Source organism: Brassica napus, chromosome A3, assembly GCF_020379485.1.
Source record: "Brassica napus cultivar Da-Ae chromosome A3, Da-Ae, whole genome shotgun sequence".
NCBI classification, from domain to species: domain Eukaryota; kingdom Viridiplantae; phylum Streptophyta; class Magnoliopsida; order Brassicales; family Brassicaceae; genus Brassica; species Brassica napus.
This window is the reverse complement of record NC_063436.1, coordinates 6,988,135-7,113,554: the sequence shown is the minus strand read 5'-3', so window position 1 is coordinate 7,113,554 and position 125,420 is coordinate 6,988,135. Positions and strand designations below refer to the sequence as shown.

The 125,420-nt window shown below is 31.7% G+C and overlaps 20 protein-coding genes and 1 pseudogene across 23 annotated transcripts in view; 9 read left to right on the top strand and 12 right to left on the bottom strand.

The window, feature by feature from the left end:
* Window positions 1-6,023: 6,023 nt before the first annotated feature.
* LOC106387893 (dehydration-responsive element-binding protein 1B) lies at window positions 6,024-7,362 on the bottom strand. The gene has a single exon (XM_013827830.3). The coding sequence runs from the start codon at window positions 6,846-6,848 to the stop codon at window positions 6,204-6,206; it is 645 nt and encodes a 214-aa protein (XP_013683284.1). The 5' UTR covers window positions 6,849-7,362; the 3' UTR covers window positions 6,024-6,203.
* Window positions 7,363-10,019: 2,657 nt separating this feature from the next.
* On the top strand, window positions 10,020-11,113 carry LOC106387894 (PHD finger-like domain-containing protein 5A). The gene is made up of 2 exons (XM_013827831.3): window positions 10,020-10,240; window positions 10,628-11,113. The coding sequence occupies exon 2, from the start codon at window positions 10,647-10,649 to the stop codon at window positions 10,977-10,979; it is 333 nt and encodes a 110-aa protein (XP_013683285.1). The 5' UTR covers window positions 10,020-10,240; window positions 10,628-10,646; the 3' UTR covers window positions 10,980-11,113.
* A 692-nt stretch (window positions 11,114-11,805) lies between these two features.
* Window positions 11,806-15,091, top strand: LOC106387895 (internal alternative NAD(P)H-ubiquinone oxidoreductase A2, mitochondrial). Its single transcript, XM_013827832.3, has 8 exons — window positions 11,806-12,405; window positions 13,112-13,325; window positions 13,404-13,564; window positions 13,655-13,720; window positions 14,125-14,288; window positions 14,386-14,500; window positions 14,581-14,760; window positions 14,828-15,091. Exons 1-8 carry the CDS (start codon window positions 11,944-11,946, stop codon window positions 14,978-14,980), a joined length of 1,515 nt encoding a protein of 504 aa, XP_013683286.1. The 5' UTR covers window positions 11,806-11,943; the 3' UTR covers window positions 14,981-15,091.
* A 9,490-nt stretch (window positions 15,092-24,581) lies between these two features.
* LOC106387896 (acyl-lipid omega-3 desaturase (cytochrome b5), endoplasmic reticulum-like) lies at window positions 24,582-28,557 on the top strand. Its single transcript, XM_013827834.3, has 8 exons — window positions 24,582-24,995; window positions 25,479-25,568; window positions 26,386-26,452; window positions 27,364-27,456; window positions 27,544-27,729; window positions 27,824-27,904; window positions 27,999-28,136; window positions 28,234-28,557. The coding sequence occupies exons 1-8, from the start codon at window positions 24,697-24,699 to the stop codon at window positions 28,429-28,431; spliced, it is 1,152 nt and encodes a 383-aa protein (XP_013683288.1). The 5' UTR covers window positions 24,582-24,696; the 3' UTR covers window positions 28,432-28,557.
* A 2,326-nt stretch (window positions 28,558-30,883) lies between these two features.
* Window positions 30,884-31,529, top strand: LOC111214568 (putative defensin-like protein 31). Its single transcript, XM_022717533.2, has 2 exons — window positions 30,884-31,030; window positions 31,241-31,529. Exons 1-2 carry the CDS (start codon window positions 30,967-30,969, stop codon window positions 31,423-31,425), a joined length of 249 nt encoding a protein of 82 aa, XP_022573254.1. The 5' UTR covers window positions 30,884-30,966; the 3' UTR covers window positions 31,426-31,529.
* Window positions 31,530-34,477: 2,948 nt separating this feature from the next.
* LOC106387514 (squamosa promoter-binding-like protein 13A) lies at window positions 34,478-36,670 on the bottom strand. 3 transcript variants are annotated; one of them, XM_013827380.3, is made up of 4 exons: window positions 36,468-36,670; window positions 35,509-35,992; window positions 35,179-35,303; window positions 34,478-35,081 (listed from the first exon to the last, which is right to left on the bottom strand). In XM_013827380.3, exons 2-4 carry the CDS (start codon window positions 35,958-35,960, stop codon window positions 34,630-34,632), a joined length of 1,029 nt encoding a protein of 342 aa, XP_013682834.2. In that variant the 5' UTR covers window positions 35,961-35,992; window positions 36,468-36,670; the 3' UTR covers window positions 34,478-34,629. The 3 variants fall into 3 exon arrangements, with proteins under 3 accessions (XP_013682834.2, XP_013682835.2, XP_022554689.2); XM_013827381.3 differs by having other exon boundaries at window positions 36,485-36,620; XM_022698968.2 differs by lacking the exon at window positions 36,468-36,670 and adding an exon at window positions 36,188-36,445.
* Window positions 36,671-40,341: 3,671 nt separating this feature from the next.
* Window positions 40,342-42,043, bottom strand: LOC106385353 (HVA22-like protein e). Its single transcript, XM_013825285.3, has 5 exons — window positions 41,862-42,043; window positions 41,685-41,711; window positions 41,459-41,581; window positions 41,238-41,370; window positions 40,342-40,597 (listed from the first exon to the last, which is right to left on the bottom strand). Exons 1-5 carry the CDS (start codon window positions 41,906-41,908, stop codon window positions 40,577-40,579), a joined length of 351 nt encoding a protein of 116 aa, XP_013680739.1. The 5' UTR covers window positions 41,909-42,043; the 3' UTR covers window positions 40,342-40,576.
* A 1,917-nt stretch (window positions 42,044-43,960) lies between these two features.
* Window positions 43,961-46,216, bottom strand: LOC106387898 (heavy metal-associated isoprenylated plant protein 7). Its single transcript, XM_013827837.3, has 5 exons — window positions 45,958-46,216; window positions 45,699-45,879; window positions 45,415-45,620; window positions 45,240-45,321; window positions 43,961-44,474 (listed from the first exon to the last, which is right to left on the bottom strand). The coding sequence occupies exons 1-5, from the start codon at window positions 45,964-45,966 to the stop codon at window positions 44,062-44,064; spliced, it is 891 nt and encodes a 296-aa protein (XP_013683291.1). The 5' UTR covers window positions 45,967-46,216; the 3' UTR covers window positions 43,961-44,061.
* Window positions 46,217-55,439: 9,223 nt separating this feature from the next.
* Window positions 55,440-57,507, top strand: LOC106386527 (auxin-responsive protein SAUR72-like). The gene has a single exon (XM_013826354.3). The coding sequence runs from the start codon at window positions 56,723-56,725 to the stop codon at window positions 57,248-57,250; it is 528 nt and encodes a 175-aa protein (XP_013681808.1). The 5' UTR covers window positions 55,440-56,722; the 3' UTR covers window positions 57,251-57,507.
* Window positions 57,508-60,214: 2,707 nt separating this feature from the next.
* On the top strand, window positions 60,215-64,720 carry LOC106383839 (protein MICRORCHIDIA 4-like). Its single transcript, XM_048774371.1, has 20 exons — window positions 60,215-60,683; window positions 60,762-60,836; window positions 60,943-60,977; window positions 61,059-61,137; window positions 61,217-61,309; window positions 61,401-61,485; window positions 61,585-61,660; window positions 61,929-62,057; window positions 62,149-62,247; window positions 62,336-62,437; window positions 62,539-62,700; window positions 62,809-62,904; window positions 62,983-63,034; window positions 63,116-63,227; window positions 63,305-63,378; window positions 63,462-63,766; window positions 63,846-63,925; window positions 64,015-64,099; window positions 64,201-64,323; window positions 64,406-64,720. The coding sequence occupies exons 1-20, from the start codon at window positions 60,329-60,331 to the stop codon at window positions 64,460-64,462; spliced, it is 2,274 nt and encodes a 757-aa protein (XP_048630328.1). The 5' UTR covers window positions 60,215-60,328; the 3' UTR covers window positions 64,463-64,720.
* A 553-nt stretch (window positions 64,721-65,273) lies between these two features.
* LOC106351817 (bidirectional sugar transporter SWEET10-like) lies at window positions 65,274-66,919 on the bottom strand. Its single transcript, XM_013791552.3, has 6 exons — window positions 66,701-66,919; window positions 66,567-66,603; window positions 66,268-66,478; window positions 66,014-66,175; window positions 65,806-65,925; window positions 65,274-65,715 (listed from the first exon to the last, which is right to left on the bottom strand). The coding sequence occupies exons 1-6, from the start codon at window positions 66,744-66,746 to the stop codon at window positions 65,422-65,424; spliced, it is 870 nt and encodes a 289-aa protein (XP_013647006.1). The 5' UTR covers window positions 66,747-66,919; the 3' UTR covers window positions 65,274-65,421.
* An 8,425-nt stretch (window positions 66,920-75,344) lies between these two features.
* Window positions 75,345-76,046, bottom strand: LOC106385354 (mitochondrial import inner membrane translocase subunit TIM8-like). The gene is made up of 2 exons (XM_013825287.3): window positions 75,898-76,046; window positions 75,345-75,721 (listed from the first exon to the last, which is right to left on the bottom strand). The coding sequence occupies exons 1-2, from the start codon at window positions 75,943-75,945 to the stop codon at window positions 75,539-75,541; spliced, it is 231 nt and encodes a 76-aa protein (XP_013680741.1). The 5' UTR covers window positions 75,946-76,046; the 3' UTR covers window positions 75,345-75,538.
* A 1,266-nt stretch (window positions 76,047-77,312) lies between these two features.
* LOC106385739 (mitotic apparatus protein p62-like) lies at window positions 77,313-79,078 on the top strand. Its single transcript, XM_013825642.3, has 3 exons — window positions 77,313-78,086; window positions 78,399-78,463; window positions 78,594-79,078. Exons 1-3 carry the CDS (start codon window positions 77,516-77,518, stop codon window positions 78,783-78,785), a joined length of 828 nt encoding a protein of 275 aa, XP_013681096.1. The 5' UTR covers window positions 77,313-77,515; the 3' UTR covers window positions 78,786-79,078.
* Window positions 79,079-81,746: 2,668 nt separating this feature from the next.
* On the bottom strand, window positions 81,747-83,279 carry LOC111213863 (glutathione S-transferase T3-like). The gene is made up of 2 exons (XM_022715706.2): window positions 82,122-83,279; window positions 81,747-82,044 (listed from the first exon to the last, which is right to left on the bottom strand). Coding segments are annotated over exons 1-2 (810 nt in total). The 5' UTR covers window positions 82,930-83,279; the 3' UTR covers window positions 81,747-82,042.
* A 1,286-nt stretch (window positions 83,280-84,565) lies between these two features.
* Window positions 84,566-87,553, top strand: LOC106387899 (beta-taxilin-like). Of its 2 annotated transcripts, none has more exons than XM_013827839.3 (11): window positions 84,566-85,016; window positions 85,097-85,188; window positions 85,274-85,385; window positions 85,498-85,565; window positions 85,654-85,731; window positions 86,162-86,226; window positions 86,473-86,539; window positions 86,631-86,813; window positions 86,904-86,960; window positions 87,039-87,134; window positions 87,214-87,553. In XM_013827839.3, exons 1-11 carry the CDS (start codon window positions 84,728-84,730, stop codon window positions 87,346-87,348), a joined length of 1,242 nt encoding a protein of 413 aa, XP_013683293.1. In that variant the 5' UTR covers window positions 84,566-84,727; the 3' UTR covers window positions 87,349-87,553. The 2 variants fall into 2 exon arrangements, with proteins under 2 accessions (XP_013683293.1, XP_013683292.1); XM_013827838.3 differs by having other exon boundaries at window positions 85,271-85,385.
* Window positions 87,554-88,883: 1,330 nt separating this feature from the next.
* Window positions 88,884-92,124, top strand: LOC106387901 (pyruvate dehydrogenase E1 component subunit beta-1, mitochondrial). The gene is made up of 14 exons (XM_013827841.3): window positions 88,884-89,055; window positions 89,144-89,212; window positions 89,303-89,365; window positions 89,490-89,570; window positions 89,656-89,682; window positions 89,768-89,830; window positions 89,920-90,006; window positions 90,152-90,277; window positions 90,689-90,822; window positions 90,919-90,991; window positions 91,101-91,166; window positions 91,313-91,351; window positions 91,439-91,563; window positions 91,648-92,124. The coding sequence occupies exons 2-14, from the start codon at window positions 89,159-89,161 to the stop codon at window positions 91,811-91,813; spliced, it is 1,104 nt and encodes a 367-aa protein (XP_013683295.2). The 5' UTR covers window positions 88,884-89,055; window positions 89,144-89,158; the 3' UTR covers window positions 91,814-92,124.
* LOC106387900 lies at window positions 91,944-95,418 on the bottom strand (annotated as a pseudogene).
* Window positions 95,419-96,990: 1,572 nt separating this feature from the next.
* On the bottom strand, window positions 96,991-98,649 carry LOC106387904 (ubiquitin-conjugating enzyme E2 27). The gene is made up of 5 exons (XM_013827843.3): window positions 98,277-98,649; window positions 98,018-98,066; window positions 97,521-97,680; window positions 97,345-97,428; window positions 96,991-97,265 (listed from the first exon to the last, which is right to left on the bottom strand). The coding sequence occupies exons 1-5, from the start codon at window positions 98,452-98,454 to the stop codon at window positions 97,158-97,160; spliced, it is 579 nt and encodes a 192-aa protein (XP_013683297.1). The 5' UTR covers window positions 98,455-98,649; the 3' UTR covers window positions 96,991-97,157.
* A 1,081-nt stretch (window positions 98,650-99,730) lies between these two features.
* Window positions 99,731-101,720, bottom strand: LOC106387905. The gene has a single exon (XM_013827844.3). The coding sequence runs from the start codon at window positions 101,570-101,572 to the stop codon at window positions 99,911-99,913; it is 1,662 nt and encodes a 553-aa protein (XP_013683298.1). The 5' UTR covers window positions 101,573-101,720; the 3' UTR covers window positions 99,731-99,910.
* A 15,235-nt stretch (window positions 101,721-116,955) lies between these two features.
* On the bottom strand, window positions 116,956-119,358 carry LOC106385355 (transcription factor bHLH137-like). The gene is made up of 8 exons (XM_013825288.3): window positions 118,752-119,358; window positions 118,508-118,666; window positions 118,350-118,415; window positions 118,179-118,247; window positions 118,000-118,083; window positions 117,788-117,895; window positions 117,551-117,663; window positions 116,956-117,409 (listed from the first exon to the last, which is right to left on the bottom strand). Exons 1-7 carry the CDS (start codon window positions 119,157-119,159, stop codon window positions 117,589-117,591), a joined length of 969 nt encoding a protein of 322 aa, XP_013680742.1. The 5' UTR covers window positions 119,160-119,358; the 3' UTR covers window positions 116,956-117,409; window positions 117,551-117,588.
* Window positions 119,359-123,890: 4,532 nt separating this feature from the next.
* LOC106387906 (probable hexosyltransferase MUCI70) overlaps window positions 123,891-125,420 on the bottom strand; it is a 2,062-nt gene continuing 532 nt past the window's right edge. Inside the window, exons 2-6 of the mRNA XM_013827845.3 lie at window positions 125,229-125,420; window positions 124,966-125,142; window positions 124,742-124,897; window positions 124,357-124,633; window positions 123,891-124,264 (exon numbers count right to left, since the gene is read on the bottom strand). The exon at window positions 125,229-125,420 is cut by the window's right edge and continues 5 nt beyond it. Coding sequence (XP_013683299.1) covers window positions 124,026-124,264; window positions 124,357-124,633; window positions 124,742-124,897; window positions 124,966-125,142; window positions 125,229-125,420 — 1,041 coding nt within the window. The 3' untranslated portion in view covers window positions 123,891-124,025. The remainder of the gene's footprint in view (window positions 124,265-124,356; window positions 124,634-124,741; window positions 124,898-124,965; window positions 125,143-125,228) is intronic.

Sequence of the window (125,420 nt, the reverse complement as noted above, 5' to 3'; positions counted from 1 at the left end):
ATTGTTTTGGTTGAAAATATTTTTACATGAGGTTTTAAGCAGCAACCAAAAATTGATGTTTGGTGGCCCATCGTGGCGACAAGGTGATAATCGGCGTGGTTAGATGGCGAGGAAATTTATTCCTTAATAAACTGCGTATTGAGAAAATTGGGGCCTAACGGTAACATTAAACATTGAATGCAACACTAACTACAGAATAAGTTTGCTAAGCAAATTTGTTTAAAAGCTTCGCAAACTTTCTATTGATTCGCTGACTCATCTGGGCGTATGCTTTACGTGATGCATACATATGTCCTTTTTTAATCGTCCATGTAGAACGCTTACGCACAGTTTGCTCAACTTCCTCACTTCCTCTATGCATTTCAGCTTTTGCTTTCTGTTATGTAGGAACCAATGTTTCAAGTTAGAGTTGAGTGTGGAAATTTTTAAGATCTAAAGAAATCTAACCCACAAGATTACTATTTATTTTCACTACCAAAACCAAAAATAATATCTTCCTAACATATATATGCTGACAACAAAAAAACGTCTCTCTCGTTGCTAGTCATTCTCATCTCTCTCACGTTTTTTTCTTCGGAGAAAAAACAAGGCGGCACAAATAGAGGTGGGAAAGTTTGGTGATGCAAATAAAATTACACAAATAATATGCGTTTCTTAAGAAGAAAGTAAAACTTGAAAATGACGTGACGTGACGTGACACATGTCATATATTGTACGGAACTGACAGTGGAACCACGTCGGGGACCAGTGCTAGGGATGGCGTTTTATTACGCTGTTAAGCCACGGTGTTACGATATTTTGATGGGGCCACGAGCTCTGCTCAATTATGTGTCCGAATGGAGGAACGGGACAAGTGCAGATCTCCTGCACATGCAGTTCTCCTGCACTGTATTCACCATTCATCATTTTCTTTTTACAAAAGCAGTTCAAGCGGGAGATCTGCATGCAGTTCAATATTTTTTGTCTTTTTGTGAAAAAAGCAGGAGATCTGCATGCAGATCTCACCCGCCAATATTTGGTGGTGTTGATCTGCTTTTTTTTTTGTCTGGTGAATAAATAACTTTGTTACAACATATAACTTTAAAAATATATTTATCTAGTTTTATGAATACAATATTTTTATTTTATTTTATTTACAATTTTAACAATATAAAATTATCATTCTCTACTTATTATTTTTTGTCATATAATTTTTAATTTTTATAAATAAGAAAATAAAATAAGTATAAGTATCTTTTAAAACATTTACAGGCATTTCGGTCGATCCTATAATATCTAAGATATTTGTTTAGATATCTAAGTGTCATTTTTATTGTTTTAATATATGATCTATAGTTTTGAACTCATTTTGTCATTCCTAAGTTATAATAAATTATTTGATCCGGTTTTCTCCTGCATGATCCGCTTGATCTGCACTTGTCCTGCTTGATCTGTACTTGTCCTGCTTGATCTGCATGATCTGCTTGATCTGTCCTGCTTGAACTGCTTTTACCATTCGAAGCCTATATAAGAGACCCATCTTTTTTTTTTGAAACTAAGACCAACCATCTTTCTTGTTTTGGAATAACCGTTTGGGTTTCTATTAAGTTTGCGGTTTGCTAAAAACGGTTGTTTCGGTTTTATACTCAACTTTTGGAAACTTCTTATGACAGTTTTTTTTATAATGCCAATGCCAGTGTTGACACTCGTCCGAAGAGTTACATAAAGCTTTATCAGACTAATAGAATTCTCTCACTAATCTGATTTACTTTTGTTTTCTTGATTAGAACATCCGCAAAAAAACTTTATAACTTCAAATTTGCTCTAAAAAAAGTTTCAAAATTAGTTTAACAAACTTCAAAAAGAAACTTCAAATTTGCTCTTCAAAAAGAAACAACCGTTTAGCAAAAACTACTATATAGAGTTTTTCCTTTCTAAAAATAAACTTCAAATTTTGAAATTTGAAGTTTTTAGAAATGAAACTTTATATTTGAAGTTTCACTACTCAAAATTTCAAATTTGAGGTTTCATATTTTTATTTACATTTTAAAATAAAGAGAAACATTTCTTACTTTGAAATTGATCATATACGAGAGCCTTATGAAAATAATTTTATGAAATAATATGATATTTTGCTCGTATTTTAATATTTAATAATGTAATTTTATTTATAATTTTATATATTAGTGTAATATCTTTTAATTAAAATTGATGTAATATTTTTATATATGTGTTAGTTATTTATAAAATATTTCTATATTTAATTAACTTTGACAAATATAAGAACCATATTATAAAATACAAATAATTTAAAGTTAAATTTAAAGTTTTAATTTTGGAAAAAAACACATTTAAACTTTCGATATAAAATCTTGCAAACTTCAAAATAGATAGTCTTTTTGGAGATACTGTTAGCAGTTGATATGTATTAAGTTTTACTCTCCTGCTAACTTGTTATTGTAAAATTACTCCAAGGAAAAGGTTTGGTTATTGATTCGATCCGATATGTGAACCCACGTTTTGTTTACCTGGTTTGTATTAAAGGAAACAGTACCAAAACTTTAGGTTCTCAATGGTGATAATAAAACAGTTTTAGTAATATAAACAATAAGGAATATGAGTATACTGTAATCCAACCAAGATTTAGGCGTTACACCCAATAAGTAAAATTTTCATAAAATAAGCGGTACGGAATAATGGTGATTAGATATATTTTTTGGTACAAAATAAATATTTGATTAAAAGAATATCAAAATTGTTCGAACATTCACGAAACTCACATAAATTTTATTTTTGTTTGTTTGATTTGGTTTAGGTAATAATAATAGAAATATATATTTTGTTTGAATTAAAAATATGAAATAGTAAATATCTTTCTTAGTGAACTATTCTTTCAAAAGTATATTATTTTTGTAAAGATATTTATATGTTTTTCAAATCAAAGTTATCTAAATTTATATATAAATTCTAAATTATTTTTAAATAAAAATATAATATAATACATGTAAGATAATATATCTTTAGTTGTATTTAATTTAATAATCTGTTTTCTCTAGTAATATAGTAATTAGTTTTTTTTGTTAATTACTCTATATGCTAAAATAGAGTATAATTGAAATATAGTCCAATTCTATTATAAAATTATCTTAAAGAAAAAAAAAATAGAATGTGTCATTGGAGATAGAATTAAGGTATCATTGGTAGAGTATATATCTAGAAAAGTTTCCTACCATTATTATTATATTGATATTTAACAGTAACCTTTTATATGTTTTAATCTTAATCAAAAACTAGATTATGACCTGGTATTAAAAAATATTTTTTTAAAAAAATTCATTTTACTAATTAATATGTTTTAACATTTATTTTATTGTATTTGAAAATATTATTTTGTATTTATTTTATATATATGAAATTATATATATATATATATTACTTAATTTTGTTTTTCAGTTATCTCAACCTTATTCGTTATGATTTTTTTAATAAAACCTCTCCAAATTATTTAGATAATTATATGATATATATTTTGACATATTTTAAGTTATACAACTTTTTTAATGTCAAGTTATTGACTTTAATATTTTATTTATATACAAATTTTAATTTAATATGAAATATTTTTAAATTTAAATGAATGTATTTTTATTTATTAAAATATAAATAAATTAATTCATTGATTTAATTTATTTCATGTATAAAAGAATTATTATTTTTAAAAAATATAGTTGTACTTATTTTCAAAATTTTCTTGAATTATTTGAGTGTTTTAATCAATTATTTGATTTACTAAATAATTAAAAAACAATATTAATAAAAAGTTATTAAAAAGGTAAGATATAATTTTTTTGGTCACAAAATCAATTAGTATCTTATTTGAAAACAAATTTATTAGTATGATGTTATTTTCCATAGCTATCTTTAACGAAGTTCTAATGTTTTTTTTTTTTTAAGTTTTAATGTTTTTATTAATTACTAATAACATTAAAAATAATATATTGTATGACGAAAAATTAGATTCAAATGAATGTGTCTATTTTAATAAGATAGATTATCTAAGAAACGACACATGACATGTTGGTCTCTCTTCTTTTATGTCATCTCTCATACTTTAAAAAATAAAATTATTGTGGTTAAGAGATTCAAAGTTTTTTACACCACTGCTGGGTGTGCTCTTTAAGTTGTTGATTAATGACGATGTCTAGAGTTTTAATTTTACCTCAAAGAAAAGGTTTGGGCTGTGGATTTGATGTGATGTGACCCCACGTTTTGTTTATCTGGTTCACGTTTTTGAAATCCATCGATATAACTTATAAGCAGCAGCATGCATCGACTGTAGTCTTTAGCTGTCATCAAGACGTTTACCACTCACGGAAGTGCTCAGAGATCTTTTGCTACTCTTTTTTCTTTGTTCAACGGATCTTTTGCTACCAAAAGAGAAAAAATATCAAAGCATAGCAACTTTTGCAATTTGAAAATGCACCCAAATTTTCTATTATTTACCAAAGAGCTTCAGAGAATTTTTTGGCTATTTATGGCTCCGAATGGTAACAGCGGATTGAGCGGTGCGAGACAAGCGGTTTGACTGCAGTGCAGTTCTGACAATTATAAAAACGTATAGATATATGGTATATGTAGAGATTTTTGTTACTGTGGACTGCAGTGCGGTGCGGGACGAATGTTACCATTCGAAGCCTATGAAGCATCCAAAAAAATTTCTGTACCTAAATTTGTTGTCTTTCAAAATAATTTTGGGAAACTCGTATATTAACCATACAATAGTCACCTTTGAACTATACATGAAAATTTCATACATATCAGGACAAATCATGGCCTTGTAAGAACGAGAATTATACATAATGAAACATAAACAAATTAAAATTAACAACTAACAACTCTACAAACATAAAAAACATTATTCAAAGTTTAATATAAAATAACATTGTTTAAACTTCAAAAAATATTCATAATTGAGCGTCAAGTGCAGTTGTGAAGACATAAAAACATCAATATTGACCAAATACCAAAAATAGTTATTAAAGTAAGTATTTTAATTAATTATTTAAGTAAAACATAATTATTTTAGGCATATGATAATATCATAGTATACTTTGGATACATATTAAGGATTGAGATTGAGTTTGGTATAAATTTTTTTTTCGGATTTTGAAATTTTCAAGTTTTTTTTCGGATATCCATTCGGGTTCATAGTCGAATCTGGTAAAATTCATAACTTGAAATACCAGAGAACATGATCCATTCAGTATTTATATTGGGTTTGGATCGGTTCAAATTTATTTCTATCGAGTCGGGTTTGATTTGGATTTTCGGATTCAGTTTAGTTGTCCACCACTAATTTTCTATCTAAATTTGAAATATTTTCAATTATTGAACTGCCTAATACCTTCACTATTTACAAAAGGTTTTGAAACTTATCGCCTATACTTGTTGTTCTATTCACACACACACAAAAAAGCCCGGAATTTTTATTTTGTTTTCTAACTGTACTTAACTTTTGATATTTACTATTTTACCAAGAGGTTTCCCTATAATTTGTGCTATTCATAATGATGCACATAAATTTTTCTATTTATTAGATACCCCGTAATTTTTGCTAAAAGAAGTAACAACTGAAGTGTTCCATTCCATATAGTTTCTATATACAATAATACCCCTGCTCTAAAATTCATTTAACTCGGCTGCCTAGGGGGCGAGTACACATGAATCGGCCAACCACTGTGGTGAATCAACATAATTGGCCATATTACTGGAGTATTTTCATTTTTGTTTGGATTTTTTGTTAAAACTCAATGTACTTTAGTTACATTTTTACTGTGAAAAATTACGAAAAGCTGTACGAAATTTTTTCAGAGTTTGAGCCTAAGTTCAATTGGACGTAAGTCACTCAGTTACCACTTAGACCAAAGAGTTTTTTTGTATTAGCTACGCAAATACCCTTATATAAATATAAAAAGTTGAAAAACTAATCCCGACTAATTTCTGATTTTTTGATAACTCACCGAAACTAATCTCATGACTTGGTATTCACAAAAGATTTATAAACTTTTCACATTTACCGAGTCGCAACATTGTTACAGATACACTCGCTGTCACAACACCAACAAAATATACAAAAAATAAAGGATGTCCTATAAAAAGGAAGAATCCAAAAATCCAAAAAAAGTACTGTATTATACAAAAACCGGAAATAAAAAATCTCTGTATTAATAACTCCAAAGGGACACGTCGGTATCTCCGTCAAAGTCATAGTTATATTCGAATTGTACGGACGGTGGCGGCAAAAGCATCCCTTCGGCCATGCTAGCCAACAAGGTCGGCATCCCGAACATGGACTCCTCCTCGTCCATATAAAACCCATCGCTGTTTTCCTCCGTAAAAATAGCCTCCACGATCGTCTCCTCCACGTCCAAGCCATGATCCTTCGTCGTATCATTTATCTCAGCCTGAAAAGCCACCGCGGCTTCAGCAGCCGCCTTCTGGATATCCTTGGGGCATGTTGTCTCCGGGATACGGAGCCGCCAAGCCGAGTCGGCGAAATTGAGGCAGGCGGATTTGCCACGGAGGGCTATGGCGGCGACGTCGTGAGCACGAGCTGCGATCTCGGCGGTTAGGAAAGTACCGAGCCAAATCCTAGACTTTTTGTTTGGCTCCCTCACCTCACACACCCACTTACCTGAGTTTCTCAGACGTACTCCTCTGTAAATTGGGTGACGCGTCTCCCGAAACTTCTTCCGACCCGCAGGTTTCTTCGGACAGCTCGCGGCCAGCGTCGGACAATACTCCCCGCTTAATGTAGGAGACTCGTACTCGGAGCCCAACATTTCAGAGAAGGCAGAAAATGAGGTCATTGTTAACTGGATAAGGTTGAGTATAGTAAGGAACTAGAAAGATCTCGGTTCTGATGGGTTGATAAATGTTTATTTTATCTCTCAGGTGGATTCTAAAGTTTGTAGTTCGATAAAAAGTTGGGAGTGAGAGTTGGTGTTTATATTGGCCTCTGGAACTAGAGGCGAACAAACATGGAGTTTCTGGTTCCTGGAGTGACAAGTGCGAGTGTGTGACTTGACACGGCTAAGCCATCCCACGGTTAGTGTATGCGCTGTTTTTATTCACTAAGAATCTCACACGTGTTCTACTGACCCACAAGAAATGACTTTTGAGTTTTGACTCTTCATTCGTTATTAAGTATATAAATTTATTAATTTTGAAAATAATGGACATAAACAATCTGCAAAGAAGATATTTTTAGTGTTCTCTTTTTGTTTTCTTCCTTGATATTTTTAATGCTCTCCCTATGCCTTTTTTTTGTCAATAATCTCCATGATTTTATTTTTCATTGATATTGAATATCCTGTCTATGTGTTTTTTCTTGATACATTACAAATATATAAATTTATCAATCGTGGATCTAGAAATTATTTTAACTAGAAGCATATATATATTAAGATAATAAACTATTTAAATAAACTATTTTTATAAAAATAATATAACTATGTAATGTTTTTTGGACGAAATTTATTAAAATAATTATAAAAAAATAGTTTATAGTATTAAACTATATTTAAACTTAGTATCTACAACATACACATACAGTAATATAATATCAAATCATTCACACATCACAGAGTAGAAAACGAATGATTTTATAGTATATTGAAAACAAGAGAGTTTTCTTTCAAAACATTTCTATCTTTCTCTTTCTTTTTATGTCGTTTCAATGGAAAAAAAAACTAGATGAAATATTTCGTTTGAACTTGCCCTAGATCTTTTCATTTATTTTTCAATATACAATACAAAATCACTTATTTTCTTTTCTCATGATACTGGTCCAATAGTAATTTGGAGTAGGTAAAGAACAATTTGTAAAATATACAGTTATGATTAGTTCTGTTCAAATAAAAACATAGTATTCGATTGCGTTTCTCTTAGAGTAAATTAGCTCAATATACAAAAAGAAGTGAGATACCATAGAGTTGAGGGAAAAAGGTGATGATGGGGGGAAAAAAAATGGGGGGAAATAGGGTATGGAGTGCAAATAGGGTATGGAGTGCAAATAGAGTTGAGGTTAAAGTACTAGGTAGTATAATATAATAATATAAGTTAATCTAAGATGAATTGAGCGAATAATTGAGCGAAAATAATTGACCACAGGATTAGACCGATAGAAAAGCAAAAAAAAAACATCACTCTCATTTGCTAAAAAAAAAACATCACTCTCAATCTCAAAATATATCGATAAAATATCTGAAATCAAAATAATATCTTTTTCTTTTTCTTTTTTTTGAACACATCAAAATAATATCTATGAAAAAAATCGTGGTCTAAACCTAAATCACGTGGTGTGAGTATTTAAAGCCGGACGATCGATCAAACTTACAAGATTTTATATTCTTACTATAAATCCAGAAAGTAGTTTATATTCCTAAGTATAATGGAAACAAGAACTTAACCAAACCAAAAAAAAAACTGAATAATCTTTTTTCTGTAAACTAAATACAAAACTGTGTCAAATTTTATACATATCTATTTTTTTAAAAAATATCCAAAATTTAGAAGAATTGAATCAAAAACCAAGTGGAATATCAAAGATTTTATTAGTATAGATATCTTTATCAACATGTATCTAAAATTTCTTCTAATTAAATTAATAACAAGGGATGATAAAAACATGGGAAATGGTGGGAATGCAACCATTATCATGAGAGTAACTGAGATCTTATTATGGTAAGTTTAAGAATAGGTATAATTATAAGATTAATGGTTTATTAAGTAGTGATATAATTATATAAGATTTGAATGGTACATGTGAGAATTATATAACATGAAGCAACATTGTTATAATTTACGGTGTCGGGTCCAGACTCTTCCGGCGTTTAAAGCAGATAAAAAAACTGATGCCCCTTAACTATAGTAAAATTTTACTATATTTTAAATTTATAATCAAAATAATGCTAAATATTATTACAATTTATGATATTTTTAAAGAAATAAAATGCAAAACATCAAAACATTTTGCAGCACCTCTAGACTGTTTTTCCTTCTCATTGTGTTCATAAAATTTCACAAAAATTGTTTATATATGGGTTTATTCAGTTGAACTCATCAGAGTATTATTATCATAGTCCAACCACCAAGCATGAATCTTGTGCATTCTTTTCAAACTTATAATGGTTTATACACCATCTTTTATATTATATTATTTCGAAGCTTTTTTTACCGTAAGTTTTTTTCTGACTCTACATCTAGCTTATTCAGTTTCGGAATCAAAAAGATAAAAACGTTTTCTTTTCTAAAATAGTAGTGTTTTTTAAACCAGACCGGTCTGATGGTTGAACCGGGTTTGACAATGAACCGGTTGCATAGCAGGGTTGGAACTAATAATTGGTTTGACCATGAATCGGTTACGTAGCCGGATTCGATCTCAAAGTTATTAAACTGATAAAAATCATTAAAACTATCAAAAATCAATATACCATTCATTTAAACATAAAACAAGTTTATATTTTTAATATTTTATCATATTTCATTTATATTTTTAATTATGTATCATATTTACTAACATTAATTTTAAACTTATACACTAAAACATAGAAAGATTATAGAAAACAAACTATTAAATTTTTTTGACACACACAAAAGAAAAGGATTATACCAACATGTTTTATTATTTCTGGTATCATTCATAAGGTGAAAACAAAAATCAAATATAACCATAATAGTTGTAAAATATACTAGTTAAATACGTTTTAATTATACCAATTATACCGATTGTAATAGCTATATTCGTTTTAGTTGTACTAGTTATATTATTTTTTTGTCATAACAACCAATAAAAAATTATTGATTGAAGAAGATTATGAGTTAATATATTTTCGTTGAATTGTATTTTTTTGGTGAATCATGTTTTTGAAAGTATTATAAGATGAAGAAGATGAAAATAGATTTTTTTTTTGATTTAATGTAAAAAATATCCAGAAATGAACTGGTTTGGTGATAGATAGCAAAAATAAATTTAACAATGTATCACCTTTCGTTGACAAAAAAAAAAAAAAACAATGAATCACCTTTCTCATTTAAAAATAATAAAAATAATAAGAAATATAAGTATTGTAGAATTTTAATAAGCCACTACGGCCACATAAGAATTTGATCCCACACCTTTGTGACAACGCCTCGGCGCTCTGGAACTTTCTCGTCGCAACATTCTCTTGACTGGCTCAAGTTTGACCTCCTGTTAATCGTAAGATCTTTTTCATGAATACGATTCCTCTAGATTTGTTTTCGTTTCCTTTTTGTTTCTTGATTTTGTTGCTACGAACTCTTAGGGTCTGCGATGCTTGTGCTTTGCGATAGCTCTCTATATCTCTTAGATTCTTTTCAAGAAAGTTGATAGCTTCATAGATTAAGTATTAGATCTCTGAAAAATTTGCAACTTTGGAATAACAGTGTTTCGGCTTAAATTGCTGCACATAAGATGTTCGACGATATTCCTCTGAGAAGATAACTACTAGACATGCTTTTGTTTTCCAAGTTTCGGTTTGATTTTACTGAACAGTAATCACATACGCATCTCTTTATGGATGAGACCCACCACATGTATAAGGAAGTGACCATTTTATTTTGGCAGGTTCACTGTTTCAGTAGCCATGGCAAAGCATCACCCTGATCTGATCATGTGCCGGAAACAACCCGGCATTGCCATCGGACGACTGTGTGAGAAATGCGACGGGAAATGCGTGGTGTGTGATTCTTACGTGCGTCCCTGCACTCTGGTGCGTATTTGCGACGAATGCAACTACGGGTCGTTCCAAGGACGGTGTACTATTTGCGGAGGGGTTGGGATCTCGGATGCTTACTACTGCAAAGAGTGTACGCAGCAGGAGAAAGACAGAGATGGTTGTCCCAAGATTGTCAACCTTGGGAGTGCCAAGACGGATCTCTTCTATGAACGTAAGAAGTATGGATTCAAGAAACGATGAAGATGTATTGGTTTGCCCGATTGCTGGATCTCTTATGCTATGTCTGTTGCATGATAAAACTAATATGTATTGGGTATAAAAAACCCATACATTATGCTTTCTTTTTCTTGATAATCTAGACTTTATTGGACTTATCTTAGTGTCTAAATAGTCTCTTGCGTTGTGTATCGTGTTTGATTTCATCACACCACAGTAGAAGTAGGCATGTTCTTGGACTCTTAATCATGTTTTGATTGAATACAAAATTACTAAACTACATGTACCGCTCAAATGCAATCATGTTAAAACATAATAAATTTTAGTTTATCCAAACTGTGCGAGTTTAAATAAATAAAAATGTTACTAAATACTCAATCCGTTCCACAAAGATCGATTTTTTTAGTATTTTTACGTATATTAAAAAAATACATTAAACCGTCATAATTAGTGTATCATTTTCAAAAAAATTAATTGATTTTATTGAATTATCATTGGTTAAAAGTTATTAAAACATAAAACAAATTTTTTTTCTAAAAAGTCTATCATGACGGATGGAGTAATCGAAAGGACTGGTGTAACAAACAAGAGTGTTTGAGGAATTGTTGTGATCACTTGATTAGCGGATGCAGTAGTGGTTGACTGATCATTTTCTTATATAAACTTGGGTCTGTTTCAAATGTAAATCGTGGGTCTATTTATTTGCAGTGGTTTAAAAATGAAAGATCATCGCATGAACTAATTTGATGATTATGGGCTATCTCTTTTTTCTAAACCCAGAAAAGTTTATAAGATAGATGGGCCCAAAGCCTGTTAAGAATCGTATTATATTATTTTAAAAATAGAAGCAAGAAAAGAAGAAAGATGAAACTTCTCCTTCAGCTGATACAGATCTTCTAGACAGAGACATATTCAAATGCTTCCAAAGCTCAGGGAAAATTCCTAAATCAGATTCCATCACTTTGACCAAATACTAAGAAGAAGAAAGATGTTCTTGATCAAGAACCTCAGACGAATCTCGCCGACAACCTCCTCGGCCCTGATCGGCTTCCGAAACACCGGATCACCCCCTCTCTCCTCCCGTTTCTGCACCACTCTTCATCAACCCCAACAGGTCCAGACTCCGGCTCCCAATGGATTGGATCGGAGCCGTTACGAAGGTTTGGCACCGACGAGAGAAGGAGAGAAACCGAGAGTGGTGGTTCTCGGGTCGGGCTGGGCGGGTTGTCGTTTGATGAAAGGGATCGATACGAGCATCTACGACGTCGTTTGCGTTTCCCCTAGGAACCACATGGTCTTCACTCCTCTCCTCGCTTCTACCTGCGTAGGCACTCTCGAGTTCAGGTCCGTCGCTGAGCCTATCTCTCGTATCCAGCCTGCCATCTCGAGAGAGCCCGGCTCGTTCTTCTTCCTCGCTAATTGCTCTCGCCTTGATGCTGATTCTCATGAGGTATTATTACTGTGGGAATCATCTGAATCTCAGCATTTGTAACTGAACCGGAAAATTCGAATTGAACCGATCCATACCGAAATTGATTTTGTAGGGTTGTATTTGGGATGTCCCAAAAAAAAAACCAAACAGGAAAACCCAAAAAAACTGAACCTATATAAATACTCTTTTTTTAGGAACACCTATATAAATGCTTTAAATATTCAATCTTATAAGTTATTTTGATGGATTTTGTAATAATATCCGAATCCGAATTATTATTAATCAAACTTGAAAAGGTTCAGATTTTAGACAATGTTACAAAATTTATTAGAATCTGAAATATTATTAACCGAATTATGATCCAAACGTATATTTTTTCCGTTTCTAAAAAATTCATATTTTAGGATTTTCACATTTATTAAGAAAATATATCAAATTTTAGTTACTTATACATTATTTTCCGTAACCAACTATTTCCCACAAGTTTTCACCAATAGAATTTTAATAAATACAATTATGTTTTTTGAAGTTTACAATTTACATTTAATTTATGCATTGAAAATATGAAAATCTATCTTTTTGAAACAATTTTTTTTTCTAAAACATGGATATTTTAGGAACGGAGAGAGTATAAAAATTCTTCTGGAACCGAACCCGAAAGCTCATGCACTTTTGATGAAAAATATCTTTGCACGCTTTCTTAAATGTTTGTCATTGGGGATAGGTTCACTGTGAGACTTTAACTGATGGCTTGAACACATTAAAGCCGTGGAAGTTCAAGATAGCTTATGACAAGCTTGTGGTAGCTTGCGGTGCAGAGGCCTCCACTTTTGGAATCCAAGGAGTTCTAGAAAACGCCATCTTTCTCCGTGAGGTTCACCATGCTCAGGAGATTCGCAGGAAGCTTCTTCTAAACCTCATGCTCTCTGATACTCCTGGTAAGTGATAAACAAATAATGTTATATTTCTCATGAAGAATCAAAATTATTAGCACAGAACACTTTGTTTTAAATTAGGAATATCGAAAGAGGAGAAACAGAGGCTGCTCCATTGCGTTGTGGTTGGAGGTGGACCAACTGGGGTGGAGTTCAGCGGTGAACTCAGTGACTTCATCATGAAAGATGTTCGTCAACGGTATGCTCATGTGAAGGACGATGTTCATGTTACTTTGATAGAGGTTTGTTTTCAAGAAGCTGCTTCTTCAGGTTCCTCCTTATGTGTGTTTCATCACTTCACAATTGTCTCTGTTTTATGTGATTATTTACAGGCCAAGGATATACTTTCTTCATTCGATGATCGTCTCAGACGCTATGCTATCAAGCAGTTGAACAAAGTGAGTTCATTAATGGTTTTAAAAATCAATCTAGGCGGCAAATCGTAGTCGAAACATTTTTTTGTTTAAATCCGATTATACGATTCAAACCAGTATAAACCATTCTTAATCGGTTTAAATTGATTTAAAATAGTTTAAATCTGTTAAATTAAATAATCATGTTAGTACAGATTCACAACTTGTCTAATTTTTTTGTTTTGTATTATCTAATTTTGATAATACATCGAAATAATTATATAATTAAATCCAAAAACTAAGTATCTTATATAAATATAAAATAAATCAATAATTCACTTAATCATTAGTTTTCTACATTATACCGCCTAGCGATTTCTTGTGGTTAATTTATAAGACGTGAAATGTTTCTGTGCTCATTATTATGCTGCATTCATATACATTATTAGTCTGGAGTGCGGTTTGTGCGTGGGATTGTGAAAGATGTGAAGCCGCAGAAGCTAATCCTTGACGATGGCACAGAAGTTCCCTACGGACTCTTAGTATGGTCCACTGGTGTAGGTCCTTCTCCTTTTGTTAGTTCTCTTGATCTTCCAAAAGCTCCTGGTGGAAGGTTAGCTCATCAACATCACTACATTAGACCCTTTTTTTTTTTGCGAAAAATATTCCACATCGGCTAAGACTTTTTCTATCTTTTTGTCCCTGTATAGAATTGGTATTGACCAATGGATGCGTGTACCTTCTGTACAAGACGTGTTTGCCATTGGTGACTGCAGTGGATATCTTGAGACCACTGGAAAACCAACCCTTCCTGCTCTTGCTCAGGTAAACTTTTTAGATAGATAAGCTTCATAATCGTCTATACCTTCTCATGCCTTGTTATACTACGTTACTGCTCAATTAAGGTAGCTGAGAGAGAAGGCAAATACTTGGCGAATCTACTAAATGAGATTGGGAAAGCCAATGGAGGACGAGCCAACAGTGCAAAGGAGATAGCACTTGGAGTTCCTTTTGTGTATAAGCACCTTGGAAGCATGGCAACAATCGGTAGATACAAAGCCCTAGTGGACCTCCGCGAGAGCAAGGTAACAAATATTTGACTATGATTCACCTCGTAAAACAATGTGGGGTTGAGAGAGATTACTTGGGCAGGACGCAAAAGGGATATCAATGACTGGTTTCGTGAGCTGGTTCATATGGAGATCCGCTTATCTGACTCGAGTCATCAGCTGGAGAAACCGCTTCTATGTTGCTATTAACTGGTTCACTACTTTCGTCTTTGGCCGTGACATTAGCCGTATCTGATGTGTCCGAATCCACCAGTGTGTTTTGACCTCGGTTTACTTTACACGTCGTCGTTTTTTGTACAAAATTACAATAACACAATCTTCTGAAGACTGAGAAGGTTTTAAATTATCCTCTTTTTTTTTTTTGTTGTTACTAATAATATCTTTGGTTGTTGCGATTTCGTTTGAAGAAAAAAGAATAATTCAGGGTTAAATATTTTTTTCAGGGTTAAACAATAAGTATCTGGAAAATAATTATCAGTTATGGATTAGACAGATGCCCTAAAGAGTTTATATTTAAAGTTTCTATTTTGATTGAATTAGAAAATATTATTTATAGTTTTAATATGATATCTTAAACAATTTTTTGCATCAAAGTAGGATAGTTGCTGTTTTAATTTTTAATGTAAAATCAAGTTGGTCTGCAAGGGAAGACATCCAAGCGACCGCTTAGGACATATAATTTTAAAAGACATATTTTTATATATTTATTTTTATTCAGAACTTCGATAGTGTTTATATGTAAAAATATTTATAATATTTTTGATAATAATAATATTTGTAAGAATTTTTACCCTCGTTAATAGAACTCTCACTAACAAATAAATTGGAAAAATGTATTGATAAATAATGATTATTTTAAAATGTAAAATTTTGCGTGAAATATTTATGGTAATGTTAACTAATATTGATGTGCAGTTAATTTATTAAAAATATGTTTACCAATTAGTAGTTGACCAAATTGGTTTATCAAGTTTTAATGTGATTTATATCATATAGATATGATATTAGATAAAACATAAACATATATATTATTTGCAGAAAGGCTAACCTAAAAAGAAAATGGATAAGGATCATGATGACTATCCCACCATGCTTGTTGAGATAGTACCTCTTAAGATATTTTGAATTTCAATTTATCAAATAGATACTTTATTGATTGAAAATAGCAATGTTAGTAGCTTAAGGTATAGTATTAAAGATCAAATGGGCTTTGAATCATTCGGACTACGTATGTCCAATAGAGGTTTATCGGCTCTATACGCTGAAATGAAAGGACTATTATGACAGTATCATGCATGAGAGACGAGAGGGTTCCTTTGGTCTGGTTTCAAATGGATTGCTCAGATTTAGTGGATATGACTACGAGATCGATAGACTGGCTGTTTTTTGCTTTGGATATTGGTGTGTTTAGGAGTTTACATGATGATTTTGAGAGCATGAGCATGTACTTTTTAGAAAAACGTCTCATCTAATCCATATATGGTCTAGTGATATGAATAGCTGATAAAAAAAAAGATAAATTGATTTTTAATTTTAATCTTTCTGGTTCTGAACCGGATTGTAGATTTATTTATTTATTTATTTTAGTTGCTTTTTCTTTTTTTCCACAAATTTTTTTATTTTAATACCAAAAAATTTAACATATCTAATTTGAAAACTTTTGTCAAAAAAATCTTAGGGTATCCAAAGATGTTAGATCAACACTATGTAAATTTACACGATTTATATTAGGTTTGTTTTGTAGATAGATTCCCTAAGGCTAAAACATCAGAAAATAAAGGTAATATTTAGTTGCCCAAAAAAAAAGGTAATGTTAAATATTGGATCTTATATATTCACATGTTCATGTCAGTTGCCACGCATGCTCATGTACTACTATGTGTGTGCTTGCAATTCAATAAACAATGTCGTCGTATTTAATATTTCTGAAAAGTCTTTGTAGTTTGTTATTCTTAAAACTATATAAAAAGATGTTTTTTTTCCAAATCGTTTTACACGGAAACATAATGCAAAGTAATATTATTTTAAGAAAAGGTCTCATGTACAGTTAACGAAAGGACAAGATAGGGAATAAAGTGAGAAAATACAATAATAAACAAAGAAATGAATATTGAAATATTGGTCTATAAAATCTCAGGACGGCTACGGTGACAATGTCTAAAACTCATTTGGTCTCTCTTATGTCCAAATCAGATTTTTTTTCTCTGAAAGAAGGTCTACCAAATCAAACTTCTTCTCTACCGATTGCTAAACGACTCACATTCATCCAAAAAAACCCTCAACTTTACACGAATTGCCAAAACAAACATGAATTTTGGGGCTGGCCAAAAAAACACCAAACTTTCATTGACTTTAGAATTAATTAACAATGTTTTCGCTGACTTTCCAATTTAGCACGCCGTCAACAAATTTAACAGAAATATTTGACGTCGTTTATTGTTGACGTTAAGTAAAACGACGTCGTTTTCAAATGAGATAAAACGACGTCGTTTTACACGATTTGAAATTAAAAATATGTAAACCCCTGGATTCGAACTCAGGTTGGTTGGTCAAATGGGAAGGTATTTTACCACTGGGCTACTAGCACTTTCAATGTACTTACTAACATGTTTACTTTTATTTGGTACATATTAAATATAAAAAATTCTCTAAAAACTTAATAAGATCTTTAAAATTCCAAAAAAATAAAAAATAAAGAAGATTTTTATAAAATAAATTTAGAAATTAAAATTAAAAATAAGATTTTATTTTTCTTTCTAAAAAATTAAAACGAACTTTAAATTCCAAAAAATTGAAAAAATTAAAGAAATTTTTTATAACATAAATTTTGAAATTAAAATTGAAAATAAAATTTTATTTTTCTTTAAAAAAAAATAAAAAATTATTTTCCTTTAAAAAAAAAAAAAATCTTCCAAAAGTTTCATAAAATTAATTTTGAATTAAAATTAAATATTTGTTTTTCTTTAAAAAATCAAAAAAATTCCAAAATTTTCATATTTTTTAAAAAAATCCAAATTTTTAAAAATTATAATAAAATGCAAAAAATTAAAGTTAGAATTATCAACTTTTTATGTGTGTATAATTAATTTCAACTTTTAGCAAATGTATTAAAAAAATTGAAAATTTTGGAAGATTTTTTATTTTTTTGAAAAGAAAAAATAAAATTTTCTTTTCTATTTTAATTTCAAAATTAATTTTATAAAAAATTTCTTTATTTTTTCAATTTTTTGGAATTTTAAACATCTTTTTAAGTTTTTAGAAAATTTTGGAAGAGTTTTTATTTTTTAAAAAGAAAAATAAAATCTTATTTTTAATTTTAATTTCTAAATTAATTTTATAAAAATCTTCTTTATTTTTTAATTTTTTGGAATTTTAAAGATCTTATTAAGTTTTTAAAGAATTTTTTATATTTAATATGTACCAAATAAAAATAAACATGTTAGTAAGTACATTCAAAGTGCCAGTATCTCAGTGGTAAAGTACCTTCCCATTTAACCAACTAACCTGGGTTCGAATCCAGGGGTTTACATATTTTTAATTTCAAATCGTGTAAAACGACGTCGTTTCATCTCATTTGAAAACGACGTCGTTTCACTTAACGTAAACAATAAACGACGTCAAATATTTCTGTTAAATTTGTTGACGGCGTGCTAAATTGGCAAGTCAGCGAAAACATTGTTAATTAATTCTAAAGTCAATGAAAGTTTGGTGTTTTTTTGGCCAGCCCCAAAGTTCATGTTTGTTTTGGCAATTCGTGTAAAGTTGAGGTTTTTTTTGGCCGAATTCCCCGTACATAACTAATATTTTCTCTGTTTCAAAAAAAAGATGCATGTTTTATAATTCTTATACATATTAAAAAAAATATGAAATTTTGATTACTAATATAGATTAATTTTTGTAACTAACTATTTCTCCTAATTTTTAATCAATAGAATTTTAATAAACACAATTATATTTTTCAAAGTTTATAATTTATCATTAATTAATACATTGAAAATATAAAAAATACATTTTTAGACAATTTTTTTCTAAAACATGAACTTTTTTGGAACAGAAGAAATAATTGTCTTCGTAAATATCTTTTTGCCTAATCGTTATAAAACTTTAAATATATAAATGGGAGAATATATCGTTTAGATCCGATACCAAAGGGGTTTGTCAATTATTTACGAACGAAAATGGCATGAAAATGCCTATGTATTTCAATCAAGGCCCTTAAATCAACTGTTTTCTCTCAGCAAAAGTAAGAAAAAACGATTTCAAGACTCCAGACTCATGATGCTATTTGAGAAAATAATTACCTCTTATTCATCTAGTTCATGTTTTTAATGCATATATGTAAAAAGATGAAAGTGACCAAATGTGCCAGCAAAAACAGGACTATGACTTTACCTTTCAGCTCTATTATTTAAACTTTGCTTATCTTTCCCCCAACCAACTAAGAAACCTTTGTCTACTTTTTTGTAGACATTTGCGCAAGAGTCAGTGTGAACTTATTGATTCGGGGAAGCAAACTCATTACTAAAGGCATCATTATCAGTGGATTTCTACAGCTGAGTATTTAGACATTCGTTTATTAATATTTTAAAATAAAAGAATTTTTATAATCATTCTACAGCTGAGTTTATGAACATTAACAGTAGATTTCTACAGAGAAGTTTGAAATAGTCTTGTATCAGTGACAAAATGCCTAATGAATTTATGGTTTCTCAATATCTCTAAAGAGTTTCTCAGCAAAAAGACAATTCTCATTTTTTACTTTTATGATATTTTTAATACAAAAAACTCATGAAAGAAATGCCAATAAAACAAGGGGCAATTTGTTGGATAACCATAGTAGGAAAACAATTAACAGGTAATAAAAGAATATAAACTCTGAAACGTTTGGTTGATTGAAGCAATGTAGTAAATCTGAAACTTATTTGGTTGATCCAAACCGAAACCTGTTCTCTCTAATGGGAGTATGCGTCGTTGTAAGATATTCACCGTGATCATTTACAAGTTGACAGAAACAAAAACTTTTTCCTAGGGAAAATATTGATGAATCGAAAAAAGGAGAAAGCCTCGAACGAGATGTCATTGTTTAGGGCCAAATAATTAACTGGATAATTAGAGATTTGTTAGAAAGTAAAGCCATTGCTTCTTTAGGAATAGAAGACAACGTGTTTCGTCGTTTACACGTGCACGTACAACATCCCATCTTTCTTTTTCTTGTCCAAAGCCATCACTCTTTTTTTCTGAACAACTCTTTGAATTGTTTAATTTACATCTAATTATCTTCAAAAATTGGCTTGATTAATCACATGAGATTGGTCTAATGGTATGTAGACTACAGAGAGATCCGGGTTCACTAAACCTGTATAATCATAAGGATATGGACCATTGTTTACAACCCATTTAAAATATGAAAGAAAATCAATCCATGACTTCCCCTTAGAAAATTAATATGGACTCTTCCATAATAGTATCTTTGAAAAATATATACTCTGTTAGATATAAACCATACATATAAATGGTTTGTGATGCTGAAGAGACATGTATTCATGAAGTGATCGTGATCTTTAACTGTTCTTTTTCTTAATGGTTGTATCTTTAACTGTGCTTTGTATTGATAGATTAGCCACGTTTTTATTCAACGCACACATATTATGACGAATATTAAGGGCTTTAATGTACGCCTTTCACCTTTGGTGGACCACTAATCCATGTTAATGATTTTGTTATGAGAAGTATAGAAGCAATTCACTTATGACAAATTGACAATATAGGGTTTCGGAACTTCGGTTCCGCGCGAATCTCCTCCAAAACAATGAAAAAAACTCAGTTTGTATGGGCCTAGCTAGAAACAATGGTCTCTGGTGCTATGAATTCGAACATTCTGGTGCTATGAATTCGAACATTCTTTTGAATTCATATGATCCTCTACAAGGTCTGAACCAAGCTACTCTACGGTCCATGACTGGCTTGCGCAACTTTAGTGTAGTCCAGGGTTTTTTTTTGTCGTGGTGATGAGTCTATATGTGGTTGGAAGGTTCATGCAGTACAATAAATCTTTGTTTTAGCGAGCTGTTGTATATGTGGTACACGAAAAGACATCATTCTTACGACGTGTTCTATACCAACTACATTCCCTCAACACTTGTATTGGTTTGTTCGTCTGAATCAACAATTGTGTCTTTTAAATGATTTTTATGATTAGTTCAAAACCCAAAATAGTTAACTAACGGGGCAAAAATGGTAACGAATAGCTTAACTGATTATATTTTCCTTTATAACCCTACACATTAGAGATATTTCAGTGTAATATATAAGTTACTAGATAATAACCCGCGCATTGTGCGGGATGTGATTATTAGTTTTCTTATTTTTAATAAAAAGACATTAAATCTATTTAATCTAGATATTAGTTCGGTTTTAAGTTTTTTTTTTGGATTTTAATCTTCTAAAATAAACTATTATTTTAAATTAATATTCATTTTAGTTTATTCGGTTAAAATGTTTGATTTTTTTTTATCCGGTAAAAACCAAAAATTAATATTATTTATTTATTTTCATGTTATGAATTTTAGATAGTCGTCATGTCAAACCAATAGATTTATATTATTGTTTCTAAACAGATAATAGTTAAGAAAATTATTAAGACAAATTATTTCATTACAATTTGGTTGGTAGTGAAAGAAGCATTAAGAAAAAATATTTTAACTTTCAAAAAAAAATTAGATACTTCAGTTGTGGTGAATACTTAGTTATAAGGTGCTCACATCAAAATGCACATGTATGTGTATGTAAAAGTATATATAAATAGTTGACAAATATATAAAGATATTGTTAGTTAATAATAAATGACATTTTTTTTTTCAAAACAATACATGAAAGATAAAATTAAAATTAATTTAAAATAAAAAGGCATTGACGTTAGTCATTTTTTTATATAAATAAATTAAAATTGGATCCGTAAATAGAGGTGGACACATATCGAATATCTGGGTATTTGGAAACATTCGTGTCGATTCGATCTTTAGCCACCTAGATATTCGGTGACTCGGATATCCAAAATATTTTAGAATTTTAAAGAATATCCGATTTGATCCGTAAATAAAATAAAATTTTAAAAATAATTTTAATAATAAAATTTTATTACAAAAATAAAACATTATTTAACTTTTTAAATTATAGTACCTAATATAATAAATTTAATTCATTAAAATATTGTAAAACTAATATAAAGTATAATATATAACGTATATATATAATTCTGTACATATATGTATATATATGCATATAACATAGCAAATTAGATATTTGTTCCTAAAAATATTGGTATTTGTGATTTGCTTCTTTTTGGATATTGTATTTTAGTATTTGATTTATTTCCTAGAGTTAAGTATATCCAGATTTTTTGGTTCAAATCAAAACGGATAACAAATCGAATCGAAATTTATGAATATTTTGCTCAATTTTATCTGTAAACAATAAAAATAACATATATATATGGTTTGGCTTTTGATTTGTTATCTATTTTTATTCGAACCGAAAAATCTAGAGTTTTATTGAAACCATGTATTTGAGATTTATGTTAAAAAAAATGCAAAATACATAGTGTGCACACATTTATGAATATAGTATGAACGCGTTAGTATATTTATTATCAAATCATTGTGAGGCTGTCACGTGTCTATTATAGTGTGAATGTATTTATTACAATGCTTCTCTTTTAATATACAAGGGATTTTCATTGTAATTTGCAAATTTATAACAGGCAGCATATTCCCCGGGCCTACTCTTCATATTATTTTTGGTGAGTAGCGTAATCATAGATAGTTTTCTTAATTCTTGAACTTGGGTAACATCGTGGGTATCTACGAAATGATTCCTTTCGACGTACACGATTTATAGATAAACACGTAGAGACGTGTATAATAAGCGAGAAACTTATTTAGCAGTGTTAGAGAAATATTTGAGTTAACAGACTATAGAACCTTTATAAATTAGTATTCAATAAATTAATATTTTTAATATTCAATAATTAATATTTTAATCTTCAGTAAAAAAATATAATATTCGATAACTTAGTATTCAATAAATTAATATTTTCAATAAATTAATATTCAAAAAATTAACATTTATAAAAAATCATTAAATTATATTGTCTCATTACAATTGTAAATTAATAACTGATGTATAAAAATTATATAAACATAACAAAATATTGTTATGTATGGTTTTTATTTAAAATGAAACTAATTCTAATTTTTTCAACACTTCAAAGTATTTTATAATTATATATTTAAAAATATTAACATTATGTGATTCATATTATATATATGTCAAATAATTTAATAAACACTATGAAAGCTAAGTTTACAAAACTTAATTAATATATAATTCACGAAAAAATCTATTCCTTTTATTTTACATATAAACATATTTTAAAATATATAAATCTAAGTATGATATTTTGATAAATTACTAATTTTATAAATTAAATATTATAGTTCATTAAGTATTTTGAATAATTATTGGATCTTTAAGTATTTTGAATAATTATTCAAAATTGACTCATTTTGTTTTTTAAGATTTTTAAAAAATTGAGTTTTTTTTTCGATTTCCGTTAGAATTTGATTTGGGTAAAAACTAAAATCTGAAATACCATAGAATAATAACCATTTGGATACTTATGTCGAATTCAAAACAGTTTAATTCTCAGGTTCAAATTTTCATATTGTTTTTTCATACCATAGAATAATAGCCATTTGGATACTTATGTCTAAAAGTAATATAATCTGAGACAAAATATAAAAATATAAGGATTTATATATTTCAACCATATGGATATGGTTGTGTGATACGAAAGTGTTAGACATTATCGATTTGAAATCTATCATTCAGATTTGTCTTTTACATGGTTAAAGGGTGTGTGAATATAAAACTTTCACGTAGAACAACGGATTTATCTGTTGCCTGAAAAACAGGCTAAACACTCTATTATGATTAGTCTTAGATTTAGGACACCCCTGGTCCATAAAAAAGGTCTTACATATTTACTTTCGCATACATATTTTTCTAATTTAATTTCACTGAATAGAACGATGTAACAAAGTAACAAACCCATTGCATTTAAAATTACAGCAAATTATCCTTTTTTTAAATATATAACTAGAGCTTGACCCGCACGGGTGTGCGGGTATTAATTTTTATTTTTTTATAAATTTTTTAAAGATATTTCTAAACAGATAAATTATTTGGATATTTTTAGGTTTCTATAATCTATCTGGATCTGGAATGATTTGAGTCCGAACTCCGTCCAAAATTTTTATCATATTCGAACAAAGTTTAATTTTAAACCTAAAAATCCGATACCCAAAAAACCGATATGTACCCAAACATGTACCTAAATATTCATATAATGTATGTATTTAATTACGATATATATATATATATATAATTATTTATTTCCAAACACACGTATATATATATATAATATAAAATAAGAAACGACAAATAATATTAAAAGTTAGATTTATTAATTATTGTTTCCATGTTTGTTTTAGTTAGAATTTACTTTTGGAAATGAATTAATTAAAGAGTAAAAGACAAAAAATCCTAAAAGGTAGATTAATTAATAATTTCAGTGGCATGCCATTGTAAATAACTTGCAAAACTAAGGGGTAATTTAAATTTGTACTCCCCTTTTAATAGATTAGATTATTTCTTTAAATATATATATTTTTTTTATTTTTTTTTTCAACAAATATATAATTATTAAAAAAAACAGTTTTGAGTATCTCAATCAATTCTACAGACTTACACATCCTCCTTCCCCTTTATATAAAGAAACTTCAGACCTCAAAATACATCGAACCCTTTCTTCACCACATTCCACTTCCCACACTCTCTTTTTTTTTGAATTATAGAGAGAGAATCCTCCTCCAAATCTCTCTCTCTCCCAGGATGGTTGTTGCTATGGACCAACGCACCAATGTGAACGGAGATGCCGGTGCCCGGAAGGAAGAAGGGTTTGATCCGAGCGCACAACCGCCGTTTAAGATCGGGGACATAAGGGCTGCGATTCCTAAGCATTGTTGGGTGAAAAGTCCTTTGAGATCTATGAGCTACGTAGCCAGAGACATTTGTGCCGTCGCGGCTTTGGCCATTGCCGCCGTGTATTTTGATAGCTGGTTCCTCTGTCCTCTCTATTGGGTCGCCCAAGGAACCCTTTTCTGGGCCATCTTCGTCCTCGGCCACGACTGGTAAAGTTTCTTCCATTTTGCATTGCATCGATTTATTGAATGCACGTTCTACGAGTATTGTTTGTCAGTTACTTCGTAAAATGATTCTTTTGATGTTCATTTTTTGAAGATCTAAGATTTTTTTTTTTAGATTTTCTTTTTAAATCATTGTTCCACCACCACCTTTCATCGGTCGTACGACTCGTTACAACACCACATCTTTATTTTCTATAATTACTACTGCTTCCGCATTTTATGGATCTCTCAACTTATAATTAAAGTATAATATCAAGAATATCTATTATTTTTCTTAAACAAGAAAGATAATATTGTTTCTTTGTTATTTTGGTGTATTTCCAATCTATTTCGAGATTTAGAAATGTGACACGTCATTACCTTGTTGAAGTGTTTAAAACAAACATGGAAAGTTTAAATAAATAGTGCAATAAATGATATATATGTATATGATGAATAATGATGTGAAATATAATTGAATAATGGCAGTGGACATGGGAGTTTCTCAGACATTCCTCTGCTGAATAGTGTGGTTGGCCATATTCTTCATTCCTTCATCCTCGTTCCTTACCATGGTTGGTAAGTCAGCTTATCAACCCTTTTTACTATATTATTAATTATTAAACTTGCATTTGTATACTTGGTGCAAGTTGGTAAATGTAATCTGATAACTGAAAATCTATTCATTGCTCGTTCTATTTTTTTTTTGGCTAGAGACAATTTTATAATTAAATAATGCATGTGAGAATATGACTATTTATGTGAGGTAGCTTTTCTTATTCCTGTCGAAAAGCATCAAATCTTTAGCAACGAAGGAAAAAGGAATCAAATTTTTTATTAAATGCAATGGGTCTATGTCTTGGTCATTAGTTTTTTGCATATAATTTATTTATATTTTTTTCTTAACAGCAGCTAATTTAATTATAATTAAATATTCATTTTATAAATAATATTAGACCAATTATTAAAGGTTAGATATTTTAAGAATTATTCATGACTTTGTTTATTGGAACTCCTTTTATCTTTTAATCTTTTCTATTTCTCCATTTTTAATAATGAGAAACTGACTTCAAATCTCCAATAAAGATGGTCTTATGTAGTAACAGTATAATTTTTTGTTTGGTAAATGTAACATCATCTTCAAATATCTTTGAAAATAGACTTACATGCATTATTTTGCTGCGACATTATTGTCACTTATTCCTGGCAATAAATTAGTTTATTACTGAACTTTTTTTTGGTCAATTTATTACTAGTAACTTTAAACTTAAAAGAGTGAGATTGTTTGATCAAAAAAAATAAAAATAGAGTGAGATAGTTAGAATCTGCCATGAAAGCAACACTATATAGACAATTTAATTTTTATGAAAACACATTTAATAATTTGAGGCTGCAGGAGAATAAGCCATCGGACACACCACCAGAACCATGGCCATGTTGAAAACGACGAGTCTTGGGTTCCGGTAACATTTCCCTCTTTAATAATTTCTATTTTTCTGTCAAAATAATTAGTTTTTCGAAATTTGAGGCCAGAACGACCACTTGTCAAATTTGATTTTTAGCTGTAGTAAAAACAGTTTGCTAGTGTCACAGTTAACCGGTAATTGATTCTTTTTAACGATTTATAGAAGTAACATTTTTGTAAAATAAAATATACATTATGGTATGTGACAACGGACCACGCTTATTTGTATTGGTGAATCTTTTAATTACTCCCTCCAATTTATTTTAGTTGCAGATTTAGATTTATGCACATAGATTAATAAAAATATTTTGCACATTTTCAAAATAAAAACACCATTACTTATACAACTAACCATATTTCAACCAATAAAAATAAATTAGAAAATATTATTTATAAATTTTGTATTGAAATTATAAAATAATACTTATTTTAAAACGAAATTAATTTACAACGACAATTAAACTGAAACGGAAAGAAATTATTAATACTTAATTAAAGAGTTTTTAGAAAAATTGAAAGACATGTTTATGCGAAACTCATGTGAAAGTCTTTGAAATAATAGATTTTGGTATAAATATTTCAAATTTTCTTAAAATAATAATTATATATTAATATAATTTGTGATAAAATCTCGTCAAAAACTCACTAATGCAAATGCTTTTATTTTGAATTTCTTACTCCTCTAAATGCATTTACTTTTATACTAATATTATTTTCTTTCTCTAATTTGGCGTTTCGTAATAGTTTGTCTGTATTTTGAAAACTAACAAAAAATAATAAAAACAAAAGCTTATAAACACATAGCATGCAATGAATATGTACGAATATATATACCAATACATATCTAAGTACTATTTTTCCAAGTACTTAATCTTGATTACTAAAATTCATTTTAATTGTTCCTTTCAGTTACCAGAAAGGTTATACAAGAATTTACCCCACAGTACTCGGATGCTCAGATACACTGTCCCTCTGCCCATGCTCGCTTACCCGATCTATCTGGTATTTTTTAATTCCTAAAATTTACTACAAGTCATTTTAGACTGTGTTTTAAAACAATATAATTATTTTTGTTTGGTTTTACTGCAGTGGTACAGAAGTCCTGGAAAAGAAGGGTCACATTTTAACCCATACAGTGGTTTATTTGCTCCAAGCGAGAGAAAGCTTATTGCAACTTCGACTACTTGCTGGTCCATAATGTTGGCAATTCTTATCTGTCTTTCCTTCCTCGTTGGTCCAGTCACAGTTCTCAAAGTATACGGTGTTCCTTACATTGTAAGTTTCTTAGTATATCATAAAGGGTATATATTTATTATTCAATATATATACTATATGATTTGTTTTTGTCATATATTTTTGAAATATTCAGATCTTTGTGATGTGGTTGGACGCTGTCACTTACTTGCATCACCATGGTCATGATGAGAAGTTGCCTTGGTACAGAGGCAAGGTAATTAAATTAACTATTACAAGTATTTTACAAAAAACTAATGATTAGTATATTTGATTAATCTTAATTCTTGATGTTTTGTGATTAATAATAGGAATGGAGTTACTTACGTGGAGGATTAACAACTATTGATAGAGATTACGGAATTTTCAACAACATTCATCACGACATTGGAACTCACGTGATCCATCATCTTTTCCCACAAATCCCTCACTATCACTTGGTCGATGCTGTGAGTCATCTCACTCTCTGGCTACTTTCATCAAAACCATTTGATTAAAGGGTGATTAATTACTAATGTAGTGATTTTAACAAATGGAATGTGACAGACAAAAGCAGCTAAACATGTGTTGGGAAGATACTACAGAGAACCAAAGACGTCAGGAGCAATACCGATCCACTTGGTGGAGAGTTTGGTAGCAAGTATTAAGAAAGATCATTACGTCAGTGACACTGGTGACATTGTCTTCTACGAGACTGATCCAGATCTCTACGTTTATGCTTCTGTCAAATCGAAAATCAATTAAACTTTCTTCCCCCTTTTTGTTTAGCACTATTATGAATAAACCAGTTTTTTTTTACTTATATATTGTTGTTTTTAAGTTAAAAATGTACTCGTGAAACTCTTCTTAATTTAGATATTATTCCATTTACACTGAAAAACATACAATTTCAAAGGTTGAAAAGAAAGACAAAATTTTCTAGAATGACCCTAAAATCCCTTTTATCACAAATATAGTCTTCAAGGATCAAAATTACCAACATATTTCATTAAAAAGTAAATAGACACTTATACTCTTAGAGTTAAAAAATAGCTTCAAAAAATTTTTGAATTTCAAAATAAAATTTTGAAACAAAATTCGAAAAATGTTTCATGCACCTATGTATATGTGTCTGTGTCTGTGCCATCGTTGTCCAAATGTAAGTTTGCGCGATCAGTAGTATTCGTGACTTGAGCATCTATGTCATGCTCTCCATTCCCACATGATTTTAGAGAGTTATGTTTCATGTCACAGCGGGGGATCTAGAGTTTGCATGGGTTGATTGCGGGTTCAGAACCTTCGTCCAGTTCCCCTAGCTGCGGTCAAAGTAGAGTTTTCTCTTTGGAGGACCATGTACTCTGCTTCGAGCTGAGTTAGTCTCTAAGCACTTTATTCTAGCGGTTTGGAATTTCTTTCCATCTGCTATTTTAAGTTTTGAACCTCTGAGGTGACTCTTGGATTGCATGTAGTGGTATTATTGTTTGCCGTAGCTGAGTTCATCTCTTCAACTTACTTCTCCAAGGCTTCAAGATAAGCTTGGAAAATTGCTCATGTATTAATCTATGTGACTATGTCTAGCAATGTACGCACAATCGGTATAAAATTTTAATAGTTTATTTTTTGGTCAACAAATTTTTAATAGTTTTTTTGACCAAAATATTTTTAATGGTTTTTAATATGTATTTCTAATGGAAAAACTGATTAAAATGGTTTTCCAAAAACGTCAATGAAATTATTAATTTTGTAAATAAAATATAGGATTATATAAATTAGCGTTATGTGAGTATTGACTTAGTAATAACAATAATCAATTATAAGTCTAAGCTCAATGTGATGATTTTTTTTTTTTTGCTTGAAATGTAATGACGATGATGAAAAAAATTCGCAATATAAATAAAAAGTTAATACTTTGTAATCATAAATTTATCTTTAGAAAATTTATTGCATTGTATTAAAGCTTTACATTGTTTTGTCTCTTCATAAAAAAATTACCAAATTTTTTTAAGTAATCTTATAAGAAAAGAAAAGTCTGTAACAAATATACAAAGCTGGATTATTTCAATATATTATTTGAGAAATATTACAATATTTGAGCTATGTCATGTGTCATTATTAGAATGCTTTTTAAATTATCTAGAAACATAAGTTGATCTATCTAAACATATATTATACTTCTCATTAGACTAATTATACAATCAAATTAATAATCTACAATTAATATTTTCATTCTTTCCTTAGAAAAAACTACGGAATTACCTAATGTGATTCAAATATATATTTGACAAATAATGACTTATAATAATAAGTATTTGATAACAATTTGTCTATCCTCAATCATTTTGTTTAATTTTATATTATTAAAATAAAGTAAACAATCACATTAACCATATAATAAAATTTAGATTTTTAGTATATAACCACATTAAAATGTGACCAGTGATTTAAATTTCTTGTTATAAGAATATATAAATGATTATAAAACCATATGAGTGAAAATTTCATTTAATAATCATTCAGATATATATCTACATATTAAACTATATACCATATAAAATAAATAAATATTTTAATTTCAATTGCATTGAAGAAGTATTGAAAACTTAAAATTTTAATTGCAAAATTTTCATTGAATTTTTATAAATTATTAAAACTATTAAAAATCACACATTGAAAATTTGTTAGTATTGGTTTTGAAATTTTGCTATAAGCATATATAAATAATTATAAAAATATATAAGTAGAAAGTCTGATTTAATAGATAGTCATATTAAAATATATATTATATATCTATGTTGTTATTATATAAATTTAATTATATATCACATAAAATAGATAAAAGTGATTGCTTGAATTTATTTAGCATAAAATTATTCTAAACAAATAAGAGTAATTGTTTTGGTTTATGTGTTTGCGCTGGTTTAAATATATATACAATAGTTAATGGTTTCTCAATTATTCAATATATATATATATTATTTCATAATATATAAAAAATAAAATAAATAATAATATATAAAAATAATTTGTATATACAATAATCATTCTGTGAAGGAATTTTAAACTAGTAAATTATATTACTTCAGTTTGACTTTCCTTTTCGAGGTATTAATAGTTGTTGCTTGGTAAGGAATGTCAAAAGTCAAAACTAATAGTCAGAGTCAAAAACATATCATCTCCAGTATAGTATATAATCAAAAAGGATCCATATATTTAAAGAATATTTCAAATATATATATGAAAGGTTTTAGACTCTTCATATTCATAAGAAAAAACTAAAACAATAAAGACAAAAAAATCAAAATGATATCAATAAGAAAATGTTATTTTTTGGCGTTCTTGTGTTTGGCGATTCTCTTGACTCTAAGTATGCAATATATGTTGATTATTTTGTTTCTATTTGTTATTATATTATATATCCCTTCATGTATGTAGTGTAACATATTATATAGGTTTCGGTTAAAGTATATACATTTGTTTGTTATAGGATAAGTCTTTGAGATATTGAATTGTACACTAACAAAAAAATCATGTTCTTAAATAACTCCCTAATTTCTTTTTAAAAATATATGCTCAGATCTTGCGGAAGCTCAAGATAGGAGTAAGCTAATTCCTATAGGTCCTTGCGCACAGATTCCGAACTGCAGTCAGACATGCAAAAATTCAGGCTTTGCTAAAGGCGGACAATGCATCAAATGGTATCCTAATTCTATTAAGTATACATGTGCGTGCTTTGTAAACGCTGCTACACCGGCTGTTTAAGATAATAACTCTTCAAATTTGAACTAAAAAGATCTCAAATGACTATTTAAATAGAATATTGAAGAAATATGTTTTATGCAAATAAAAGTGCATTTCAATTTTAATTATGTTCTCAATGTGGACTGTTATATGATCATATATATATATATATATATATATATTCTGTATGAAATAAACCGAATTAATAAAGTTTAGAATTGTTGTCAAGTTTGCAATCATAAATTTTCAATTAATAACAACGAATTCAAGATATGAGTTATCTAGTTCACATAACTAACATGAGCCCCCCAAAAAAACATGAGCCACACATCTTATTGTTTTGGTTGTTCGATTCTACAAAAATGAATTTTATTTATTAACAATATAAACAATTTAAATGAAATTTTTTGTGAAGTACTGTTTTATTAATAAGATACAGAATTTCAGAAAAAGATAACAAATAAAAATAAATAAAGGTACTGCTAATCAATTTATAAACCATAATTATCTAAACATGTTGATCTCCTTTATTGTTCTGCTCTTAACCATTCCAGAATTTGTTTGTTATCCTATTTTGTATAGAAAAACATTATTTATCTTAATACTTGTATAATTAAAAAACAAACATTTGATTCCTTATATAATAAGGTCAATTATATAATTTGGGGTCATCGTCAATGTCTACTTCATAAAATGATATGCGCCTGATTCCAAAATTTGAGGAAAAGTCTTTTATGTAAAATTCTTTTTATTTTTTCTAATGTGTTAAGTTTATGTTGGATTTGAACCAATCAATTCTAGTGATAAAATTATACTTGACAGCTAATCTTTCACTCTGAATATTTTTATTAAAATTTTGGAAAGAAATAGAACTATGTATATTATTTTAACTCTATCAAAAATAAAAGAAGTCTTTCGTGCCTCCAGAAAAATTAATGTGTTTTATCACCTACCTAACACCTTGTAACATAGAACTATGTATATTATTTTAACTCTATCAAAAATAAAAGAAGTCTTTCGTGCCTCCAGACAAATTAATGTGTTTTAACACCTTGTAACACATACTCCATTTGCGATATCGTAAAACTAAAGTACAAAAAAATTTATGTAGTGATTGTAAGGTCAATACACTAGTCTTCCTAAACTCAAAGATAAATTAATGTACTGACCATCGCCATGAAATTGACCCATATGCCAAGTGAACAGGCGTGAAAAATCCATTAGCTTAACTGCCGATGGTCGGATATTAAAAATTTCTTTATCATATCCCTTATATATTAATTAAGTAACATTACAACATTGTTTTGTAGCAACGTGTCACCGTGAAAATGAAATTCAGAATTCTTATAGAAATATGTAGGTTCATCTTAACTTATACTATACTTTTTACTAAACTAGCTATTAAATTAATAAATAGTGTACAAAAGAATATTTTAGTACTTTCTTTATATAAAAACTACAGAATTGTCTAATATGATTAACGTATATATGACAATTAATGATTATGAATAATATATTTTTGATAATAATTTTTGTATCTTAGCTTTTTTTTCTGTTTAATTTTAGATTATTAAAATATATTAAACAATCACATTAACCATATATTAAAAAATATTTTTTTATATGTTATATTTTTAAATTTTTAAAACGACTACAAATTATTAAAAACGTTAAATGTCTCACACTAAAATTTTGTGATCAATGGTTTAACTTTTTTGGTAATAACAAGAAACAAATGATCATAAATCGTATGAATATGAAGTCTCACTCACTAGACATTAATATTATATATTAAATATAGCTTAAAATTATAGTTTAAAATTAAACTATAAAACATAGAAAAATACTTAAATATGATAATTTCTAAATTTGTATTGAAAAAGTATTGAAACCTTCATATTTTAATATTGAAATTTGCATTCAAAAATTCGCACATTAAAAATTTTGTGTTTATCATATGATTATAAATTCTCAATAATAAATATTTATATTAAAATATACTATATATTTATATCCATGTCATTGAAATTTAGTTATATACCATATAAAATAAATAAAATTATTGTTTTTTAATTTACTAAAAAAGTATCGTAAATAAACAAGATGTATTGTTTTGATTTATGTGCTTAATCTAATTTAATTATATATATAATATGTAAATGAATATAAATAAATAATAATATATATAATATTTTTATATATAACATTCATTCTGCGCAATTGCGCGGGTCTTAAGCTAGTATATATATTAAGTCAGATGATAGACAATTGAGAATCTCTCGACAGTTTTGTTCTCAAAAGGTGATCAAAGGGATCCAAGAAATTCGGGGAAGATAGTTGATGGTAAAAATGGCAGTGAAACCTTTAATTGGCTCTCTCAATCAATGGGTGTGAGTGACTCTCTCAATCAATGGTGAACCAGAATTTCTAGAATCGCACAACAATCCTAATCCAGTGATCAAGAGCAACAAATGAATAACTCAAATAATAAAGACAAGATACACTCTTTGAAGAAGGAAGCAATTTCTTTTATAAAACTTTTTGGTTGATTGAAAGTGCTTTGTACAAGGACGACCATGAGCTTAAATAGACTCTGAAGACAAAGATTGCTAAGCCAAAATCAAATAGAGATCAAAGAAAATAAAGGGAAAGAGCTGTTGGCCTTAAATGGCTTTCTTGGCCAAAAATAAGAAAGGTGATGATTATTTTGCGTCTTGAGAGTTTTGTGGAGAAAGCCTAGTGTCTTGGGACGACCATGTGAATTGCAAGTGTCTTCATAAGGCTGTGGTTGAAGTGATATAGCCATTGGTCATCAAATGGATTCCAGCCCAACCATTAGCCGGGGGACAATATGATAAGAAGCCGGCCATACAATTTTCAAAGGTTGCAGCATTATAAGCTGTAACCATGGAGGCAACAAGAGATGGATATGTTCTGTATCCAAAGGTTTAAAAATCTGAGCATGTGCTGGACGAAGATGGTGAGTCTATGATTGGTCATAACTTAAACCGACATAGACCAAACTTAGTATATTTATTCAACCACATTATGGTTCAATATGTTTTTCCAAAAATTTAGTAAAGTTCTGCTTTAAACGTAATTGTTGAAACTTGCATCATGCTACAACAGTGTACTGCTTATAAATTACAAAACTTTGAAAAACTAGAGAGAAAGAGAAGAGAATAGAGAACGAGACGACGCAGACAAACATCTTTCTGATTCTATCTACCAGTGAAACGGAGGGAAGGTTTGTGGAAGAGGTACAGCCTCATTACCGGATCCATCAGAGACTGCACTCGCATTCTCAAACAAACCGGACCCATAAAAAACAGTCTCTTGGGACAAAGAAAGTGGTGGCTGTGGCTGAAGCAAATGAGAGGAAGATGATGACAGAAGAGAGAGAGCGCAATCAGAGTCATGGATGCAACTCGTCATTCTCGAGCTGTCCTCTTCTTCTTGCAAGAAAGGGAACTGTTTCCCTCTGCTGTTTGGAGAAGAAGATATCGGGAACGTAATGCCTGTCTTTGCAGGAAAAGAACCAACATAGCTCTGGTTCTGCCCGTAACTTGAACCATTGGCCATAGCTACGCTTACAGGACCGCTTCCCCAGCTCGGACTCACAACAGATGTAGTTGGAAACACGTGTGGAGAGCTTGAAAAATCCAGCAATTTGCTACCTGTTAACAAGATGGTGCTTAGGGACTCTTAAGTCTATTGGATCCAAAAAAAAAAAAGAATTTATTTTTTATTTTTTAAAAGAAGAAAAGCAAAAACCTTGGAAGAAAGTTGCAGTACGATCGGTATGGTCGGGCTGAGGCTTCCGTCTTCTTCGATTGTGTCCATCAAGACGTTTCCTACAACTTTTCTTACCTTCATCAAACTCTTCCAAACCATGAAACCTATCTCAAAAACAAAGTGGACCATGAGCTAAATTTTTTTGTTTTTTGGAATTCATTTCTTTAAATAAAATATATATTTTTAAAAAATTAGGCTTTAATCTAGGCTAAAATAACACAAAAAAACTGTAGTATGTGCAAATGCACCCTCAGCAATATATACACAGATGTTAACATTATCCAACATATGAATACAATCAGTTTTTACCTGCTGCATTGTTGACAAAACCTCTGATTATTGCCATTGATTGTAACCACAGGAGTTTTAGAATGGACATCACAGACTTTATGTCTTTTATGATACTCTCTACAGTTACTAAAATCAGAATCACATCCATCAACCAGACAAATCGGGATCTGGTTGTTCCCTCTTGTCCTCTTGGAGCTTCTTGAAGCCTCAGAGGCGCTCTCTTTCAACTTACTAAGACTTATCACTTTCTCTGTCTTGCCAAAAGCAGAGGAGGAGGAGGAAGAAGAGGAGTTTACAATGTTTCTTCCAAGTTTCAGATCAAATGGTAAATTTCCTTTTGGCTGCAATCTTCTTGGTGGTGAGGATGACCCACCGAACGAGATCGATGCATCGACTGGGGTTAAATCCGGTACAGATTCTTGGTCGAATTCAGAGAAATAACCGGAGCTGAGTTTGAAGTTCCAATCCATTTAAAGCTTTTTTCCTTCTCCTTCTTCACTCACTAAAAGAAGACATACATAGAAACAAAAATATCAAGATTTATCCTTTTGGTTTTGTTAATCTAAATTGACAGGTTTAAGAAAAGGATACAATAAATTCAACTTTCAAACATGAAATTTTTTAACTCGATTAATCTTGAATTTTGAAGAATTTTTTTTTAAAAAAATTAAAAAATCCCAAAAATGGGCAAACTTACTGTACTGAAAAAACAAATGGGAAGTGCAGATATATAGAACTAGAACAGATCCCATGTAATGGGAAGAAAGCAAAACAAAATAAAAATAAAGCAAATATATAAACTTGCAGTTTTGAGTTTCACTTCATCATAAAACCCCTCTCTCTTTTTTATTTATGTCACTCACTTGAAAGCAAGAATTTAATGCAATAAAGAGACAGAGATTAAAGAAAGATGAAACATGTTATTCATAAATTATAAAATAAGAAAAGCTTGGTATTTGAAGGTTGAGAAATCTGACCAAATCCATGCACCTACCAATGGTCAGTAGAAGAAACTCAAAAAAGAGAAGAGCGAAATCTACAAAATATTGACAAGTGAGAAAGAGAGTTGATGGGTTTAGCGAGAGAAAGTGGAGACAACGAGAGTGGCTGCTGCTGCAATAATGCACAAGAGAAAGTGAAGAAAAAAGTAATATATTACTAAGTTTAAAAATGAAGCTTAATTTAATTGTTTATTTGCTTTCCTAATATAGGAATTGTTGATATCCTTCTTTAGAGAGAGAGAGAGAGTGGAGCAAAGGGACAGCTGTTATTGTTGTTTGTTCATTTGCTAACTTTTGCGTTTGCTTACGAAATTTTTAATTTTGTAACAAGTTTGTTATTATTTTAAAAATTTATCCTTAATTGATAATTATTTTATTAAATACTTCAAATTTTTGACAAAAAATAAATTAACTCTTTTAAATTATTTATAATGTTTAAGGATAGTTTATAAAACATTTATAAAAATTTATAAACCTAAATCTTAAACAATAATTACTAAACCATAAATTCAAATGTTAAAATATTTTTATTGAATATAAAATTTAAAAATGATAGACAACTTAATGTATATAACCAATTTTTCTTTATCAATTTGTTTGCCATCCAACAAGTCTGAATTTATGATAATTAAATGAAATGATATGAAAAATACACAGCATCATTAGTTAATTTTTTATATATTTTATATGAAAAAACATTAAACATGTAACTCATCAGTTTATGTTAGTAGTTTGGTATCTAATTTAGACCTGATATGTTGTTGAGAAAAGCAAATTATACTAAAATTTTAATATCGTTGAAAATAGTATAGAATTTAATGTGTATGATTAAACAATATTTGTTCTTCATGGAACTAGAATTTGAAAATTTTAAGCTGACATTTACATTTTTCAAAACTGAAAATCTTCCAAACATAAGTTAGAGATGATAGAGCACAACCTTTTTAAAAAGTCATAAGATTGTCGTTAGCCTGAATTTCACTTGGTGTGAACAATAATTTAATTATACCAACTAATTCTGTTAACGTCATTATATCCAATTAAAATTACAATCAATCAAACTGTGACAAAAAAAAATCACAATCAATCTAAATATAAATTGTATAAAGCATCTGATTATCCAAAATTTTACTCTGTTTTTTTACTTTAGTATATTTCAAGTTCATGTAGATGTCCAAACTAATCTTTAAACGAGTGGTATGGTCTTTTTTTTTTTTTTTTGACAGCAAGAAATTCACAGACTCATGATGACTCTGTAAACCATGTTGGTAACTCCGCATCCATGTGAACGAACGAGTGGTATGATCTACAAATGGACTTTCATTCTAGCTATTCAAATGGACCATAAAATAAATTTATATTTGTATAGTCACAAAGTAAAGTGTAGTGGAATGCCATCAACTCTATGTTGATTGGCAATTCCAAAGTTCGCCTACAAGATTTTTATTACTAAACTATCACTTTATGGTTAAAATTTTATTTTGTTCCCAATAACTATCAAGATCTTTATTTTAATTTGTTATAGTACATAGCAATCGTTTGCAATATATATAGCATCTATCCAATTTTAATAGCTTTCAAACATGGTCACCTTGTTTCTTTGAAAATAAGAATAAGACAGACAGGGTTTTCTAATATGCTCTTGTAAATAACAAAAAAAAAAATTGGAAAGTAATAAATAAGAGGTATATGATGCTTATTTGCTTACGGCAAAACATAGCATGTGAACGTCGTGGTTCGCATTACACAAACATCTTCTTCTGTTTTTAACTTTTTATCATCTCTTTCTTTCTTTCCCCGATACGCGCTATTTCTTCGACCAACATTTACTCCTTCACGGGTCACAACTCACAAGTCGACAAATAATATGTTTTTTTGCCAACAACTAATAAACATATTTTGTTTCCTTTTCTTAAATAACATGTCTTGTCTTCAAAGAATCAAACTAGCCTTCTACTTCTTCTAAAGAGTATCATCACTTTAACACTTTTCATATAGATTAAAATATTAAAATATATTACTATTTTTATTAATTAAATCTATTTAACCACTAGTATTTGAGATAAATAAAACTATTTGTAGAATCAATATATTTTATAATTAATATTAAACTTCAAATAAGTATAAATTGCTTTAAAATATAAATGTCAATCTTTGTGTAACAAAAAAGTATCAAATGATACTATTTGTAAAACAGAGAAATAATTAGAAATGGCTGATTAACACCCTCGTTAAAAATTTCTCCAAAATCAATTTATTTTTGAAGAATAAGTTAGTTGTAGAAATAAAAATAAAAAATTTAGTTGCATGTTTGACTATTTAAATATATTGATTTATCTTGAATTCGGATGTTGCAACTAAGCGATGGATGTTGAATCAAGTACATACATACTGGATTACATCAAATGTGTTATATCAAATTGTTGTGGATGTTACACCTGATAGTGAGTTTAGTTCCATGAGGTTGTATGTACTAAAGTATTAAGATGCATGATACTGGTGTATATATATTTTGTATTCAAAATAACTTTTATTTTGTACTCGATAAGCTTAATATCGCCTATAATAATAAAATCTCACTTTCTCTGTGGACGTATCCAAATTGGACCACGTTAAACCTTTTTGTCTTTGTTACATCGCTTTATCCATCTGTTTTTGCATATGTTCATTTTCATGTATGTAACAACAAAAGTGGCATCACAGCTTCGGGTCTATGATTTGGTGAGAAGATGGCTGGTATAAATGCGAAGATAGAAAAGTTTGATGGGAGAAATAACTTCAATCTCTAGTATTGCAAACGTTTCCGAAACACCATGGCATATGCGGGCCGCTGTCAGGAAAGAAGTCTAATGTTGCTGTTTTAGATACTTAGGAAGAAAAGGCATTCTCTAAATTTTGGTTGTGTTTAACAGATGAGTTCATCATCGAAGTATCGGATGAGAAAACTGTTGCTAGTTTGTGACAGAAGTTAGAGAGTTTGTAAACAAGTTACTTCTAAAGCAACGCCTCTTTGCCTTGCATATGCAAAAATATATATATTGAGATTTGCGACCATCCTGGCAAGTTAAATTTGATACTACTAGAGATGTGTAACATCGATGTTAAGGTGGAGGATGAAGACACTACAGTAATCATGTTGGTATCTATGTCGAACTTATTTGAAAATTTCGTGCAATCGTTCATTATTGGCAAAGATACAATGAAACTGGAAAAAGTTAGATCATCGCTTCATAGTCAAAAATTTTATTAGAATAATCCAGTTAAAAACCCAAAATAAAAATAATTTAGGTATTTTCTTTATATATCCCAAAAGAAGAGGAGTAAAGAAAAATATTTACCTTTGAAAATCTTTATAAGATATTACTTAAAGAGATTTGAAATGTATAAAAGAAATAATGGCTATGAGAGTTGAAAAGAATCCGCAATATCTGCTAGTTAAGCCCTCTAGTACACCAAGATTTAGTTTTAAACAATTCAAGGAATATAATGTTAAAGTTTATGGTATTATTTTTAGAAGTGACTTGAATTTAAAGCCTTGTAAATTAAGATCTTTGTAGAACTAACTTGAATATAAATTCTTGTAAAGAAAGTTTTCTGGAGATCGTCAGGCCTCAAAACTCAGATCTAACCACTAAATGAGTAAATGTACAGCCATAAGTGAATTTTGGCCCTTTTAGGGACGACTTTGTTTGTGTTCAGAAAAAATAGACTGGATGGCTTTTTTTTTAGATCACCAGTGTGATGATTTGTTTGGCATTTTTATTTTAGATCACCAGTGTGATGATTTGAGAATAAGTGATGCATATGGTGAGAAAGTATGGCATACTTATAAAAAGAAACAAACCGAGCATAACAATTTAAACTGGTAATATATTAAAAATAATATTTTTGACGTCAGACTGAACTTTTCACATAGGTTCAAGCAGACGGCTCATAAGAAATGAAATTACAATCATATCATCAACTTGTAAACGCATTTTTCCGTAAATTAAATAGGAGAGAAAGACAGAAGTAAAGCATCAAATATTAGAGACTGAAGGAACCAACACTAAAGCCTCTTTGTGTCCCGTGCATTCTCTTTTTAGTCACTCAGTCTGGTGTCGTTCCTGTATTCCAAACACCAAATTAAAAAAAAAAGACCGTCAATATATATACAATAGTGTTTCTTTTTGTTTCACATGTAGTATTACAAACCTAGACAACCATTCTAGTACTTTTTGCAAAGAAAAAAAATCTCATTATGAAGGAAAGTTAATAGTTTTCATTGGTATAATTATTTATTTCCCCTTTATGCAAATGCAACCTATGGTGCTTTTGTTTCCCTGAATTTGACATCATTTTTTGAATCAAGATTATAGTGATAGATTGTTGCTCCGCTGCACTTGAACCAAATCCGTTTTGATCACACTTTAGATCCAGTTCGTTTGAACCTTAAGTATTAAAAACCGGTTATCATTTTGGCACGTTACATGCCTAGTAGACTCTTTTTTTTTTAATGAAAGGCCCTTGCACTTACATAGTGAAGCTCAAACAAATCCGGAAAAATGACCAAACCATATTCGAAGGATGATAACTCAGCTATCATGTGGACCAACCTATTTAGGACTAGGTTTGCCCTCACAAAGATTTTCATCACCACCATAAATTTTCAAATCAAGTGGATATGCTATATGAGTTCAAGATATATATTTACGTTATAGTAACCTATAGGAAGATAGGAAAATGGTTAAAGATGAAATAGTTGACCTTAGGTTTGAGGATGCCATACTTCCTAAACTGTTCCCTCACGACTCTGTTGTATATGAAAGCTGCTCCTCTGAATTGCGGCAAAACCAACCATGCTACCAACACTAGCTTCGCCGTGTACCATATCGGTATCCTATATACATTTTCACACAAAAATTCAATTTTTGTTTCTCACATTATTTCCAGGACAAATAAAAATACATAGTTAGTATTATTGTTACCACTCTAGGAGCGATTGAAGGATGAGTTCTGAGAGAGTTAAGAAAGAGTAGATAATCCAATAAGCAAGCCATTGCTCATCATCTGCTTTTGATGGGCTCTCTATTGCTAGCACCGACGCATATCTTACCAATATTATAAATATAAAAAAAACAATTTGAATTTAATCATTGAAATAAAACGAAACAAAATGTGAATTTATCAAAGAAACAATAGTAAGTTACTTACAACGGATAAAGCAGCATCACCACAGGACTGCATATGGTCGTAAAAAGTAAACAAAACACGAAATCACGTTGTTATTTTAATAATAAAAATGCTATTATAAAAGAAAAACAATTCAGCCATAAATTGATGGAGATAAGTATTAAATCGAGAAAATAATATGAAAAGTCAAGTAAGTACCCAGCGATGGAATGAAGAGCAGAGAGGAAAGTCCAAAGCTTAGTCATTGTAAGAGGAACACAAAAAAAATCCAAACCAATCAAAGGAAGAATAAAAGAGAAGTTTCGAAACCCTTTTGTTTTCTAACCAACACGCCCAAAGATGGAAGGAGATCTTCTTATTTATAATATCAAACTTAGACATTAAAACAGTTTGGCACGTGGTTCAGCCCCTGGTTTAAGCCGGGACAACTATATTTCAATATTTTGGATACCAAACCGATGAAAAAAGTTTTGTGAGAGCATCTACAATAATGAAATAACACCAAATTTGTTATTTTGATGTTAAAATAGTTACCATCTCTAACAATGACACCAAATTTTACACCAAAAATAATATTATATATTATTAATATTTTAAATTTTAAATTTTTTTTTTTATTATTTATAATTAATAAATATCTAGAATATTATTTATATTTTTGTTATTTTTAAGTGATAAATGATAATAGTCATTTAATTATTTATTTTGAAAAAAATTAATTTTTTAATTATGCGAAAATAAATTTAAAATACAAATAATACAATATATTTATGTCTAATTACAAATTTTATAGTAATTAAATTATATTATTTATTGGTGTGCTTTACATCAAATTTGGTGAGTGTTAATTTTAGTATTTTATTGAAGATCAAATTACACCAAATTTGATGGTTTAGTGAGACGGCCTTATTCATATAACTAGGCGATCAAAATCGAGTTTATTAGTCCGGTTTACATATTTTGGTGGCTTAAGTTTCAATGAGTTACCGGACACGTGGGCTGAAGAGACAAGAGGTATCAGATTCTAACTTGAGCGTGTCCGACATGTCACCGGCCAATAGAGTCCCGATGTCGGTGGGATTCTCTTTATTGTTATTTTCCATGCTTTCCCTACTATATTGATTTATCATTAATTACACATACAAATATTTTTGTTGTAGCAACACTCGTAAAAATAGTTTAATATGCTATAATATTTAGAAAAATATCTGATATATGCTAAACACTTTTGTTAGAAATTATATACAAAATTTTTTCATATACTTCTTTCATTTTCTTTTGAAAGTATTAAATATTTTTATCAACTAGATACATGGAAGAAAGACACATGAAACCATATATCTGTAAACACATTTGAGATATACAATACCGTAAAAAAGACAAAAATTATTGAAGATACAAATATGCTTTTCAAATGAATGAATGTTAATAAATATATTTTGAAAAACATGTTGAAACTGTATCTAAACGATAAGCCTTTTCTCAAAAAAAAAAAAAAACTGTAACTAAACGAATGAAAATTATATTTTGGAAAAGGTGATCGATCTTTGAGAGCATCCCATGATGATGTGATAGAAAAAATTTCTTGGGAATTCGTAAACTCAATGATGTATGACTAACCTCCAGGTTTTCTCTATGTTTACTAGTTGATATCAACGATCAGAAACCATCACCGCAAGATGTATTCGCAACCGTAAAACCAAACAATTTTTTAATAGAATGTAACACTCAAATATCTCTTTAATAGACAAAGCACTGCGATGAGTTGCATAAGTTGTTTGGAAAATGTGTTGAGGGTTTTGCAGTGGAAAGCTCAAAATTTGTGTATATTAGTTACGAACTTCCACACATTAAACTACATGCAAAACAGCAAAAGTATTTTTTTTTTGGAACAAAAAAGCAAAATCCATACATCTCAAATGGAGGAAGCAGCGAGATAAGTTGCAAAAAAAAAAACTGTTTGAGAGTGTTTTGAAAGTTTTGCAAGAAAGCACAAAGATAGTATATAATGTATTAGGACATTTTAAACATGACGTAGTATTTACTTTTACTATTTAGAGATGAAGACTTTTAGAAACATGTAAGTGCATTTATATTGAGTTTGTATCAAGAGTGCTTCAACAATGAGTTCCTAAGAAAGTTCAAATGAATAAGTCGTAAAAATTGGGTATTCTTGTTTTCAAGTCAGTTGTGCGAGTGAAACGAATTCGTGAGATTAAGCCATCAATATAATTTCGTATTATTGGAGATCGATTTCGAGGCTCAAATCTCTGCATGGAGAATTTTTTATGTTACAATACTAACAATAACATGATCATCTAATAAGCTTGAAATAAGAAAGAATCCATTTAACGACATAAATAGAGTAAAAATTCTAACTTCTTAAGCAAACGATTTACTACATCATGGTACAAGCGTTGGGGTTCTCGTCACTGAATATCTGTGGTGGATAAGCAAACATCTCCACAGGATACCTCGGTGGCTGGTATTGATATTCATTCTTCTTTAAATCCACCACTTTGTCATCTCCCTCCGCTGCAGCACCTCCATCTCCGGCCGCCGATTTGGCCACTCCACCACCGTCTTCCTTAGCCTCTTTGCTTTCTTTGGGTTGTTCTTCTTCCTTTTTCTTCTCGTCTTTGTCTTTTGTTTCTTTTTCTTTCTCCGGTGGTTTTGGCGATGGATCTTGCTTGACAATCGCAGCATGCTTCCCGATTTTCTTGTTAACGTACTCAACTAGCTTTTCCGGTATAAAAACTCCTTTCACGCTCACTTGTGATGCTTTAAAGTCTGGTTCCACAGACTCCACTCCTGTATAGTAAAAGGTAGTTGCTTTATTTTTTTTTAATAATACAATATTCAAGGAATTAATAATCGAAGAAAGTCGAACTTTCAAATTGCATTACAAATATCGAATGCGCAAAACTAATTTCAATTCTTAAGCAACCAATGCTATTCTTTGGCCCTTAGAACTCGATTAGTTGATAGCATTTATGTGTATATATCTATCAAGCATAAAAATATCCACACTTTCTAGAAACAACAATTTGTACAACTTATAGTTAGCATATACACATACGTACTGGAATTTTAGATAACTCCGCATACGAGGAATGTATTCACTAACTAACTAAAAAAGTGTTTAGAACTTTGAGATCCTTGGGAAATATAATAGGTGAAGTAAATACAAAGCACTTGACTTTAGTTGACTCTATTCAAACCCACTACAGTTTCATGTAACCTTGAAATACTAAAAGAAACAAAAAAAAAAATATTCGGGACAATTTTGTTAAAATATATGATTATAGTAACAAATAATCTGGTGAATGAGTTTCTTTTTAAAGGAGGAAATGCTCTAACGGTCTAAACGCATGGTCTTGTATATTGCTCTTTTTAAAGGGCCTACATAGTACACACAATTTTAAAGATGGAATCAACTTATGACATACATAAGAGTCCAAAACGTAATGTCCCAATTAAGTGAAGTCAGAGAAAACTTCGATTTAATAGGAGTCATACCCAGTTGAGGATATTATAATTAAAATTTTGAATAAGAAGATGAAAAAGAAAACAAACCTTTCATTCTCATGATTCTCTTTTGGATCTCCATGGCACATGCTTCACAATGCATGTGAACTCTCAACACCACTGTCACTACCTGTTTTTCTCAGTGCCCACAAAATTTTAATGTTAATTACACAAAACCAACTTACTTTCTTCAAATTACAAATCTATCCTCAAAAGTCTTAACCTCTTCTTTTTTTTCTTGAGGTTTTGGTTTCTCCTCTTTTTTCTCCGGTTCATCTGAAACCGGTTTAGGCTCTGGGATAGGAGAAAGGAGCTCCACTGGACGGTGGCTCTTTCTTTGCAGTCTCTGCAACACTTTTAGTGGATCTGCCTTCTCTCCTTTCACCACAACTTTACTATTTTTACAATCAGTTGTTACATCCTCCACCCCTAATCACATTTTCAATTATCCCAAAATTAACTAAACCATTACACAAATGGATATGAAAGAAATGTGTTTAGTTGTACCTTCAAAGCCTTTAAGACATCTATGGATTTTTTTAGCACAACCTTCACAATGCATAAAGATCTTAAGAACAATCTCTTGTGGCTCTTTCTTCTTCTCTTCTTCTTTCTTATCATCTGGTTTTTTCACTTGTGGCTCTTCAGCTTTTTTCTCCATTTTCTCTTCTGATTTCTTCTTATCTTCCTGAAAATGGTAAAAAAGGAGAAAAAAAGTTTAGGAATAGTGTTTGGATTTGTGAATCTGAAAGTTTGAAATACAAACCTCTCCCATTGATTTTAGTGCCAGTGTTGACTGTTGAGACTTGAGAGAGTTTTTTAGTGGCTCACTTATTTAAGTTTTTTCCTCTTCTTTCTACGGACTTGAGAGAGATCTGGTTATATAAAAGACACATACTATTTCTTTTATTTCTTTTTTTTCACCCCACAACCACAAGTACAGAGACTTATTAGTATTTTTCCCATCCAATTATTCATAGATTTTGAAGATCTTTTATAAAATGTTTCTTCTCAGTGTTTTGTTTTAACTGATTTTTTTCTCAGTGTTTTTAGCTATTTTGTATATTTGACCAATATTGGGTACTCTCTAATCGTATATTCGTATTGTTTCCAAAATTTGAATACAGTTTTAAACCTTATCTACCATAACTCAAACCTTATCGGTTGAAGTAATTAATCGGCTTGATTGTCAACATATTAAGTCTTCTACAAAAAATAATTGCATTACTATTCGGCAGAACCTACATATCTAACTGAAATATACTCTTTATGTTTTACAAAGATATCACTCTGACATTTTTTTTAATTAAACTTCTAATACTCCACATGTTTTAAGACGATCCATGTTTTAGAAAAATGTGTTTCAAAAATAAATTTTTACATTTTTAATCCATATTTTATCACATAATAATTGTTAATTATAAAATTCAAAAAAATAATTGTGATTATTTAATTTATGCTGACTTAAAATTGTGTCAAATAGATAATCACAATTAATACATTTTCATAAAAAATTATGTTTTCTTAATATATATAAAAAAATTAAACATAAATAATTGTGAAACGGATAGAATATTATTTTAGTGAAATGACATTATGAAATCAGTCAATATGTCTCTTTCTTGGAAAACCCCAATAAATCTAGTATTTATTATCATTTAATATTGCTGATATTTAATACTCCCTCTGTTTTTTAAAGATGGATGTTTTAGGAAAATATTTTGTTTCTAAAAGATGTATTTTTCATGTTTTCAAAGCATATTTTGTCAATTAATAATGAAAAATTGTGTGTTTCAAAAATATTAATTACATTTCTTTTAATCCTATTGGTTTAAAAATATAGGAAATATAAAGTTACAAAAAACTATGCATTAATAACTAAGTTTTAATATGGTTTCTTAATAAGTGTGAAAATCCTAGAACATTCATCTTTAAAAAACAGAGGGAGTATTTAAAATTATTTTGATTGTTTTATTACATTATTTTCTTTTTTAACTAGTTATTATCATTTATTTTCAGCTAACTTTTTATTATCTATACAAATAAATATTCCTCTTAGTTATAAATTCAGATTAAATAATTTTATACAATCTTTTCAAAAATAAAATTTTCTTTTGGAAATCTATTCTATCAGGTTACATATGCACATTTTATTGTAAAAACAAAAGCACTTATTTCACCCAAAATATTTTTAGAATTTTCTTTGTATAGTTTTATATATATTTCATAATAAAACTTTAAGAATGTTTTGTTAGTGTATTTTCATTCATTCATTCATTGTCTTGTTTACTTGACAAACCACAAAGAGTTATGACTAATTAATTTTCAGAAAATATTCAAAGTTTTTCAGACTGAAATAATTGTTTCCAACAAAATATGATAATAATAATAATAATGTAGTTTTATTAATAATTATAACAAAGTTTAACACTAAATGTTTTTACGTTAAAATATAACGAAGGTCACACTATTTTCTTGCTTTAAGCCACAAAAAATACTGTCTGGCATGCTTTTTTTTTTCCTTATTGCTAGACTTTTGTTGATGATGTAGACTTCATTAATGTTTGATTCAAGTCACGACTACTAAGGCTATGTACAATAGGTGGCTTTATTCAACACCATAATTTACGCTTACACATCATCTTTTATTTCATCCACCTATTAGTTTAATATTTTCTTATTTTTATATTTACGATAATTTATTTAATAAAATACAACACTATAATCCACCATTTTATCTCATATTTTCCTTTTTATAATTATATTTTGTAAGCAAAAAATTGAAAAATATTTTTTTTAAACTATAATAACTAAAACTTAATAAATTGTAAATTTTTAATAAAAAATATTTATGTTCCACTTAATATAAAAGATTAAAATAGACTTTTATATATCAAAATAAAAAAACCTAATCTTTATTTAAGGAACACAAAAATAATAAATTTTAATATAATTTATTTCTACAAAAATATTATTTGATATAAAATAATTAATCTCAAGTTATTAGGATGTAACAACCAATAAAATAGTTATACATATATCAATATATAATCTTTTATTTTTTAAAAGAAATTTGCTTATATTCATATTCGATTATGTTTTTTCCCGAACGTAGTTTAAAGTGAAGCAAAACCAACATAGTGGATCTTACATAAAATACTTTCAACATGTAGAAAATATTCAACAACAAATAATCCACCTCATTTTTTTAGGTTTTCAACAGATCCATTGCAGGTATTCAATAGTTGAAAGTAAAATTCAACAAACCCATTGCATATGGTATAATAGTGACATTTGTATACAATGGTGCGTGTATATTGTATATATATGAAATTTGTTGGCCCAGTGCGTTTGTAAAGTATTCTACATAATTTAATATATATAGGAAATTTGAAGCACATACAAAATGTGATTTGAAGAAAGAGTTCATAATGCTAGACGTTAACGGCTTTATAATTGAGCATGAAAGTCTTGTGAGTACACTATTTGAAACCTAGTCAGCGTACATGATTATGGGTGTGATTGTAAGTCATGTCTAGAGTAAATATTGAAGAAAAAATATCAGTTATTCTTATTTATTCTGAAATCTTATCAATCAGGTAAAAACACTTTTCTTCCTCCTACCTCTAATTGCTATTTACAAGAGAATAAAACACGTTAATAGTTTTACTCCAATTCAAACAAGAGTAAATGTGTTTACCTAGTTTATTCTCTCTCTCATTTTTTTCTTTTCATTTTCATCTTTTTTCTTTTCCTCTTATTTACTTTATATTTTGATATTTTCCATCCATGCTCTATATGTGACAACGGTTTAAACGTTATATTCCTTACGAATATTTTTTTTTGGTAAAAATGAATGATTTATTTCATATAGTACTATACATTAGATCAAATTTACCCCGTCAAAAAAATAATTTTTCTAAGAATAATTGCAGTTAATATTTGGCAGACCTTTCATATTTAACTGACATATACCCTTTATGTTTTATAAATTTTATCATTTTGATATTCTTTTTAATATACAAATAACGCCACTTTAAATTTTTAATACAATTTATACTCATTTTAAAATATTAATTATTAAAAATTTTGATTTATAAAAAAATTTATTCATCTGAAAGATTATTAATTAAACAAATGTAATTACTAAAAATATATGCATTTTAATCATTTCATTATTTATGTAAAATGTTAAAATAATATTTTCATGAAATGAAAGGAACATAATTGTCTTTTTCTTTGGATTTTCCAAAATGTCCGGCGGACCGAGACTCAACCGACTAATCCATGAGATATATTTACCGGCGTTAAATAGATCTGATTGTTCACAGTGGACAGTAGATACTTCTGTTGCATGACCACACAAACGACATATCTAAAATGGTGAGTTTAAATATGAAATGCTTACTATTTTCCAAGTCCCCGTACCATTCAACTACGGTTGTGTTAATATAATTGTTTTGCAAATGGCAGAACAGAAAACTAGATGTAAATTCACAATGCAAGGGGCAATGCGATGATAGATGGTATTCTTTCGATGTCCGAATAAGCCATAATGTAACTACTGTCTCCTTAAGAAGATTAGAAAAATCTTAAATGAGTAAAATCCATGAATTCTACTTTAACACTTTTAACTGGAGAAAACTCTATTAAAAACAACGAAGCTACATGAGATTTACTTTATTTTAACATGCATAGCCGACATCTCGAATATTTATGGAGCGGTAAATAAGGCATTCTTGCCTACGCCAATCTCCTGTATATTATTTGAGAAGAATTGTAACATTTTTTTGTAGCCAGATGTCATCACTATAATGATTTTTAGAATTCTTAGAGAAATACGTTGGTTCATCTAAATATATAATAAGCCTTTTATTAAACCACAATAAATACATTATTAATGTCATTCATTATTTCCTTAAATAAGATTACAGAATTATCTAATGTGACTAGAGTATATAAGACAATTAATAATTTTGAATAATAAAGATTTGATAAAAATAAGTGTGTATTCTAATTATATTTGTTTAATTTTAAGTTATTAAAATAAATTAAACAATCATAGTAACCATATAATAAAAATTTTAAAAATTATTTATATATTATATTTTGAATTTTTAAAAACGAGTATAAATTACTAAAACTGTTAAAAGTTTCACATTCAAATTTTGTGATCTATGATTTAAAATTTTTGTTATGACATGATACAAATAATTAAAAAATAATATAGGTTGAAAGTCTCATTTAATAAGTATCAAAAATAAAAGATATAGAAATATATGTAACATTTTAAATTTAACTATATGTCATATAAAAATACATAAATATCTTAATTTTAAAATTTACTTTCAACATTTTTTTGATAAAAAATTTGAAAAAATATTGACAATTTAATTTTTTAAAATATTATAAATTATTTAAAACATTAATCCCACAGTGAAAATTTTGGTATCACTAATTTAGACTTTTTGCTATAACAGATACAAATGATAAAAAAAATGAGCAAAAATCATCATCTAATAAATATTAATATTAAAATATATCATATATATGTTACTATCATTTAAATTTAATTATATATCATATCAAATAGAAAAAATATTTTTTCGATTTATAAGATTTATTTATATGTTCACACCAATTTAATTATATAAGTAGTACATAATGACATTTTAATTATTCAATATATATTTATTATTTCATAATATGTTATAAACATATAATATATAAATTAATTTATATATATAATGTTCATCCCGCGCAAGGCGCGGGTCTTAACCTAGTTAACAAGATAAAAGGCATATATTTACTTCTTTTTTACAGATAACAGAAACAGACTAATAGTAAAACAAAAAATCATAAATAAAATAAAATACAAAATTACACAAATTTAAAAAAAAAATTGGAAAAGTACTTCCGTTTATTTTTTACTTTAAAAATATCATTGTTTTTCATTTGTAGTACTCTCAGATAAATGTAATGTACATAAATCCAGTGTACATTCTGCATATTAGATTAAACAATTTTTGTTTAACTTCGTTTAAGACTAGCGCCATTGCGCGGATTAATGTTAGCAAGACCGCTTTGGACGCAAGGGAGTACAAGGAAGACCGGTTAAAGCAAAGCGATTAACACGTTCGTGAACCTAAAGAAAGAGCACAAGTGAGTTCATTGGCAAGAAGATATGGTTCCTTTCTTCCGGAACGTTTGTCTCTCCAAAAAACCCTACACCGGTGCTAGTCCTAAGATATTTTAGGTCTAATAGGAAATTAAAAATATAAACTCTAAAAAATTAAAATTTGATAAAAATTAATTTTACGATTAAAAATTAAAAATTCTTCAAAAGTATACATAGCTACCAGATTTAAAAGTTATTTTCGTTTTCTTTTTATGTAAATAAGAAACTAAACTTCAAAAATTATTTTGTTAAATGTTTGAAATATATTTTAGATCCAACTTTTATATTTTTCTACTAACAACAATAACAAAATTAAGCCTTAAAAGCTTTAAAAATTATGGGCCGCATACCCATGTTTTTTAGTTATAGGCTCAGGACCGGCCTGCCACCACTAGATGCTATATGGAGTTGTCCAAGATGACAAAACAGCTTGCTAAAGTTGATCCTTTGAGAAATTGGCTGATGCAATGATCGCTTGGACTGAGGCGTGGGAGGAGCTTAACCCTTCAGTTGGTGGAAAAGATGTCACGGCCAAGTGATGAAAAATTGACGATTATAAGTGATGCCTGTTATTGCTGCATGAATAAGGTTTGTTATTGTTGTGATCTTCTATTTATATATCTCATTCTGGAAGTGTGCTTCGTACAATAACGTAATACTGTGTGTTATTGTTGACGTTAACGTTGCTCGACATGTATTTAAGCCTTATTGGTGAAATGATGTGTGCTACTTTAAATTACATGGATGAAATGATTGTTTTAACAGGAAAGTACCAGAGGACTTGATACCATCCTATATCCAAGTAATCGCTTGTCCGGGACGTCGAAATACTCGTTTATGTTGGCCTCCGACAAGCTTCTAAGCCTTGATTATTTCATTGATAATGATATAAATGTTGTAATTTACAAAATTATGCTTAGAGATTTTTTAAAATATTACTTGTGATCAGTTTTAAAACTAAATTAGGTTTGATTACGAAAATTAAGAGAAAACATTAATTTTGTGACTGAGAGCATCTCTAACCCCACTCTATTTTTCACTCTAAAATAGAGTTTAGAGTAAATAATGCTCCAATGGTACTCTATTTCTCACTCTATAATAGAGTAATAAATAGGTTTACTCCAAATATAGAGTAATTTGTTTTTTTTATTGTTCATCACTTTATTTTCTACTCTAAAATAGAGTACCATTGGATCAAACTCAAACTCTATTATAGAGTTACTCTATTTTATAGTAAAAAATAGAGTAAACCATTGGAGATGATCTGAGATGGAAGACTTCATGTGATCCAATGGTCAAGAATCAACCACTTAAGGAGGCATGTGTCTTTAACTAAAGAGTTTTGTTTGTTTGTCAGGTTTAGGTGGCACTAAATTGGTGGATATTTGCCTCATCATGCATGACATCCTTAGAGCATGATTAGTGAAGGAGATCCATTTGGGATTCTTAAACTATGATTTGACATTTTTCTGCTAAAAAATATTTTTTATATTTTTTATTAATTTTTTTTTTTAATATTTCTTAGTTAAAAACTAAAAGATATATCTTTTTGCTTGTAGCCTCAAAATAATCTCGGAGAAAACATAGCTATTTTCGAATTAATGACATATCGTGAAATACAAAACGTGCCTAACCATTTCAAATTCATTATTAAGAAAACCACGAAATATTTACTAAAAATGTGACAAAAGCAGACATGATTTTGGTCACGAAATATTCCTATAGCAATTAGGTTAGTCATATTCATATAGCTTCTAAGAAATATGGCACAATTGTGATTAAAATGAATTCATGGCAACTATGAGTGTTACTGGCCATAGAAAATGCTTTGACATTTTTTTTTTGGCTAACTAAAATGCTTTGAGTTCTAAATACTGAATATGGCAACTCACAAAGATCATTTTTCACTTCTATTTATGAACAAATGCTTGAGACATTATCTAACCACCCTTACTATTATTTTTCAAGTGGTTATTCAAGTTTCTTTCAAATTCTCATCCTTCTAGATGACAACAATAAGAAGATGATATTCATTTGTCCTTATAGCACTTATACTTACCGTAGAATATGATTTGGCTTGTGAAATGCACCAACATACGATGTTTATTTTTACTTATCCGATTGAAGATATAATGGAAGTTTTCAAGGAAGATATTTTCGTCTATAAGAACAACTTTTATGTCTATTTATCAAATTTATGCAGGATGTTCCAACGCTGTGAAAAAAAAACATTTTCTGCTAAATCGGAGGAAATGCACTTTCACGGTGAGAGATAGAATCGTGCTGAGACATCAGACTTCAAAAAATGACTGAGGTGAACAAGACAAAAATCAAGGTTATGAGAACTCTATGACCAACGAATTCTATTATAGCCGACGAATTTTATTAAAGAGATTTAGAGGTTTTTTGGGACATGGTTTCTTTCATCAAGGATTTCTTTAAGATCGCAAGACCTTTCACCCAGCTGTTGTGCAAGAATTGTTTTTCTGAATTTAAGAGTACTTTTTTTTATAAATGCAAGTTATATGTATTTATTTTTTAAAATAAATTTTACAACATTAATGGTTGTTTTCCTAAATTTGATAAATATATTATACATATTTAGAAATATATATCTTCATAAATTTTAGAAAATGTTATATATTCAATATTATTTTTCTAAAAAATATTGGTCAAATTCAAGAAGATTTTATACACATTCATGAAGATTTTTCCTAGAAAATGTTATACATATTCAAAAATATTTTACTAAATATACATCTAATTCAAATTTATTAAATTATTCTTATATATTCATGAAAATTTTCTTACACACATTTGAGAATTATTTATAAATACATATTTGAGTTTACCTAAATTTTATGAAGATATTATATATATGTATTAATATATTTTTCAGTAATACTTTTATAAATATGCATATAACTCAAATTCAGGATATCATATATATTTAGGAATGTCTTCCTAAGCTTTTTAATAAAAAAGATTTTTCAAAAAATAAAAAAAAAAATAAAAATCATTTTTTTAAATATCATCTTTGAGAAAATTCATTTAAATATTTATTTATTTTATATATCTAAAAAATATTGTCATTTACCTCATTAATGAATGCTAACTTGGTCATTTTACCGTTATAGGATCTTTTTTTTTTTGGTAGGACCGTTATAGGATCATTTGAGATTTGTATTTAAGACCATTTGAAACCATTTTTCAAACTAAAATATATTATACATATTTTATATTATGCAACATAAATATTTTAATAAACTTTCTATTTTTTTTTGCGTATGACACGAGTCATTACTTAATTATATATTATAAATTAGGTATTAGAATACCACATAAATTTGGTTGCGGGGCGCACATTTAGTACCGGATATTCCTTTTTCTCAAAAGTATTTAATAATACCAAACATAGCAAGTTGCTTTAAACATAGCAAGTCGCAAGTAGAAAATTTCCTTTTTACAAACATCAGCGGTAGTTAGCCAGTGACGGACGGGTGTGTCGAACAATATACAAAAAAAACCCGGAACATTAGAATACAAATTTGATAAAAACAAACTTCCAAACAAAGTTTATCAATGATCTATCGAATATCACAATTCACAGCAAAATGATATCCTAACCTCTTTGAAATGTATTTGTTTGTAACTTGTCATTCTATTATCCATTAAGACAATGATTTTTGGTTTTTGGAATAATTCCGCTTTTCATGTTTTAAGTATATTTTATATCAGTGATTTGTGATATATAAAAATGTCTATCTGTGATAGAAATATTTAATAATTTATAATAGTTACATTTGTTAACAATTGTTAAGAGTTTCCATTAAGTAAATTTATTGTCTTATAGTGATCATTTTTGGCTCAACAAACTAATTAATTTTAAAACAGAACTACAAAATTATCAAAATAAAAATTATTGCATAGATATTAATTACATGCGCCGAATAGTAAGGTGGATACAACTTTAAAAGAATTAGACCCAAAAAAAACCTTTAAAAGAAAAAAATGGTGGATACAACTTTTGTGGATACAACAAACAAAGTTCGCATATGCTTTTTACAAATGTTCGTCAATTCATATGAATTTAAACAAGTCAACACGCTCACGTTATCACCTTCTCCTTCGGTAGTGTCTTTCTAGGGTAGCTGTAATATGAGGAAGGTTTTTCACAGCAGTAATTTTTTCTGTCAACGGATAAAGTAACAAATAGAAAAAAATTAATTATTTGACAGATGTTGACTTTTTGGTATTTATAGATGAACTTGTGGAAAATGTGGAAAGCATAAACCTTTTTAGTGCCTCTCCCTTATTACAAAATAATAACTATAGGTATATATATATATATATATATATATTTTTTTTTTTAACTATAGGTATATGATTCCATATTAAATTGGACTAGAACCAACCTCGAACATTGACGGCAAAAAATTTAAATTTTTTTAACACTGATAATCGATTATATCATTATATAATATCTTTTTATGTTTCATATGATAATTACAACATATGTAATTATGATGAGAATTTCAAAGACAAAGATTTCACAATATAGTTTACCCTGTAACATTCGAATTGATTGGCGGTTCTACGTGTACTACATATGACCATAACAAATGATTCTGTATTCAGCACTGAAATTTCCGATAATCTTGTGTTCTATAACTGTAAGAAATTATTTTTCTGAAATCGAACCCCAAACATGGTATAGAAACCTTTAAACTTTGACAAATGAATTACAATGCTTTCACAATTTTTTTTTATCATCTACCAAAAAGAAAAAGAGAATATAAGAAGTGTTGGACCATAGTTACACAGATTCTAAGGAAAATAAAGTATATAATCTTTTTAATAAAGTCTATACTTATCTATCAAAAATTGTCTTTGGATACTTTTAGAATCATCAAAAACCATTTAAATACCCATTGAAATGCTTAAATATTTTAAAAAGCCCAGGAGAACAGATGACGTGTGTTATGTAGTTGTTAGATATTGAAAATAATAGGTATGCACGAAAGGAAAATCAGGTGGTATCCATCTTGGAAAGGCGACTAAACCCTTTCCGTTGACAAAACTGAATAAAACAAACATACCAGATCACCAATAACCTTGAATATATATCTTTTTTTTTATCAAGGACTATATTATAAAAAAAAAACTCAATTATTAGACCATGAGTTCGTATATGGTGAAGTAAGGGTTATATTGAAAAGTTAAGCCCGCCCTCTTCTGATTGTCATTGACTTCAAAGTAAACCTATATCTCTTCTTTTCCAATCAAGATTCTCTATATATAAAAGAGATTCAAGAAACATATAACTACAGAAAGAAAAAAAACAAAGAAACAAATGGAGACATGGAGAAAAATGAAATCTTTTGGGCATAAGAGCTCTTCAAGCACGGCTTCGATCACCAAGAGCAAGTCTTGGAATGGCTCTGCTCATCTCGAGAATGCTAATAACAAGGAATCAACAGGAAAGATCAAGAAAAAATCGCCGCCGCCGCCACCACACGGATGTTTCACAGTTTACGTGGGTCCCACGAAAGAGAGAGTCGTGGTGAAAACGAAACTGTTGAACCATCCTTTGCTCAAGAACTTGTTAGAAGAAGCAGAGGCTGAATATGGATATAGACGTGATGGGCCTATTGTTCTTCCTTGCGAGGTTGACTTCTTCTACAAGGTTTTGGCTAATATGAAGTTTAATGGTGATGAGTACGATGAAGAAGATGATGATGATGATGGTATGATTAACCCTCCGATTTGCGGTTTGGGTAGTCCCTATAGATGTGCTGGTCTCGAGTCCATGGGCGTGAGACGTAGCGGCTCGTACAAGCTTCTTCGATCTCCATCTTTGTTCAAATTAAGTAGGTTTTGATTTTTTTGTTTGGTTTTTTGAAAATGATATATAGGTTTTGATTTTCTTTTTTCCCTTCTCCATAATACTAGGTATCTAAGATCTTGTTCATACCATTACCTTATGCATAAAAGAAAAATGCGAGGAAAAAAAAGAACCCTCACATTTCCCTAAATGTGAAATGTTTGATTTTTCTGAGATTTTGATGTCTGATTTTGTATCTTAATTTACATGTGAGTGTTTTTGGATGACGCAAACTTTGAATTAAAGAAATTACTAAAAACACTAACGAAACAAACGCTTGTAAACCGAATTGTTTGTTGTTGAACTTAAAGCCACTACATCAAAGATACAAGAACATCAAAAATAAAAAGACTCCTCACTAAGATTTTGATTGGTAGAACCTTTACAAGAACATTATATTCTTTATCTAATCACTATTTTTATTAACTTGATATATTATTCAAGTTTGAGGTGGTATGAAAAACCAGAAACAGAATCTTTACATATTTAAAATAGCATCTATTAGATGTAAATGCTCTTTATGTAACGATCTCTTATGCTTTTGATGAGAGCATTTAACTTTAAAATATAAAATACTAAATATAAAATAAAGATTATTTAAATTAAATTAAAAATATACTTATATAAAAATTAAATGGTATTTAAAATAAAATTTATAATTAATATATTTAAATCATTTAAAATAATAGTATTTTAGATTAAGAATATGATGATTTTATTTATGAATCACTTACCCGTACTCTGCACTCACTTATAATAAAAAAAATTTGTCATCCACTTTAATAATTTTATTAATGAAATTATATAATATTTGCAACATAGTACACTTTTATAGCATAGTGCTAGAATTTTATCAGCAACTCCATATCTATACGGATGGTAACTGGGTCATTCGAACACATCATTATATTTTGCTAGTTATATAATTGTTCTTTGAATAAATTTAGTGCATTTTTAATTTAGCTGACTTCAAGTTTATATTTAATCGTATCATATCTAATTAATTTTAATATGCAATCCTTTTAGCCAATTAATTTTATATTTAGATTTTCTGTAAATAAATTATGTAATTTCATTATCCTAAAGATAAAAATAATTAAATTTCGTATGATTCATGAATTCAATCCTGATTTACTGAGAAAACAACTATGAAGATTAATCCAATTTGGGAATTCATAGATTGAATTCACCTTTTGCAATCAAACTTTTATAAAGAGAAAAAGGAATTAAATTTCGGTATGGTTCATAGATTTAATTTAATTTTATTGGAAAAAACAACTAAGATGCTGGTCCAGTTAATTCTCTGTTAATTAGGATGTTATGAGGCAAGTATTATAGAATGAATTCACCATTGCAATCAAACCTTGTGACAATTCATCTTATGTTGGAAAAGAGAGCAAAGCCACTAATAGATTTGGGGATAAAGCAAAAAGTGCATTCAGGTTATGAGATTATGTTTTGAGAAGATCCATGGATCTCAACAAGTCTTGTTGAGTTATTACACATGTTGTTCATCCAATAATGATAGTGAGTGACTTAATGGAGAGCCAAAAACATGGAAGATGGAAAAATAAGGAACTTTACCGCGGAAGATGACAATCCTTGCCTATAAGTCAATTGAGGCATCAAGATAGTTTTGTTCGAGTTATACGAATAATAGTCTATGTATAGTCAAATTGGGATATTGAGTAGCTAATAATACACTTAATCATGAAGTTGATGTCATGAAGTTAATACAGCTTCAAACATTTGTTTAGAAAATTAATGATATGTCATCTTATGTGACTTGACAAGCACATGAAACCTTATGTAACTATGAATTTAACAAATCACTCATGAGATGTGATAATCATTGTCCTCAATGCGGGACTAAATATGAATCCATAAACAATAATATTTTTGAGTGTCCATCAACTCTTCAAACTTGGGTTTTAACAACATCATTTTCTTAATTTTTGGTTTTCTCTATTTTAAGTTTATATACCAATATGAATTATTTATTTTATCATAAGAACAATATTGAAGACTCAAAAATGGATAGATATCCTTACCCATAAATAATATGATATATTTAAAAAGTGCAAAAGGCTAAAGATCTGATATCAACAGTAAAAGACTTAGTAACGTGGTATAGCTTTCCTACAAAGTTAAAGGAGTTATATATCCTGAAGAGTAGATTTGTGTAGAAATAAAAGTTGTAGATTCATTAGTTAGAAGACATAAACATCTCAGAGATTTATATTTCGTTTGTTGTTTTATTTCGATATAGTTTTTCAAACGACTTCAAGTTCAAACTTAAGTAATAAATGAGTCATATGATTTGATATTTTTTTTAAAAAAAATTATGGTAAATGATCTAGCCATATAAAAGAGAATGGTTTAGTACAATTATATGTTAACTCTTTATTAAAATTGACTAACGATCGGCTCGGCCTCTGCCTAATGTTTGAAGTAGCTCTGCGGTTTTGTCCGAACCGAACCGAACCAAAATTTTTGGCTTTCGGTTTAGTTACGGTTTTGGGTTCGGTAAGCTTTTGAAAAATAATTTGATTTTTGGTTCGGTTCGGTTCGTTTTCGATTTTCAAAAAAAAACTAAAAAAAAAAACAAAAATCACTGAAAAACCAAACCAAAAAACCCAAATTTAACCGAAAATATCCAAAAAAAATTAGAAAACTTTACCGAAATTAACCGGAAACAAAAAAAAATCGTTATTTCAGAAATAAAAGTGAAAACCAAAAATAATCGAGAACCAAACGAAACCGAATCAAAATTTTGTTCAGTTAATTTCGAAATTGGTTTCCAAAATTTCGGTTAACCGAAAACCGACGATTCGGTTGGGTCTCTGGCAGGGCTAATTTGAAGTGCTGGAGAGAAAGAAAAGTAAAGAAACGGCACCGTTTCGTATCATTTTTTTTTCCTCGGCACCGTTTCGTATCTATCATTAAGCTTTTTTAACCTTTTAATGCAGTCTCCATTCTCGGGAGAGATCAATTAATACTTTTTCCAATAAAGTTCTTTTGAAGAAAAAACAGACTCGCCTTCCTCGTCATCAGCCTTTCTTCTTTAACCTAAAAATGGATGATGATGATGCTATTCGCGTAAAGCTAGAGAATCTCCCGACTCCTACTTCCGTCAACGGAATCAAACCCTCCGTAATCGATCTCTGCAGCAGCGACGAAGAAGACAACGACGGCATCGATGCTTCCAGAACCGTCGGCGAGAAGAGAGCGCGAAGGGACTGTGATATCGATACTCCGGCGAAGAGGGTGGCGGTAGAGGAAGGGCTTGGGCAATCGTCGTCGATAGTGGCTCTCCAGGCTACGCCTTGTAACGTCGTGAGGCCTTCTTCGTCGGCGCCGTCTTGCAAGCAGTTCTGGAAAGCAGGGGATTACGAAGGAACCTCTGGTGGTCACTGGGAAGTCTCTGCAGGTAGCGAATCTCGAACCGTGGGTTGTATACTTCTCTATTTATTTGGGGTAAAGTTTGTTGAGATGTTAATTGGTTCAGGTGGGTTTGATCATGTGAGAGTACATCCCAAGTTCTTGCATTCTAATGCTACAAGTCACAAGTGGGCTCTTGGAGGTATCTTTTTTTTTTATTTTCTTTAATCAAAGTTTTGATTTTTATTATTTTTAGCAGTGTTTTATGAAGTTGGTTGGAATAAGAATGTTTGTTTGATATTTTGCAGCATTTGCTGAGCTTCTGGACAATGCTCTGGATGAGGTGTGGATGTTTTGTTTCTATTTTTAATATTTTTTTCTGTTTGGTGGTAATGTTTTTTTTTTTTCTGTTTTGGGTTATCAGGTACACAGTGGAGCTACTTATGTTAATGTCAACATGCTAACCAATAAGAAAGATGGAAGCAGGATGCTCTTGATTGAAGGTATATAATAGTTGATTTAGTATTTTTTCTTTCTGTTTGTATTCACGTTTTGATGATGTTGTGTTTGGGAAATTTTCAGATAATGGAGGCGGTATGAATCCTGAGAAGATGCGACACTGCATGTCTTTAGGATACTCTGCCAAGAGCAAACTTGCAAACACTATTGGACAGTGTAAGGCAACTCTTTTACCTGCAATATTTTATTTTTAAATGCTTCTTACATCAAGAATACACTTAAAGTTCATATGCTTTTTTTTTTGAAGATGGCAATGGATTCAAGACTAGTACTATGAGACTTGGAGCTGATGTTATTGTATTCTCTCGTTGCCCTGGAAAGGATGGAGATAGGTTAGTTGGTTTTAATGATTTTACTGGGATATGTATTTTGTATTGAAAGAGATCAACAAAAGCTTTACATTGTTCTGTTTGCTTGATGGTTGGTTTTAGCTTTACACAGACAATTGGGCTGTTGTCATACACGTTTCTGAAGAGCACAGGGAAAGAGGACATTGTTGTACCCATGGTAAGCTAACTGTATGAAATAACCATTCATATAACCCTTGATAATCTGGAATATTTGATAGCATGTGACTGATTTGTAAGCATAAGAAAGTTAGGTAGGCCAGACACTGTTTCAGAGTAGCTTTTGTCTGAAATACTGTTAGAAAATAGGCGTCAAACTCCTTGAAACCTTTGTCTGCTTCAGAGTTAACTGTTTGTCCAAATTTAATTAGAATTAGCCAATTTTAATTTCTCTTCTAATCTTCTTCTGATGGTGATTTAAATGAAAGCTCGACTACGAAAGGGAAGGTTCAGAATGGAGTCCAATAGTACGGTCTTCAGCTAGTGACTGGAATAAGAACGTGGATACGATTGTTCAATGGTCCCCATTCTCTACTGAAGACGAGCTTCTTTGCCAGGTAAAAAACAAAGGAGTTGTTTCATAATATTTATAGCTACTTGTTTATTTTGAGAATATTTCCACTTATCTGTGCTCTATGGCTGTTGTAGTTCAATCTAATGAAGGAGCATGGGACAAGGATAATCATATATAACCTCTGGGAAGATGACCAAGGACTGCTAGAACTTGATTTTGACACGGATCCACATGTATGTGTTTTTTTTTTACTGTGATTTTGATCTGCAACGATGTAAAAGCTTTCTGTATTCGTATACTTTGACACACGTTTGGTTGCAGGATATCCAACTTAGAGGGGTCAATAGGGATGAGAAAAGTATCAGTATGGCTGCTCAGTACCCTAACTCTAGACACTTCCTCACATACAGGCATTCACTCAGAGTATGAATCTTCTATCCGTCTTTCCTTAACAGTGGCAGTTGAAATTGTTTTTTTTTTGTTTTACGAAATTCATTTGTTACCTTGTGAATTGTTGTCTCCAGAGTTATGTATCGATTCTATACCTGAGAGTTCCACCTGAGTTCCGTATCATTCTCCGAGGAAGAGATGTTGAGCATCACAACATTGTGAATGACATGATGCACACAAACCAAATCACTTATCGTCCAAAAGAAGGTCCCGGTGGACAATCTAATTTCTCAAATGTAATGTTTTTCACAACTTAGTTATACTCAAAAGACTTCTTCCTGCAAATTTTATTTGAAGAACTTGCGCAGTTTCTAAATATGGTTGTGTGGCAATATTTATAACAGATGTCTGCTGTTGTGACGATTGGATTTGTTAAGGATGCAAAACATCACGTTGATGTCCAAGGCTTCAATGTCTACCACAAGAATCGCCTTATTAAGGTTTGTCTCGTTCTTTTCGGCTTATATTACCTTTGTTTCTGTCAGTTTTTTTTAACTGTCCCACTTTGTTTTTGTCAGCCATTTTGGAGGATATGGAATGCAGCAGGAAGTCAAGGTCGTGGGATTATAGGTAATCGTTATTTTGCAGGAAGGTCTATAATACATGATTGGCTCTTTTAATGTGAAGTCTAATGCGTTAGTTTGCTAAAAGGTGTTTTGGAAGCTGATTTCGTTGAGCCGGCTCATGATAAGCAAGGTTTTGAGCGTACAACAGTTTTGTCTAGACTCGAGACACGTCTTCTTGTAATGCAGAAGAATTATTGGTTTGTTGCTCTCTTCTCTTGCTTTTTAGAAAATTGCCGATGCTTCACTGAACTCTTTGCGCTTCTGATTTATTCAGGAGGTTGAACTGTCACAGAATTGGATATGTTTCAGCACATGGCAAAAAGTCCGCTAAAGACTCTGAAGACAGAGGTACTAACATCTTCTTTTTTTTTCTAAACAATCGGGGTTTTAAAACGTGTGCTAATAAACAAATCTCTTGGACATTTGTGTAGAATCATCACCAGAGTATGCAGTCCCAACCAGGAAAAGAGCTGCTGCTGCTGCATCGTTGAGCTTTAAAACTCCAACTGCTGCAAGGACAGTTGTGAATCGCGGAGGAAAAGGAAAAGGATCTGTAAGAGATTCTAATGGGGTCGGTTCATCAGAGAAAAGTGGTAAACATGGAAACACCTCTTCCAAATTTAATGGACGAGCAAAGGCTCGAGGAGCTCCTCCAGCTTTAGAAGATATCAACAGTGATGAGGACTCTGATTACGATCCTCCGGGTGAAGAAAATGTCACTGAGCTTCCTGAGAAGGTCCTCCAATGCTCTTTCTTTTATTTTTCTCCGGTAAATAGAATTATGAACGTAACCTTTTGTGTACTTGTTCTCGCAGAGCTTCGAACCACCAACCAAGCCACGTTCTACTGATTCACTCAGTCAACTAGAGCAAGAGAATGAAACGTTAAAAGAGAGGTTTTGTTACCTTACGTTACCATGTTATGATTCATGTTTCTCACTTGTTTGAACAACACTGTAAGCTTTGTGTTTCCCTTAATTCTCAGGCTAAATAAAAAGGAAGCTGTTTACTTGCTGTTGCAAGAAGAGCTGCGACGTGAGAAAGAGCTTCGCAAAAAACTTGAAGCTGAGGTATAAGTTCTACTCTTAAACATTTTTACTGTGTCTGCTTGCAAACCTATAAGCAACAATTAGTTAGTCACCAATGGATGATTCCTCTTTGGTATTGTTAGGTTCAAAGAACAAAAGACGAGTTAGAAGACGTGAAGAAAGAGCAAGAGAGTTTAATCGACATATTCTCAGAGGATAGAGACAGACGCGACAAGGAGGAAGAAGATCTCAGAAATAAGCTAGAGGTTCCTTCTTTCTTCTTATCACCTTTCTCTACTAAATCTTCTCTCAGATTCAGGAAATGTAAACTTTTTCTTGTGGTTGCAGGAGGCGTCAAAGAGGATCCAAGCGTTGTTAGATGAAAAATCCCGAGGGAGACGCTAGAGGTCTGGAGCTAGCTCGGAAGGATAGTCACTGCATGGAGGAGGATACCATTGACTCGTTAGTTTTTTTTTTTTTTTTTTTTTTTTGTGGTGGCAGTTTTGTCTCTGACCCAACCACACCGGAGTTAGTAGAGAAGTAGGGGTATTGTAATAGAGTTAAATCTCCAACAAATACTCACACATTGGTTATTGCAGTCGATGTAAGTAGGATCATCAAATTGACATTTACAAATTGAATTACATTTGCTTTTGAATTTAATCATAGATATTATAAATTGCAACTAATGAAACCGGAAGACCATGCCAAAAGCATCAGACTGCCGCTAGCCGAGAGCATATAACACACGCTTTCTTTTTTTAAAAAAAGTTTTGAACACTGAATATATTATAACTTGAGATTTACAACAAGACCCCGCGAATATAATCCCGGAGTTACAAACGCCGGGGGGACAACATGGAAATCCCTGGAGACGATAGCAAATGGGAGACAAGGAGGATCACGAAACAAACATGAACACCAAAACTAATACAACCTATAACCAGATCAACTGAAACCCAAACTTCAATGAACAAACTTGCAGGAGACTACAACAAGACTTCTTTGATAAATATTTGCTAATGTGCAAATATGTACTAAATATTAGAAATACCATATGATATATACTAAATATGATATTATTACTTGTTGCTAAGTGTAAACTTTTTAGTATAAATGACAAGATGAACAAAATTAATATAGTTTGATTTTGGATTTTACAACTGAAAGAAAGATAATAGACAAGTCGATCTATTTTTGTTATAAAGGACACCCATACACAAGACATATTCATTTATTTAATTTAATAGAAACTTATTTTACATTCAAGATGAGAGAGAGAGGCCCACACATGCAGATTAAACATTAACTTAGCAGACAAGCAACTAAAACACACAACTCCACACTTGATAGTTAAGAGCTTATTAATTCTTGGATATAAGAAGCATTTCTTTGCTCTCCTTCATTTTCTCAATGTCTCCTTTGATCTTCTCATCAATGGTTATGGTGTCTTCCATGTCCGCACTGTCCTGTGGCACCAAAGTTCTCATCTGTGAGGAACAAACCATCGAACTAAGCCTCACGACATCGACAACGTGGTCAGATATTTCCTGGAGGTTAATCACTGGTGGTTCCAAAACCTTTGTCCCAGGTTTCTTGTATATCATGTAAAGTATCATTTGAAGCACTCCAAAGATGAAACCCAAAACATTTGGAAGCTGAAAAAAATAATTAAAGAAACATTAGCTTTCAGAGCTCGAGCATACCAAAAAAAAAAAAAAGCAAATATGAAGACTACTTAGACGTACCGCTATATTCATGTCTTTAAGGAGAAGACCGTAAAAGAACCACATGACAGCCGATAAGGTGAGGAAGAAGGAGAGACCAAACGGCATGAACTCTGCACTTCTCGTTTTAATCACTTTCCTCTGTGTTTTCAAGATTATAACTTGACCGATTAAAAACAGTTTTAATGAATGAATGAACGAATGAGTAAATAAGAAAGAGATAACTTACAATGATGCCAAGGGGTGCGACAAAAACACATAGAGAGAAGACCATACAAATGTATCCAAGTATTTGAACACGTTTTTGTCCATGAAGCAGAAAGTATGTAAGGAAGAAAATAAAGCCGAACGCAAAAACATCCACAAATAAGACGAATTTCACCGTTAGAGTCTGCCATATCGAAACACAACGGTCAGGTAAAGATGTAGTCATTCTTGTTTGTACATTCAAGATAAGAAGTTATGTTAATATTGAATAAGTACCTTCTCCTTCTTAGGCGCGTAGAATAGGTAGAAGGAGATGTAGAAGATTTGTATGACCAGGGAAACGGCGTTGATAGTGATCATAATCACTACATTCGTCTTGATCATTGCGTAGTATATCCATAGCATCGCACTGAAGAGCGCTATCACGTATGGGATAGACTGATATCCTTCAGATGATTTTCTCTTGTAAATACGAATGAACGTCGGTCTAATACATAAACAACACGTATATTTAATGTCTGATGGAAAACGTTATCTATATAAGAGGAACGTAAAGAGAGTTATAAGGCATTTACATTGGGGCAAGACAGACGAGAAAGGAGATGATATTCCCTACAAAATAATTATCTTATGTTAGAATTCACGATAACTCACGTACATGCATGCATCATGAAGACATGAACGTTTACGTAAACGTGAGAAGATTTACCTAGAATGCCAAAGACCGTACGCAAGACGACTATTGAAACCGCCATTTTATCTTTTTAATCTCTCTCAAAGTAGTGAAATGCTACTGTGAAGAAAATATTAATAATAATCTATTATAAACTCTCCCCCTCTCTTTCTCTATGAAACCGAAGGCAAGCAAGGAACGAGTGAACACTATAGGATCATGATGAGAATCTGTTAATGTAAGATGCAATTGTTGATTGAGAAGGGTAGTGATTTATATAGGGAGTAGAAAAGTGTATCAACTTGCAAAATGCGTCTGTGAGTGAGAGAGGAGAACGGAAGAGTTTGAACTCAATGGGATGTTGATAGTGGGCAAAAAGAATCAGAGAGCATTATCTCTACTTTACAGTTGTTTACTGCATGCCCCGAAGGTTCCCTTTTCTTTAATCTAATTAAGCTTAATCTTACCCTTCGTCTATTGATTTTTATGATTCATCTACTTATAAATATGCCTACGTAGTTTCTGCGTTTTGTGTGAGCGGTTAAATCCTCTCTGCGACCTTTTAGTTCTGCAGATGTGGACATGACTAAGTTTAATAGAATATATATCCGTCTTCTCAAAATAATATATTAGTCAGTATATATATCATAATGTAATTCATATACTTTACTTTTCTATTAAGAGTAATTGCGTGAAATTTTTTTTGACAAACAAATAAATGATTTGTGTATGAATTGGGTCTGATCAGTTTTTGAGGGTGACCAATATAAAGCAGTAAACCGCTTGAAAAACCACGAAATATAAATCATGTGAGGAATATAATCCCTCTCCCTTTCAAAAAAATATCCACATATGTTTATTCGTCTAATGAAACAAGACCTAACGAATGATGTTGTGCGCACATTGATGTCGGCATGCGAAGTTAACCTAGTCTTATCTCATAAATCTTGTGGCAAATATAATCATCAAACCCTAAAACCTAAAATGGGTGGGTATCTATCCAGCTCAGCAACTTATGAGCACTAAAACCTTATATCTTGTAAAAGTACCATTCCGGTACATTCTATTGCACCAAATTGTCGTTCTTTCTGACGTGTCACCAACCAAGTAGGTGTTGAGGATTACTACTGTCTACAACTCTCTAGTTTAGGGGTTACAAGTGCAATGAGAGAATAAGTTGGTCTTTTACCTAAACCGAATTGTCATGCATATAGTTCGTTTTCCGAATTGCAATTACTCATTTAGGAAATCAGGAAACCCCCTTTTGAAATCTTTACCCCAACATATTAACAACAAGGAAAATAGGGAAACCTTTTGTCTCTCAGTATTTTAATTATAGTATGTAATCTCGCTAAAATAAATATATGTGAATCCAAACGATGCAACTGCAATAATCACTAATCCCATTCTGTATAAAAATGAGAGTAATAATCCATAGTCTATAGGTGGATCCAAAATTTGTAGAGTAGTTTGGTTTAGCATTTGTTGTGATGTACAAAACATTTTCTTGAGTGCAGTATAAATTGATATAGAGTATCATTTTGCATTTTAGTTTATTTTTTCTATATAAGAAAATCACGTTCATTATTACCAAACTAACAAAGAGATCGATACAATGGAACAGTTTTCTCTCTGGCCTGATTTGTCATTGAAAACGCTACCAATCTCATCGCAAATAATAACGTTTTGTATATGAACATGCTAAACATTTTAATTAATGCACGTTTGATGATATCATCGTATCATTGTTTTCGTCCATATTCTTATAAAATTTTTTTTTGTGCATTTGGACCAGTCTACCGAAATTGAACCATGTACAAGTTTAGAAAACGAGACTTCTTAAATATATATTTTTCGTTAGACAATATGAGATATGTATTAGTAAATTTTTCTAGTTCTTCTGAATTTTTATCCACTGTGTTTAAGATACTCTTGGAATAAAATCTACTCGATCGGACTGTCTTTGTTTTCATGAAAAGTTAATAGTTGTGGAATATTATTACATTCATGCTATTGAAGTTTCGACTCATTATATGATTTCGTTTTCTTTAATTTGCTTGATGTACATGCTCAACCAGTGCATGAGCAATACAGAGTTCGTTTGGACAGTGACTACCGTCGTTATCTAAAAAGATACCAACATTTTGGCATGGTAGCCATATACTGATATACCTTTTGATCTTAAAATTTATAATAATTTTTTTTGCTTTGTAGTAAGAGTCGTTAGGATATAACTATCGTTTTATATTTTCCAAGTACAAACAATATTTTGTGTTTTGTCTGTATTAAACAAGAAATTAAACTTATCTGGTGCTTGCAAATAATCTATAAATTTCTTAATATGTATGAAAAATATAAATGTCAATTTTCTCTTAAGATTGCAATATATTTGTCAAATGAATAGTACAATACGTTTTTAGTTAAACACACCCAACTTTAATTACTGACTAGGTAACAAATAATCAAGGATAAGTAACTTAATTGTTAATTCTGAACGCCGATTGATAGATCACATAAAACTATAAAAGTTAATTAGCGCAAGTAACCAAAAGGAATCAAACTGTTTTTTTTTTTAAGAAATGAATCAAACTGTTAACCCCTAATACTATGAACACCACAAATTATACAATGAAGGTAACATGGTTTTGGCGATTAATTGTTAATTCTGAACGCCGATTGATAGATCACATAAAACTATAAAAGTTAATTAGCGCAAGTAACCAAAAGGAATCAAACTGTTTTTTTTTTTTAAGAAATGAATCAAACTGTTAACCCCTAATACTATGAACACCACAAATTATACAATGAAGGTAACATGGTTTTGGCGATTACCACTTAAGAGTTAGCTTTATGTGTAAATCAATGACGTTAGTGGGAGATACTAAGAATCTTTACTCTAATCCTAACGGGAACAGATCCAATGGCTTAGAGACGATTTGGAATATTTTCCCATTGTAAGAGAATGTTCTGTTTTATTTCTACACAAAGATTCCCTTATTCTTCTTTTCCTCGTCGGGGTAATGCCACCGCCCTCAGATAAGATATTTATTCCAAAATAGATGTCCTTTTTCTTTTTTATTTTTAAGTTCTTGAATAGTCTATCATCATTGACATCTTCGCACGATGGAAAAACTCAAGAACTTAAGTAGTATCTTTGACTCTCTTTTTCCATGAATACTTTTTCAGTTTTAATGAAACTAGCTACATGATGATTTCTTATTTCATAGAGGGATTTGTAGCAACTTTTACTGCTTGATTACTAATTACTTCCTTGTCGTAATGATTTATGAAGCTTATTTATTGTTTTTAGGTATATGAAAGATTGCTTAAGCTCTTATTTTCACGATAGCAAAATGCTGAGGTTTATTTACTGCTTTTTGCATAATTTCAATCAAATTGGTTTTGAAGGTTTTTTCATAATAGTGCTTAATTATGTAAAACTTGTATTTTCTAATTTGCTCTGATTTCTCTAATTGGCTTAATATCGTCTTTGAGGTTGGAAATGAGCAGGGGTGAAACTTAAATATTTTTTGTGGTTCATAATCAGAAGCATCCACTCTCTTTTGGAAGCCACTTTCTCTTTGAAAGCCACTTTCTGACACAATGTACATAGACAATAATCATTGTGAACGCAGCCCTCCATCGGTTGGTGCTCACTGCTCCATCTCCTTCACACGGCGGTTTATTGTTCTGCTCGACGTCTCTGGTTAAACCTTTATCGGATGTTGACACGGGTTTGCTATATTGTCCAGGGCCTTAGCCCAACTTTCAAAGCTATGCGTGTTCATTGAATAAAGGGTTACCCTTTGAGTCTTCTGTTGCTACATCTCATTGGAATTTTAATCCCATTACCAAAAATTAAGGCCTCAGTTTCTCACTTGTAGCTACGGTTCTGGAGTCTTGCAACTTTTGTCACCAACAGTAGATCATCATCAGAGACGGTCACTAAGTGATTTCAATTTTGTTTGGATTGGGTTCTTCAACGCTAGTTCTAAATTCAAATTCTTCCTATTTTTCTAATAATAGGTTTAAGATTTTAAGTGAAGTTTCTTTACATCTCTCTTCTTTTCTTTACTATCTTTATCCATCGTCATGTTTTACTTTTTTCACTTATCGTCTTGTTGTCGAGTGTATACTCAGCCCAGTGAGTTTTTAATATAATATAGTATTTGGTGTTAAGAAGTATAAGAGGTTTTCTTTGCTTATGTCTTGCAATTGCTTCCATTCATGTTTGTAGGGGTGGGCACTTTACCCGATATCCGAAGTGGCACCCGAACCCGATCCGAAAAACCCGAACCGAAAGCCGAACCGAAGTAGCAAAATACCCGAACGGGTATTGAATTAGGAGAGATTGGATACCCAAACCCGAATGGATAATATCCGAACCCGAATGGATATCCGAAGATAACCGAACATATGTATAATTAACTTTATATTTCTAGTTTACATCTCTCATTTTATATAAAATATTTATATTAATACTACACATACTTTAAGTTCATATGATATACATGCAATTACGAAAAAATGATTTGCTACTCACTTAAAAAGCATGTCAAGTTTTTTATTTCAAAAATAACAAAAAGTTACATCCAAAATTTAAAAACAATAACTAAATTAATGCATTTTTAGTTTTAAAATGTTATGTCCAAATCTATTAACCATTTAATCTATTAAAAAAAAAGTTAAGCAAAATTTATATTCTTCAATACAAAAAATTTAAGAAATGAAAAATTTAATTTTTTTTTCAAAATCTAAATATCCGAACCCGATCCAAAATAACCGAATCCGAACTAAAAATACCCGAACCCGACCCGAAGTATAGAAATACCCGAACGGGTTCTACACCTCTATACCGAAATACCCGAAAATCCGAAATACCCGATCCGAACCCGAACGGGTACCCGAACGCCCATCCGAAATACCTTTATTTTATTTCTATTTGTTATTACTGTTTATTGTTTATTTGGTTTACTGCTTGAGATATTTATTTTAGTTTAGGATTTTATAAACATATATGGATGATTATTTAAATTTGGAATTATATTAATTTTGGCTCTAAATTTAATGGATTTAATAATAGTTTATCTTTTCTTAAAAGCTAAAAAAACATATAATAGTAATTTTGCTGTTGTCCTTATTCTACTGTTCAGTGTCAGCTTTTATCGCTGACCAGTTAACGTCAATCACTTTTTTGTCTAATCTCAACATCCAGTGTTTCTAGTCTATATGCACATGTGTAGCGGAGAGGTTTTGCTATGTGGACCTCTTTTGTAAGTTACCATTCAACATTAATGTGGTATGTTTTTAATTTGAGAGGACAAATAGTTTGAACAAATGAATGCACCAAATGTCAAAATAAATGTTAAACAAATTATTCGATCTAAAACCCCCGTCTTTTAGTCTTCTCGACTAATACAATTCTATTTTGATTTTTTTTTTAAAAGAGAGTAGTCTTTAATCGGAGTGATACAAAATCTGGTTGAAATCCAAAAATTTATACCAACATTGCAATAAATAATTATGATCACCATTGAATTTTTTAAACCGCTGGTACCATTCCACCTTTCCCATCTTTCTTTATATACACTAGATTTTTTAACCGCGCTACGCGCGGATAAGATATTATAAGTATTTTTCAATTCTAAAAAATAATGTATAATATTGTATTATATTATTTAAAGAATATAAAATAATACCACATAATATAAATATATGTTTTATATTTTCTTTGTGAAAATCATTATGTTGTTTGATTGTTGTACTTAATTCACATATTTGCATAGATATTTGTGATAGATGAATAACTATATTTTTATTATCAGTAAATAATATATATTTATTATATAATATAAGAAAAATGGAATTATTTACTTTTTAACAAACTTGTCTCATGTTGGGGACTCGGTTATAGACATATCATATTCGAATGAAACATTTTTACACTTATCAATCTTCTTAACAATCAAGAAACAAATCTGAATATCAAAACAATATCTCATACGATCTCTTTGTGGAATAACTGCTCTGAAGAAATTGAATTTATGCATCAAAAAGGACTGGAAATGGATGTGCATATGTGTTATCTAAGTCAGCTTTACAAAAAACTATTTATAGTTCATATATCATTTATGTCCATCCTATTTTTTTGTCCATCATTTCTTAAACATCTTGAAATAAATAATGCTAATTAATAATAAACTTTTTACTCACAAAATAAAAATCAAATTTGTCTAATTATCGCTTAATTTGTCTAACTGATATATGTATTTCTCAATTCTAAAAAATAATGTATAATATTGTATTATATTATTTAAAGAATATAAAATATGACTTCATAACATAAATATATTTTTTAAATTTTCTTTGTGGAAATCATTATGTTGTTTGATTGTTGTACTTGATTCACATATTTGCATAGATATTTGTGATAGATGAATAACTATATTTTTATTATCAGTAAATAATATATATTGATTATAAAATATAAGAAAAATAAAATTATTTACTTTTTAAACAAACTTGTCTCATGTTGGGGACTCAGTTATAGACATATCATATTCGAAAGAGACATTTTTACAGTTATCAATCTTCTTAACATTGAAAAAACAAATCTACATATCAAAACAATATCTCATACGATCTATTTGTGGAATAACTACTCTGAAGAAATTGAATTTAAGCATCAAAAAGGACTGGAAATGGATGTGCAGATATGTTATCTAAGTCTGCTTCACAAAGTACTATTCATAGTTCATATATCATTAATGTCCATCTTATTTTTTTGTCCACCATTTCTTAAACATCTTGAAATAACTGATGCTAATTAATAATAAATTTTTTGCTGGAAAAAAATCAAATTTATCTAATTATCGTTTAAATATTTTATTAATATGGTCTAAGAAGCTTTTAAGTGATATCATAGTTTAATTTATTAGTTTTTTTTGTTAATTTTTAGAGGTTTTTGTATTTAAGATTTTTTTCCATATTAAGCTTCTATTTCTTTCACAGAATTGATATATATATATATATATATATATATATATATATATATCATAAAAATTACCATCAAATCAGTTTTACTTATTTATTATTTTGTTTTAACGAAAATACACTTTTTAAATAATTTAATTTAAAATAAAATTATATATTAATTTGCTGTATTTTAACAATTTCATTGATTTAATTAATTTGCTTTGGTGGATAACTTAAAAAGTTTTCATATGAATTGGGGAAAGCAAGCTTATGTTGTTATATTATATTTATTTTGTGTATATAGAATCTATATACAATGCTAGTGTAATAAAGAAAGAACATTATTTTTTTGTAACTTCAAAAAGATACATTATTACAATTTGAAATGAATCAAAATTGAATAAAATGGTAATTAAATATTTGTAAATCTAATTGTTTAGTTGGATTCTCATGAAAAAAAAAATCGATTGGTTAAAGAAATGTTTCAAAATTTGTTGTGGTATTGTTTTGTCTATAAATTATAAAATTTATTGAATTAATATATTTAATTATTGCATCCTTAAATAATATTTTATTAAGACATTAGAAAAATATGTTTTGAGTTGTTTTGTCAAATTGTACAAAAATCTATGCTTTTTCATATTTGTAACTTCAAAAAGATACATTATGACAATTTGAAATTAATCAAAATTGAATAAAATGGTAATTAAATATTTGTAAATCTAATTTTTTTTATCTTGTTTAGTTGGATTCTCATGAAAAAAAATCGATAGGTTAAACAAATGTTTCAAAATTTGTTGTGTTATTGTTTTGTCTATAAATTACAAAATTTATTGAATTAATATATTTAATTATTACACCCTTAAATAATATTTTATTAAGACATTAGAGAAGTATGTTTTGAGTTGTTTTGTCAAAATTTTACAAAAATCTATGTTTTTTCATATTTGTCACCAAAATTTATATGTTAAACTTACTTTTACAAAATTCTTAACTTTGTCACGAAAACAAAAATCTATGATTTTTCATATTTGTCAACGTTTTCACACTTTCTAAGAATATATTAACTTAGCCACTTACTTTTTTTTTTTTACAAAACAAAGTATCGGAGTCTTGAAAGTTGAATTCATATTATTGTAAATGTACATAAAAGTTTGTGATTATATACTTAGTGGTTCTTTATATGTGTCCAAGAAAGTGTCAATGGCTTAGTGGTAACTGTCCTATATATATATCATACCAACCCGGGTTCGATTCTCACATTCGCATTGTTTTTTTTATTTTTTACGAAAAATAAATGAGATGACATGGCAATTTCGGATTCTCTGATTGGTTGATTTTTCTATCTTATGTGGACACCCTCTCCATGGCTTATATCCCCTTTTAGTATAGTATAGATATTCTGATTTCTTACACAAGTTCACATTGGGTGGTCTCATTCAGCCCTTGTTACTGATGGTTCTTCTTTCTTCTCCCTATAACTGAACCCAATGCTCACAAATGGATTACAGAATATATAAATCCTCTTATAATCCAATCAGTTTACCCAGCTTATAACACTGAAAGAAACGAATAGAATAAGTTGTTTAGAGCTGGTTTCAACTTTGCTGACACATTGAGATTATGGTGAAAATGGAAACAATATATCCAACGATGTGCCCGCTTCACCATAATCTTAATAAGCTGAACATTCCACACTGATTCATTAGTCCATCAAATAAAAATCTCATTCACATTACCATAAACTAATCCCACAACAATTCATCCAAGAGAAATAATATTATTGCCGGGGTTCAACACCAGTTGCCATGAGAAAAAGGAAAAAAAAAAACGATTTTCAAAATAAATAAAAGGGAAAGAAGTAAAGTAACATCATCATGATCATGATGATAATGAAAATCACTGCTGCTGAAAGCGTTTCATGATGAGCATAGTCATGTCCATGTATCGTAGGGCGCAGTTACTAAGGCAAGAAGTCTCGCTGGAGCTGAACTTGCTTCCTGGCTTGTCCACACATTTGTCCCAGCACGAGCTTGTTATCTTCGCCACCACTTCGTTCGCCATTGCCCTTTCTTTCTCTTGCTGTTGTTGTTCCCCACAAGAAACACACACACACACTCATTTCAAAACACATCTCATGAATCGATTCAGTCATGAAATGAAGACAGCTACTAACTAGTTCATAGTTCTAACTTACTCAAGCAGAGAATATGATGAAACTATTTAGATTTAAATGAACAAGAGTAAAGTAGACTTACGCTGAGGAATTGAATCAATTGGGGGTTGTTTGCGAGGTTAGGATCCATGGCGGTAGGAAGCTTGACTCTGCTCGACGACGAAGAAGAAGGAGAAGAGGAATCGAATTTCTTTAGCAACTAAAACCCTAAGTATCCCAAAGCCACATAAAAGCAAGGCGCCGCTTGCTTGCTTATTGGGTCAAAGGCCCATTAGAGGCCCAATTCTTAGTTATTATATGCTTTCCAAGCCCCACAAAAATTATCGTTCCTGTTTTATTATTTTCACAATATCACAGTTCGAGATTTACTTGATAAAATCAAAATAATTTTCTCGATTACAAACGAATGTTACTTGAATATTTCAACTAGCACTCTCCTGTTAGTTGTGTTTGAGTTCAGTTTAGCTATGTGTATCAATAGAAGTAGAACTCTTGCCGGATGGTTAACCAAAAATTAAAAATTCTTCATCATTTTCTATTGTATATTTTGTATATATATGTTTGGAGTTATTCTTGGGTCCACCCCCTAGGGTGAACCTCTAGGTCCACCAACCAATAAGATTTTATTATTTCAAATTCGATATCTTTTAGAAAAAGAAACAAAATATTATCAAGATATATTATGTTTTTAAAATAAAAAGGTTAAAAAAATTAGAAAAAATAGTAGTTAGAGAAAAACAAATTTAAAAAAAAATAATATTTTTATCGTCTTCAGCAAAACACTAAATCCTAAATCCTAATCCCTAAACCCTAAATCATAAATCCTATAAACCCTTGGGTAAACTCCAAACCCTTGGATAATTCATACTCTAAATCAAAAACACTAAATCTTAAAACCCTAAACCCTTGAGTGTTTAGTGTTTTTGATTTGAAGTTTAGGATTTATCTAAAGGTTTAAGGTTTACCCAAGGGTTTAGGATTTAGGGTTTAGGGATTAGGGATTAGGATTTAGAGTTTAGTATTTTGTTGAGAATGTTAAAAATATTTTTTTTAATTACTACTTTTTAAATTTATTTATTTTAACCTTTTTATTTTAAAAATATAATATAACTTATAACTGAGAAAATATTTTGTTTCCTTTTTTAAAAGATTTTGAATATAAAATAAAACAATCCTATTGGTTGGTGAATCTAGAGGTTCACCCTAGGGAGTGAACCCAAGAATAAGTCATATGTTTGTACATAAAAGCTTCGTAACTAATACAAAGAAATTAGTTAAGAAGATTCTCTAAAATGCAAGATCAAGATAATTTGAAGCAATACGCAACGAATATATAAAGTAATTGAATGGCTAAAGTTTATCTGCAAAATTAGGAGAGGCTAACTGCAAGTCAAAGGACAACAAGAATGAGTAGGTCACTTAGATAAGAAGTTAAGAACCAACTCATGCATTTGCCTAAATAAATCACTATTTACCAAATTTAGCAAATAAACTGCAACTAACCAATCAACCCATCACACAATCTCAGCCCTTTAATAATCTTCTCTGATTCCTAAAATGATCTTCCATTCATCACAAACCAAATCTCTTCTCTCCTCTTCTTTGCCTTAATTCAAGAATCTTCTCCCGCCACCCAACCGCCGCTGTATGATCTTTTTGGTGGCGGCGATTACCCCCATCTATTTGATAGTTTTATTGATATGGGTTGCGGTAGCTCAAGGCTAGGAGGTGGTGCGGCGGCGAGAGCGGGTGAGGGCGGCGTTGTGCCACTTCCGGAGGGAATACGTCCGCTTCTCAGGAGGAGATTAGAGGAGATGAAGAAACGGAGCCATGCAAGCGTCTTGAAAGGAAACCAGACGCAGTCGAAGAAGGAGCTTCTAAGGCACGGCTCCTCTGAGGACGGAGAGGAGGCGGAGGAGAACGACGACAGCTTGAAGTTGTCGGCTAAGGTGGCTCCTGCGCCTGATCATCACGTGGAAGATAAGAAAGAAGTTATTTATGAGAAGATCTCTTCGATAAAAGATGTTAAAAACGGGGAAAAGGTTGTGAAGAAACAAGATGAGAAAATTGATGATGTCATCTCTATTAAGAAAGAAGGAAATGATGAGGACATCATTTTTAAGAAGCAAGGAGATGATGGTATTGATCATGATGAAGGGAGGATGAGTAATTTTGATGAGAGGATGATATGTCCTGGATCTCCAAGCTTTAGGGTTTATTGCATTAATGTTACTTCTTCTGATGATGACGATGATGATGATGATGATAAAGGTAAGTTATATACGTTCGTTTACTATATTTACATAATTACATATATACAAGTGTACGTACCAAATAAAAATCTAAAAGAGGAAAAACAATTTACTCTCATATATGTGGAGGAATGATGATGCATGCACATCACACATGTGCATATGATTGGTAGATATGTTTTTATTTCTATAGAGAATGCTGACTTTTTTTTTGTCAAAACAATATAGATATTACATAGATTTTGCCTAATGCTAAGTTTTGCTTCATTTTAGATCCATAGTAAGATTCATAGTAAAGTGAATTTATTAAAATTATCTATTATCTTGGCAGAAAAAGATGGTGAAGACAAGAGAAAGTCGATGGAAACCCAAAGTGTCATCATAGAGCCAAAAGAGGTACATATATCTCTTTACAACAATTTAAGTAACTTACAATCTATTTAAAGTGAACCACATTCATCTATCTTCACCATTCATATGATATACGAAGCTCTCTAATATTGATATATTTGTATTCTATGAATAGATTACGACACAGGAAAATGAAAGCATTGTCAAAAAGGAGAAAAAAGAAAGAAAAGGAAAGAGATTCGGAATGGCATTGCCAAGGAAGTATTTAGCAAATGTAACTGCACCGTGCTATGCTGGTGCTGGTAGAGGATGCATGGGCAACAACACTGATCATTCTCGTGTGGTGCAAGAAAAATCAAGCCAGTGATCAAACGTACAAAATATGTTTGCCATCTTTGATGAAGGACGAACGGTGTGTGGTGTAACGTACGGGGCGATGAATAATCAAAAAGCACCCAACCATGGAAACTACTATAAGCTTTTAATTAGACGTTTGTTTTGTGTTAAGATACTCTTGTTTCGAATTTGTACAACCGATTGTTCGTCTTTGCTTTCTCTGAGGATAAATTAGTGTTTGACGAATGTTACTGTTTTTTTTTTTAATTTCGCGTGAAAAGATGTAAGTAGTTGAACTTGTGCAATAAACAAAATTGGTGGCTATTTGCAGCTGTATATTTTGCTTTTGAGTTAGAAAATGAAAACTATTGTTCAACTGCAAAATCATTTACAAGCAAAAGAAATATAAATAACAGAAATTGGAAAAATTGAAACTGTGCAAGAAAATGTTGTCTATTTTTAATATGTATGTCTAATTTATCAACAAAATTATTTAGAATTTATGATTATCTACCACAATGTTTTCATTGTCCATATCACTAAATATATAATTAACGAAAAATAGACAACATTTTCTGCCCCTCACCAAATATAAAATCACACACAAGCTAATCTTAAATCCTTCGATCAAAGTTTTCACTTTCATCACTGTCCAACTTTCTCTCTCTATGACAATTCTTTTTTCCAGTGATTGTCGTACTCTATCTCCTGCGATTGTAGCTGCCAGCTCTCTCTCTGGCGAGTCTATGGAGAACTACACAAGTGAGTCTTTTCTTCTTATACCTTCAAGTCATTTGTGTTTAGATTTCATGAATTTCACTTTCCTCTCACTTATTTTGTCTCTTTTTCAGTGTTTTGTCTCAAATAGAAAACATTTAAAGTATGTGCTCGAGTCTTGGATTTGTTTGATTATAAATATATTGTTTGTGTGATACGAACATACAAAGTTTGAATTACTTTATATGTGTTTTAGTTCTTTGTGCGGCATTCTCGATCTTAGTTTTTAATCTCTTCTTCCTTCGGTTGTTGGTTATTAGATGAAGAGAAACACATGTATGCTCTCATTAGAAGAAATATATGGAGTGATGGAATTGCAATATTTACAAGCAGTTAGTGAGGACAAATCGGGACGGAATTAGTTTGGCAACGTTTTAGGAACGAACCTGAAGTACAATGGCTATGATATTCTTTGCATGAACCAGAACACATTTAGGATAATTGTGCAAGATTAGTATCAGAAAAGTATAATCTAGAAAATCTTCGCCATGTTGTTTACTTATAAGAGATTGTTGAAATTCAAAGTTGATCATAGTTTATAACTTAAATGTATTAGTTCATTGTGTTCTTTAGGTTGATATATTGTTGAATCGTTGTTTTTGTTTCATTGGTGGCGAATATACTTGAAAACCAATTTGATGGTATTGGGGTGTCTCTTTTGCAAAGACTCAACTTCTTCAGAGCAACATTATCCCTTGATCCTTAAGGGGGGGTTTTTAGTGATTTTTTAATATTTTTAATTTAGTTAGTGGGGTTAAGGATTGTTGTTAAGAAACTCTAATTTTTAGTGGTCCAATGGGAGTTTCTTAATTAGGGGTTCTTAAATTTTTTTTTTTTAAAGCTAAAATTTATTTATAAATAAACATTTAAAAGATAACATTTAAAATATAGAATAAAAAAAACATAAAAATAAAGACGAGTACAATAATCGAGAAAATTTTGAAAGAAACATTTCAAACTCAGTTGTTGTCTTGATCACGTCCAAATTTACTCCACAAATGTTCAACCAAATCAGCTTTGAGCTGTTGATGCATTTGTCTATCACGAATTCTAGTTCGAACACCCATCATATTGGCGATATTTGAAGGTATATCTGTAGAATACGTGAGATCGACCTGTGAAGTTCCGGTGTCTTGTCCTGGGTGGAACTCTGAAACGTTAAAATGCCTGTATCCCTCTCTTTCGTCTTCGACTATCATGTTATGGAGTATGATACATGCTCTCATAATCCTCCCAATTTTTTCTTTATCCCAAAAAAGTGCTGGATTTTTAACAATGGCAAAACGAGCTTGCAAGACTCCAAAAGCACGCTCGACATCTTTTCGGACAGCTTCTTGAGATTGAGCAAATAAAGCCGCTTTCGGACCTTGCGGCATTGAAATAGATTGGATAAAAGTTGCCCATTTCGGATAAATACCATCGGTGAGATAGTAAGCCAAATGATACTCTCTTCCATTGACAGAGTAAGTAACTTGCGGAGCTTGACCTTGAATGATATCATCAAAAACAGGTGAGCGATCAAGAACATTGATATCATTTAAGGTACCTGGAGGTCCAAAAAACGCATGCCATATCCAAAGATCATACGAAGCGACCGCTTCTAAAACGATTGTGGGTTTTCCTGAACCACGTGAATATTGCCCTTTTCACCGAGGCGGAGGTATTCGTCAACAGCATCAGCCGCAGAACCATAGGCCAAAACACGAATGGCGGCTGTACACTTTTGAAGTGCAGAGAGACTAAGCCTTCCGAGAGCATCTTTCTTTTGTCGAAAGTATTCAACTTCATTGGAGAGTCGATGAACAATACGCATGAACAATGACTTGTTCATTCTAAATCGTCGTCGGAAGAGAATTTCGGTATATGTCGGAGTTTCACTGAAATAATCATTCCATAAACGTACATCGCCTTCTTCACGATTTCGTTCGATATGGACTCGTTTTTTTCTTTTTTTTCTTGCGACTTCTTGATCACACTCAATGGCTAAATTTTCAAACGTTTGATCGAAATATTGATCGAAATATTCATCAAACGTTTCAGCCTCAACTCCCTCTCCCTCAAAATTGTTATGTGATGAAGAAGCCATATTTGTGATCAAGAGATGGAAGGTATAAAAAAAAACTTGAGTTTCAAGGAGAGAATTTGGGAGAATGCGTATTAGTAAAGGCCAAACTTTGGGAGAGAATAAAAATTTGTGAGAAGAAGAGAAAAAGAATTTGTGATTCAAATGCTTTGTGAATGAACCGTTTATATAACAGAAGACATAATATATTACACTCGTGACTATAGGAAAACAACAAACTAGAAAAAGCAAAGACAATATTTACATAATGCGACACACTCATGACTTTGAGAAGCCCACATACACAGCTCGTGACACAAACAAACAAACTTCTCTTCATATCTCTGCATGCTCTTGTCACTGAACGTGACACAAACAGACAAACTTCTCTTCATATCTTTGCATGCTCTTGTGACTGAACGTGACACAAACATACACTCTCTTCATTTCTCTGCACAAAGAAACAGAAACACATCACATACAACTCATACATTTTTCACAAGAAACAGAAAGACATAGAACACATACAACTCTCCTTTACCGCCAAATCTTTCTCCTTAACCGCCAAATCTTTCTCCTTCATAGAACACAGGGTCTGAAAGTGAGTGACAGCCTGGTGATCCCCTAAACTTCTCTTACCAGCTGCTCCTTTCGCAGCCTTAACACCAGGAGGACGGTTCGTTGGTGAAGCTCCGAGATTGGAAGTTGCTTGAGAGCTTTCAGATTGTGCTCCATCGTCAAGCTTTCTCTTCTTTCCGCCTCCATCAAGCTTGGATGAAGCAATTTCACACCATTTCTGGTCATTCCTAAGCTCCTCCCAAGCATGGTGAAGATTAAATTTAATCTTGTGATCATTGTAGAAGATTTCGTGTGCCAGTTTAACAGTATCAGCCTCGTTCTGGCCACTTGTTTTCTGCCTTGTTGCCGCGGCATAAGCCCCACAAAACTTACACACAAGATCATTCATCTTCTGCCACCTTTGCTTGCACTGAATGGGCTCTCGGGTTTCTCCTCTTTCCAACTTCGGACTTGCTGCAAAGTACACTGCAATGCGCTGCCAGAATGCACCTGCTTTCTGCTCATTACCCACCACAGGGTCTTTGCTTGTGTTTAGCCAAGCGCTAATGAGCACAAGATCATCAGTGACTGTCCATTTCTTTCTTTCTCTACGCTCTGTCGTTGAGACTTCACAGAAGCTTGAAGTTTGCCGCGGGAGTTGTGATGATCCATGTGAGAAACTTGCATACGGATAGGTTTCAGGAAAGTCAGTATCTTGTTGACTGTTCAACAGATCAACAAAATTGGATGTCTGACTAAATTGATTTCTAGAATCCATATCCTAGTATGTGAGAGAAGAGATGAAGCAGAAGAAATGAGTTTCAAGATGAAAAGAAAGAGAGAAAGGAGCGGTTTAAATACAGGAAAAGAGGAGAGAAAGCAGAAGAAATATGTTTCAAGATGAAAAGAAAGAGAAGAAGACTTGAGAGCTTTCATTCTAGTTGAGTAGAGATGATTAGACATGTATCTAACAAATTTATTATCTACCACACAGTCATAACACGCATTCATCAGAGTTAAACTACCTAACACAAGCATTCATCACACCCCATTAATCGGAAGCATTCATCACAACCATAACCTAACTCTAACCAGCATTTATTATCCTAAGAACTATGCAGAGGAAAGCAATTAAGAAAAAGTTAAGTGGCAGCACACTTACCTAACCAAAAGTCTCAAGTAGTCAGATCATTCTGATCTTTGCGTCCTCACTCTGATCTTTGCCTCCTCACATGATTCTCCTACGCAAACCAAGCAAACCAAGTCCACTCTGATCTTCAGTATTAGTTTGAAGATTAACTAACAATCTCATTGTATCCTAATGACTTTTTAACTAAACAATCAGACAAAACATACTAAACATTTAAGTAGCCTACAAAGTTCGATCAAAGGCTACATCTTTACAATGATACACAAAACTTATAACCGTAATCACCATTCATTAACTTAACTACTATCACATGCATTCATGAATTGAAACGAGAAGGATGTAATTAGTTGGGAACTTATCTCCACGTTGAAGAGATCGTTGGCCAGAGCTGAAAGACCGACGGAGGAGGCGCCGTCAACACGGACAGAGTCGTCGACACTCACATGAAGGCGGAGGAATCTCCGTGAGGAGCCAGAGAGACGTCGTCGGTCTTCGGTTTCTATCCTTCATCTGACGGAGAAGATGAGAGAAGTGCGACGAGACTCCGTGAGGATCACCTGACTCGTCTTCGGTTTCGATCGTCGGTTTCGGCGGAGAAGGCGGAGGAATCTCCGTGAGGAGCCAGAGAGACGTCGTCGGTCTTCGGTTTTGATCCTTGATCTGACGGAGAAGACGACAGAAGTGCGACGAGACTCCGTGAGGACCACGTGACTCATCCTCGGTTTTGATCGTCGGTTTTGGCGGAGAAGGCGGAGGAATCTCCGTGAGGAGCCAGAGAGACGTCGTCGGTCTTCGGTCTCGATCCTTGATCCGATGGAGAAGACGAGCGAAGTGGGACGAGACAGAGAGACGTCGTCGATTTGGGTCTCTCCCTTGACGGAGAAAACAAAGACCACGAGAAAGAATGAAAAAAAGAACAAAAGAAAGAAAGAAAAGAAAAAGAAAAATATAAATTCAGTCCTCTGATTTATTGACACGTGGTTTGAAACCCACCAAATAATCGATCACAAAAAACCTAAACTAAGGATCGGTAATAACCTTTCTAATTACTTTTCATTTAATTAAATCACTCTTTTTGTTTAGAAACTCCACTAAAGTCCGCGATAAAGATGGTCTCAGATATCTCTTTGGATTTTTTTTTTAATCGACGGATATTCATATATTTTAGTGTAGTTTCAGTTCGGGTTTTTGGATCGGGTTAGAATGTTTCGGCCGGTTAGCAAAAACAATACAGAGGTAGTGTGGCCATATTGGTGTTATTATTAGTTGAACTTTGAAAAAACAGGTTTATTACTTTTTTTTTTCTTTTCCATTAAAAGTAATGCTCAGTTTTCTTGTTGTCTAATTCTCCCTTCCGACACACTTGTAAGTAAAATTGGGGGGTTTCTGTCCCAATCTCGCGCTCGCTGCCAGATCCAGAGTCAAAATGGAGTCACCTCACTCGAATTTGCTCCCCGAGGTCGATTCCCTACCCGATGGATTCGTCGACGGAGCTGCTGACCCGCCTCCGGTGGTGACCGAAGAACATAATCGTAACGATGATGTCCCGATCGAGAAAGCAGAGAAGCCCAGGACTTTCCCCGTTCCGCTCTGTGAAGAAACGGATGTCAATGATGACGGCGGCGGCGTTGATGACCTAATCAAGGTCTCGAGCAAGCTTAGCGTAGAACAGGAAGAATCATCTCCACCTCCTCCTCCTCCTCCTCCTCAAGCATGTGAGAGAATAGTATAATCTTAATTGGCTTTTTTTTTTCGTATTTGTAACCTAACGTTGGTTCTTTGCTATTTGAGTTAGTATCAGAAGGGTCTACTCAAAATTTAAACTTGGCCAAGGACAAGGCAACGGACTCTACTCAGAGTGTGGATTCGGTCAAACCCAGAAAACAAGTTAGTATATCTTTCATAAGCAGGTCATGATCATTTATGCCTATACTGTTGTGTTGATGACACGTGGTGCTGATATTGAAAGCAGGAGGCAGTTGAGACTACTAAGCGTAAGAATTCGAAGAACGTGTTCAAATCTGAAAAGGAGTTTCTTGAATTCATGCTCAAGTATCAACAAGTCCTTTCTGAAAGAGATTCTGGTAAAATTAACTAGGACAACCTGTTTTTGTTTGTGTCACTTCCATTGTTCTATGCTTTTGAGAGCCAACCCAGCAAGTCATTTTGTTTTGTTTCTCCTTTATTTTATGTTAGCTATTACTGTCCGTGACAAGCTTGAGTCTCTTTGTAGAGAGTTACAACGTCAGAACAAAATGTTGATGGTATGCATTCTTTTATTCTTCTTTTTCTTACTCTACTTTGTTTGCGTTATAGAGTGTCTTGTCTTGTTGTTGTTCCTTTGTATCACAGGAAGAATGCAAGCGGGTTTCGACTGAGGGGCAGACTTTAAGATCAGATTTATCAACCAAGTTCCAGGAAGCGATTAAGGTTAGATGAACATTTGAATTCTTCCTAGTGTTTTGATCTTTGTTGCTGGTTACAAAGTTTAAGAAATTTTGCCACTGGTATTGGTATTTGGTAGTAAGAAGGACTGATGTTTAATAGCTTTGTTTATCCTTCCTCAGTAGGCAAATCCTGATGCATCTCGTTCTATTCCTTAGTGTCTTCTTTAATCTTCTGAGTTATTTGCTCAGGGAAATAATCTATCCTTTTTCTTCTTCCTTAACATGTGAAATTCCGCAATAATATTGGCTGGCACATGTTAGTTTCACGTAGATGGAGACTCTGTAACAGACTGATAGAACATTAATTTGATTACTTTGTAGGCTTTTGCAATATTCAGAAACTTGTAAAAATGAAACCATCCTTTTTTTTTCTGCTATACTCTTGACCTTACTAAATTCACTTTGGTTAATAGGATGTGAGCATTAAGTTGGACGAGCAAAAGGATGAAAGCCTCTCACAACTAAAAGAAAATGAGATGTAAGCCCAAAGAACGTAATCCCCACAGTTTTCAATTGTAGTGGAGTAGGAAGTGTTATAGAATCTAATACAATCCTCTGCACATTGTGTTGCAATTCCCACATATATTTCATACATATCGTTTTGTTACACAAAAAGTAAAAAAAATCATCATGAACACGCTCTGTCACACTCTGCAAACTATATTCTTACATATTTCGGAGGTCCTTCGTCAATATCAGTGGATTTTGTTTACTTATTCTTCAGGTTAAGGACGAAGTTGAAGCACCTGGCTGATCAATATATGCTTTCAGAACAACAACATGAGCAAAGAGTACAATTTATATTCTTTCTTCAAACTATATATGAAGCATCATTTAACTGTGACCTATTTATTTATCTCATTTTTTTTTTGAAATGAACAGCTGAAACAGAAATCACTGGAGCTACAGATTTCTGAATTAAAAATCAAACAGCATGAGGAGAAACTCATCCATGAACAGTCTCAGATGAAGGTTTATGCAGATCAAGTTTCTCAGCTTTTAGCAACGGAGAAAAACTTGCGGGTGCAGCTAACATCTGATGGAGAGAAGTTCCAGCAGTTCCAGGTCTGCTCTCTTCCCCCCTTATTTTCTTGCAGAGTATTCATCTTCTTTTCTTCCACAAGATCATTTGTTCATAAATGAAACATGATGCAGGATGCGTTGGTGAAGAGCAACGAAGTGTTTGAAACATTCAAACAAGAAATCGATAAGGTAAAAACATGTCCTTGAAATGCTATTTTCTGTGATTTTGTTAAACTATATATATCTATGATGGTGTGATTCATGTAGATGTCAAAAGCAATCAAAGAGCTGAGGAAAGAAAACGCATTCCTGAAGAGCAAAACCGAGAGATCGGATCTTACTCTCATAGAACTCGTTGAAGAGGTAAACCAAACCATTTTTTCACAAATTTTTGAAACCAATAGAAGATAACAATGCTGCTTTTGGTTGAACATTGTAATAGCGTGAAAGATTGAAGAAACAGTTGGAGAAGACAAAGAATCAGAAAGATAAGCTTGAATCGCTTTGCAGATCCCTTCAAGCCGAAAGAAAGCAAAAAGAAACTAACACTAGTGATTCTTCTACTGCTCAAGCTTGAAGCAGTGAGAGAGATTGATTATGATTTTAAGGTTTTTGTTTCCTTGTATTTTTCTTTTGTGTTTCTTGTGGTAAACTAATTAGCAATTCGGGGATCATTCAGAGGTCAGGGTGTTTTTTAACCGGAACCAAAAGACAACCAAAACGAATAATCATTTTATTGGTTATTGTTTCTCTTATATTCAAAATATCTGAACTAGACCAAATCGATGTCTGAATATACATTTTATATACACAAAGATGTGGGGAATCTTGAGCTACCTAGAAACTGGCTACAATTTTTCCTTGTGGAGTTGTAAACTAAAAAAAATCTGCAATTTCCATTAGTCAACTTTAATTTCACATATAGAAATAAATAAAATAAATAATAAAGAATATATGTCTCTCCAAATTCGTATTCTTTTTAAGATATAAAAAGCGTTTTTAAGTCATAACTAGATTTTGACCCGCCCTTCAAAGGGCGGGTATATATTTTATTTTAACTTTTTTTTTAAATTTAATTTTTATATTTCTGTATTTTTTGTAATTATATATGTGTATAAATTTTAATCATAATTTATTTTATCAAATAATCGTAATTAAAAAGTTGATCCAACATACATTCGGTTCTTTGTAATTATATTGTATGTTCTGGATTTTGACCCGTATGTATAACGTTGGTTTGTATTTTTTTTGTTTTCTATGTTTCTATATATATGTTTCTAGAAATTTAATTTATATCTAACTATGTATTCATTTTATTTAAGAAGCTTCTTATTATTCTCTTTATACAATTATATCTAATTTATTTAAGGGAAATTATCAATAAATGTTACATATTTATAGAAACATAAAAAAAAAATTACAAACCACCATTAGATCCGCGGGTCAAAATCTAGAACATATAATATGATTACAAAGAAACGGGTACACAAACATATAATTACAAAGAACCGAACATATGTTGGATCAACTTTTAAATTTCTATTATTTTATAAAATATATTTTGATTAAAATTTATACACAAATATGATTACAAAAAATACACAAATATAAAATTAATTGTTTTTTTAAATATCATTTTTGCCAACAAATTTTTGATTAATGGCCCATATGGTGAAAGAAAAAAGAGAATGCATATGGTGCAAGACAAATAAAAGTAAACCAAAAAATAATATTCAAAAAATAGAAATTATAGTGGAGTACATTGTACACGTCAATTATTGCAGTTATATTCAGAAGAATTAAGACAGTTTTATTTCACAAGCTTACGTCATCATCGTAAAAGCACTTTCACAGAAAAAGTGATAACTGTCTTTGGTAGATAAAATTATAAGGTGTTAGTGCTTTGATATAATTAATTGGAGTTATATAAAAATCAGTTTTTTTAATTGGATCCTACTTTTATCAATTGGTCACACTGCTATTTTAATAGAATAGATGACCAAATGGAATAAAAATAGTTGAGAAAGAAAAAGTAAAAAGGAGAAAATGTCAACCATTCGATCAAGACCTATGTAACTAATCGTACGGCTCATGTGATTTGAGACGAATAAAAGAGCTGTTGCTTTGTTGTTGTTACAACAAAAAAATAATAATATATAAATATATAAAAAAACAGTGCCCTTTCGCTCAAGCTTGAGTCGTCGTCGTCGTTCTCTTCTCCTCTTTATAATCCGCCGTCTCCGATACGTTTTTTTGCCGGCGCGTTAGATCGTTCAAAGCTAAGGTAATCATCGATCTCCGGATTGTGATCTCTCTGTGTTCGTTTTCTCTCCACCCGACGATTGTTAATACTGCTGATTTTTGTTTTACAGTAAGAGAGAGAGAAGATGTGGGGAATCTTGAGGCGAAGTGCCGTCGATGGAGGAGGCTTCTCTGCTTCGGTATAAGATTCTTTTGCTCCTTTGCTTTTATCTCTTCATTGACGATACCGATTTGAGATTCTGATTTTTCGAAAATGGATTGTTGAACAGTCTCTCAGAAGGACGCGATTCTCTTTGGTTTCCGCAAGGAGCTACGCAGCTGGTTCAAAAGAGGTAATCAATCGTCTTCATCGAAATCCATATAGGAGCTACTGTTTTAATTTTTAGTTATTGTTTATTGCAAGTTCCTTGTATATGTAACGTCATTTACATTTCTCTATGAATATCCTTTGTTTAGATGACAGTCAGAGACGCTCTAAACTCTGCAATCGATGAGGAGATGTCTGCAGATCCTAAAGTATTCGTCATGGGTGAAGAGGTTAGTTGCAGCTTACATTATCTGGCGTTTATAGTCAGGTATCGATATTTTGATATAATTTCATATTTTTATCTTGTTTATGTAGGTTGGACAATATCAAGGGGCCTACAAGGTTAGAACTGCGTTGACCTGGTGGAAATATAAATTTCTAGTTTTTTTACGTTCTCTTGGTCTGACCCTTAATCATGTACTCTCAGATCACTAAAGGCCTTTTGGAGAAGTATGGTCCTGAGAGAGTTTACGATACCCCTATTACCGAGGTTTGGGTTTCTTATATTATGACTTTCCTTATGTCCGTTTTCTAGATTGGGAAGAAGAATTCTAACAGTCATCTTTTATCATGTCTTAGGCTGGATTCACTGGAATTGGAGTTGGTGCCGCCTATGCCGGCTTAAAGCCTGTTGTAGAATTTATGACTTTTAACTTCTCTATGCAGGTTAGCGTTGGTTTTATGTTGTTCTACATTTTGCCTCTTTCCTTGACCTTGCTTAGCATCACTGTTGCGTTATGGGATTATGCACTGTTGTGCAAAGACATTCTTTTTATATGTATCGTAACGTCTATATTGGAATTTGTTTCAGGCAATTGATCATATCATAAATTCTGCTGCAAAGTCGAATTACATGTCTGCTGGACAGATAAATGTACCCATTGTCTTTAGAGGACCCAATGGTGCTGCTGCTGGTGTTGGTGCTCAGCATTCTCAGGTAAACGCTAACGCAAATTATGTAGAACATACCGTTTCCGTCACACAAAAGAAAGATAATGATAATCAAATAGGATCTTTGCCTTTAACGTTGATCAAATTTTCCCTTAATAAATGAGCCATTTTACTGATTGATTATGATAAAAGTTTTTAGCACAGTAATGTGCAAACTGTTTTCTCTTGAGCTTGGTAATGAACACATGAAACCATGACTGTCTGTCTTAGAGAAGAGCCTAGAATGTATGACTAACATGATTGGTAGATGTATTTATGATTGTGGTGGTACCATTCATTGTTTAAGTAACATGATAAATACTAGGGATCAAGGAATAATCTGTGTTTACGACTGCTTGTGGCCTTGTTTATGTATCTCTGGATGTTAAATGAATGTCTTTTGTTATACATTTTGCAGTGCTATGCAGCATGGTACGCCTCAGTTCCTGGTTTGAAAGTTCTGGCTCCATATTCAGCTGAAGATGCTCGTGGTCTTCTTAAAGCTGCCATTAGAGACCCTGACCCTGTTGTCTTCCTCGAAAACGAGTTACTGTAAGTAGTACGCCTAATCGGAATTCTTGTCATGTGATTAGGAGCCTAAAGCCACACACATAACAAAACCCACTTAATTTTGATTTGGTCATGCAGATATGGTGAATCATTTCCAATTTCAGAAGAAGCACTTGATTCAAGTTTCTGTCTTCCGATAGGCAAAGCCAAGGTGCTTGTCGCTTGATATTTATCGTCCTCTTTGTCTTTTTTTATGTTTCTCTTTCGTTTTTCTTCAGTCTAGCAGTTGGATGCTTTAATGATGTATTGGCTAATAACAGATTGAACGAGAAGGAAAGGATGTAACCATAACAACTTTCTCGAAGATGGTCGGTTTTGCCCTCAAGGTTTGACATTTACATGTTTTCACCATCTCCTTTCAGTATAGATAAAATATTACTCTCGGATGATTTTTTTGCCTCGCATGATTCTTACAAAAGTGGTGCTCCTCTTTGTTCTGTGTCTGAATTAACTTGAATATAAATGATTCCAGGCAGCTGAGAAGCTCGCAGAAGAGGGAATAAGTGCTGAGGTATGAAGATTTTCAGTTTTTTTTTTTATCTTGTGATTCTACATCAAATACGTAAGCTCTGAAATGTTTTGGTAATAAAATGTTTAGGTAATAAATCTGCGGTCAATCCGTCCGCTAGACAGAGCAACGATCAATGCTTCAGTGAGAAAAACAAGTAGATTGGTCACAGTTGAAGAAGGTTTCCCTCAGCATGGAGTCTGTGCAGAAATCTGGTTAGAAACGAATCTATTTCTGGATTACTATATCGCTTTTGTCAGAATCATTGATTAATGTTTGTGTTATGGTGGTGGGATCAGTGCGTCGGTTGTGGAGGAGAGCTTTTCATACTTGGATGCACCGGTGGAGAGGATAGCAGGAGCTGATGTTCCAATGCCTTACGCAGCTAACCTAGAGAGATTGGCTCTTCCTCAGGTAGAGGATATCGTTCGAGCAGCCAAGAGAGCTTGTTACAGATCCAAATAAAGAAAATGTTCATCGTCAGACACCACCCCCAACACATTTCTTCTTTGATCTTTAAAGGGAAGGAAAATAAGAAAAAGGAGAAAAATGATGTCTCTTTTGCTACAAAACAACCGTTCCTCGTGATTTTTTATTTGATCTCTTGCTATTGTTAATCCTCTGGCTTACGGTTTTTATTTTTCCTTTTTGTCTTGCGAATTGAAAATTATACATCTTTGGGAGTCTAGTAAGAGAGTTCATAACACCTGCCTTTTCTTTTGTGGAGTGATTGGGGAGGCAAATCCCACCAAATAATGAATGAGGTGTTCCTGATCCTGTTTTATGTTCTATAATTTTTCAAGTATGTCATTTCTAGAATAGTTTCCATTTAGTGTGTTATCCTGATACGATTGGCGACTGTTAAAAACTGATATATTAAGCAAGGGATATTAGAAAATGGATGAACATTTTAATCTTGGAAGCCTCAAAAACATATTTCAACAACTATACAATTTATAAAGTAGGATTCTAAGACTACCTGAACTGTGTTTTTTTTTTACACCAGAGTCAAACTACATTTCATTTGTGCACTCTCTCGCTCTTTCAATTCTGCTACAAAGAATATGAACTTGAACTTCAACCAATACTTTATTATTGATGCACTAATAAAACTGTCCAACTCATTTCCCCCTTTCATCTAATCCTATCTCCGGACCCCAAACACCTCTGATCTGCTCCTGAAAAGCAAGTCCATAGAGAGCCCAAGCGCTGGAGGAGGTTTAAGCCCCCATATGTACTTTCTAGAAGAAGAAGATCCGTCTTTGTTTGAAATCTTTCTCATTGATGTCCCTTCCCCAACCTTCAGTGATCTCGATGACCCGAAAGAAGCCTCATGCTTTGCACTAAATACTGAGTTTTTCTTTGATTGATGATGATCTTCTTCCACTGGGTGGTGCCCAACTGCACCATCCTGGTGAGGAGGAGGGAACTTCTCGCTCTTGCTCTTCCCATTTGTTTGTGGCAACATTCTGCATCTCTGTAAAACACAGTGGGAAAGGGTTACGTTACATACATATTGTGTGTGTGCATGAGTATGAATGAGATGAAAAGAAGATTGTGCTCACATCTAAGTTGGCTTGATTCTCGGAATTAGCTTCTGGAGCTGGAAAAGCTCGCCCTGTGCGATCCCCACGAAACCTTACTCTTCTAGCTCCTTCAACACCATTAGCTTTTCTCGCAAGACTCTTTTGCCTAAAAGCCAAAACGAATGAGGGTTATAAATGAATCTAACCAATAGCATTTAGAAGACGCATAGAAGACGATGTAAGAGTTAGTACCTTCTTGCCTCTTCGTCCCTTAGCTTTATATTCAGTTCCTTGGAAGGTGGATATTTTGGTAGACTTGATGGATCACACGCTAATGGTTCACTCGTAAAGAACTGTACACATACAAACCAAATTATAGAAACTTTTGCTTAGAAAGTGCTTTTACTTGCATAACAAATCTAATCAACAAACTAAGTTTCATGTTTTATAAGCAATTGAAAGATTATAAAGCAAAGATGACTAACTTCACTATTTAAAGCTGATGTAGAAGTTCCACGATCATCAGGATCTATAGCGAGAAGTGTCTCCACTAGATGCACAGTTGATGGAGCGAAGCCGCTAAATGCTTCAGACACAACGTTTGTACGGATGCTGCGGCTTAAAAAGGGTAGCGTTGGGTAATTTGTACTTCTTCCAGTACAAATCTGATGGGGAGCCACATAACTTAAATATCTTATGAAGTTGTTCTACCTAACAAAAAAATAACAAAATTAGTTTAAAAAAAACAATAGTCATTATTAATTATGCATTTATATGGTCCCAAGATGGTTTCCAAAGATAAAAGTTAAACTCACCAAGAAGCATTAATTTTATACATCTGTATCTGATAGCTAAAGGTTTTGGTTTTACCTCGGTTCTTCCTGGCATAACGGGTTTGCCAGCAAGTAACTCTGCCATGATACAACCAGCACTCCAGAGATCAACACCGGTTCCATAGTTCGTAGCTCCAAGAAGAAGCTCTGGAGGACGGTACCAGAGCGTGACAACACGACTAGTCATCGTTTGCTTTTTTTGCTTTGGGTCATAAAACGTAGCCAACCCGAAATCAGCAATCTTCAGTATTCCATTGTTATCTATCAGCAAATTAGAGCCTTTGATGTCTCGATGTAACACTCCTCTACTATGACAATGCTCTAGCCCAGATAGTAGCTGCTTCATAAAACACTTCACCTAAACAAAATGGAGTTAATTATTTATCTAGAAAATATTTTTTGTTGCGACGGACCAAATGTCCTCTTGGGCCAGGCCAGACGCTCAACTAGAGCCAGACCAGATGTCCGTGTTGGGGGATAGATGCTCAACTAGAGCGACATCTGGTGATGGACATCTGGCTCTTCTAGTAGAGCATCTGACCTAAGAGGGCATCTGGTCCGTTAAAACACTTTTCAGCACTTTTAAAGTTAAAAAAAAAGACAACAAACCTGAGAAATATCAAACTTGGAACCTTGAGTAGCAGCAAGACCAGTGAGATCATGGTCCATATACTCAAAAACAAGGTAGAGACTACAAGAAACCCTGGAAGCAACTAAGCCTTGAAGCTTAATAACGTTAGGATGATCTAGGCGTTGCAGCATAAGAATCTCTCTGGCCATGAACTTTACACTCTCTGCTTCCAAATTATCAAACCTAACCTTCTTCAATGCTACAATCTCTCCAGTTAATAGATCCTTAGCTTTGTACACATTGCTGTAAGTTCCTTGCCCTATCTATAAAAAGTCAAAATAATAATAATTATTATTATAACTGCTAATGATTGTTTTGTTTAATACTTAATTTAATGCGAATGGATTAACCTTGTCGAGCTTCTCGTATGTGGTGGCTCGTCGAGGAGTGAAGTCTTTGATGGATTCGCCGCAAGCAGCAACCAGCCACGGTGGCCATCCTTCCGGCGCAGAGAGACTCATCCGTAACGTACGGCGAGAAGAGCCGGCGGAGAAGTCGCCGGTGTGCCACGTTCTTGCCGTCTGAATCTGATTCTTCTTTCTTTCTCCGATGTCGACTACCTCCGGTACAGATACAGAAGAAGGCAAATGATCCGTCTTAGTATCACGGCGGAGGTTTCCAGGAGGAGGTTCATCTTTGGCTCCGGCGGAGTTCTTGCAGAGAACGCAGCCCATATTGTTCTTTTATCGCCGTGAACGTTAAACCGCTGTAACACAGTGGGAATCGGAAGTTGCCAAAAACGACAGTGTTTTGAAGCAGACGAGTCTTTGGCACGTAGGAGAGAGTGAATCACGGTGGTTTTCCGTTAATAGTTATTAACGGTGTGGGTTCACGTCATCTCTCTGTAACTAAAAGAGTTCTGAAGAATATGTGCGCTATTTATTACGCGACATGCCATAGAGTTTTGGTATTTGTACTTAATGAAAGCCTCTGTCATCCGTAATAAGCTGAAGCCCAAAAGTTATTCTACTTTTTTTTGTTCAAACGCATTTGACTTTTTGTGTATTTTTCTTTCACTAAAGTCTATTTATGATCCCTATCTCATTATTATTTAATTTTGGATGCTTATACCGTTTTGTCAACGAAAATAATAATTTTAGAATCAATATTTTTATATGAATATTAAAATATCTACGTTGTATTTCCGCCAATAAATTATTTTGTAAAGGTGTGGCATTTTTCAGATAAAGAGAACAATTCACGACGGTAAAGATATTTTATTTTCAGTCATGTTAAAATTTTGCTACATCCTTCCATCGAAAGATAACAAATTCAGCAAATTATAAATTTTAATTTTCAATCATGTTATTTTTAATGATTTTTAAAACTACGTCTTCATATGCAACTTTTGTACTTCCATCATTTAGATTAATTTTGTTATCTATATAATTTATCAACATATTATTAAAATCCCTAATGTTTTGCAGCTTCACTTTTTGGTAACACAACATTCAATACAAACTTGATATTTTGGACCACTTCACCTAAACCCAATTGTACAACCATACAGTTTAGTAACAAGTGCATCGTAGCTTCAGTGCGCATAAAACAAAAATAAAGCATAGATTTAGTACAATTGTACAATCATACAATTTAGTCCTTGAGATTTGATAGACTACATTTGTCTGTATAGGACATTTGTCTATACATACATACATACATACACCAGCAAGAACATTTGTCTGTATGATTGACACGTGACTAAACACCCACAATCTGATCTAAATAGATCAAGTTCCTCTAGATTCCTTCCTCACTGCACTTCAGTTACTACCAAATTTTAAATTTATTAATATTCCAGAATTTATTGACAAATAGCAACTTCACATAATCATTTACTATAACAAAGAATGCTCCCCTATAACAAATTGATTTATACAAGCAAAAAGTCATATAACTTTGTTGACGATGGACAACATGTTGAAGTTGTAAGTCTCCCACCAAGACTAATTCAAATTAAGTGTTATCAAAGAGCCAAGAAGGAACAAACAAAGTAAACAAACCAAAGACCACGACAAAACTTATGCAAGAAGACCCGTGAGTTCTTCAAAAACAATGATTGTAGAAAGATATAAATAAATGAATGGTCAAACATTAAACTTGACGGGTAGTTGAGTTTCAAACCAAACGAAACGTCTAGCTTTCGTGTTCACTAAATGCAATGCCTTTATTGGTTCGACCTCTATCTCTTGCTGCATTTTACAAATTCTCTCACAATGTTTAAGTTTTAACTATCAAAAAACACTAAAATCCCTTGCAATTTGAATTTCAGGTGGGTTTTAGTTTGGTTTTCGTTCAATCATTCTATTACTTTATGGATCATAGATACACTTTCCAGAGTAAAAACCTGATCTTGTATATCAATAATTTATTTTTTGGCCAAATATATCAAGATTTTTTTCTCTACTTAGGATAATTGAAAAAGAAGTTAAACCACCTTTTCAATATTTAGGATAATTGAATATGCCAAGATTTTTTTTCTCTATTAAAATCATCTTGGTATGTGGTTTGGTTTATATGGATTGAAGAAATAACCGGTTCTATCACGAAAACTGATCTTAAACCAACCAACTCCATCAACACTCAACCATAAGAATTAAGACAATGATCATGAATAAAACCTGACAATGACACACTTCATGCCCGATGATCTACTAGATAAGATCTCTTTTTGTGGATATAAGCATTGCATTTAGTATTTTTTTTTTTTAAAAGCAGTTCACTCTTAATCATCAGACAAGAACAGAAACGCAACACATAAAGTTATAGACCAAATTAATATCATATCTAGCGCCAAATGAAGCCTGGTTTGATGGATTTTAACCAGAACAGAGCTTTTCAAGCGCCACATTCTCATCTCCACCACTTGATTCAATTGCACTCCTAACCTGAGCATCTCCGAAACCCATCTCCACGAGTCTCTTCACCTGCGACAATACAAGCCTCTTTAGTACACAAACCAGACATTACATTTTACTTTTAAAATATTCATATCCAACAACTCACTTTTTCCTCAAGAGAAGAGTTCTTGGCAAATGTTTGGGTCCAGTAACGAGCTGTTGATACAAACACTTGATAGTTCTTCATGTACTGTAAACGTCAGAAAAAAATAAAACTGCTTTTAAAAAGTGTAACTAATTAAAAAACGAACATAATCGATGAATGATGATTAAGGTAAAAACCTGTTCAGCTACAACAGCATCTTGAGGGTCTTTAGGCTCTGGTGCAGAGAGTAATGCCTGGACTGAAACAAGAGCGGTCTTCAAAGTAAGAGCTGGACTCCACTGGTCTTTCAAGACGTCCAAGCATATTGCCCCGCTTTGGCTACTTATGTTCGGGTGCCTTTTTTGGGTTTGGTTAAGATAATAAATCAACAAATAGAGACCATTAATTAGCACACAACGCACTGCCCAAATACTGTTACTACTCAACTGAGAGTTCAAATACACTAACATACACAGAGTTTGAAATGATTAAATGTATGTAAAAAATAACTTTACCAAAGATAAGAGATTATCAAACCAAACACTCAAAGGAAAATATGATAAAACCAAAACATTTACCCCATAACCGAGAGTAAAGAGTTATGCATAAAACAATGATTACATCTCTATAATCAGAAAACTAAAGTTACCAACTTTGCAGTGATTGAAATAAGAATGAGAGTGAATCTGCTTACCAAACTTTGGTTGAAAATTGCATCTTTGGTGGCTCAAAGGGATACCCTTCTGCAATTTAAACCAAAAACAATAAACAATAAACAATCATGCCCCCATAAACCCTAGATAGTAAAGTAGTCAATCTGAAGCCCAATCGAGGAGAATTTCACATTCCATATATGAAAATTCAACAAAACCCTAACTCAATTCGAAGCAAAACCAAGTAAAGCCCCAAACTTTAGCATCACCAATCGAAAAAAAAAGCAGCAAAAGAGAGACCTGGAATGGTGATATCGATCTGAAAGGTTCCGCCTTCGTAAGGAGTTCCGATTGGACCCGGGATGGTTCCGGTGAGTCGGGTAAGGTTATCGGATTTCGGGCAGACCCGGATGCCCGACGAGTCTCTGTCTTTCTCGCAATCTTGGAGCTCTTTCTGGACTCGACTGATATCTATCATCTTCGCGATCCGATTCAAAAAAAAATAATCCCCCAAAGAGAGAGAGAGAGAGAGGAAAAGATAAGATGTTAGAATTAAAAGAAGCTTCTTTTCTTTTCTTGCAGGGATTATCGAACAGTCACTTTTTTTTTTCACCCGGGGGTGGTTGGTTATTCAATGGCATATTTAATTCTCTAGATTTTATAATTTAGTGATATTCCCTTTTTTTGTCATCATAGTTTAATGTTATTCAATTACTGATTTTAATTATTTTTGTTTAAATTTAATGTTATGATTATTGTATTTAAATTAGTTATATTAATTTTTTTTTGAAAAATCTATTGATTTTTTTTTGGGTAAAATCTATTGTTATTTAATTAGAGATTTGAATATAACATTCAAAATCTTGTGTTATTCAAATTTAATAAATTCTTAAAATCTGACCCTTAAGTCACCTTCAGATTTTATAAACTGTCTTTACAATTATTAAAGAAAATCCAGGTTTTAAATTACACGAAACAATAGGGAATCTACACAACTCTTAACCGAAAGCTTTTTCATTTGGTTTAATGGCAAAACATACCGAGACCGGACCAAAGAAACAACATGTCATATGCATTTGCCGAAGAAGTCACAATTAAGTTCATATCAATGTTCTCCAAAACTAAGCTGGATAGATTTAGATTTGACTTGTGATCGGAGAGAGTCTCAAAACTCTGATACTCCCAGAACATCCTTTCTCAAGATCCCCAACAAGGTTAATGTTGGAACACTTGCGTAAGTCTAGGTGTTCAAGGTTGAGGACAAGCTTCAAGAATGGCCTTTAAACCCGTGTTGGTTAGTCTGTTACTTAAAAGCTAGAAGTGGCGAAGTTCGGGCATGCTTTCTGCAATTTCTATGGCAAACTCATCATTATAGTTGATCGGAGAGATCTTTAGCTTCAACGTTTTGAGACTTGGACAAGAACTTGCCTATATCTTTCAGAGACAACTCCTTTTACATCATTAATGATTTGAATAATTGGATTATGCCAAAGAACTTAACGGCCGTAACAATCATACGGGACCACAAACAATCAAGTTGTAAAAGGTATAAACAAAACAAATGCCATGTGCTTTCCGACCATCATTGTTTGATTGATGTTCAGACAAGACATACCATCAGAATCCAACTCAGATATGCAACACACACAGTTTCAGATCAGACACTGAACAGTCATTACACAGTTCCTAGATTTAGATAAATCGAGGTTCTTGAAAGTTTTAGAGGACAAGAAAGAAAGTTGAAAGGATCAAACTCTACAAAGATATTATTATTACTAGTCAACAGAGCTAATCAGCAATTAAACTCTCCCTACTCCAATCAAACCAAACCTTATGAACAACCAAACTCATCAAACAAAACATATAGAGAAAAAAAAAAGAAAAAGACAAGAATCGCCCATGTTTTCTTACATACAATGTTAATCCGCAGTCTCTTACGGCCTTGCAAAGACGCCCCAAATCTTACTCCGGGCGAGATTCTCAGCCAATTTCTTAGCTCCTTCAACATCCATTTCCACAAGCTTCTGCAAATGCAAGCAAGCACCAGCAGTAACCACTCGTTTCCTACACTTCTTACAAGTCACAAGCAGTTCCAACGCAGATAATGTATATCTCTTATCGAACTTCTTAATCTTCGGATCCAAGAGCTGAACAAGACTTAGTATACCCTTGTCACTCTTCCTGAAAATCTTCCTGTTGCTTGCGCACACCAGTAACGTCGACAGAGCTTTCGACGCTGCTTCTTTCTCTTCAATAGCTTTACCATCTAACATATCAATCAACTGATCAATGCACCCGCCGATCTCTTTCCTGCTTTTCGAGGTGAAACTTAAGGATGAAACAGCTTCGGCGGCCGCGATTCTCACACCGAGAACCCCACAGCTCAAAACTGGCACCAAACGAGAGATAAACCCTTCGGAGACAACAACTTCTCTCACAACAGGACACGAAGCTAGATTCTTCAGAAGCAAAACTCCCACCTCAAGTGACTTCGCATTACAATCCGAATCCCAGAAGCTCTTTAACATCTTAATCCCTCCTTCTCTAACAACCAACACCACCATCTCCTCATCATCCTCCCCGCCAGACGTTAAATTACCCAAACACCCTATCGCATTCTCTCGAGCGAGAGGCGTACCGGAGCCACCGAGAGTAACAAGACTCAAAACCGCATTCTCCTCCACGAAATTCTCTTTACTCTCCGCGAACAAAGCCAAGTTCCTCAGCACGCCCGCCGCGAAGGCCTGGGACCCGGGAGTCCCGGATCCGCAGATTTCGAGGAGGGACGATATCCCTCCTCTGCAGCCGATCGCTCTAGCGTTCTCCTTGGAGAAACTCATAGCTTGCAAAGCAACACAAGCCTTCTCTCGAGCGAACGCGCTTCCCGATTCGAGCACGCGGAGGAGGTGGTTGAGCAGAGACAGCCCCTCAGCTATCAACACGTGTCTGCTGCTCTCAACCGTCGAGATTCTCGAGATCGCGGCCACGCTCTTCTCCTTTAAACTCGAGTCCAGCAACCGAACCAAAACGGGAACGACTCCTTGCGCCACGGCGATCATCACGCTCTTGTCGTCTCCCCGGAGAAGCTCCAGCAGCGAGTCGATCGCCGAGTTCTTCGACTCGGTTGCACCGATCTGCAACCGTATAACGAGACTCCTCGCCTCTGATCTCACACCTTCCTTCTTCGACGAAACAGTAAGCTTCTTCTTCGAGTCGTCGTCGTCGTCCTGGAGAAGGAGGAGACCGCTCTTGATCAGAACGTCGGCGTCTCTCGCGTGGCGATCGAGGCGAGACGCGACCGAGTCGACCTCGCTCTGCGTCTTGAGCTTTCCTTGTGATAAATCTCGTCCCTCGCACCTGGAGGCGACGGAGACGGCGTCGAGTAGCGTCTCACGGACGGAGGCGAGGAGGTCTAGGGATAGCTGGTTGGTGGAGGAGGCGGCGAAGTCGGAGATGTCGGCGAGGTGGGTGTTGAGATCGGAGAGCTTGGCGCGGATCGAGGACCATTTGGACTTGAAGCTGAGAAGGTTGGGGATGAGGTCGAGGAGAGAGGAGATGAGCTCCGGTAAACTCCGGTCGCCGTCGTTTAACGGCATCGGAGGAGTGAGGTAGGGTTTGGGAGTAGAGAGAGAGAGAGAGAGAGAGAGAGAGATAATGGGAAGTGAAAGCTGTTTGGTTTGCGCCAGTTGGGAAAGAGCGAAATACAGGGAGGGGAAAGTGGGTTCCACGCGCTTTAGTTTCTAGTATTTGTTTACAGTTTTATTTTATTCGTCAACCCCAATGATCAGAATCTCATGCATGTTACGTGGAAAAACACAATATCGATATTTTTCTATTATAAAGTTGCTGCTTTTTATTCGGACCTTTTTGGGGGTTAATGTTTGGACATCCTCTCCAAGATTTTTTTAATCATTCAATGAATAATACATTTAAATTGGTTTTATTTGTTGACAACAAAATTGGTTTTATTTAGGAAAATGCATTATAAAAATATTTCTCCGATTGTTTAGAATGATACATAGGCAGGCAAAAAAAAATAAATTTTGGTAAGACAAAAATATTTTTGTTGCCTTCTTTGAATAATATATAGATGATATCATACATACAAGTGCCTGAGAATGTATATTATTTCTCAAAAAAAAATTAATTGATATTTTATGAGAAAGTAATTTGATTTATTTTTAAAAAATAATTAGACATATATATATAATTGATAAGTGTGTTATTTCTCAAATAAAAAATTAATTGATATTTTATGTGAAAGTAATTTGATTTAGTTTAAAAAAATAGACATATATATCTATATATATACTTGATAAGTGTATTATGTTCAAATGATTTTCAAAGTTTATTAGTTTGAGAATTTTGTCTCACTTTTCTATTTTTTATATTTTTTTTAGAGACTCAACCTGCTCCAAACTACTAATTTGGCTTGAGCAAAAGAAAAGACGATGGCGTGAAAAAGACGTGGTAATAAATGTTACAAAGGCAAAATGTCCTAATGAAGCAAAGGGGCTGGTATGAGTTGACCAGTGACTAAACTCGGCTCAGATTTTAAAATTATTTGCTTGCAACTTTCACGTATTTTATTCCAGGGTCCTATCATAATATAATCTAAAAGTCATTCCTAAACATTCTAACTTAACAAGAACTTTTTCAAATAGAAAAAAAAAACTAATAAGAATTTCAGTACACTACTAAATCTATAACAATCATTTTTGAAATTTTATTTTTGAACAAGTATTCATAAGCAAGGATACCAACAACAGCACACCATTAGCCATAACTTATTTGCAGTTTGGATATAACAGAAGAAATGATACAAACACATTAATCATAAGTGGAGCTAGTTAATGTTTGTTAGGGCATCTCCATCCCACTCTATAATTTACTCTAAAAATAGAGTCGGAAATGGAGTATGAACAAAAAATAAAAAATTTCTTCATTTATGGAATAATCACTTTTTTTGTTTCTTCACTACTCCATTTTTCATTATATTTTGCAGTAAATTATGGAGCGGGGATGGAAATGCTCTAAAGGAGCACGGTTCTTCACTCAAAAGCTCGCCAAGGGCGAGTTCTACTTCTACCTATTACCATACCATTAAAAGGATTGGATATTTGGACTAGCCCCATTATATAAAAACTATCAACTGGTATCCACACAGCAACAGCGCAACAAAGTAGAATGATGAAACTAGAAAAGGATCACAAACCAGGCTAGAGAGGCCCAACATGGTGGTTAGTTAGTGCCAAACGCATGTTGGGTTTTAACATTAATTAGGATGTGACCCGTTAGTTAATGCCTTGGTATGAGCACTGTATTTTCCTGAAGCTTCCAAATGGTTGCATAAGATAAAATATGGGACATGTTAAGAGTATCCCTGTCCTATTCTGGAATATTATCTCCATTACAGCTACAGCTTGATTGAAATGCTCAACCATGTTGAGTAAAACCTACTAAAAAACCTATTAAAAGAGAAGATTGTCAATAATGGATTATAAAAAGTAAAAACACACACGCAGAGTCTATAGAAATCATGCAGTTCAGGTTTTCACTAGTAATCATCTAGGAAACTAGAAGCGGGAAAATTCAAGTGAATAGTTACATTAAGATAAGCGACCATTTTCTACAGCTCGTGCAAAATATGGTATTGAGCCTTGAGAGGCGAGAAAGAAATGTGGGAGAAGGTAAAGAAACCAAATAACCAATAACTTACACCACCAGAATCTGTTAGATAACAAGGAAACAGAGTGTGTTTCAAAAAAAAAAAAAAAAAAAACAAGGAAACAGAGTATAAATAGAGATTAAAAATAATAATTTTGTAAAATGCCAGTAGCAATCTAGTGCGTGAAACCGGATATAATTTTTTTCCAAACGACTATATTTTACAAGAGTTGATTACACGTTAGAGCATCTCCAAAGGCACTCTATTTTTTCTTCTATAATTTACACTAAAATAGAGTAACTCTATTATAGAATTAAATTTGCTCCAATGGTTCACTCTATAATAGAGTTACTCTATAATAGAGTGAAATATAGAGTAATCCTATTTTTTTACTCCAAATATAGAATGAAAAAACAAGAATACTCTATATTTCACTCTATTATAGAGTAACTCTATTATAGAGTGAACCATTGGAGCAAATTCAACTCTATAATAGAGTTACTCTATTTTAGAGTGAAATATAGAGGAAATTATAGAGTGTGATTGGAGATGGTATTAGAACACATTTTGTCTTTTTTTTTACACAAAGAGACACATATCACATGTGACACACTTTCTGCTGGGTCCAACTAGTTAGTTTGACAAAAATACCCCTTGAAAAAATGGGATTGGGCTTTGTTTCGTTGGAGGAACAACCTTGACTTGTTTTTTGAATTGACTTTACAATCTGTAGAGTTTATGTAGTTTTCTATTTATATTATTATTATTCCATCTAATGTTTTTATTGACTTTTTTTCAAATACTAAGATATACAAAACAATTATAATTGTTACAATAAATTGTAATTTTTTTTCTCTTTATATTAAGATCCATTTCTATATATATATTTTATATATTTTAATAATTATATAAAAATGCATGGATATAAAAGATGTGGACGGAAAAATGTGGTCATGGATGGATTAAATGAACATGCACAAAAAGCTATTTTTACATTTTTTTTATCAATTCACACATTTATTATTTGTTTCTAATTTAAACCAAAAAATATTTTATACACAAAAGTTTTCAACTAAGATGTAGGTAAATATAGGTAAATCATTCATCTAAGTAGAAAATGAAAAATATGGACTAGATCAGTGGACATGGAAGATGTGGATGGATAAATGTGGACACGAGTTCATGTGGATACTATTTTTCATCAACTCACCAATTTTCTTGACTTAAAAATACCGGCCATCGCAGCCGCAACCACCACCATTGAGTTCATGTTCCAACTCACTAAAGGTTTCATCTTTCGATCTGCTGTACATCGCTGGAGACTTACCCCGTGAACATGTCCAATCAAACACAACTAGTTCTCAATTTCAGAGAAGACAACTCTAAGCTCTAATAGTTCTGTGAATCTTGTGGACTGATGGTGACGATGGAGTGATGGTGACGACGACCGCAGGTCGACTCATTTTCTTTTTCAATGTATTGAGATTGACGAGTATCTTATTTTTCTGATGGATTCATGGTTTACGAGAATAAGAGGAATCGATCTGCGAGCATAACATAGAGGTAACTGGAGTTGGGTGTCTTAGGTTCTTAGCAAGTGATTGATCGAGTTTATGTGAGTTGATGTTACAAACATTGATTTTTATTTGTTTTTGTTTTTGGTATTTTTATTTGATATTAAAAAAAAGTTTAAAAACCTTCGCAACCACACAAATGGTGTCGGAAACATTGAGTTGTCCATGAAGATGAAGATATAGTCGTTGAAAATGGAGAAATATAACAAATTGAAGAACAAAAACACAAATGCAAAAAATATAGTGAGATGTCCACAGTTTGCTGTCCACATTTTTTATGTCCACGCATTTTTATATAATTGTTAAAATATATAAAATATATATATGAAAATGGATCTTGAAATATAGAGAAAAAGAAATTACTATTTATTGTAAAATTATATTTGCTTTATATATTTTAAAACTTAAGAAAAAGCAAATAAGGTAGAAGAAAGAATGAATAATAATAACATTAAACAAAAAATTAAAACTTTTCTTTATTCAAAAAAAGAAGAAGAAGATAACTTGAGGAATAAGATGTGACGAAAGAGAAATATATCACAAAGGGCATAAAGGACAAACAACAAGACAAATGTGTGTCTCAAGTGAAATGTGTTCTTTAAGAAGTGAAAATGTGTCTTGGAATGTAAAATTTTCATTTTACAATCAACATAATTCTTATGTGGTGTATAACAGGCAATGCTTTAAGGAACAAAAAGATTCCATAATGTACATACCTCTCGAATTTCCAATGACGTAGGAAGTCATTACCAACAAAGAAATACAAAGTCGTCTATAATTTCTCGAAGTTGATGATGAAATGTGGATCGAGAATGGCCAATTTATATTGCGGATATTCTCGCAGCACCCAGATGTTCAGGAACTATACAAGACATCACATTATAAATATAAGAATTCCAAAAGTTTAAATTTAAAGTGAACTTCGTGAGTAGTTAGAGATAGCATAATCAAATCTGCATACTGTATATACAACTCTTGCCAATAATAAGCAATTTAAAGTGAACTATACTAACCCGACCGTATGGACAATGCCGTGTATTCGGATCAAAGCCAGGAATATTACGTTGGAGAAGAATGTATGACATTATCTTGTTTCTTCTTCGCCCGGAAAATTTGATAATCAGAAAGAATTACCTTCAAATAATAATCTATGTAAACATAGAGGATACAAATCAACTTGAAAACCATAATCAAAGGGGGCAATGCTACTGGAAAAAGAAGTGCAATCAATAAGACCTTAACAAATCTCCAACCAGGGTCATGATTTAACCTAGATTGTACGTAATACTGAAGAGCTATACAGCCATAAACGGGGTCCCAGGAGGAATGACATTTGAATGAGGTTTCTGTTTTCTCTAATTAGCAAACAAGATTTGTCCCCCAATCTCAAAATCCTGCCTCAGCCTTTCTTCCTAGGTTTCCTATTCAAGCAGATATAGTATAAACGTACAGTAACCCACGGCAAAGCCATGTAAAAGAGAGAGAAAAAAACATCAGCTGAGTAAGAGCACCTCTATTAGAGCACTTCCGGCAATAGTTTTAGGAAGAGTCCTAAAGATTTATAAAAAAAGAAAAGAACATAAACTTAGGAGAGAGAATGTGTAAAAATCTTAAACTTATAGGTTTCAAAAAACTATAGTATATTCAAAAGACACTTATCAATCTATTAGGAAGGATAAGTGATTTACTTGATTTTAAGAAAATAAAAAATAAATAAATATTATAATATATTTTTATTTTAGAAATTTACATAGTTTCTTACTGATAGGTGATGCTCTTAGTTGATACTCATTGAGTATCTTAACAATAAAATTAAAGAATGATACTATTAGATTTCCTTAAAAGCTTGTGATACCACATGTCTTTTTTTAATTGGTTCAATTTATCAACAATAATTAATTTTAATTAGATAATTAAATTGATGTTATAATAATTATATTTTTATTTAAGAACTCCTATTTGAAATACTTACCAATAAGACCATCATTAAAGGGATTCTTAACAAAAAATAATTAAATATTTGAGTGGGATCCACAAAAAGTTAATGATCGGTGATAGAAAGCACAAAATAAGGATTGGAAGGATTTTTGCTCTGTTCGTGGATCCTACCGATACGTGGCGATCTGCGATTAGTTCGTTTTTTAATTTTTTTTCAGATAAAAAAACAGAAAAAAACAAAAAAGTTTTCTAAGAAACCGTGCCACCGGTTTTAGATGCGTTCCATGCATTCAAATTTAGGAGAAATTTCATTGATATTGCCTAACAAGTAATCTAGAGTTACTTGTTCACACAAAACAATCTCTACACTGTTCAGATCAGAGTCAATAATTACACGGCGGTAACTGGAATTAAGTCTGAAAACACACATATCTTAGCCCAACATAAAGGGATTTGAGTTCGATCTTTGGAGCTGTTAACTCGCTCCAAAGGCAATCAATTGTTTTGTCTAGAGAAGTCACTCCATCAAATTCTGCTACACTCGACTCCATCATGGCCAAAAAATTATTTATATTATCAAGGTCATGCTTCTACTGCTTCTGCTCAAGCCTCTACTGGTACCTATCTTCATTTTGCACCATAAACATTTTTCCACATATTTATTTGCGGAGAACAAGTTAATCGTGTTTGCTTTAGGCAAACACTTGATCTTGCGTATGAACATAAATTATTTAATCCAGCGTGAACCACTTTTCCAATATGATATGATACTTGGATTTATAGATTAAGAAAACCTTGTTAATTATGCGAACATGTAAAGTTCTAAACATTTTGCAATGATAATCACTTAAAAACCACAAGTTGTTATTGATATATAAATAAACAAACTACTACAAAATCAATTAAAACTTGACTGTGACATCTGCCACCAAGATTTCTCCTAACGAAAACAAGAAAACATATATTAAAACGATAACAAAAGGAAGTATATTATATTTGTATATAAAACAATTCTTTTTTTACAAATAAGACCAGGAAATCAAAATGAAGAGATCTGTAGTGGGGGCAACATCGAGCATACCCATATGGGTTTGCTCCACCGTCCGCAACCCAACCCACCGCTGGGCCCCGGCATTTTTTAGTCAGCAGATAAATTTCTCCGGCAGCAAACGTCCCACCCGACAGCCACTCAGATTTAATATCTCAAGACGACTAATTTTCTAAATAATAAGTTAATAACTACTAACTAGTCCGCTCATCTTTGTCAAAAGAAAAAACACACTAATCCTTTAATAATTTCAATAATTTATTTGGTTACTTTTCTGTTCACAAATAAGAATTCGCTTTCTCGTATTAGTTTTGACTAGTATATTTTAATAATGATGGTACCTATACGAGTTATTACCAATCTTGTACCTAGGTTAGACAAAGTAAAAATTAGAAATCAAATACAAAAATTTTAAAAGTTGAATCAAGTCAACTAAATCAAGAACTACATTATACATTTTCTTATGTTCCTCATTTTATGTTTGTATTAATTTGCTATGTATATATATTTATCTTGTACTATTTCTATGGTCATTTAGTGAGGCTTATCCCTATATGTTAAAAGATAAACATTTGACATTAGTGTGTTTATATTTTATTCGCCACATGGCAGTTTCATAACGATTTGAGAATGTGTATACTAACGGGTCACATGTAGAAATTTTTTCAGACAAACTCTACATAAATGTGTTCGTACTACTTTACGGTTTTTTTTTCAATATAAAACTCACATACATGTTCCACAATTATACAAAAGTTCCACATAGAAAGACAATTTACAAAAAAAACTAATTGACATGTCTTCTCCTTCATAAATCTCTCAAACTCGCTTACACAATGTACTCCAGTGTTTTTAATCAATACTAAACTCACATACAATTTTGCTTTACTAATATATTATCTGCTAAATATTCACCAGAAGTAAGGATTCTAATTTTCTAGGAAATTAAAATACTTTTTCTTAATGGTTTCTTTTACTCTCGATCAAATTGTAATGAAATGATTTGTCTAAATAATTTTTTTCTTTTCTTCAATAATTATCTAGATTTGATTTGATTTTGCATGTGTTTAGAAATTATAACATGAAACTATTGTTTCGACATCAAAACTGTTTAAAATTCATATAACATGAATTCAAACAAATAATAATAGTTTTTGGTCTCTCACCGAAAAACCTTAAGAATTTTAATCGAACAAACCAAAATAAATATGGATTTAGAATGGTAGTTATATTTTAAGAGATTAAAAACCAATAAAACTAATCTAAAACCGAACCGATATCCATATTAAACAGAACTAATGTTTTTTTATCTTAAAAATAACGAAATTAATAAGATGATTACATATATATGAGTTATCATAGCTCCATTAATAACTTCAACACGAACTGAGTATACATAAATGATACATGCATACATCATACGTATATCTGTATATATGGATTCTCACTTCGAATAGGATATCATATATGCATAGTGCTGAAAACAAAAGAAAGTAGACACGAAAAAGCATGAGATGGGTCACCGATTCGAACAACAGCGACGGGTGAAGAGTTTAGTTGTCGTATCGATTTCAACAGTTACTGGTCCATATATATCACGTCTCACGCATGCCAACTTGTTTTCATAATATTATGGTCATAAGAACTAAAATTATCTTTACCCGAAACTTACATTTAAGTAAGTTATAGTTGATTTATGTTTAAGAAAAAACATTACTGATAGTACACAAATCTATTTTTGTGGAATAAGGAAAAAAAATCTAATTCTCGAAAGCAGACCGAATATGTTCTTAACTAACGTTGCCTCAGTTTCAAAAACAAAATCCATATTTTATAAATATGTTATTTCAAAAAATATTTTTACATATTCAATATATTTTTATTAGATAATATTTGAAAATTTAATTGTGTTTGCTTAATTCTGTAAGTTAAAAGTTGTAGAAAAGAATTAGTTACAAATACAGTATTTTTATCAAAATTAAATATATTTTATTAATATGTGTGTCAGCTTCAGCTTTTTCACATATATATTTGGTAAACTATAACTGAGAAAATGTACTTAATTAAGAACCCTTAGAATTCATCATCCGTCCAAAATCAGTTATATGATGTTGCTTTTTATTTATACGATGATTTGAAGGAATCCGGAGTTGATTATGCTCCATATAGAATATTATACACATTATTAATATGAATTTAAAACAAAGCAGTCGTGTTTTATTTAAAAGAATTGTTGTGGTAAAGATTTTAAAATCATTTTTAGCAAAAACAAAAAGAGATTTTAAAATCATACCAACACTCAAAAACCGTATTTTTATAGCAGATTTTAATTTTACGCTAATTAACAAGGGAAATGTTCCAAATACGTACTATAAACTAAATAATGTCAAATGTATATAATCTATTAATATTATTAAACCTTTAGATGTTTTTTAAATAGTAGTTTATTTATTCTGTGACCGGAATTTATATGAAAAATAATATGAAAAACTAGTATATCTAATACCACCTACAATGGTAGTGTTGAAACCAAGTATCAACTGTTGAATATTTAACAATGATGGTAAAAATTTAGAACATATCTATGTGGCTTATACCTTGTTGTAAAAATTCAACAGTTGAAAAAAATAATTTGTGGCCAATCTTAGCTGGCGCAATTTGATTGGAAGAAATCTTGGACATATGTTTTTGATTTTTATTTCCATCCAATAATACGAACCGATTTTAATATTATGAAACTTTTTTAAAAAATAAAAATTATATCAAAATTCATGACTTTATGATATATAAATAAAGATTGCTTTCATTTTAATTGGATACAGAAAAATGTTATTTTCATTATAATCAACGATTTGAGTGCTTTAATAAAATTAAGTTTAGTATTAAAAAAAAAAATTAGGTAAATATCTAACTTAAAAATGAAGATGTTCTTAATTTTAATAATATTAATTTTAGTATTATTTTAAAAAAACTGAAGTAAGTGAATAAATAAATTAAAATTATGTTATTTTAGTTTTAAATTAATTTTACAATAAAAATAATGTTGATATGTGATTATTATATTGTAAAAGTTTAAAATATGAATTAAAAGTGATGAGATAGAACGATGAATTTTATTAACCAAAGTATTGTATATGTTAAAATGAAGTATGTGTTGAATGGAAGAGAGAAAAAATAATGTGAAATTTTAAAAAGAAAAAGAAAGTGTTGAAATCATTGTACATGGTCATTATCAACTTCACCTTAGACTTATTTCGTCACTTCATAATTCAAAATTACATACGTTGGTTATATGATATCACCTTTGATCCAACGTCATATTAGACAGGGCTGGCTTAAGAGGCATGGCAATGGGGAGTGGGCCCAGGGTCACAATTTTTCCGCTATAAATAATATTAGAAAGGAATCTATTTTTTTTTAACAAAAATAAGAATAAAGGCCCAAATTTTTTAAATTACCCATAATATATGTACAAATAGGGGTGTTCAATCCGGATATCGGTTCGGTTTCGGTTCGGTTTTTTTGATTTTCGGTATTTCGGTTAGTAAAATATAACTACCATTCTAAATCCATATTTACTTCGGTTCAGTTCGGTTTATATACCGTTGGTTTTCGGTTTATTCGGTTTTATACCAAAAAACATAATTATTTTATTTGATATCATATTATATGAATTTTAGAGTCATATTGTCAACACAGTCGTTTATTAAGAATATATTATATTTTCAAATAAATGAACAAAAAAATAAAAATGCTTCTACCATCAAATAAAATAATCAAATCTATAACTAAAATCAAAGCTTGAAATTTTGAAAATAAAAATATGAAACAAAACAGAAACATGAAAGAAAAGTTTTTCCACTCTTCCATATTTAATGTTCATTAAAGTCATGCTTTTTCAATTGAATTTTTTTTATTAATTATTGTTCATCAAATTTATATTCTTCATATTAATTTAGTGAAGACTAAAATAAATCAAAAAGATCAAAAAGACTTAGAAAATAAGATGTATGAATTGCGATGTATTGTTATTTAGTTAAAGTTCAAATGTTTTACAAATTAAGGTTTTTTATTACTATAAAATTATGGTAATAGTTATTAATACAAATTTAAGTTATGTAACAAATAGATTTTCATGTATTGTTATAAAATAGATACATATTTACATGTTTCTACTTTTAATCGGTTTTGTTCGGTTTATTCGGTTTAATCGGTTATATAACAAACCATATCCAAATCCTACGGTTTTTATAAAATTATATCCATTTGGTTTATATGGTATATACCAAAACCAAACCATATTGTCTATTTCGGTTCGGTACGGTTCGGTACGGTTCGGTTTTACCATATTGAACAGCCCTATGTACAAAGGAATTTTGAAAATTATTTTGTCCAAGGGCTCACAGTTTCTTTGAGCCGGCGTTGATATTAGAGATCATGTATTTTCAATTGAAATTCAATTTTAATTAATGAGTAATTGATCCATGCTTCATGATTTTTAATATACTACTACGTTAGATCTCATCTCACTTAGAATCTGATATTAACACTAGCAAATCTTTAATTCGATATTTTCATGTGAACTTTGATCGTACTCTTTCAGGAGCTAGTCTTTTCCAAGAGCCGAGACCATATCTCACAATACATTTGTGCACACTTAAATCATGAGGGAATCAGAAAAGTCCAGTTATTGCTATATTCTTGTAAGGGGACTTATCAATCGAATGTAAGTTTGACTGGTTTAATTTGCTTAATAAAGCTATTAGTAATGTGTTAAATTCTTGTTCATCTATCGGATCTAGACCGCTCTTTAGAAAGCTATAGCGCATAATCGCTTTACATGCTCCTTATTGTAAAGCAATCATCGTTAACTTTGTTTGAACGTACAACTAAGCTTCAAAGAAACACGTTAATCTTGCTTCTCTTAAGTAAATTTCTTATAGGAAATTAAGGAGACTATACATATATATAAAATGAAAAATTTGTAATATTAGTTGGTCATCACATTCTTTTTGCTCTTTATTAGTCTAGTCAAACACTCTATCGTCATAACCTTTAAGTAAAGTCCATATTCAACCGCGCGCGGATGGTCCAATTATACAAGTAAACAGATTAAACACACACTCAAATCATTTTTTCCATTCATTACGTCAACAAATTTGAGAATTGTGAAATTTTGTATATAATGACATACTATTTTACTACAGATTTGCCCAAGTATCGCAACGCATTCCTTATTCTGTAATTAACACATGATTCATGATAGGAATTCGAGCTTTAAAACGCATGCAATTTTAACATCTTTTCTTACAAATTTACTCTAGATTATATACGGTTCCTAAAATTTTAAGGGACTATATATATTTTAAGGTAAATATTAATTAAAAATCAGTTTTAAAGGCATAAGGACGTGTTTATACCAATTCTTTAAAACATAGAGCGCAAAGCAAATATTTCACCATGCTATGCTCATGACTGGCTATGTAAATATATATTATATACATATAAATAGAAAGGTAATATATTTGTATTATTGTTATCAAAGTAGCAGGCAAAGGACTACTACTGTTCACGGTAGATATTAACTAGCTTGCATCTCAACAGTAATGTAGGGAACAAACTAAATCAATTCTAGTTAAAGAAAATTCTTGAAGAGAGACATGAGGCAGTGGTAATTTCTAGAGCAGACGAAGGCAAGATAATTTCATCAATCTATCTCTTTAAAGATTCATTCATCTGTACATGTCTTTGTGTTTTATTGTTGCTCTTTGTACGTGGCCAACAAAATTTATAGTATAATGAAGATCCTGTTGCGTATGAGTTTCCGCGTACTATACTACTACTATTTTGCGACCTAGAGCTTTTAGAACGTTTTTATGGATGTAAATTATTGTACGTGGAAAGGTAGGTAGGTACATGCAAACAAAGGAAAAGATAGTGTAATAAAAGAGATGGGACTAGACTGTAGACATGAAAATCGTTGAAGACTAATGGACTGCTCATTTAATCATGCCTTCGAATTGTTTCTTTTGAATTTATATTGTTTTGGCTTTATTAATGTTTAAATATCGACATGCGGGTCAAATACAACTTTATTTTCACTTGTGTTTTATCTATCAATTATTCGCACACAGACGTTGTCACTTGATATATACGGTTCGCCGGTTCGCCGGTTTATAAGTCATAGTAGAACAAACAAAACTATATGACTTAGTTGGAATTTAATTATCACAAAAATGTACTATATGACTTACTTGGAATTTAATTATCACAAAAATGTATTTGGTAAAAATGTAGTAATGCTGATGTTAGTTTAATAATAAACAAAACAATAAGTAGAAAGTGTCACTTCATATTTATTGGGGGAGAAAAGGCCAAATTGGATAAACAAAATAAATAAAAGACTGTTCTTTTTTATCAGATAATTATTTTTATACCGTTAAAAAGATTATACTGGAAAATAATATAATAATAAGAACACACAACAAGAAAGCACAGAATGTACCTAAAGGACAGAGACCAACAAAACACTGACTACTTGGTAATACCCAAGTCTTATCAACTGTTGAAACATAACCAATCGATGCCTGCATATTGTAGATGTTTATTTTACGGTCGGCTACAATCTTTATACTTTTGGTACCTGTAAAATAAGTTAGATCTTCTAGTACACGAAATTTCCATTTGTTATACTATGGCTGCACATGTAATTGTTAGATAATTCAACTAATCACAATAATGAGATGAGAATTCTGCTAACTTATTCAAGTGATTACTTTCTGAGCAATTTGTATAATAAAAACTATTGCACCAAAATTCCATTAGTTTCTGGATATCATTTGTGGTTTGGATTCTTCCAATAGTGCTGCTGCTGTATTAAGCCATATTTTAGTTGAAATTTTTGATATATACTATACTTTCGATTGTTTGATCCATCAGTATCTTATGGTTTCTCCTTTCCCAAGAAAGTATCTTAAGTTTGGTCTAATCAGTATTTTTACTATTATCTATTTAATTTGAATTATGAACATCTATGGAATATATAGATATAGATATATAGTGACAATTGTTTAACCAAAGGGTTGTAGATATAGTGTTGTGAGATCTATATCCGTAAAATAATTTTTTACACTATATGGAAAAATTTCTTTTTGTTACTCTAATTCCCTTTAAATCTAACCAATCAAGTGAAAATAAAAAAATGTTTTACTCTCATTATCGCTAAGTTTTTTTTGCGTTTTTGGCATATATCGGGTTTGATTGGTAATGTTAGAGTAAACTAGAGTAAAATAAAAAAAGTGAAAACGAGTGAAAAAAATTGGGAAAAAACAAGAAAAAAAAAATATTTTTACTCCAGCAAAATGTAAAATATGTACAGTCTATGTTTTTCTTCCTTTTAATTAAATAGTGTAAAAGTGAAAAAATGTATTCCACTAAACTTTTTGTGAGATTTAGAGTAAATTTATTTTTATAGTTAAAGTTTACACTAAATAATACCCCTGTTCAAAAACGCGGCCGACTGGCCGTCTAGGCGTCCGAATAGGCGGGACTCGGACATCACCCGCCGCGATTTTGGTTTAATCGCCCTACAAAATCAGACTCAACTTACTCGGCCCATTAGACCGATTAATCGGCCCATTAACCAACTAAGCGGCTCATTTACCGTTTAATCGGCCCAATTATATAGGGCTTAATAATAAACTACAAAATATATATCGGGCTTTAGAAGAAATCCGAAGCCCAAATACCTTATTCTTTCCCAAACATGTGAACTCTATTATATATAGTAAGATTTTGAATCTCTTTTCCTCAGCAACTGATGTGGGACTTTTGTAAATCAATGCTGCGAAAATAATAAATTGCAGGCGGGGAGCTTCGAACCCAGATTACTCAACCTAAGAACATGTGACATTACCACTGAGAAACAGCGAAGTTTTGTTACTTGTACGCAAATGTTAATATATAAACGCGTATACATATATGAATATTCAAAAACTAGTCTAGATTAATTTGTTTTCCACTTGTATGGTATTACTATATGCTAATAATTAATTTTGTTCAACTAATAAATATAAATTTCAATGATAACATACAAAAAACTATTACATTCTAATATATTTATATTTTATATTTAATTTAAATATTATAATTAAATAAAATAATAATTAAACTAGTCTCCGCGTATACCCCGATTAATCCCCGATTTTTTGGTAACTCGCTAGGCCCGTAATTGCCGCCCGACTAGCGCCTAGCGTAGTTTCGAACAGGGAATAATACAATCCAGCCACATTCATAATTATTTTCACTCTTCATTATTGAAGGGAAATCCAGAGTATCTCATCATTTTTTTCTTCTATTATTTTTCCTAACTATTTTTTTTTGTTTTTCATTCTTCTCAATTACTACATACTCTGCCTATGTTACGCTAATATTTTTTTACCTCTCAGACCCTAAATAAAACTTAGGATATGTGTAACATATACATATGCATATGTATGATGCATGTAATTTGAAAAGACAGGGGAATGGGAGTTATCAATGCGTGACAAGTGAGAGCAGAAAACTATGACCAAACTATTCAACTGTACATTAAAGCGTTCCAGGAAGGGAAATCTAATATTTCTGACATTATGTAACAAATGAATTGACAGAAAACGAATCTTAAAATATATATGGGTTTTCACCCGCATATATATATTTCATTATTTATGTTTAAGAAATATAACATGAGTGCCTTGATACCAGTTTACATAAAAATGAATGGAGAAATAAATAAAACATTAGTGCAAGAAATCTTACACAAGCAGTTAAATTACATGAACTAGTCAAGGGATATACTTAACAAGTGAATAATCGAAAGTATTCAAATTTAAATCATATATTAAAACACTATAAATAAGCTAAGCGGTCTTGTTTTATATGTCTCTGTTTCCTCCATCGAATTGCCTCTGCCCTTTCCTCAGATGACCATCTCTTTTATAATCTGACGATGATATTGATGATTATGGCGATTGGCGATGAATGTATGCTATGAGAGCATGCATGCAAATAATGATGTTGAAAATCTCAGGGCCACATATGAAAATGAGTTTTTATTTATTTTATTTAAACCTTCGAAAAGGAATAATTAATTACATCCTCTAAACCAGCCCTGGCTTACGTAGATTTTATCCCCTCCCTGCATATTTGAGGATATTGAATCAACCTACATCCAATACAATAACAATAATTACGAAACCAAAACCAGCTTTTTGACAATTATATGAGAAATAATAAAATAATAGTAACAATAATAATTGTAATAATAATTAGGTTAGTTGAAGAGACAAGATCGGAAGAAACTCACGAAAGCAGGCTTTTGTGTTTGTGTCGACATGTGATTAATTAAGAGAAAGAACAAAAACTGTTGTTGTTGAACCCACTTCTGTCTACAGTCTTCTCCCTTTCCCCTCCATCTTCCTAAATTAAGAAACACATAATTTATCTGTTAATATTTAATTGATCCTTATCTATTCTTAATTATCCTTACTATAATATCTTTTTTAAGATATAATTTTTAATTCATAAAAAGGAAATAAAATACCTGAAGATGTGGCTCTGCGGGTAATATAGAATCATCCAATAGTGAAGAAAAGTTAGTAGTAGTTGGCATTGCATTAGCAAACGACGTTCCAACGTCTGCGGATCCCATCTGTTCATCAGCACGAGACTTAATTGCGATCGGTAACCAACTTTTGGTAATACCAAAACCGAATTTTCGTTAAACGGGGTTTAAGTAATTAAGAGATGGAGTACCTCAGGTCTAACTATGATGCCATCAAGGTCCGAACCGAAGTCATAGACCACTGGACTTATGGAAGCTAGCTTCATCGATAGAAACTAATGAAAAAGTAAAAGTAGTTATAATTTATATGTATGTACCTACTATTTTAAACTTAAAATGTCATAAGAATTAGATATATAGAAAAATGCACCTCAACTTGATTCTGCAAGGACTGAACATAATTTATAATCTCATCCAACATGAGGGCCTTCCCTGTTACCTATTCGGTTTTATGTCACATTTGGATTATAAAAATCTTTCTAGAAATAAAAAAGGATATCAAAACATTGTCATTTCATAATTAAAATAGCCTCTAGCTAACCTTATCACATCCTGGGACAAGGTTTTGCAGAGTCCTCATCCGTTCACTTATCTTTTCCCTTCTCGCCTATATTCATCCAACTTATTTCAATTAACTAATTTTATATTTAAAGACATTAAAGAAATAAATACAATTTAAAACCAAAAAGACTAATATACCCTCTCGGCGAGGCTGTGGCTATCAGTAGCTTGGCCTCTTCTGGCTCTAACGTGAATGTAATCTTTGGGAGGCTCTTGTTCGCTCGCTCTCTTCACTTTTACGTCTGTTGAGATGCTACCATTTCTTGGCTTTTTGCATTTTCTTCCCTCTACTCCTTCCTGATTTGTAAACCACCCGAACATTTACGTTTCCGCCTGTGATTCCTAAACATGAAAGCACATTACAAGTTGACTTAAGTTTTACCTTGGACTTAGACCCATTTCTGGTCTTCCTCCGTTGTTTTTTTCCTGCGGACGTAGTGGATGGTCCGGGGCTGAGCTGGCCGCCTGTGAGTGCTGCAGTTGCATTAGTGTTGATCTGTTTCTTAACATCAGAGCTTTCGGTTTTCTCAACATTAAATGAATCAAGAAATGGGTTCAAGGAAGTATCTACTATTGTAGAAATGTTTGGTGGTGGATAGAGAGGGTTCTGGTCGATGAAACCAGAGAGCTTAGTTGAGGAGTTGGGTGAGGAAAAGAGAAGAGGATCAAGAAGAGAATGAGGGTAATGTTGGAAATAAGAGAAAGATGCCATTTGAAGAATGGAAGCTTCAGATTTCTTATCTTTGTGAGACTGTGTTTTCTTGTTTGTGGGAAGAACAAGTAAAGACATGAAATAGTTTATATAAGCAATTGTGTTTTGTATTCAGAGAGGCATGGAGAAACAGAGGAAATGGTAGTTGGGGACCACTTTTCTTCATTGGTTTTATATTTTACCTTTATTTCGGCGGCAAATTTTTTTGCGAGTCTGTTTTTTTTTCTCTTCCTTTTTGTTGAATATAAATATTGTATACTAACAATATTGTGTGAAGAATAACAAAGCATTATATATTAATATTGTGGTAAAAGAAAAGTGTATATGGTATATCACTAACGATTCTTACGTACTGTATCATAAGTTTTCACGTGAAAAACATTTGGAAATAACACCAAGATTTTGAAAACAAATTGTTATAGTTTCTTTTTTACCAATTATAATTTCTTGCATTGGTTCATTAGTTACATGTATTCATTCTCGATGAACCACACACTATTTACAAGCACGAGTACATACGTAATAGATTTGTATGTATGAAGAGTGGACCACAATTAAAATTACTTTGGTATTTTAACATCATCAGTTAGAAATTTTAGTTACTAGGTTAATTTCTTGATTTTATCTCAAAATAAATTCACCCACCAAGATAATGATAAACATTACAATAGAAAAGATGGACTTAGAAACCTGTTTGACTTTTAATGACTGTTAAAATATAAAAGTCTGATTGAAATCTGATTTAAAGACTTATGAAAGTTAAAAAATTCTTACAGCCTATATAGTTCATCCAGTCACCCCTTAGATTATCCTACCCAAACATATAGTATACGAAGCTTAAAAGAAGAAAATAAAAATGTTTTGGACGCGTGAATTTAGCATTAAAAATCTTTACGTGGATACGCCTGATACAAACTTTTGTCCATTTTTGTAAAAATGAAATAAATACTTTGTCCCTTTCTAACTTTGGATCGACATGGGAAGTTTCCTATACAGAAGAAGACAAAATTGAGAAAAAGAAGTAAAAACAGAAATTTGAATAAGTTGTGAAGTCTAATCCCATGATATCGTTAACCATACAAATAAGACAAACAATCATAAATCAATATTTTGTTTTGATATAACCGGGTACTTAACTCTTTAAATCTATATCCCTATGTTTAATCTAATATACATTCTTTACGTTGTAATGTATTTAGTGTCTGATTTCTGTGATGTATCTTTTCGCATGTATTACAATTATGTTTTACAGAAAAATGCTACAATACAATTTATCTACAGTTCTACATTTAAATCACTTTTTCCCCCGGCAGTAACTCTTTTTCTCAGTAAAACTCCGGAAGTCTTACTGATTGAATCAACATATACCATTTGTTTCTTCTTTTTTTTTGTTTCCGTAAGTATTGAGTTAGTTAAACTCGAATACTATACACATAGCTGTGTAAATCACCACAAATGCTTAGTGTCATTTGTTATTAAATGCATGCTACATACCTTTTTGGTATATGTTTCTACGCATGTATGTTTCTTACATTTTTTTCTATTAGTATAGTGTTTTGTGTTATTCGTTTCCTATCAAATGCATGCTACGTACTTTTTTGGTATCTATTTCTAGGCATTTGTGTTTCTTATATTAGAATGTTACTGTATAACTGAAAACATATACACTACACCTAATTTTGGCAGAATCATATATCACACATGATATATATCTAAAGCTATCATGTTCGAGTCTCAGCAGTTGAGGGGAGAGAATTTAGCAATCGGTTCTTATCACTAGTCATGAGTTTTGGTCCGAATCTTCGTACAAAGAAACAATACAAAAATATGTTATGTAATTCGTTTTCTACTAAGGAACTAACTGGTTCAAACGCAACAGTTGCGGTTGCGGGAGTTTGCGGATGTGGGTAGTTGTGGTTTCTAGCGGTTTTAAGAGATTTGTACGACTGGTTCTGCGGTTAGAAATTGATGCATTTGCGAAATACTTATGACTAGTTAACTACTAAACACTAGAAAAATTACTTTCTCGCAACCGCCCGAAACCGTAAACTATAGCTGGAGTTTTTTTGAATTTAAAAGGTTTAGAGTGGTTTGAAACGGTTTAGAACGGTTTGAGTGATTGTTGCAAAACGCCAACAACCGCTACAAACTGTAAAAATTGTGTTTGTGGGTGATCGCAGAAAAACCAGTCATGCTCTAAATCCATATTAGAAATTATTTCTTAGCATGCTGCGTGCCATATATCTTTCTATGGCTCTTGCCTCGTGGGGTTAGTTTTCCTTCTTTTAAGATTAATTAATACTACTGATTAGAGTCTTTTTCTTGCATCGCGGCTTCTATCTACGCAATGAAAATGTATTTCCTCTACACTTAAAAAAGAAAAATTAAGTGAAAGACACAATAAAAAAATGTGAATATGTGATATCTCAAAAATGAATATACTGAATGCGATAATTAGATAGATTACTTCACTTTAAAAACCGACAACTTCCATTTTATGGTGTGATCAGGCAACTCCAGTTAAATATAAATATGTGATTCGTAAAATATACGTAGTATCAAAAGCTTTTTATATTTTAGGTTGATCTCATATATAGTTGTTATATTCCAATAATGTTATCATTCATGGATTAAGTAAATAATAATAGTTTACTACGATAAAAGATGTGTACGATACAAATAACGAAATGAAACGTGTGTTCAATTTTTTCACTCTTATCCAGCCTGTTATTATTTATTTGTTGTTCAGGGAAGTATTGATCTTCTCTTGTTAGAAGAATATAAATTAACTTTTTAACCAAAAAAATATTAACTTAGGAACAAACGAACTTTTCCAGCTATGATTTAGATAATCATAGAAGTCTCTATCATCATGATACGAGCGATTACCTTTACTAACAATCTAATAGTATGGCCTACATTGCAATAAAAATACTAAAGACAAAAATGATTCAAATTGAAATTGAGTTTTGTAATTGCACGACTCTTTCTCATTTTCATTCAAGTTACGGATGTATGCAAAATCTCCAAAGATTTAACGGTACTTGTGCAACTGGCACTAGCTAGGTTCCATTATTTGACTTCGCTTTCTTTTACACAAATACGAAATTCGACATGAAACGTTTTATCTTAATCCTATGTTATATCAACTTCTGTTTAGTCTATAAACCAGCTCGTGACAAGTGTTTTTGTATCTATGATCTGATTAATGTATGTTAGCGTGACTAATAATTTGAGCTCCTTTCTTGACGCCAAAATCTGGAGTCTATGGTTATTTTTTTTGAACAAAATGAAACGTTCAAGTGATCAAACTACCACCAATCCTTGCTCATTTTATAAAATCCGTTAAATCTCAACCATTTTAGTTTTATCCATTCCGTTTCATTATATAATTTTTCAAGCTAAAAGTTCAGAAATTAAAAATGTATTTTTCTTGAAAAATGTTAATATATATATATATATATATATATATTGAATATAATTCAAATAATCATGAAAGTTGCATAATTTGTTCCATTAAATCTCTATATTTTCCACATACACTCACCTACAAGGTTTTTTGCCATCCACTTTTATTTTTGTAGATGAGTTAAAAAAAGTATTATGATTTTCTCATATCCACAATATATGTTTTCATTTAAGAAAAATTAACAATCCAAAAGTAATCTTATTTTCTTAATTTAGATTTTACGGGATTTTACTATTCAAGCAATATTAATTTTATATATTTTTAAATTTTTTGATATTTTGATATTTTTTGTCAAAATTTTATTTGATATTTGAGAAAACGAGATTTAATCTTAGTTGGCTGCTGCTAAAAGATCCCCCATGAGTGAGACTAAATTTTCTTTTGGTTTATTTCTTTCACTACCCATTTGTTTTTTTCTTTGGCATTAATTTTCTCCCACACACTATAATCTTACCTTCTTCACCTCTCTCTCTCAAGCAACTGCATCAGTCCTTTGCTTCCTGCTTTTTCGCTCTTCCAAACACCTTCAATGTCTCGCATATGCTGCCAACATGCAACAATATTTTTTTTCCTAATCCCCCTAATTTCATAGCTAAAGAATATTAGTTTTATGTTTAGTTGGACATGTTTGGTGGTGTGCTTACTGTTTCCTCGGCACAATAAAGGTTCGTCAAATGAACAAGAACAGAATTTGGTAGCAATAGAAATTGGATACCGCTCTTGAAGTAAGACCAACATTTTTTCTCTAACCTACTGGTCCTCTTTTGAGCCATCCACATAAATATAAGCCTGTGAAACTGCTCTTGAAGTAAGACTAACCACTCGACCTCTTACATTCGGGACAATACGCTCAAACATGACACAAAAAAGTCATCAGAACTTAACCCTTTTTTCGATAGACATTAATCGTACAAATAATTGAGACTCACATTTCTTGTGATCAGAGGGTAAACCGTTGATTGGAACAGACTTGTAACCAGTGGCTTTCAGAACCATACGGCAAAAAAAAAAAAATGAACATGTTTTCATTCAAATTTTTTCAATGAGAATCTTCCGTTAGAGTGCCTATTACTTGCAGACTTGGAAATTTACACAAGAGAATATGTACTCTCCCCACTGATCAATATTGACTGATTGGAAAATCAATTATCGTACCTGTGAAAGATTAGTACTCAATTAGAGTAACAAGAGAAAAGACTCTAAATGAGAAGGAGTCTTCAGCCGATCCAGGTTCAAAGAGACTTATTATTATGTTCAACGAGATACTCTCGCCCGAAGGGAGTCTTTACCATCATATGTTGAACGAGGAGTTTCCATTGAAGCAAGCATACCACACCAACTTTAAATTGCCGAAATTAAACTGTAGCTCGCTTTCATTTCTGATAAATACCGGTTCAGTTTCTATGTATCCACTAGACTAGCTAACACACAAAATGATTATATATAAACTGAAATTGGAAAGTTAAGAGAAAACTTTATAGACTAAACTCTAACGGTTTTGCCTTGCGTACATGACCCATGCTGTTGACGAGATCTTTACGTGTACACACAGGGAACATATTGACGTTCTTAAGAACTCTCAATCGCCAAAACACGTACGGGAAACTCAACTGATCACGCGACGTGTAGCGTACCACTTCATTGAACCAGAGGCACATGAAAAGGTTCGTCAGTGGTGTGTGTTCCCTCACAATCACAGAGGCTTCAGACAAAGCTGTCAAGTTGAAAACACACACACATAAAAACACTACTTGTTGTCACAAAACTTCATCCTCACTGAGATCATAAAAAAGAGTTGTTTTTTACCTTTTTTCCCGTTGAATCTTTTATCCTCTGGTAACTTGTCACGCCGGTACTGATTGATCTGCACTTGGACTTCTTCGGGTGTAGCTTTGTGTTTCCTGACGACAGCTTTCGCCTCGTCATATACACTACCTCGAGCTCCATGCTCTGAAATGGCGAGCACCGAGTTTGTTCTCCAAAGAAGAGCATCTAACACGCCCAGTGGATCCCTTCTAAACTGGGACTTGGAGTCTACCCAAATCGAGTACTTGGCCTCCGGGAAAAGGCGATGAGACAACATCTAACAAACAATATAAATTCATTAAATAAAACCCAATATCACTAGTGAGTGAGATACAAGCAGAAACACAGAACAACATGTGTAAGTGAAGCAGATGAGTGGGTACACCTTTGGGATTTTTCCATTGAGCCTTTGGTCCATAAAAGGCAGATCCTTAACGACCACAACTCGCCATTTACCAATGTAACCATTCTCGCCAATCTTATGACCCTCTGCTTCCTGTGTTGCCAGTGTAACATCATCCCAAAACGCAACGTAGCATACCTGCATCCACAAAAACACACAATTTAAATGCACAAAACCAAAAGAAGTGATCAAGAGCAGTGAAGAACCTTTTGAGTTGATGCGTTAGACATTCCAATAGGTTGGTAAAGGTTATCTCCACCACCAAAGGCACACGTGGATACTACAGCTTGACAACTCCGCATAAACTTCTTATCCTCATCCTCAATCCTAAACCCACCATTCTCATTGAAAAACCCACAATGCACTGAAACTGTCTCACTCACCTAATGCAACACCAACAACAATATTCAGCATCAAGAACCATACAATAACGGGGGGAAAACCCAAGTTGTTATTACCAAGTGATGACCTGAAAACTAGTCTCTCTCTCAGCAAAACTCTGGTTCCCAGTAAACAAATTAAAACGCGTCCCATTCCCACGAACCGGAGAGCTTGATGAATCTGTACCGGTTAGGTACACAAGTTTCTTAACCGGAGAGGTTGAGTCTATACGCTCTAAGATATCAAGATGTTCTAGCTCTTCAGGAGGCAGAAGCTTTAA

Bases quoted from the DNA above. Each gene is read 5' to 3' on its own strand.
- LOC106387899 (XM_013827838.3), top strand. From the start codon at position 84,728: ATGGAGTCACCTCACTCGAATTTGCTCCCCGAGGTCGATTCCCTACCC. The intron at 85,017-85,096 runs GTGAGAGAATAG...TATTTGAGTTAG, and splicing joins TCCTCCTCCTCCTCAAGCAT to TATCAGAAGGGTCTACTCAA. The intron at 87,135-87,213 runs GTAAACCAAACC...ACATTGTAATAG, and splicing joins TCATAGAACTCGTTGAAGAG to CGTGAAAGATTGAAGAAACA.
- LOC106386527 (XM_013826354.3), top strand. From the start codon at position 56,723: ATGGAGACATGGAGAAAAATGAAATCTTTTGGGCATAAGAGCTCTTCA.
- LOC111214568 (XM_022717533.2), top strand. From the start codon at position 30,967: ATGATATCAATAAGAAAATGTTATTTTTTGGCGTTCTTGTGTTTGGCG. The intron at 31,031-31,240 runs GTATGCAATATA...ATATATGCTCAG, and splicing joins GGCGATTCTCTTGACTCTAA to ATCTTGCGGAAGCTCAAGAT.
- LOC106351817 (XM_013791552.3), bottom strand. From the start codon at position 66,746: ATGGCGGTTTCAATAGTCGTCTTGCGTACGGTCTTTGGCATTCTAG. The intron at 66,604-66,700 runs GTAAATCTTCTC...ATTATTTTGTAG, and splicing joins TACGGTCTTTGGCATTCTAG to GGAATATCATCTCCTTTCTC. The intron at 66,176-66,267 runs GTACTTATTCAA...TCGATATGGCAG, and splicing joins ACGCGCCTAAGAAGGAGAAG to ACTCTAACGGTGAAATTCGT.
- LOC106385739 (XM_013825642.3), top strand. From the start codon at position 77,516: ATGGGTTGCGGTAGCTCAAGGCTAGGAGGTGGTGCGGCGGCGAGAGCG. The intron at 78,087-78,398 runs GTAAGTTATATA...TTATCTTGGCAG, and splicing joins TGATGATGATGATGATAAAG to AAAAAGATGGTGAAGACAAG. The intron at 78,464-78,593 runs GTACATATATCT...TTCTATGAATAG, and splicing joins TCATCATAGAGCCAAAAGAG to ATTACGACACAGGAAAATGA.
- LOC106385353 (XM_013825285.3), bottom strand. From the start codon at position 41,908: ATGACTAAGCTTTGGACTTTCCTCTCTGCTCTTCATTCCATCGCTGG. The intron at 41,371-41,458 runs GTAACAATAATA...AAATGTATATAG, and splicing joins CTTCAATCGCTCCTAGAGTG to GATACCGATATGGTACACGG. The intron at 40,598-41,237 runs GTCAACTATTTC...TTTGGAATACAG, and splicing joins ATGGCATCCTCAAACCTAAG to GAACGACACCAGACTGAGTG.
- LOC106383839 (XM_048774371.1), top strand. From the start codon at position 60,329: ATGGATGATGATGATGCTATTCGCGTAAAGCTAGAGAATCTCCCGACT. The intron at 60,837-60,942 runs GTATCTTTTTTT...GATATTTTGCAG, and splicing joins TCACAAGTGGGCTCTTGGAG to CATTTGCTGAGCTTCTGGAC. The intron at 61,138-61,216 runs GTATATAATAGT...GGAAATTTTCAG, and splicing joins CAGGATGCTCTTGATTGAAG to ATAATGGAGGCGGTATGAAT.
- LOC106387893 (XM_013827830.3), bottom strand. From the start codon at position 6,848: ATGACCTCATTTTCTGCCTTCTCTGAAATGTTGGGCTCCGAGTACGAG.
- LOC106387894 (XM_013827831.3), top strand. From the start codon at position 10,647: ATGGCAAAGCATCACCCTGATCTGATCATGTGCCGGAAACAACCCGGC.
- LOC106387905 (XM_013827844.3), bottom strand. From the start codon at position 101,572: ATGCCGTTAAACGACGGCGACCGGAGTTTACCGGAGCTCATCTCCTCT.
- LOC106385354 (XM_013825287.3), bottom strand. From the start codon at position 75,945: ATGGATCCTAACCTCGCAAACAACCCCCAATTGATTCAATTCCTCAGC. The intron at 75,722-75,897 runs GTAAGTCTACTT...GAACAACAACAG, and splicing joins AATTGATTCAATTCCTCAGC to CAAGAGAAAGAAAGGGCAAT.
- LOC106387895 (XM_013827832.3), top strand. From the start codon at position 11,944: ATGTTCTTGATCAAGAACCTCAGACGAATCTCGCCGACAACCTCCTCG. The intron at 14,289-14,385 runs GTTAGCTCATCA...GTCCCTGTATAG, and splicing joins CCAAAAGCTCCTGGTGGAAG to AATTGGTATTGACCAATGGA. The intron at 14,761-14,827 runs GTAACAAATATT...TTACTTGGGCAG, and splicing joins TGGACCTCCGCGAGAGCAAG to GACGCAAAAGGGATATCAAT.
- LOC106387898 (XM_013827837.3), bottom strand. The intron at 45,621-45,698 runs GTACAACTAAAC...AAATGTGATTAG, and splicing joins ATGTCTTAAAGGCTTTGAAG to GGGTGGAGGATGTAACAACT. The intron at 45,322-45,414 runs GTTAAGACTTTT...TGAGAAAAACAG, and splicing joins CTCAAGAAAAAAAAGAAGAG to GTAGTGACAGTGGTGTTGAG.
- LOC106385355 (XM_013825288.3), bottom strand. From the start codon at position 119,159: ATGTCTTTACTTGTTCTTCCCACAAACAAGAAAACACAGTCTCACAAA. The intron at 118,416-118,507 runs GTATATTAGTCT...GGATGAATATAG, and splicing joins GCCACAGCCTCGCCGAGAGG to GCGAGAAGGGAAAAGATAAG. The intron at 117,896-117,999 runs GTACTCCATCTC...GCTGATGAACAG, and splicing joins GCATCATAGTTAGACCTGAG to ATGGGATCCGCAGACGTTGG.
- LOC106387896 (XM_013827834.3), top strand. From the start codon at position 24,697: ATGGTTGTTGCTATGGACCAACGCACCAATGTGAACGGAGATGCCGGT. The intron at 25,569-26,385 runs GTAAGTCAGCTT...TTGAGGCTGCAG, and splicing joins CTCGTTCCTTACCATGGTTG to GAGAATAAGCCATCGGACAC. The intron at 27,730-27,823 runs GTAAGTTTCTTA...TGAAATATTCAG, and splicing joins TATACGGTGTTCCTTACATT to ATCTTTGTGATGTGGTTGGA.
- LOC106387904 (XM_013827843.3), bottom strand. From the start codon at position 98,454: ATGATAGATATCAGTCGAGTCCAGAAAGAGCTCCAAGATTGCGAGAAA. The intron at 97,429-97,520 runs GTTTTTACCTTA...TGACGTTTACAG, and splicing joins ATGCTGTTGTAGCTGAACAG to TACATGAAGAACTATCAAGT. The intron at 97,266-97,344 runs GTGAGTTGTTGG...GTATTGTCGCAG, and splicing joins ACTCTTCTCTTGAGGAAAAA to GTGAAGAGACTCGTGGAGAT.
- LOC106387901 (XM_013827841.3), top strand. From the start codon at position 89,159: ATGTGGGGAATCTTGAGGCGAAGTGCCGTCGATGGAGGAGGCTTCTCT. The intron at 89,683-89,767 runs GTTAGAACTGCG...ATGTACTCTCAG, and splicing joins AATATCAAGGGGCCTACAAG to ATCACTAAAGGCCTTTTGGA. The intron at 91,167-91,312 runs GTTTGACATTTA...AAATGATTCCAG, and splicing joins TGGTCGGTTTTGCCCTCAAG to GCAGCTGAGAAGCTCGCAGA.
- LOC106387514 (XM_013827380.3), bottom strand. From the start codon at position 35,960: ATGGATTGGAACTTCAAACTCAGCTCCGGTTATTTCTCTGAATTCGAC. The intron at 35,304-35,508 runs GTAAAAACTGAT...TTTTTGAGATAG, and splicing joins TTTTGTCAACAATGCAGCAG to GTTTCATGGTTTGGAAGAGT. The intron at 35,082-35,178 runs GTTTTTGCTTTT...TCTTGTTAACAG, and splicing joins TACTGCAACTTTCTTCCAAG to GTAGCAAATTGCTGGATTTT.
- LOC111213863 (XM_022715706.2), bottom strand. From the start codon at position 82,929: ATGGATTCTAGAAATCAATTTAGTCAGACATCCAATTTTGTTGATCTG.